Raw genomic sequence first — 119,814 nt, 5'->3', positions numbered from 1 at the left:
TGGGACTGTCTGTAATAACGAAGTGTCATTTCACCGAGTTCATTTCTACTGATATTTGTTTCCTGTAATGGACGGAGCGGTCAGCTGACTAACGCCATTTAGTGCCTAAAATGTATCACATGGTGATTATCCATGACGTTGTGCTGTGATAGAACCTCCAGGAGACTAGGTTTAGTCTTGTTGACAATCGATATTAATATATGCAGTGTTACTGGATAACATAGCGCTGGTACCTTCTGGACTTCAGTTCCGATATTCTTTGAATTGATTTGTACTTGACAATCTTTGCCAGAATCTCTGTACTGGAATCAGCACCTATCCATGTTCCGTACAGACTTGCAAGTCAAAACATTGATTACACAACAGTCTCGTTTCCTGTTGACTGGGTTCCGTCCTTGTGTCTTTTGAATCACCTAACTACGATCAGACGATTGTTTCATTTGTGCTGAGAGCGTAAATGAAATGATATTTGCCTACTTTGTCAATATTTCACTTATATCGCGGCGAGACAGCATAAAGTGAAAATCCTGAAAAGATACATATCTTAGGTCCCACTTTGGCGTCTCTCCGGTGCATATCTTTGTTTGAATGCGTGATCCGAACTCGGAATATGAACACACATACCAAACCCACCCCAAACGCTCATCATGTAGAAAGTATTTGACGATTAGTTGGAACGTAACCACTCACAGCGCAAACCGTTTTGAAAGTTAAAACGTCTACGTATCTATGGAATACTGTCACTGAATAACTAAGTGAAACTGAGCTCACAAATTTGCGTTTTTGTGTATTAGATATTAGCTGTCTTTCAACGGAGCCCATATGCTGAATAGTAGGCACAATACTGATCTACGGTAATACTTGCTACAGCTGAAATGCATAGTCCACGCGTTCAGGCGTAGATATTGGTTATAGAGTTTGTACATATAGTATTTATCTATTTATCTAATGGTACCATAACGAGCAAGGTATGTGCTGCTCATGTGTACGTATAACGTCGTGTAATATCGTTACCTGAATAAACCAAACTGCTGAGCTATTAATACATTCACGTCTTCGTTTCTTGATGAATGACTGGGAATCTAGGGTGATTTTATTGCCGCTTCTCCTGTTACTGTGTTCTGTTGAGGGCGTGAAAATGTGTAGAGGTTCTGGTTGTGCTCTTGCTGTCATGAATGTCGCTGTATTGTACACACCATATATCAGTGGACACCATACATGGACACATATATCAGAGGACACCGCACATGGACACATATATCAGAGGACACCGCACATGGACACATAAATCAGTGCACACCATACATGGACACATTCAACAGTGGACACGAACATGCACACATATATCAGAGGACACCGCACATGGACACATAAATCAGTGCACACCATACATGGACACACTCAACAGTGGACACCGAACATGCACACATATATAAGAGGACACCATACATGGACACATAAATCAGTGCACACCATACATGGACACATACATCAGTAGACACCGATCATGCACACATATATCAGAGGACACCAGACATGGACACATAAATCAGTGCACATCATACATGGATACATTCAACAGTGGACACCGAACATGCACACATATATCAGAGGACACCGCACATGCACACATAAATCAGTGCACACCATACATGGATACATTCAACAGTGGACACCATACATGGACACATAAATCAGTGCACACCATACATGGACACACTCAACAGTGGACACCGAACATGCACACATATATCAGAGGACACCGCACATGGACACATAAATCAGTGGTCATCCCACATGCACACATATATCAGAGGACACCATACATGGACACATAAATCAGTGCACACCATACATGGACACATACATCAGTAGACACCGATCATGCACACATATATCAGAGGACACCAGACATGGACACATAAATCAGTGCACATCATACATGGATACATTCAACAGTGGACACCGAACATGCACACATATATCAGAGGACACCGCACATGGACACATAAATCAGAGGACACCGCACATGCACACATAAATCAGTGCACACCATACATGGATACATTCAACAGTGGACACCGCACATGCACACATAAATCAGTGCACACCATACATGGATACATTCAACAGTGGACACCATACATGGACACATAAATCAGTGCACACCATACATGGACACATTCAACAGTGGTCACCGAACATGCACACATATATCAGAGGACACCGCACATGGACACATGGATCAGTAGACACCATACATGGACACATTCAACAGTGGACACCGAACATGCACACATATATCAGAGGACACCGCACATGCACACATAAATCAGTGCACACCATACATGGACACATTCAACAGTGGACACCGAACATGCACACATATATCAGAGGACACCGCACATGCACACATAAATCAGTGCACACCATACATGGATACATTCAACAGTGGACACCGAACATGCACACATATATCAGAGGACACCGCACATGGACACATAAATCAGTGGACACCATACATGGATACATTCAACAGTGGACACCGAACATGCACACATATATCAGAGGACACCATACATGGACACATAAATCAGTGCACACCATACATGGACACACTCAACAGTGGACACCGAACATGCACACATATATCAGAGGACACCGCACATGGACACATAAATCAGTGCACACCATACATGGATACATTCAACAGTGGACACCGAACACACACACACATATATGGACACCACATGGACACATGCACATGGACATATCATCAGGACACCGCACATGGACACATATATCAGAGGACACCACACATGGACACATACATCAGGACACACACACACACACTCAACAGTGGACACCGAACATGCACACATATATCAGAGACACCACACCACACATGGACACACATGGACACATCAGTCAGTGGACACCACACATGGACACATTCAATCAGTAGACACCACCACACATCATATCAGAGGACACCACATGGACACACATCAGAGGACACCGCACATGGACACATATATCAGAGGACACCATGGACACATGGACACACATATATCAGTGGACACCACACACACATGGACATACATGCACATACATCAGAGGACACCACCACATGGACACATTCATCAGTGGACACCACACATGGGCACATATTACAGTGGACACCACACATACATGCACACATATATCAGAGGACACCGCACATGGACACACATAAATCAGAGGACACCATACATGGACACATATATCAGGTGCACATGGACACATACATCAGTATGGACACCACACCCACATGGACACATTCATCAGTGGACACCGAACATGCACACATATATCAGAGGACACCATACATGCACACATACATCAGAGGTCATCCACACATGGACACATATATCAGAGGACACCACACATGGACACATAAATCAGTAGACACCATACATGGACACATACACACCAACAGTGGACACCGAACATGCATGGACACATACATCAGAGGACACCGCACATGGACACATACATCAGAGGACACATCAGTGGACACATGGACACATACATCAGTGGACATCCCACATGGACACATATACATCAGTGGACACCACACATGGACACATACATCAGTAGACACCATACATGGACACATACATCAGTGGACACCGACACATGCACACACACCACACATGGACACATTACATCATAGACATCAGAGGACACCGCACATGGACACATACATCAGTAGACACCACACATGGACACATACATCAGTAGACACCACACATGGACACATACATCAGTAGACACCACACATGGACACATACATCAGTAGACACCACACATGGACACATACATCAGTAGACACCGCACATGGACACATACATCAGTAGACACCGCACATGGACACATACATCAGTAGACACCACACATGGACACATACATCAGTAGACACCGCACATGGACACATACATCAGTAGACACCATACATTATTATAGGTAGTAACCAAATGACTTACTCGCCGAGCTGTTTCCCCTCGACATTTTCATTTACACGTGATAAGGGGAAATTGCTGATCACGTTTCCACACAATCCCAAAGTTGCCGTAGGTTGGTGTGCCTGCAGATCCGGTTCACTGTGACATTTTAGTGAGTGGATGAATGTTGCATATGACAGCTCTATCTGCGCCAGGGGGTGATCCTAAATGTTTGGGCACGATGACCCACATACAGTTAAGTCTTCATTTGTGATCACCCTAGTCTGTAGGGTGTTGTCATTCCTTTATTCCATGCTATTCTGTGTCGTTCTAAGATGGAATGGAGTGACAGAAGAGTTGAAGTTACAGTTGGTACAGAGTAAACGACACCAGCTGAATGAGGAATAAACAAACAATAAAACTCATGCACGTTGGGCGAAACCAATCGCTTTCAGTCGATTAAGGTTTTCGATCTGTACAACTTTCTGCCCTGGATTCAATCTTGATACAATACATGAAGAAGGGTGAGTGAGAGTGGGTGAGTGAGCGAGAAAAGGTGAGCTTTTACGAGCTTTACGCAGCCCGTCTTTAAGTCTTGTTCTGCGCCATAACACGCAAGTGAATCATGGCTCTTCATTGTTATTACTGCTCCGGTCTGTGGATCAGAGTGCACTCACATTTTAATTCTCAACTTCCCGGGGAATGTACAGTTTGCTATAACTCTTTCAGGAAGCGACAACATGAACATAAAATCGTAGTTGCGCGGAAGTTAAAAATATTGTCTGCACTATGTGCACTATGTGTTTCGCTGTGATAACCAAGCTCGCTGCCGTGCAGCTGCGGTCTATTTCAGAAAATCCAGTATCTAAATATAACAAATCTGCGAAAGAAATCCTGTTAATTTCCTTTGATTTCACTAACAGCTGAATATGAGCTAGTTAATTTCGCACCGATCATTGTCAGGTGCTACTTAAGCTATACACACATCAGTCAATCACCGATCACAAATTAAACAGCTATTGTTAATTACAGCATGAAACAGATTGGGCTTAGCGCACATCCTTGTCCAAGACCAGCACTGATGAAGCCAACATTGGAAACGGACTCGGTTTAGCAATAGACTCGTCACGTAACATATCAACAACATAAATAATCTCGCATAGCAGCAATATAAAACAGATTTGCGGCGGAATTTGAACTCAACGCGAAATATGCCTACTTTTCTCAAGCTATATACAGAGTCCCAGTGCCGAAACTTGAGTGCAAATTTACAAACGGCTCTCCACGGAATGAGGACACACATATGCTCGGGGTCAACAAACACTTAGGGAGGAAAAACTGTATGTCTGGGAGCGCCATAAAGAAACCAGGCCAACGTGTTGGCCTTCACACCACGTCAGAAAAACGTGGGTTAGCTTGTGAAGTTAACTCGGATTTAGCTGGGTGGCAATCTTTTTGAAAGCGTGTTAGAGTGCCTGAGTTTGGAGTAACGTGGAAAGCAGTATACTGATTTGCATGTGGAGAAGAAATTTGGGTGAGATTTTTCTCCCACATTCTTCTCAAGTTTGCCCCCTGTGTGTCCATGAGGAGTAAGAAGATCAAAAACAGATGTAAACTGAGGGCCAAACTTTACCAGTTAAACATAAAATTGCAAAAACTAAAAGCACAAGTTTAAATTAAATCAATGCAAAAAACATCGTCCAATTAAACACTTCACTCCAAAGGTCTATATATATACAAAAACAAATGCAGTTCCACAACACATTTTTGTATAGAAAATGCGATAATGTGAAGGTTGATGGTTGATGGTTGATGGTTGTTGGTTGATGGTTGTTGGTTGTTGGTTGATGGTTGTTGGTTGATGGTTGATGGTTGTTGGTTGATGGTTGATGGTTGATGGTTGTTGGTTGATGGTTGTTGGTTGATGGTTGATGGTTGTTGGTTGATGGTTGTTGGTTGATGGTTGTTGGTTGATGGTTGTTGGTTGATGGTTGTTGGTTGTTGGTTGATGGTTGTTGGTTGATGGTTGTTGGTTGATGGTTGTTGGTTGATGGTTGTTGGTTGATGGTTGTTGGTTGTTGGTTGATGGTTGTTGGTTGATGGCTGATGGTTGTTGGTTGATGGTTGATGGTTGATGGTTGATTGTTGATGGTTGATGGTTGTTGGTTGTTGGTTGTTGGTTGTTGGTTGATGGTTGATTGTTGATGGTTGTTGGGTGATGGTTGATGGTTGTTGGTTGTTGGTTGATGGTTGTTGGTTGTTGGTTGTTGGTTGATGGTTGATGGTTGATGGTTGTTGGTTGATGGTTGATGGTTGTTGGTTGATGGTTGTTGGTTGATGGTTGTTGGTTGATGGTTGATTGGTTGATGGTTGTTGGTTGATGGTTGATGGTTGTTGGTTGGTTGATGGTTGATGGTTGTTGGTTGATGGTTGATTGATGGTTGTTGGTTGTTGGTTGATGGTTGTTGGTTGATGGTTGTTGGTTGATGGTTGAAGGTTGTTGGTTGTTGGTTGATGGTTGTTGGTTGATGGTTGTTTGTTGTTTAGCGCAGCAGTATTGATGCAATATGGCATCGGTCTGTAAATAATCGAGTCTGGACCAGACAATCTAGTGACTGACATTTAGAAAAACGGTCCAGTTGGTTTGGGTACAATAACACGCCTAAGCCATAATGTCAACCAACCACTGCTAAGACGGGGTCCATTATATATGAGTGAGTATTGTGAAAATACTGAGTGGGTGAATGAGTGAGTCAGTATATGGTTTTAGTCCGCTTTCGGCAATATGCCAGCAATATCACGGCGGGGGACACCAGAAGGAGACTTCACACATTGTGCCCATGTGGGGAATCGAACCCGGGTCTTCGGCGAACGCTTCAACCACTAAGCTACCCCACCGTCCCTGTATTCACATGACAGAAGCGTGGATGTGAGTAAGATCGGACGGAAATCACATCACACAGAACTGGACATTTCTCGGTGCAACAAGTGAGAGGTTGTCGAAATGTGGGCTATGTTGAGATTACGACGGGAAGTATGGATGAATGGCAAGGCTGAGTGTGAGGAAAGTGGAGCCGAGCTAAATAAAAACATATTGAAGGAGAAGCAGCACACGAAACGGAAATGAGATTCTTGTGCGAGAAATACACACACCTGTAAAATGGTTGTATTTACCAGTGTACATCACACACGCACGTAAATAATGTTCGCAATAAATCTCAAAAAGTAAGTGTTGATAAGAAGATAAATCCATACATACATACATACAGACAGACAGACAGACAGACAGACAGACAGGCAGGCAGGCAGGCAGGCAGGCAGGCAGGCAGGCAGGCAGACAGACAGACAGACAGACATACATACAGGTCCCATCAGATGCATCTCAACACTGTGGTACAGTCAAAGTCCCATCAGATGCATCTCAACACTGCGGAACAGTCAAAGTCCCATCAGATGCATCTCAACACTGCGGTACAGTCAAAGTCCCATCAAATGCATCTCAACACTGTGGTACAGTCAAAGTCCCATCAGATGCATCTCAACGCTGTGGTACAGTCAAAGTCCCATCAGATGCATCTCAACACTGCGGAACAGTCAAAGTCCCATCAGATGCATCTCGGGGCGGTGGGGTAGCCTAATGGTTAAAGCGTTGGCTCGTCACGCCGAAGACCCGGGTTCGAATCCCCACATGGGTACAATGTGTGAAGCCCATTTCTGGTGTCCCCCGCCGTGATGTTGCTGGAATATTGCTAAAAGCGGCGTAAAACCAAACTCAGTCAGTCAGTCAGTCAGATGCATCTCAACACTGTGGTACAATCAAAGTCCCATCAGATGCATCTCAACACTGCGGTACAGTCAAAGTCCCATCAGATGCATCTCAACACTGTGGTACAGTCAAAGTCCCATCAGATGCATCTCAACACTGTGGTACAGTCAGAGTCCTACCAGGTGCATCTCAACACTGTGGTACAGTCAAAGTCCCATCAGATGCATCTCAACACTGTGGTACAGTCAAAGTCCCATCAGATGCATCTCAACACTGTGGTACAGTCAAAGTCCCATCAGATGCATCTCAACACTGTGGTACAGTCAAAGTCCCATCAGATGCATCTCAACACTGCGCTCAACGCATTCTGCCTTACAAATGTCAACAAGGGCATTGAATTTTCCTTGGAAGCAGAGATCGGAGCATTGATTTCACGCAACAGCTGCAAACTCTAACATAATAGGATGTGTTGTACCGTAGTAGTTTGATTTACCATACAATACCTTACGCTCAGCTATAGTTAGAAGGAGTATCCAACAAGCCCGCGAACGGCCGAACGAGTGAGTGCGTGAGTTTAGTTTTACGCCACACTCTGAACTAATTCAGCTATATGGCGGCAGTCTGTAAATAATCGAGTCTGGACCAGACAATCCAGTGATCAACAGCATGAGCATTAGGGGTGGGCGATAATACCGGTTAACCGGTATATTGCAATTCGAACTTCAGGAAACGATATAACGCGGTACACTTTTCGTGAAGCGGTTCACCCAATACGATCGGTAATTTTCGTGATGTAGTCAAAAGTACTAATAACATTTGTATTTCCTTTATATTATTATACATTAATAGTTTTGAGAATGTTTATTGGTCATATAATTAACAGCTATTTGCACATTTGCGTGACATTTAAACCATATAAATAAGAAAAAATAGATTGGTACCGGCACTCGTTGTAAGGATAAACAAACCAAAATGGCGGACGCCGCTTCAGACGCTTTTTCTCGAGTTCCAAACTTTGGAGCGAAGACTTTAATTTGGAAACATTTTCAATTGATCTCTTGTACAATCACATCTGGGTCCTGACAGTGGCCACATTATATTGCAATACATATTGCAATACGCCAACACACAATATACGAAAATATTGGCAATACCCAACCTCAATGAGCACTGATCTACACAACAGGGATACGATGTCATGTGTCAACCAAGTCAGAGAGTCTGAGCACCCAAATCCGTTAGTCGCCTCTTACGACAAGCGTGGGTTACTGAAGATCAATTCTAACCCGTATATTCACGAGTGACTGCCGGACGAAAGAAAGTATATACGCTGATGTTTGATGGTGGCTAAACATGAAAATAACAATACGTTGATATTCATGGTCATATCGATGATACGAGAATCATAGTAATGTTTTTAGCTTGAGGATGCAGTGTCAGAGCATAAACAACGCAAAGTAGTCTCATAATAATCACTGTAGAGGGTAATATGTCCGGCTGTTGAAAGAGCCCAATAAAACATTATGTGTTTAATGAACAAAATTTCGTTGTCATATGGGGGCGGTGGGGTAGTCTAGTGGTTAAAGCGTTCGCTCGTCACGCCGAAGACCAGGGTTCGATTCCCCACATGGGTACAATGTGTGAGGCCCATTTCTGGTGTCCCCCGCCGTGTTATAGCTGGAATATTGTTAAAAGTGGCGTAAAACTGAACTCACTCACTCAGTCACCCGTTGTCATATGCTACTAAATGTTCAGCCTTAACGCTCTACTGACATTTGTAATGTTTTGGTCAGATCGTATTTCCACTTTGGTTGGATATTTGGACCCTGAACACTTTCAGCTCTTAAACTCATTCATAAAAGACCTAAACTATGTTTAGACCTTAACCGCTTCAAAGGTATTAGACAAAGAACGCTCCCAGATTTGTGTGGTATCTAACCGCGGTTTTACCGTATGAATCAGGAACCGAAATCTTACACGAATGACAGTAAATACTAGTTCACAGTTACAGCTGTAAGATGGCACGTGACACCTGGTGGGACTACATTATAACATGAATAGAATAACGATAAGGAATAGATTTATTAAAACAGAGAAAAGAAAACGGTCGTGTTATACAGGCAGCTGAAAGCTGAAAAAAGAGACGTGCATGTGAATGATTTATGTGGTTTGAATATTGATCGGGGTTTGCAAAAGCTTCCACATCGTAATCTGTGAGTTAGTGTTGGGCGATGGTGGGAGGCTGATAACGGCATACATCTCCAGCGTTCAGCTCGATCATAGTGCTTACTCAGCAGTCAGTGAGATTATATATGCAGCGTAACGACAACCTGTACTACTTATTCTGAAGCTGTTGCTGCTTTACTACTGCACTGCTACTACTACTACTACTACTACTACTACTACTACTACTACTGCTACTACTACTACTACTACTGCTGCTGCTGCTGCTGCTACTACTATTATGCTGCTGCTGCTACTACTACTGCTGCTGCTGCTGCTGCTGCTACTACTACATGCTATATTGCTGCTACTACTACTACTACTACTGCTGCTGCTGCTACTACTATTATATTGCTACTACTACTACTACTACTACTACTGCTGCTGCTGCTGCTACTACTATTATATTGCTACTACTACTACTACTACTACTGCTACTACTACTACTACTACTGCTGCTGCTGCTGCTACTACTACTGCTGCTGCTGCTGCTGCTGCTGCTGCTACTTGCTACTGCTACTACTGTTGCTGCTGCTGCTACTACTACTACTGCTCACTACTACTGTATTGCTACTACTATTACCACTACTGGTTGCTAACGCGTACTACTACTACTACTACTGTTGCTGTTAATGCTACTACCACTACTGATCATGCCAATGAATAATACTAGTATATTACTATTACTACTGCTGCTACCGCTGATCCTGCTACTACTACTGATGATGATGATGATGATGATGATGATGATGATGATGATGATGATGATGATGATGATGATGATGATGATGATAATGATGATGGTGGTGGTGGTGGTGATGATGATGATACTACTATCACAATTACTCCTACTACTGTTGCTGCTGCTGGTGCAACTAGTACTACTACTACTACTACTACTACTACTACTACTACTACTACTACTACTGAATTTCATTTCTGATTTCTCCATCTTAATCTATAAGTATAGCTGGAATACTGATTAAATCGGCGTTAAAAGCAACTTCACTCACTCCTTGACAACAACTTGTTTGGACGAATAATTTGACATGTGAACATTAGAAAACCTGTATTCCTGGAGCAGGTAAGCTACATACCTGTAAAACGTGAGAGTTGGCTACAGGTGGGAGATAGCTGAATGCAATACCTACAAGAACAGACTGCTCAGGTGACCGCATCCAACACAATCACCACAACCGATATTGCAGGCTGATTGCTCACGTCTTGTATTATTGATGGCCACGTCGACAGCTGATGCTGACACCGTCGGTAGACACACAGGCAACGATCCAGGTGTTCCAGGTGTACGTATGGGCTGTGTCGCCCTTAAAGGCGTATTACTTTGTTTCGGTATAGAGGTTTAAAGGGGGACTCGCGGGGACAAGCAGTCCCATTAATTTGAAATTAAACAAAATCAAACGCATCTGCTTAATCCAAATATTCCGCATTGAAAAGTACAGTGTAGGTCTACTCGCCGGCAAATAAGTATTAGCAGGTCCAGTAAACATGACACACACGTTTATCGTTTGTTTGTTGTTTAACGATACATTCAGCAATATTCCATGTGGCGGTAAATAATCGAGTCTGGACCAGACAATCCAGTGATCAACAGCATCAGCATCGATCTACACAACTGGGAAACAATGACATGTGACGACCACCTCCTACGACAAGCATGGGGTGCTGCACACCACTTCTAATCCGGATCTTCGTGGGTAGATACACCCATTTAAACACAACTGTTTTATTTACTAGCACAGTTATACTTACGTATTCCAATGGAGCGTGCACTTGTATACCACATGTGAGAACCTATGGAGCATAGATAGTCCGACTAACCAACATAGCGTAAATCGATGATCACGGTGTCAATCACGGGATTTTCTGATCTACTCTAGAACATTAACAGGCCATAGAGGCTAGGTTTTGGCTAATGCAAAAAGTTTGAACTGGGTTTTTTTTCGAAGCATTTGATGTACATTTCCTTTGAAATGGGAATTGGTAGACTGAAATTAGGTCCTAAAAATACGTTATCTCAACCAAATGTATTTAACTACAAAACAAATCTAAATGGAGCCCATAATAATCATTAACTTCTCGTCACAGCTGAAACAATCTAGACTTGCCAAATTATTCTAGATTTGAGTTGGACTCCTTTTTTCAATTATTTTTGGGGTCTGGGTAACAAGGGAATGTGAAAATATACACATTTCAGCGATCTTTGAGTGATCGAGTTTGGACCACACACACCAACAGTTCTTGACGAGCCGCGTCCTGTGATGTCGGGTCCAATGAAACTCAGTCGACCTTGACCACCAGTACTGATCGAGCCTGACCTCCACGTGCAGTTTAGACTCCTCCGACCAGTTGATGTATATGGAGCAGTTCTATTCTGGGATACCCGAGGGCCAAATGGAAAGTACCCCCGGGGCTAGGCTTGCTCCAAGGCTGTACTGAGTGCTAAGCCCATGCATGTACAGTTATCCTATCCTTTAAAGAGGCAAGTCTAGATAAGCGAACAGTACATATAAGGACCCCAGTCTGTTATTTATATTTTTTAGAAATAATCATTTAAACTATTAATCATTGCCTCAGGGACTTGTGGAAGTCTACCCCGGGGCCTACCATTGTAGCTAAATTTCTAAGCTGCTAATGGTATAAATACTATTGAAAAGAAACTCGCAGAAACAAAAACCTAGTACTTATCACCTAGGTAATATAGATAAATTGAGTGAAATAGTGGGCTGCCGACTGGCGAACCAATTGGCCATATGCAGTGTGGACTAGACTGCTTATAAAAACCGAACGTCATAGGCGATTGAGATAAAATATTCGTTTCCAGTTGGATACGACTGGATCATTAAAAATTTGGGCAATGTTAATATATCGATCTTTTCATACCACAGCTTACAAACCGTGTATCTGATTTTAACATAAAAGATGACATTCGTCAAAATAAACAAACCAAAGGTAAATGGTATATTCAACTGACACAACTGTTTTACAGATGGAAGTATATTGCTCACAATTGACAGAAAAGATGTGGTTCCCATCAGTCTATGGTCGAAATGGGGGAGATGAATGGGTATCAGTTCAGTTCAAAATCAGTCTAGTTGAAAATGAATATCATTTTACACTCGTATGTTTTGCCTTTCCTGATTTAAGAAATCAATTCATCGATCCTAAATAATATTTAAACCCTTCGCTGGATACAAATCTACTCTGGGCGTCTTCTAATAATAATATATTTTTAAAAACTACTTTTAAGTACAGTTATCAATTTTTATTTAACGCAATGAAATTGTTCAAGTGACGTCATCAATAATTGAACTCCTGCAATATTATTTCGCAAGGGCCTGTGACCTTTACCTTGGAATCAAGTATACAAATAGCAATACACATACGTATGCATACCCTACTTCTATATAACGAACCTTATCAGTTTCTATCAGTTAATTTAGATCTGTGAAGGAAATATTGCCCCTTGACATTGCATTTTTCTATGCAGTGCCTACGGGAAGGCTGTTGGCTTGTTTCGTAAAGATCTTTCATCTTATCTTCTGGCCGTGGGAGATCGTTGGGTCTCTTAATTTGTTTGGATGACGTGCCAAGACATGCCTTATTCATGTTTGTTTACTGTTGAATGGAAAGAGTGAGCTCCCCTGAACAGTGCCACCAAGCGGAGTCTACGTGGCCTATGGAGGCGGCCATATTTGTCAACTTGGATCGACAAAATTAGCTAAGAAAATCTGTATATATCGCCATTGCCTTTTGTCATCTGCTCCCCAAAACATTTTCAGCATGTTGTTTAAACCTTTGCAATTCGTCACACTAGTGTTAGCTGCAATATGTCAAGTTGGATGCGACGAACACGACCATACAGTAAGTAAACCTAGTCGGTTGCCGGTGATATACGTTTGTGTGATACATGGCATTTTATGCAGTATTGCGTCGTTCCGATGAGTTTTGCAGGGTTGTTGCTATTCGATTTGTAGTGCAAATAAAGACCTAATATCATTTTGATCATCAAGTGAGCTGACAAATAATTAGTTTCATGTGGACGAATGCTGTTGTATTTTTGGTTGTCAACATTGACGATTCGTCCTGACATCCGCCTAATGTGAAACGTCATCGGAAGAAAATACCCGTTTACGAAAAATCCAAATGTTGTCATAAGCTTTGCGTTGATGTTTCATCTAGTCATTTTGTACATGTTCTTCATTTTGTATTGATGGCGAGGCTGAAGGAATATTCAATGTCTTCACTTTGGAATCTTGCGTCGTGGACATGCAGTTGCTATGATTACGAAGCCCATGATTATAAACTGGAGTCTCACATCCTGCTCCCAATCATTCCTGTCTTGATTGTTTTAATCCAAATGAAATGACCTTACACTGATTATTTGCTGTGCGTTTGTGTATTCATTACGGTATAGGATTTATTGGGCAGATGCTTATCACTTATGAATCCCAGTAGTCACTATGTATGCAATGGCTTCTAACTTCAGTGCATATCTTCCATGATCTAGTTATGCATTTCAAGATATGCAAACACGTATCTACCTGTATACCCATTTTCATGTTAAATACATTACTGTTTTAATGTGCATGGGAGAGGGGACAAAGACAGGATTACCGAAAATGCAAATGATATATGTTAGAATTTTCTGAAATTGATATGTTTATTGTTGTCGGTTTCATTTAAGTCACTGGAATAGTTTGCTTGTCATTTTTTATCATTATTGTAGTAAAATGTATGCAGTTGTTCACATATACCATGTATTTATCTATGGTGTGTACTTCAACTGTCAAACTGGCAGGCCCAAGGTGAAAAATTTGTTATGCAGAGGCTCTGAACAATGTTGGTTGTTTAACGCCGCACTCAGCAATATTCCAGCTATATGGCTGCAGTGTGTATATAATCGAATCTGAACCAGACAATCCAGTGATCAACGTCATGAGCATCGATCTGTGCAACTGGGATACAATGACATGTGTCAACCAAGTCTGCGATCCTGACCACTTGATCCTGTTAGTCACCTCTTTTGACAAGCATGGATTGCTGAAGACCAATTCTAACCCGGATGTTCACAGGTCTCTGAACAATGTAACTTAGGACCAGTAGGTTATAAGTTTGACTCTCAGCTTTACCTTAATCCTGATTATCCTGAGTAAAGGATTAACCGATAACGTGTTGATTGATCAATTACTCTTATCTTTCTTCAAAGGATTAACTGCCAATATGTTGATTGACTGTTCATTATAGTCAAATTAAATTATTTAAAGAAAGGTGAAAATCATATAAATTGTTGTCAGGTGTGCTATCTTTGGTGACCAATGAGACTATAAACTTTGTGAAAAACCTGAAACAACATGCACTAGGTTGCACTTAGGGCGTGTGTGTTAAATACAATCAACTAGATATTACAGGATATTACAGCCTTTTCATAAATTCACTAAAACAGATAATAATAAATTAATTATGCTGGGATTATGAGGCAAAAATATAAAGATGTATATTTTTCCACTGGCAGATGAAGTTAAACTTCAACAGGTTTTGATTTGTTATCATAATAATCAAGATGGAAATATAAATGAGAAAAAAGACATTATTTTCCAATGAATTCCCAGACAAAACTGTATTTCATCTTTGTTGATCAATGTAGGGATACGCCCTTCTACTGCCATTTGCGCTTGCAGTTGGCCCAATCAAGAATTCTGGGATATCATCCGGGTACAAAACTAACAGAAGCAACAATCAATCCCGGGGAATTGCTCTAGATCAGTGTCCCTTTCATCCTCATTGGACATATCGCAGACAAAATACCCATCCTGGCAGGATTATCTCCACCTCTCTGCTTACGTATGTCAAAAGCTAAGAAATGTTAATGTTGTGTTCAACATTACTAACTTAAATGGATCATCAATACACAGCTAATGTCTCTCCATGTTGGTTCTATTTGGGCCTAAGAAATAGAATGTTGTGGTTCCGATTACCCGACAGACCCTTGAATTCTGGTGCCCAGCGGTATGAATTAAATAAGTTTTCAGATACCATTGTTTTTTCCCGGCACCGTCGGGCATCGACCATTCTGATAGAGAAAGTCGTCATGATGGCCACAAGCTTTATTGAATAAACAATTACACATTGATTAATGTGTTATTAGTTCATAATTTACACTGTAAAAAAAACAACAAAAACACACACACACACACACTAAATTAGTAGATAAATTATTTCCTTTGAATTTAGAAAAGTTATCAACCCGTTAAATGCAAGTTGAAGATTTTATTACCCGTTGTGTTTTAGTAGCAATGGATTACTCAGTGAAGACAGCCTGTTTCATGAGACAGTAAGAAATTGAAGCTCCTGTCTGACTTGGTATACTGATTCCAAGCCGACCACTCCTCGTTTCATTCCCCTAAATCAAAGACCAGCCAGGGTATCTTGCAATACCATCTATTAACATCCTTTGGTACAACACTGCCTTATGGATGGTGTGTCCACAATATCACCCTTGGTGTACATGCTGAGTGCTGATATATTTCCTTATTATTTTCAGTATAGTGAGGCTGATGAGGTTGTGTTATGGATGAACACTGTGGGTCCCTATCACAATCGCCAGGAGACGTACGAGTACTACTCTCTCCCATTTTGCCGTGGACCTAAGGAGAGTATTAGTCATTACCATGAAACACTTGGGGAGGCCTTGCTTGGAGTTGAGCTGGAATTTAGTGGGGTTGACATTGACTTCACGGGTAGGTGTTGTATTCATCATACTGTGTGTGTTTGATACATGTTGCAACATACATTTTTTTGATGTGCTGTAATTTTATTTTCTAAGCTGTTTGCCTTCATTAAGCTTGCCATATGCTTTGAAACTTACCAAACTTATCTTAGAATTCACAGCTTGCAATTTTGTACATGCATCTCTCGTGTGATGCTCGGTTTTTTAACCCTGATTTTGGAATCTCTGAATTTTGGAGTGATTTGCTTCAAGTTACTTTGAGCAGGGAAAACCTCCCCTATATATAAAAGTAATAATATCCTATTACATAACTCTGACATAATGATTGATGTGATGAAAATCTTTCTTACTACAGCTGATGTGACCAAGACCAAATACTGTTCAGTGGACTTGTCCGAGGAGAAGTATCAAGCCTTCAGCTATGCTGTGAAGAATCATTACTGGTACCAGATGTACATAGATGATCTTCCTATATGGGGTAAGAACTGTTCAGACTAACACTTGTAATTGGTCAAGAATAAGATATATTGGATATACTGTGTATGACAGTAGATTACCTGGATTTTTAGGACCAGGAATTTTTGTTTTGTATTAGTTGGCCTGTGATAATGAGAATATTTATAACACACCTTTTCCAGGCTAGATATTCTGCTCAAAGTGAACAATCTGATTATTACCCTGGATAATCCAAGCTCTCACAGCTTATTTCACCAGGTACCCATTCTCTGCTTGGTGAACAGAGGCAAGTTTGAACAAACTCACTTGCCTAATGTGAGACCACATGTATCACATGCTTTGTTGTTGGGCAGGACTGAAGTCCTAGAAACTCGCACACAGTTACCCACCCAAGCCCTCTCCACCCCCAACCTTGCTTAACTGTAACTGATTTGTGACCTGGGCTCTATGCACAGGACCTCACACACCTCCTGTGTGACATATGGAGCTGAGAAAAAATCAGTACTTTCAGCATTGATTCACCTCACATTTTGGTGGTAACACTCGGATGAATCTATTATGAATCTTGCAAACTCTTCACTTCCAACCTGCTCCTGTAAGATCTTCTTAGGTGTTAAATTTCTATCAATATGCAGGTTTTCAAATCAGTTCATTTTCTAGGATACTGACTGTAATGTATATTAAAAGTGGTCTATTGGTAGATTATTTCATTTGGTAGAGATATACACAAATGTTAAAGAACAAATAAACTTTGGGCTGTTTTGTACTCTTTTAACTATTACATATGAAAGATTTGTGGTTAGTCTTATGCGGAACACCAAATTCATTCTTAGAAAACTTGTGGTTAATTAGTACCGAGTGATTAAAAGTTGCCTGCTTCACTTTCGCCCGTCAACGAAACCACAGACAGGTCTGAACTCTGTCGCCAGAGCACTGCAGTGACGTCATATGAGGAAGGATTTTCAGTTAGTTATATAAAAAGTGTGTAGCAAGCTCGTCATTTTGATTATTTACGACATCAACGAAGACATGCCGAATCATTGCGTTGTCGTCAAATTGCTCCTAGGGGTCGGGCGATGGTGTTGCCATGCACAGATTTCCACAGGAGCCCGCAGTTTGTGCTAAATGGGTTATGTTTGTGAGTGCAAAGCGAGCGTTGTGGAAGCCTGAAACTCTATCTTACTTGTGTTCAGGTCGCTTCACGGAAGTTAAAGAATCAAAACTACTTACTAGTTGTAGTAAAATATGTATATGATTGATGGCCATAAAGATTTTCCATGACACAACTTGTAACATAACGATTTCTTCCTCGGAAGCGAGGTTGTGGTTGAAGTGACAATAATACTGTAAGCAAAGTATTTAGTATTATATTGACACCCATCTCGCTTCCACAAGAGAAATTGCTATATTAAAAGCTATGTCATGCAAAATCCTATTGGCCATCAATCAAATACATATTTTACTAACAGTAGAAAGTAGTTTTGACTTTGTAACTCGGTGAAAACAAACCTAAATATCATTTATCCTCAGACTGGCGGATGTTCGCGACACAGCGCCGCCATTTTGAAAATCGTAAAGTCACGGCCTAAAGTCTGTTAGAATTAATGAGATTATGGTTTGTTTTCATCAAGTTAGAAAATCAAAACTACTTTCTACTCGTAGTTAAATATGTATTTGAATCATGACCAAAAGGATTTTGCATGACACAACTTATAACAACGATTTCTTCCACGAAAGCGAGGTGGGGGTCGAAGTCACAATACTGCACGATAAATTTCTTGCTACATTCACATGGTTAACGTCACCACCAGTATGTAGATACTAGTCAATGTACGTCTTTATATTTGGTCTTATAATCCTAATTAGTTTATTATCATACTTGTATGCATTTTGAAACTAAATTAAGAGCAGAAGATCTGCTGATACTTATAGTGAATTTATAACATGACTGTAATATGACAGTGACATTTTATAGTTTGCCAATGTGAATCATAATTCGCACACACATCATAGTGTATGTTGTCTGTCTCATTACACTTCACGGCGAAAACAGTGATTCTGTTGAATGCTACGACAAATGAATAAAAACAAAATGCAAATATTAAAATTAAAATAGATTAAAGTTATAGGAACAATGTCAGGCTATTACCTTGTTTGAGGAATGTATCCATCAATATCCACAAAAATGAGTGATATGCCATTCATCTACAGCTGTTCCAAGTGATGTGTCTTTTAACAGTCTAATATACGAAAATGTGACATATCGTTTCAGATATTTCACATGTGTATAGTCTCATTGGTCATCCAAGATAGCACACATGGGAACTAATTGCATAATGTCCGCCTGTCTTTAAAAAAAGTAATTTAGTTAGCCAATAATGAACAATCAATCAGTGTATTGGCGGTTAATCCTTTGAAAGAAGGACGTTTTTTCGGAGACACAGACACGACAGTGTATTCAGTATAGATTAGTAAATCTACATACATACACACTACCTTTTGACAAATCTGCTGTGCAAGATAAAAGTAATTAATCAATCGGCGTGTTATCGGTTAATCCTTTGATCAATGTTTATAATGTTGAGTATTTACTCCACAAGAAATGCCAAATGGGAACCTTTGTCGGGTATTAAAATGGACTCTGTGCGTCCGTCCGTCCGTCCATGCACATTTGTCTTTTCCGGAGCAGAACTCTACACCTGTTCAATATTTCTTCACCAAACTTGGCACATGGATAGATCTGGTGGTGCACTGGTGCCTTTTGGTAGTTTTGGAATTCTGAATAAAATATTTTGGCATTTCCATGGCAAAAGGTTCGACTTAGACTGAAATTAGTGGTTGTGCTCTTTTTCGGAGCAGAACTCTAAAACTGTTCAATATTTCTTCACCAAACTTGGCACATAGATAGATCTGGTGGTGTACTGGTGCCTTTTGGTAGTTTTGGAATTCTGAATAAAATATTTTTGGCGTTTCCATGGCAACAAGTTCGACTTAGACTGAACTTAGTGGTAGTGCTCTTTTCCGGAGCAGAACTCTAAAACCGTTCACTATTTCTTCACCAAACTTGGCACATATATAGATCTGGTGGCGTACTGGGGCCTTTTGGTAGTTTTGGATTTCTGAATAAAATATATATAGTTGTAACTCAGAAACTAGGCAAAGCAGGAGACAAAATCAAATGACAGTAGATTGTGAGAACATATAGCTTTAATTTTTCATAACAGTTGTCACGATTTCAGTTTTATACTAACCTGTAAACAAGATAATTGACCCCCTGAAATGTACATGAATTCTGCATCAGCCCTCATATCTATTCCTCATATGACGTCACAGAGACGCGCCGCTCTGATTGCTTGAGATTTCGTTCGCGGGTGAGAATTGTGCACTGTTGTCAAAAAGGTCGATTTGAGTTACTTAAAGATTGAAATGAGTAGTTTTAATGACGGGGTTTCATTTATAATGATGCCAATTAGTGATTTATGTATTTGTACCCCTTAGAGTATATGTGATCTTCAAAGAAAAGCTGAAAAAATCCTAGAAATGTCTTTTCATTAGTATCCTGGATTGAAGCAACAAAGTAAGCTCTAAATGTTTGGCATCACAGTGATATCTGGTTATTTGTATTTACCGGAAACATTCCAAGGTTTTGTTGAGCATTGTTAAGATGCAGACTTCAATAGGTCGTTTCTGAAGTTGTTACACCAACAGCTCCCTGAGATTCTGTCAGGGAATAAATAATTAATGGCATCAAAACACTTGAATTGTAAGCTTAACTGAAATAAAACACCAGCCACCTGTCATGATGTATTATTATTTGAACCCTGATTTCTGAATATCAGTGATTTCAAGTTAATTTTTTTCTGAGCAGGAGCTGGTGGTCATATTTTTGTGAATATAAAGATAACGTCTGGTTGCTTCTTTATTAGACATCGGATCTGTAGTTTAGTTTCCAAAAACTTTCAGCAGTTGTGTACTACTCAGGAAAAGGAGGTGGCACAAAGCAGATAGCCTGATTCAGCTGATCTAATGATAATTACTAGGGCTGGCTATAGATATAGAGATTGATTAATGTGAACCGAAATCAATATATTTCTTGTAACAGGTGAACTATGACACATATATGTATGGATTACTGACAAGAGCAACATTCTTAACATAATTTAAAAGCAGTCCGGAAGAGACACAACATTTTGTGTAGAGTGTAAATTGAAGCGTTATTTCATCAAAATAGTGTGCAAGATATCAGTTACACAATTTTCATTTACATAATCATCAACAATACTTTCTATTGATGATATTTGGGAATTCTCATTCCTTCTAGCCAGCCCTAATAATTACTAATGTTAACAGTTTGATTCTGTCAACAGGTATTGTTGGTGAGATCGAGGAGAGTGGAGATGGTCTGTATATCTGGACACACAAGAAGTTTGACATCGGTTACAACACGAAACAAATTGTTGATGTCAATCTTACTAGTGAAGCTAAGGTTAAGCTTGCTCCCAACAAGAAGATTTCATTCACATATGAGGTAAGTAGATGTTTAGGAAAGCTTTGTATAAAAGTTAGACACACATACAACTACTTCTTGTAAAGTGGGTGTAGATCAGAACGTCATACTCAATATCTGTGTTTTGTGTTATCTTATGTGTTAGCCTGACAACATGGCTGTGATTCTCAAATCAATTATATGCTTGTCACGACTGGATTATGTACAGGATGTTGCTTGAACATTTTGGAATTTCTAATACATATGATTGATAGTGTAATAACTTGAGTTATCTTGTTATTTACTATTTGCTACTGTCAACTGTACTTTCATTTCAAGTTTTCATCTGTACAATTAGTAACACCATACAGCATTTTAGGCTACAGGTCTTGAAGTCTAAACTGGAATGTAATGATTAACCCCTACATGTAACATATTTGTAACAAGGTTTGTTTGGTTATATAGGTGAAATGGCATACATCAAAGGTGAAGTTTGAGGACAGATTCGACAAGTACCTTGACCCCAACTTCTTCCAACACAGAGTAAGTTTTATCCATCATCTCTCACTGTGTGGTTGATCTTGCTGGTCAAAGATATTCATATCAGACAAAGCTTCAGTACGAAGTTAAATAGCAAGTTCCATCTGTTGTGTGGTTAAGTACTTAAAATGATAACTTTCACATTTAGGAGAACTTCAGGATTTTTTCGTCTAGATTATCCAACCAGTGTGTGTGAAGGAACCTGCGCCAACAGAATCTCTGTTTTGTGGCTTTTTGATGCTATTTTCCACTGCTTTGTCTGGTCTCAATCACTTCCAGGCCTCCACTATACTGTTTCATATTGCCTTCTATGGCAGTGCTCTTTATGACTAAGGATGGTGTCATAGTACAGTGGTTAAATTATTGGGTTGTTGTTGATGACCCAGGTTTGATTCCCCACTATGTCTAAAGCCATTATTGGTGCCCACTGATGTTCGAGGAATACTGCCTAAAGAATGGTGTACACATACAACTCTGTGTATTTCAGATCCACTGGTTCAGCATCTTCAACTCCTTCATGATGGTCATCTTCTTGGTGGGGTTGGTCAGCATGATCCTGATGAGGACACTGCGCAAGGACTACGCCAGATACAGCAAGGAGGAGGACCTAGATGATATGGTATGTCCCATGTATAATATGTATGTTCTTACACTATAGTATTGCTGGATTATTGCTATAAGCGGCATAAAAACCTTATTCATTAAGGTTTGTCAGGTGCTTACCAGTAGTTGTAGGTTTCACCTTAGTGGTAATGTCTAACGCCTGCAGCACTTCAGGCCTTCGTCCGTTAATACTGATACACCTTGAACAAGTGTAATTAGATATAATTATTATTCACTTACTCACACATGTCAATTTGATCTTACAATGGATGGAAAAGAGTGGTTTGACTACAAAACTTGGACAAGATTGACAGTTCTGGTGGGTTGATGACACTATTAATGATGGATTTGCTGCAGCATAGTTAAAAACTGCTGTTCATGCATTGGTGTATATCAAACATTACATACAGTATTGAAACATTACATACAGTATTGAAATAATGATTTGTTAACACCAACCTTTGAGATTAAATACCTATGTTCTGAGTGTGAAATTAGAGTGCTACATACAATTCTGCATATTAAATCCCTGTTATGATGTAATACATTTGAACCCTGATTTCTGACTGTCGGTGACTTCAAATCTTATCTTGCTGAACAGGGATATATGGATACTTGACATGATGTTTGGGGATTGATTCCCGGTGAAGGGCAATAAATTCTGTTCAGTTGTGTGTGAGAAATATGGAACTGTTTTGATCTTGTGAATAACTAGTTCAGAAAGAGTAAGGAAAAAAATAGAGTTGCCCTTCTTATTTTGAGTTTACACAATGCCTTGGTGGTTATGTTTAGAAACCTATTTTGGTAAGTTTAATGTGTTTTTCTTTATAACATGTAAAGAATGTTGAACCTCCTTTGTAATTGACATGCAAATGCTCCAATTATCCCTGTCAACAATGCTCTTTTACAAAATCTGTAAACATTAAAAGGCCAAAACCAACAAGGACTTCCCCCATTTTCTGGAGATAACAATTGTTTTCCTTCAGCATGAAATTGTGTGACTCTTTCGGCCGACATTAGATAATGCTTTGGCATCCTGGTTTTTCAAAGATAGGAATCCTGAGATGCACCTTGACACAGAACCTTAATGTTCATGAATATGTCTGACATTTATGTGATGCTTATAATATCCTCCCTGTGCGAGGATGTGCCTGTACCAACATGTTTTGGTGGTAAGACCAGCTTCATTGATCAGCTGGTCAGATTTCGTGACATGGTTACTTTTCAAATCCCTGTTATGATGTAATACATTTGAACCCTGATTTCTGACTGTCGGTGACTTCAAATCTTACCTTGCTGAACAGGATTGGATATTTATACAGTGATGTTACATAGTTAATTTTTTTAAACATATAATTTCAAATGTGGGGCTTAGAAGTGTGATGTTTGCTAAGATCATGCTAGGAAATAGTTTATTTGGGAAAGCTATGTTTATGATAATTCTCTAAATACCATTGCTGCTATTTGTCCCAAGGCCATCAGTCCAGGTTAGTTTATCTAATCGTAAATTGTGCCAGAAGCACTCCAGGCTTGTTAGGAGATCTCTTTAATGTTATCAGTATTGAGGTTAGTAAATGTTAGTAACTCTCAACTGCTGCTGAGAGGGTACAGGTGACGAGGTGTGGCATTTCTCAACCCCGTTTTTTAGCTCTTACAAAATTATGTGAAATAGACATTAGAATTTTGTAAAATCAAAGTGTTACTTTTACAAACTAATTATTACAGTATTTGGGGATAGAAAGAAAGGAGTAAATTTACCTATGTTGTGGTAGTAACCAAAGTTATATCCATATCATCAGTGTAGGAAAGATGTAGAAAAAGTTATATCAGGTCATATCAGTCCTGCCAAAATCTAGCCTGTCCTCCAAATATAAGTAAAACACCTTGAATCAGGTTATAATCATTATGTCAATGGTTTGCTAAAATTCAAACAAATTTAACCCGTCCTCCACAAAATGTCTCGGACTTTGTTTACACTGACTGAATCAACATTTGACATAAATGCCTAAACATTTGACATAAAATGTGTGTCAGTAAGATCAGGGAGCTGGGCAGGAAGTTTTTACTTCTGGTTGTTTGCTCTAAAAATAAGACCTATAAAATCTGATTAGTTTGAGGATGTATTTTTGGAGGAAAACAACAATTTCAGCAGAGAGTTAGTGCCCCTTTGTGAATTGTACATCAAAATATGAAATCCCTGTTATGATGTAATACATTTGAACCCTGATTTCTGACTGTCGGTGACTTCAAATCTTATCTTGCTGAACAGGGATATATGGATACTTGACATGATGTTATGGGATTGATTCCCGGTGAAGAGCAATAAATTCTGTTCAGTTGTGTGTGAGAAATAAGGATTGTTTGATCTTGTGAATAATCGGTTCGGAAAGAGTAAGGGAAAAAAATATATAGCATTGCCCTTCTTATTTAGAGTTTACACAATGCCTTGGTGTTTAATGTTCACCAACCTATTTTGGTCAGTTTAAGGTGTGGTTTTTTTTCAAAAGTAAAGAATGTTGAGCCTCATTTGTAAATTGCCTGGCAAATGCTCATATTATCCCTGTCAACAATGTTTTTTACAAAATCTGTGAATAAAAAAAGGTCAAACAAACAAGGAATTCCCCCTTTGTTAGGATAACAATTGTTTTCCTTCAGCATCAAATTGTGTGACACTTTCAGCCCACATTAGATAATGGTTTGGCATCCTGGTTTTTCAAAGCTAGGGTTCCTTAGACGCACCTGGACACACCTGTTCATGATTATGTCTGACATTTATATGATGCCTATAATATCCTCCCTGTGCCAGAATGTGTCTTCACCAACATGTTTGGGTTGTAAGACTAACTTCATCAATCAGCTGGTCAAACTTTGTGCAGGGACTTACTGGATGCGAATTCCTGCATCCTGCACACATAAAAATTGACAATGGATGCAATGAAATTTAATAGTGCGTCTACATGGATGCAGAAAAAGTCCAAATACTTTTGTTTAAATTTCAGTCAAGTGACAATAAGTTATCACCGAGTCTGCTACTAGCCGGGTTATGGTATCATTTGCAATTTAATTACTGTAACAATGTGATGATCATGATGCACAATACAATATCAGTAACTGAATTGCAACAATGTTACAACATAGTATTAATAGTAATATTAAAGTGTTGGGGACCCCCATTTTGTAGTCAAGGACCCCTGAAAATTAAGAGTGTGAGTCCCAGGGACCGTCAAATACAGGACTGAAGGAAAATCCCTGTTTGTGGCATAGTTAGTTACCCTGACCATGGTGACAGTATCAATGCTTATCACATCAATCACTGGATTGATTGGTTCCCACGTAATTTTCAGGCTGTTAGTTAGAACGTTACGAAATGCAGTATTTTAGAACATAGTGCATACACAGCCTCCACATGATTCAATTACGATTTGATAATTGGACACCGTTCCATGGAATATGTATTTTGTCAGCCCTTTGAGACAGATCTGTTTTTCTCACAATGGGTCATGAGTCATAAGATTTTCTGTAAGATTTTCAGTTCTGCTTTCCAAATCCCTGTTATGATGTAATACATTTGAACCCTGATTTCTGACTGTCAGTGACCTCAAATCTTATCTTGCTGAACAGGATTGGATGTTTACATTTTTCTAAACATCATTTCAAATGTCTGGGGTTAAACATTTTGTTAATCATCATGCTAGTAAATAGTTTATTTTGGAAAACTATGTTTTGATAATTATCCCCTGCCGCACGTTTAGCGCGAAGAGTGGAATATAGTATTAGGTTCCGTCTGTCCGTCCGTGCTGAGGACGAATTGGAATATCTTAAGAACCGCTGACTAGATTCTTTTCGTACTTGGTACCTATGTTCATCACAGTATGCGAAAGGTTCCAGTCAGGTTTGGTGACCTTGACCTTCATTTCAGTGTCACAAGGGACAACGGTTTACCTTTGTCAGCGAGATATCTTAAGAACCGTTCATTGGATTTTCTTCATATTTGACACCAGGCTTTATCTAGGGAAGCCACAGGGTCCAGTCGATTTTGGTGACCTTGACATAATTTTCAAGGTCGCAGTGACCCTTTGAAGAATTCAGCATCTTCACCTACATGTTAAGCTTGTCAGTGAGATATCTCAAGAACCATTCACTGGATTTTCTTCATAGACTTTCAAGACTTCTCTTGAATGATTTTTGATAAGCAATTTCTTTATTACTATTTTTTTTGCATATTTCATACACCATCAGAGCTCCAGATAAGATTTAGCTCATGTGGGTACTGTACCCACTGTATTTTTGGGAGTCGATATTATGAATGTTGAGTGGGTATTTCATTTTCCATTACCCACTTCTTTCAAATATGTGCGCATTTCAGTCATTTTACTCATCTAAGTTAAGTATTATGTCATTGAGTAAGTTTACTAAACAGGTATGTTCTGCCTTATGTCATACCTAATCAAAACCAACTTAGATATATAATGGAAATGATTTCATAAAAAATCACTCATCCTATACTGACAGTACAACACTAGTCCTATACTAACAGTACAACATGATAGCAATCGATGTCTTTTAAACTTTTTGCGTATCTAACATTTTAAATGCGTAATTGGTACGCAACAATTATTTTTCAATGCTTAATTGGAAATTTTCTATGCGTATTTTACCCGGATACGCAGCTTATCTGGGCCTCTGCACCATGTCAAGGTCAAAGTGAGTCTTGAAAATATTTGTGTGTTTGAACAACTACAGAACAAGATAGCAAGAGGTTGACTGGTCATGTTTTTGTTGACATTGAACTTCATCTTAAACTATGACCTTCACTTTTATTACTTTTTAAGTTTGATTTCATAATTTGCGGCTGGGGATTATCACCTTTGTGACAACTGCTTGTTCTAAATACATATTACATTTGCGCCAGCATCTTCTGTATGGAAACAGGAAGCTACGCATGGAATTCTGTACTTCTGGTTGTTAGCTCTAAAAACAAATGTGAAATCCAGTTTGTTTCAGGATGTATATAGGGATGAAAACGGTAATTCCATCAGATGGTTAGTGCCCTTCTGTGAATTGTACATCAAACTGTGAAATCCCTGTTATGATGTAATACATTTGAACCCTGATTTCTGACTGTCAGTGATTTCAAATCTTATCTTGCTGAACAGGGTTAGATAAGTTCTCGGATAAAATAACATTTATTGATATTCATACTAATTATTGCTGCCCTGCATAGCTCGTTCCAGAGAAATAATGAATGTCCTTTTTCTGATTTAGCATCTGAAGCAAAAACATTTTCTTGTATGTCTGAGCAAATGAAAACATGTTCAAGTCCATTCTGTTGTTGTTAACAGGAAAAGGACCTTGGTGATGAGTATGGCTGGAAGCAGGTTCATGGTGATGTATTCCGACCAGCGTCACACCCCATGATGTTCTCTGCCCTCATTGGCACTGGCTACCACATCGGCATGGTCTCCATCTGCGTCATCACATTCGCCATCGTCGGAGAACTCTACACCGAGTAAGTGCTAGCAATCAAGTACACACATGAAACACTCAACAAAAGTAGTATATTACATTTACAGGTAATTAGTTACCTGAACAACTTCACTTTTGACCACTGAAGATCCAGGTTAGAATTCACCTTCGGCAACCTATGTTTGCAACCTGTAAGAGGCAACTAAAGGTATCTGGTGTTGAAGCTTGCTGATTTGGTTGACACATGACATTGTATTTCAGTTGTGTATATTGATGCTCATGATGTTGATCACTTGGTTTTCTGGGCCTAGATTACAGACCGTTTCTAAGCTCTCTTAGCGCTAAGATAGTCGTAAGTTAATGTTAATGAATGGCACTTACGACTATCTTAGCGCTAAGAGAGCTTCGAAAATCTAGGCCCTGGTCAGGACTTGATTGATTACAGACCGCCACCATACAGGGATAAACCTGGCTCAGAAAAGATATGACATAAAATCTCACATGGGACCAAAAACATGAGATTTTTCAAATCTTATGAGATTTAACTGTTCATGATCGTTCACAAGAAAAGGAATAAACGACAAATAGGACATTGTCATATGTATTTAACTCTTTCAACACCAGTCAACCAGAGGCATTTACTACCATGACACCTTGTTCCCAGAGACTCTGAGGTCATAGATGAAGCCTATGTTTATCAAGGAAAATATCAGCTTGCAAAACATTATTGCTACTACATATCATTCACCATTTGAAAGGTCTAATCCTACTGTTTATAAATATGAAATTTATTTTTAATCATATTATTCAAATAATACAACTTCAACGTAAATAAGTTAATATTTAATGAAAATGCAAGCTTACACATTCATAATGTCCAGTTAAACCACGAAGGGAGCAAAAAATGCGGCGATTTTTTTCCATTTGTAACATGTCATAATATCCCCTTACCTTTTTCTTTTATATTTTCATTTTTACGTAATGGGAAAATTATTATAAACAGATTTCTGAAATAATATGCATGGTCGTCTGTTTCCCGATACCAGTGGCTTTCCGCTCGGTAACGTGATACAACAGTGGGAAATACCTCCGTTTTGGAAGCTGCGTAAGAATAACATGTGAGGCAATTCGTTTGATGGCAGGTATCGGTCGAAAGCTCTGAACTTCAACAATATCACTGCACCCTTGCCAAGAATATTTTCGCAGTTGTAAGAAGCAATTTTATTGGCAAACTCTGTACAGCGTCGCACAGTGCATAAACAACACAGTACTGCGAGGTTCAGAGTTTACCATACTCCTTGCAGCGCAGCTCGTTTTGTACAGCACTGTGTAGCGATGTTCGAAGTTCCATACCAGAAGTTATGTTTCGAAGATTACAAATAGGAATATCTTTGACAGAACAAAATAACGACAAAGCCTTTCTCAGTAAAATAGATTTAAACACTTTATTTTTTCTAATCGTACAGGTGAGCAGGATGCGATTTTAAATCGCGGCAGATAAATTTAAGTGCGATTTTATAGCAATTGATGCGAGAAAATCGCGATATCGCGGCCCAAGTCAATCCCTGCCATGTAACTGGAATATCGCCGAGTGTGGCATTAAACAACAAACACACAAACAAATTACTTGAAAAGTAGTCCGAAATGTCAGTTTCATTTGACAAGACAATTTAGAGTTAAACAAACACTGTAGGATCATCAGTCCCACAGTTGATTTAAACTGAGTGGTGTAAGGTACATATCTCACTGAAGAATGTGTTGTTTCAGGAGGGGGTCACTGCTCAGCACTGCCATCTTTGTGTATGCTGCTACCGCCCCTGTCAACGGCTACAGTGGAGGTGGCCTCTATGCCAGGATGGGAGGTGAGTCCACTTGCTCATGTCTTCTTGTGTCATACAAAGAATTCATAATGAACAGACTGTTTCCATGAGAGAAAGGATTCTTCTTTTTCGAACAATATCATGAATAATGATACAAGTAGAATAAAGAAACAATTGCCTGTTTAAAGAATGCATGTGCTGACAATTTAGATATATTGATAGTTTTTCCATTTCAATTCATTTTATGATATGTTCTGTAGATTGCAGATACCAGTAACTAAGTACCAGTGATATTTAGTGTGTAATGACTTGTGTATCAGGTAAAGTGTGGATCAAGCAGATGCTTATGAGTGCCTTCCTGCTTCCCTCGCTGGTGTGTGGGATGGCATTCTTCATCAACTTCATCGCTATCTACTATCACGCTTCCAGAGCCATCCCCTTTGGCACCATGGTAAGTAAAACAAACCTTCATTCATAGTTATCACTTGCAACACAATAGCTGGTAGTTTCTTGCGTACAGACAATGTTAGGCTTTTCATACATGAATGTCACTGATTGGCATGAACAAATTCTAAGGTGACCAGGTTCAAAACAGCATACTGTAAAATGTTAGTGTTTGAAGTCCATATCCTAATTCGTTTTTTCAGACATAAGGTCTTGAGTTGAATATCGTCATTCCCATTCATGTTCATTTAGCGGATGTCTCCATATATTATCATGGTTCCCAGCTTTAACATGCTTTTAGAGTTTACGTACTGTGGATGTTGATAGATATAAAAGTGTACCTTCTGCTGTTATCGGATGGAATTCTTAATCAATCAAGTAACTTGACATAAGTAATGGGATAAGGGAGTGTTAAACATGTTTTTTCTACAAACCTTTCATGATCCTTGAGTATGTAGTAATGTTGCATATATTTCTAGGTTGCTGTGAGTTGTATCTGCATCTTTGTGATACTCCCCCTAACCCTGGTGGGCACAGTGCTGGGCAGGAACCTTGCTGGCCAACCCAACTACCCCTGCCGCATCAATGCGGTACCCAGGCCCATACCAGAGAAAAAATGGTGAGTCTGTTTCCTCTGACGGGTTACCTCATGAATATTACTTTGAACAATATATCCAAGGGAAATGTGTTGTCTCTTAAAATGAAAGACTTTATGTATGTGGAGATGTATAGGTGCTGTTTAGATTGCTCCAGTGTTTAGTCAGTAAACTTGTGAAAATATCAATGGCTTATGTGTTGATACAAGCTCATTATGAATTTAATCTGGATTTGATATACTCCTATTTGAAGTTATGTCGCCATAAGGAGACTTTTATCAACCTATTTTGTTGATACAAATAGTAGGGCTGTAACAATGTATCAAACTATCGATACATTGCAGTTCTTGAGTCGCCAATAGCGTTTAATTGATGGTAGAAACGAAAAACTATCGATGTATCAATAGTTTAGTAAATTGACTTCCATTGATAAATGCGCAGTGCAAAATACAGGAAGTACCCGATTCATTCACTTTCATTTAGAGTTATCCGCCCCTGTTACCTCTTAACAAACTTGATCTGGGTTTAAAGTTTTTCGTCAGTTAAGAGACCGAAACTACTTCAGCTTGTTTTCATTTCCTATAAACCATACATTCATTTGGGAAATGACTTCAAATGAGACAATTCAAGGAGAGAAAAAATATTGCAATAGTATGTTGCAATAGACTATAGCTATGACAATAGTTGTTTCCCCCTCAATAGTCACCCCTAACAAATAGGTACCTTCAGATTTTAACTGCACTTTCTTGTAGTAATGTGCACTCTGTAGTTTAATATTTGTAATTGAGACAAATTAATGTTGTTAGCAAATGTAATTCAGAGGAAAGTGAAATACTCAAAATCAAAGTATGTTCCAGATTGTTACAAATGTGTTTCTTTACACTGATATTCTGTTGCCAGGTTCATGGAGCCCGGAGTGATCGTGGTACTTGGAGGAGTACTGCCATTTGGCTCTATATTTATTGAAATGTGAGTGATAAGCCCTCTTTACAATGATATCCATCATGAAATTAGAACGATTTAAATAAATCTTGGAAGATCCATTCTTCACTTGGAAGTCGTGTACACAAAGGATTTGATAGCCGTCATTGGTATGTTGAAACCGAGATATGCCCAGCCACCATGATACTTTTGACAAGTTGATAATCAAACTCAGATATACCGTTGGATGTAGATGTTTCATTACTTGGTCATTATCCTTCAAAATGTCTTAAAATTTGGTCTGTGTTTTGACCTTGTTTGGACTAAGCTCTTAATTCTATGAACTCAGTGAACTTTGTCATAGCTGAATTTTACAAACTAAGATGACGAAGCTTAAATTCAAGATTGTTACTCTGTATGGGGACGACCGTGAAGATCCGGGGTAGAATAGGTCTTCAGCAACCCATGTTGCTACATGTGAGGGTTTCTTTTTAATATAATTCAAATACAGTCATCACCCTTTCATGATGATTAATTTTTGAACCCTGATTTCTGACTGTCAGTGATATCAGCTTTTGTTCTGAGAGGGTGTCTATTGCATGAATCGACCTACACAGTTGACCTAGAGCCGGATATTGTATGTTATGTCTGTCTGTTTCAGGTATTTTATTTTCACCTCATTTTGGGCCTACAAGATATACTACGTGTATGGCTTCATGTTCCTTGTGTTCGTCATACTAGCCATCGTAACCGTGTGTGTCACCATCGTGTGTACTTACTTCTTGTTAAATGCGGAGGACTATCGATGGTAAGTTCATGCAATCAAAAATCGGAAACTTCAGTGAATGTCTGGATTAGCCTTTAGCAGCCCATACTTGTCATAAGACTAGAAGTAATTTGTATTTATTACCCACGTGGTCAATGTATGGGGAGTTGCATACTAATCTCGTACGTCACACGAGTGTCGTATCGCGTTGACCTATGTCGTAACGACTTGACCTGAGATTCTAACGATTTGATTGGATAACCTATGACCTCTCAGTTAGGTCATGTTGTGACGGAACTAATTGTTCATTCATAACAAACGTGTGAATTCGTTCATTCTACAACTTAGATGCATTGTTGGCATGTAAACATTGCGAATGTTGCCGTGTCGCTGTTTAATTGTGAGTCAAACTGAGACATGATATCCGTCGAAAAACATAAACGCAATGTTTCCACCAGTGATGTTAGCCGAGGGAAGCAGTTGCAAACCAAGAAACGGGGTGCTACGGAGTAGTTTACTGAAGGAGGCTGTACGAGAGGCGATGACAACTGACATGCATCGTGACGTCGGTTACCAAGGGGACAGATGAGAACGGCGTAGTGACGTCAATACAGTGTGACGTCATGCAAAAGTGTACGTCAGAACAAAATTCTTCCGCAACCTCTTTATGAAACCGGTTTCGGTTTGAAACCACAACAATACCAAAACCAAGCTCTTTTGTCAATTTAATGCTTGTAAGACAGGGTAATAAATAAAATACCACACTCGGTCTCATTACATACGAATTGTACGAAACTAGTGACCTTCCTATGGTTCCTGACCTCGCTTTCGCTCGGTCAGATACCATAGGAAGGACACTCGTTTCATATAATTCGTATGTAATGAGACCTCATGTAGTATTCTCTATTTACGTTACCTTGGTTGATATATGTTATCGTATCGTTTACCAGTTGCATAAAGTGATGTCAGTCACTGGATTGTCTGGTCCAGATTATTCACATGCCATGGTAACTGAGTAGTCATATTACCCAGTATGGTGCCAAACAACATTTATAGCATTCAGGTGATGAAAGGGAGATAATCAGTTTTGTGATTGCCTTAGTTAGCCTACCTGTGTTATAAGGACTTTCTCTTAATGCTTCACATGCCACTTTACCTTGTGATATTTTTTATAGATGTTTACTGGTAAAAGTAAATAGATATCAGGGGTGGAAATAACTTTAAAATTGATAGTGTACTCCGGTACAGTGGCACATGTAATGTCACTTGCCCTGATAATTTTTCCACTATATCGACCGTTTTCTTGCTGATTTTGTAAATAAACAACATAATTAACATTGGAAAGTCAACTGGACACGGTACAGTGTGATATACAAATGTGCTTGCCCGACAGAAAAAAACACTGGACTCGGACGTCGGGCAATGGGTTATTTCCAGCCCTGGATATGTACAACTTAAGTATGAATAGTTTGTGCTGCAGCAGTTCGGATGAAAACTATTACTTGTTGATCTCTGTTATGATGATTATTATTTGAACCCTGATTTCTGATTCATCAGTGATTTCAAACTTAGTACTGAACAGGGAGACATATATGCATTCACATATACATACTGATCACATATTTGTTCTGGTGTTATGTGCCATAGGGGTGGTGGGGTTGTCTAGTGGTTAAAGTGTTCAATTCCCCACATATGTACAATGTGTGAGGCTCATTTCTGGTGTCCCCTTCCGTGATATTGCTGGAATATTGCTAGAAGTGGTGTAAAATCAAATTCAGTCACTGGCTATTATGTGCCTAAATATGAACCACACATTACAAGCAGAAGCCTGTGTTGTCAAGCTGATTCCAGCGTGGATGATTCCAGCGTGTATGATTCCAGCATGTATGATTCCAGCATGTATGATTACAGAACAACTCCTTTGTGTTTCAGGCAGTGGACCAGCTTCCTAGCTGCAGCTTCAACTTCAGGATACGTCTATCTCTACTCATTTTATTATTTCTTCTTCAAAACAAAGTAAGTCATGATGCTAAGGTGTAGTTTTTCCTTTTTGTTGAAATTATCTTTGATAATCGATATCTAAAAAAATCCTTGCGTGACATTTTAAATCTTCATAAAAGAGAAATTCTCATGCTACTAAGCTTATAAAGGGGCTACAAAAGCCAGCCTTCAAGGATATATTAATATATACTTCTGGTCCTTTTGATATATAGAGGCAAAAAGTATCATCGCAGCAACGCCAACATTGTGCTGGTAGTTCGACTGACTATTTCTTGAGGCTCTTGGTTTTTGTGTCATTTCACTGATAAGTTTATATTTGTTTGTTGCAGAATGTATGGGCTGTTTCAAACAGCCTTCTACTTCGGGTACATGGCTTTGTTTAGTATTGCCCTTGGGATAATGTGCGGTAAGTGGAATATTGTTCACTGGTCAGGGTGCAGGACCACATTCTCTAAAACACCTGCAATTGGCAGTGCAGTTTTGTGCCAGAATCATCCAGTAATGGGTTCCATACTTGTCGTAAGAGGCGACTAACGGGATCGGGTGGTTAGGATCGCTGACTTATTTGACACATGTCATCGTATCCCAATTGTGTAGATTAGTGCTCATGCTGTTTATCACTCAATTATTTAACAAACCAACCATTAAACAAACCAACCAACCAGTAATGTGTTCAAATCCCAGATTCATTCTTTGTCAACACAATTCCAAGGTTTGGTTCGCCTCAAGTGGTAGTCGTGTATTAAAATATCTTGGAAACCCAGTATAATATAATTCCTTTTTGTGCAGTACCATCAGTTTGTTGTAGCCCATATATTTACATTAGAAGCTATCAAAAGTGTTGAAATAGGCTGGCAGATACCAGGGCTTTTCACATACTGAAGTAAATTTCTGAGACATGCTTCACTTTAACCCTTGTTCTGCCATGCTGTGACGTAACTGAAATACTGTTCAAAGTGGTGCTAAATGCCACTCGCTCATAATGAAATGGAGTAAACAGAAAGTCGTGAAAATTAAGTTGTGTAAGTAAAGTAAGAAAGTACCGTTCAATTTATTTTTATTTAAAGTTATGTTTTACCTTACCTGATGCTACACAGTGCTTCCCTGCCTTTACCTAACACACATTCCATCATACACAGTGTTTCTGCTGGCATTTTTTTACAGTTGGACATTGTGACGGGCTAGCCTTTGTAAATACCGGTCATTTGTAAATTTTAACGGTCATGTGTTCACGCTTTTCGTTGTGCATGAGACCTTGCACCCTAACAACCAATCTGAAACGTTGAGGCTATCACAATGAGGCAATGCCACTATTTTTAGCCTGGGGTTTTCCAAAACTGCTATTTTTTATTTGACAACACCAACAGCCTTTGAAATTACAGGACATTCTAATTTTGTACCAATCTAAGTCCGGAATATTCTGGATAACGGAAATACTGATACGGTGAAAAAACTGAGGTTTCATGGACCAAGATAGATAACTCAGGGGTACTGGGGCATATTGTCAATCTGTTCTTTATATTGTCCCTCTGTTTAGTACTGTCTGTTAGGCTAAGGTAGGGAAACTGAAGCACTGTGCAGCATCAGGTAAGTATACAACCATTGCATTTATCCCAAAATGATATTCATTTTATATGAAGTTTGAAAGTTACATTTTCAAACATTTCAATACACTTTTTCTTGAATTCTACAATTGATGCCCACTGTTTATTTGCTTAATTGGATATTTTGGACACAGATTTTATCACAAACAAGTTCTTATCGTTGTTCTAATCATGTGTTGCAGGAACCTTCGGCTATGTAGGAACCAGCCAGTTTGTGAGGAAAATATATTCTACAGTGAAAATTGACTGACACAGCCTAGTAGTGTGTGTATGGTGGAGAAACAACCCACACAACTCAGCACCGGGGAGGGAAGCTTAGAAGGTCCTGTGGTGATCAGCAACATCTTAGTCAGTACAAGTCTGGATGTCACCAGTGGATAGACGGACCTGAGAAACCACATGCAGCACAGATTCACTTGATGGTTGTTGTTACTTTATTGGAGACTGGCTGTTGACAAGGCCTGGTTGATGTATGGGAGCTGTTGTGATTATCTCATCGCTCCTACCACATAATACAATAAATGCATGGATATGTAGACTGTTGGTGGGATGATTCTAATATTGGGAAAATTGATAGTTATGTACTGGCTTTATTTTTTGTTGGCTGTTACTTTTTGTTGGTTTTGACATAATTTCTATAAATTTAGCTGTAGCTATTCTGTAGGTTAATTGTGTACACATAAAAACCATAGAAAAACCCAAACATGTATATAGATCTAAAACTATCTACTTAGCAAGCTTGTAAAAATCATAAGAAATCTTATTTATTGAAAAAAGTTATATTTAGGAAAGAAACTTTGAAATCCTGTGATACAACATATCATGAAGATTTGCCAAGCTTTATGATATGGAAGGTAAAGTTTTTGTGATAGCTCCTCCTTTAAATGTGTGGTGAGACAGATACAAATAGTATTGCTTATGTGTGACTATCAGGACAAACTTAAAAAATGATCAGTGTCTCACATTGTGTATCTTGGATAAATGGAAAAGGGATATGTGAGAGTAATATGTTTTGATTTTTCCGTAATATTTTTGGTAAATTTTCGATCATTTTCTTCTGATCCCAACGGAACGCCTAGTGAAGGATTCTGTTTTTAAAATGTATTTAAATTTTCACATCAGTTTGACTCAGTTCCTTGGGGTATTTTTCGAAAGCTGGTATTGATTCAAATTAACTGCAATAGAAACCTGTGATAGCAGGTAGTAGAAATACGACCAAAAGGTCCTTGCTATCTGAACGTTAAATAGTAGCAGAATAGTTAATATGCAGAAGAATTAGTGTCTAAAACTGATTAATGTGCTGAGATGATCTAAGTGAATTTGGAGGTTGGAATGTTGTAGAATATTGAACAAGGTTTGTGTATCGTGATGTTGCACACACAATGAAAAAGGGATGGAATCATAAGGATTCCTTGGAAAATTGTTTGTAATGTATATTGTTGAGGGCAAGTTCCATTGATTTTATAATTTTTAGTTGAAATGTTTTGTTGAAATATTTACCTATTCTAGCAGTGACAGAATGTTATGTCGTCTTTTCAATTGTCTTGCTTGCATGAACTGCATGTGTTTGGTGCAAGGTTACGTACAATGTGTGGTATGAAAATCTGTTAGACTTGGACCAAGATCTGTGGTACTTGCACGCTTACAACATTCTTTTACAATATGCTTTTTATGTGCTTACCGAATCCGTTCCCAAATTACCACATGCTAAGACATTTGTTCATGATGCAGCTTTGAAATTGTTCATGAAGTAAGCTTTTCTGTTATCAAAATGTACAATAGTACTGACTTCTCAGTCAGTTTGCCTTGGTTGGGCACTTTGTACACAATGTGGAAACATTCAGGCCTACAACACTCCAGCGCTGTTGTTGCAGGAGCTGAAGGGCCAAAATAAGCTTGTACAAATTAGTGTTGTTTCATTTAATTATTGGAAATTCTAATTCAGATTAACTGGCATGTTTTGCTTCTGGTATGGTCCGATTTAACTTTGTTTCATTGGGTTTGGTGAAATTGCCAATACCACCCTTTTTTATGTTTTTTCTCCCCTTTTTTTTTTGACATTCATTGAGTTTTCTAACTTGTACAAACAATGCACATGATCTGTACATAATAGTAGCTGGCGTGTATTTAATTCGTGCCCATAACCCAACATTGCATCATGTATTTAATGTCCATTACTCAGCTGAGGCCTATGTTCATAGAGTGAATGGGGTAAGTGGGTGGTATTATGTGTGGCTGAATGTCTGACCAATCCATTGGGATGAATTGCAGTTGGTAGCATCTGATTCATCATGTACATAGCTGTCACACTTGGTGATAGTTGATCACAGTTGGTATGCTCTTGTGAACATGTGTAATCTTCATTACAGCATCATATTTTATATGGCCTTCGGTCATATCGTGGGTGTTGATACTGTTTGTCCTAACAACAGCATGGTATTTCCTCAACAGCTCAGTAAGTTGTGTATTACAGAAATTGACATGAAATCGACGTCTCATTTCGTATCTCTTTCTAAGTGTTGCTGATGTAGAGATGTAATAATTTGGTAGATGATCAGCTGTACATATATTCTATTTTTTAAATGGTTCTTAACATTTGGATTATTATTCTACCATGTTTATAGTGTACAATAATATCTGAAGGGTTGAAAGCTAATTTGGTGAATGTTGCTGTTTGCAACATATTTTTTGACCATTGTGTAGTCTCATCTCAACATGCTATGTACAGACATGCTACACACTGAAAGTTGTGTCAGTACTCATGGGTTCTACTGATATCTGCTATGTAAGTGTTCAGCTACATTGCAGAAATAAAATGTAAGATACACTGAATTGTTGTCTTTTCTTATCCTAATTTACAAAGGGGTGGTTGGGTATCCTGGTGGTTAAGGCGTTCACCTGTCACGCTGAAGACCCGGGTTCGATTCCCCACATGGGCACAATGTGTCCTCCACCGTGATATTGCTGGAATATTGCTAAAAGCACTGTAAAGCTAAACTCACTCACCCTAATTTACAAGAAATGCGAAGACCAAAATTTCTGCATATTTTATCGGATATCTATTTTTCAGTTCTACACACAACCTGATTCTCATGTTTATATACCTGACACACAGTGAGAATCAGGTTTTATGTATAATTGAAAAAACGAGAATATCCCATAAAATGTGCAGCAATTTTGGTCCTATGTGAAATGACATCTGATTATCCCTTGGCTATACAGATTGATTGAGGAAGGATGTAAAGGAAAGAATGCACGCGGCAATATACCAGCTGTTCTGTCGATGCGACAAATATGGTACATATACCTAAAGCTGGACCAGCTGAGCAGTTACTAGAACTTGTACGTTGAAATGTCGTGTGTCGTGTAAAGTGGCAATTGCACTAACGCGATTGTAATTCCCATACCTTTACGTAAATTTGTGGCAGTGGAATTGTGCAAGGGCATCCAGGACACTATAGCTGCAAAGACACCCTGCCACAACTGATGTTCGTCAACATATCCAAACTGGGGTGCTATTTCTCCATAGGTGAAGGTGTGGACATTATTTGCCATCAAGGGGCGGTGGGGTAGCCTGGTGGTTAAAGCGTCCTGTGTTAAGCCCATTTCTGGTGTCCGATATTGCTGGAATATTGCTAAAAGCGTAAAACCATACTCACTCACTCACTCTCACGATGACCCGGGGATCTTCATCCAGCATGGTACATTGTTCAGTAAACTATACACATTATTACATGTAGAAAGTGTCAGGTCAAGCACTGATAAGTGGAGAAACATGGGGCTATGGTTATACCACTTTTAGATTGATTTTACAGAGCCAGGCTTATATTGGGGACAACAGTAGGAAGTCTTGATGCTATATGTGATATATCTTATGGCTTGTGCTGTATTGAACATTTATATATTGTGCAGGGCAGAGTTATCCCCCTTTGACTACACTACCATCACTTTCCCAACAGCATTTATCTTGTATGTGTGAGTGTTCACCTTGGACCTCACTGATCTTGTCGAAAGGGGGATCAGGGATTATTCATAAGTCGCCCCAACTTTTCAGACTCCTTTCACATTAACTGTGCCCGGAAATGTTACTGTCTCCTTGTTGCCAGGCTAAAGGGTGCCATTTGAAGGTAGCGTATGGATTGTTTTGCTAAAGAATGACATACCTATATGAAGAAAATACTTGTCATGTGACTGGAATATTTCTGTGGTTGTTCAAGCATGTATTATTGTTTCTTGGTTTATCAGCACTCAATCTGTGCCTGCTGTGTTCATCAACGTGATATACTTCTAAGCTGCATCACCTCACTTCCACATGGAGCTAACATGTGATGCACCTCAATACTGTTCCAAATAGCCTCATCCCATTTTGTCAGAGCGTAATATGGGTACAAGTTAATGTTCTTGATTTCATGAAATATTTGCACATATTTGTGGCTTCTTCCATTCATACACTTTGTAGATGTCATTAAAAGGGGTTAACATTGTGTTACAGGATTATGACACCAACGTCGAAGTGCATCCATGTGTGTGGACTGAAGCCACTTTTATAGTGTTAGCCCACTGAGGTACCATGCTTCAGTTTCATTGGGTTTGACTCCAGGTTTCTGAGATTGAAAGCTCTGTGCTTGTGCTTCATAGTTTCACCGAAGTGACACCTTGAAGTCACCTTGCATTACATCAGGCTTCCCACCCACATCTAGCTGAGACAGTGTCACATCCCTGGAACAATACGCCACACCACACTCAGACACAATTTAGGGACACACTGCCAACCAGCCCTTGTCTTCTCCCCTTCACGCTGAGCACCAGGCAAGGTATTGACAACATCTTTCAATGTCACTTGGTTTAACATGGAAAGAGGGTCTAACCCCCAACCAACTCTCCTCAATCTGGACAGATGCTCCATGAGGTGGTTACAGAATCATTGAAACAACTCCAAATGTAAAACGCTGTACATGTTTTATTGATGGTATCAAATACGACTTTTTTAAACTGTAAATTCACATCCAAAAGTGCTTCAAATGTAAAACAAAGACTGGTAGTCTAAAAATGATCTGCCATCACAAAACTTGCTACATTAATCATATGGTACAACAACCAATAGAAACCAGGCTTCCTAACAACATGAAACAACACTCACAGACAACATCACTGCCGTAGAGCTACATCCCTGACTAAAATTAATGTACATCAGCACAATGGAGGCGGGAGAAGGCGTTATCACGAACTTGGGTAAAAGAGCATCATATCAATATCATAACAGGGGTTTCCGTCTCACACAGATATCACTATGACTATCTTGGCCATCATAATAGCCTAAGACTGCTTTGTGAAGCACATCCCAAGGCAATCTTTGTGCTAAGACTGTCGCAATTACCATTCTCTCACAGAGCATTACCACAGTCATAGCAAAAAGTATTGCTTTTCAGGAACCATTGCTAAATGTGATCTTTGAGCTAAGTCAGGCACACCGCCCTTGCTCTGACAGAACCATGCCACATTGGTTAGAGATGAGATTCCTTTCTGTGACAATGTTTTAGGTGATCTTAGCCCTGAGACTATCTTAATTCCCAATCTCAAACTGAAACTTGTCATGGTCAAAGAGCTAAGACTGCTTTATGGAACCACAGTTCAAACCCATCTTATCCCAAAGGCTTATCACAATTCTCATTCTCTAACAAAGATCACTTTGGGAAACCGATTCCAGCGACTTTCATGTAGATGTTACCTTAGATTAATCTCCACTAACAAACCACATCCCCATCACTGATGCAATTTAGAAAATGAGAAAGGTAGTTTGGAGGTTGATGAATGAACGAGATAATACTTAATGCCCCATTATATTGTTGTGGAACAAGTGAGTGACCATGGTATTATGCCATGTTGAAATACCTCCAATCGCATCTCCATGGGTACACCAAGAATGGATGGCACACTGTACCAACATAGGGAATTGAACCAGGTGTGTTGAACCAACATCTGAAGCACTAGCCCACCACCTTCTTAATTCAACCCTTCCTCACAGCTGTTTGGGGATCAGGTGCTAGTGCAGCTGTGGTAACTGTATCTGCTCTGATTACTATAAACGATTTTGATTTTGAAATTATGGACGTTTACAGCGACAAGTACCGAGATACAATTATCACAGCTAATGCTGATGAAGCAGCTTTTTTCATATTGTCCACATCATTTAAAGGCATCGTGTGTGTAACCATGGACAGTTATATAAACACACCCATTTCAATCCTTTTTCACAGTTTCACTGCTTGAACACAGACTCAAGAAGTGGAGTCTTCCAAATTTTCAATTTGTAGTTAACTGGTTTTACTAAATGTAAACACACAACTATCCCATTTGGTGATATCCTTTCACAAATCGGAATTTCCAATCACAAGATGCAAGCATAGTTTTCCCCAAACGCTGGATCCAATCTTGACTGTACCCCAGATATCTATCCTACTAACACTCTTAATGTTTGTTACACAATGAAATGTATCTACAGATTGCATGAACGTGATGTGAATACCCCTGTACTCTAGATTGTTTACAATTGAGTTATTTTCTTGTTGCTTTATTCCCTTCCTTATGTGATAGGCCCTGCCTGCTTGAGTTGTATACAGTGATATTATTTCTGACTTGAATTCATTCTGTACAGAGACTGAAATAAGTCAACGTCAAATATCAAAATATATAAAAATCATTCGAGGATGTACAATAGCAGCATGTTTTTCATCTCATGTTTTGGTCTTTGAAAATTTGATTTACATCAATAAAATCTTTAAAATTCACACATTGAATTAATAAATGTTTTGTGTTAAGATCACTTGTAATAAAACAGTTTTAACATATTCATAAAACATTAGAATAAAATTCTAGCTCCCACATTCAAGAAATGTGGCAAGTTACTAAATGTTTACAAAGCACTAATTCAAATATCACACTGTCCAGAAAATATCCAAAACCTTGTCAGGATTTTAGATTCGAATCTGACTGCTGCTGCTAAACAGATACTAAAACATCAACAACATTCAAATGAGTTAAATGATAAACCTGTTCACTGTGGACTCGGCAAGCACCATGTTATTAATGCTCACATCCTATATAGATTGTGAGCTGGTCAAATACTAAATTATGCTCAGAATACACAAAATTGCACAACACACTAACAATACGCCTCGTTAATGCAAAACTCATCCAATGTCTTCAACTTCAAACCTGGGGATAACCATTGTTTTTTTAATGTCAAACAATAATCATCAATTTTCAGAAAAAACAAAACATTTGCTTTCCATCACTGTGTTGAGCTGGACTCTAACCTCCCTGATTTGATGAAATGTGTTTGATGTTATAAAACAATTAAACTGTTTGTTTTTTTCAAAAGCATGGCTTTTACAAAAATATCATTGCTTATTACTTTTCAGTAAAGACATGCAAGCATGTTTTACAAAATGTAAAGATTTCTTTAATATATCTTCACAACATTGATATAAGTGTAACTGTTTTTTCTGTATAATGTCTCATCATACGCTGCTAAAGTTTCATTGAATGTTTGCATTAGAGGGCTTCTTGTTAACGCCGACTATTTACAAGTGTGCCATTCCATGAAAGTCAGGTCAAAATGACATAAACATTTGAGGCATTTTCTGTTAAACATCTCAATAACTTGTTCCGAATCTGGCTTGTTTAAAAGCAAGTTTTTCTTCTGGTGAGAATTAAACATTGTATCCACATAAAAACTCTACAATCACAGAACTCATTTCAAGCGAAAGGCCTGTGTATAAATTGTGTAAACCAAATTTCTGGTTTAGAAGCAGTGATGACTTTCACAGGTAGCAGATCTGATGTTATGTACACAGTAACCATGGTAACATCAATAACAAATACAGATGACAATATACAAAGGTATTGAGCTATAAACATACTCTCACAGCACTCTTCTGCTTAAAATGAAGTCCCGTTTAATTCTTCTCCCTCCATTTCGTCACCCATCTGCAGGTGTGTTTGAGTATTATACCAGAGCGTCTGAGTATGTCCCAATTTTTAACCAATCAGGCGGCAAGACTGTTTGTCAAGCCGAGAACCCAGACCAACAAACAACACATATGAATATTCATACACTCTAAATGACGCACGTCTCTGAATCTATGGTTTTGGAACTTACTGTTCCATTATTTTGATTCCACTCTTAAAATGGCTAGCACTGAACATCCATGAAGAAATAGTTTGTCATCTTCATCGTGACAACTGGAGCCACCAACCCTGCCCTATTTTGGTAATATCAGCTGTTGTGTTGTTGCCATGACAATGGTGGAAGATGGTGCCGAGGCTTGCGCCGATCTGGCAAGAATTTGTTGGTGAACTATTTCAGTTCCGGCCTCACTGGAACTCTGTTTCCAACTCTTTGACAGTCTCAAACGTCTGTGTGTTCGAGTTATCCTCCAGCCTGAATGTTCCATAGAAGCCCTTCGAGTTGAGCGTATCGTCCGACTTGAAACGAATCATCAGAGTCTCTCCTGATGACATTATGTCATCTGGGATCTGAAAAATAATTTGGACAAAAACGTAAAATGTACGGTGCAAGAATGAATGCTGTTTTTAGAAATGTTTCAGCAAAATGCACAGAACAGAAGAAATGGGCTCCTCACATTGTACTCATGTTGAGATCTGAACCTCTCCCTGATGACTGAATTCTTTAACTGGGCATCTACACTGCTCCAGTAAATTGTAGGAATGAGTACAGGCTAATGAATATAGCTTCAATTTATACCTCCATAACTAATTGCATCAATACTTTGTTTCATAGTACTTCAGAAACATCTTGGTAATCCTCCACCAATCGATATCTGCTCTGTTATTGACTACTTTATGAACACCCGTTAAGGGGCAATCGGGGGAGCCGTGTCTGAGAAAATCAGGGGAGGTCTTCCAAAAAAAGGACAAGGGGAGGGTTAAATAAAAGAAATACACATATACAGTGTGTGTGTGAAAACTGTACAAGGCCATGAGTTCACGAGTGAGTGAGTTGGATTTTACACCGCTTTTAGCAATATTCCAGCAATATCACAGCAAGTGACACCAGAAATGGACAAAGCCATGCGAAGTGTCATTAAAAAAATATGACAAGCATTACTGAAAGGTAATTACTTACAGTTCATGAGTGTATAACAAACCTGACCTACCCACCCCTATAATAGATAACCAATCCCTAACATAGATGATCACCAAAATTAAGTTTGCGGACATCTGCAAGCTACCTGGCCAGTAGCCAAGACTTCCTCCCAATACAGAGGACCTGCAAGGTCACTACAGTATGCTCCAACAAGCATTGTAATCTAAAGGTCATCATGTCATAATCAGCATGTGTAAAACCAACCATGCCCAGGTTGGTCTCATGTTAGGCTCTACATATTGTGTGGATTAATTGTAAACAAAGGTCTTATTCATTTATTTTGGTACTTTGAATGTAGGGTATTTTAGAAAGAAATGTTGACTCACTGTAGCGCCACAGTATCTGCCCAGGGTGGGACTTGTGTCGTGGGCACCGTCAAACACCTCGATGGAGTCGTAGCTGAAAGAAAAACTCAATCATTATAGGTGTTTCATACAGAGGAATGTAGATTGTACACAAATACAGACACACACACACACGCAGAGCATATATGATCCCCACATGATGACATCATCCTTGTAAGCCTTCTCAAACATGAATCTCTCATCCTGTGACATTACTCCCCATACATCCCACTCCCCGTAATATACTCCCTCTGTAAGCCTCCCTAGGCCATTAACCTCATCCTGATGACCCTCCCAGGGAGCCTCTTCCTCCCACGAGCCTCCTATTGAATCTCTTCCCCAGTTATCCTCCACCTAATGAGCCTCTTCCTCCCATGAACCTCCTATTGAATCTCTTCCCCAGTTAGCCTCCACCTCATGAGCTTCTTCCTCCCATGAACCTCCTCATAGTGAATCTCTTCCCCAATTAGCCTCCACCTCATGACCTTCTTCCTCCCATGAGCCTCCTATTGAATCTCTTCCCCAATTAGCCTCCACCTCATGACCTTCTTCCTACCCATGAGCCTCCTATTGAATCTCTTCCCCAGTTAACCTCCACCTCATCACCTTCTTCCTTCCATGAGCCTCCCTCCTAGTGAATCTCTTCCCCAATAGCCTCCACCTCACGAGCTTCTTCCGCCCATGAACCTCCTCGTAGTGAATCTCTTCCCCAATGAGGTTCTATCACGAGCTTCTTCCTCCCATGAACCTCATCCTAGTGAAACTCTTCCCCACTTAGCCTCCACCTCATGAGCTTCTTCCGCCCATGAACCTCCTCGTAGTGAATCTCTTCCCCAATTAGCCTCCACCTCACAAGCTTCTTCCTCCCATGAACCTCCTAGTGATTCTCTTCCCAAATGAACCTCTACCAAGTGAACCTCCTCTTAGTGAATCTCTTCCCCAATTAGCTTCCACCCAATGAGCCTCCACCTAGAGGGCCTCTTCGCCCTATGAGCCTTCCCTGACTGAGCATCCCCTGTGATCCTCCCTAAATCCCCATCCCCTCCTCCTCCTTACCCACAGTCTGTCTCCTCCTCCACCTAGAGGGCCTCTTCACCCTATGAGCCTTCCCTGACTGAGCATCCCCAGTGATCCTCCCTAAATCCCCACTCCCCTCCTCCTTCTTACCCACAGTCTGTCTCCTCCTCCACCTAGAGGGCCTCTTCACCCTATGAGCCTTCCCTGACTGAGCATCCCCAGTGATCCTCCCTAAATCCCCATCCCCTCCTCCTCCTTACCCACAGTCTGTCTCCTCCTCCACCTAGAGGGCCTCTTCACCCTATGAGCCTTCCCTGACTGAGCATCCCCTGTGATCCCCCCTAAATCCCCATCCCTCCTCCTCCTTACCCACAGTCTGTCTCCTCCTCCACCTCGAACTCCACGAAGTGGAACCTGATGTGGTAGCCCTCCCTGGCCTGTATCGTCCACTCACACTCCTCTCTGTTGTCATAGTGCTGGTCGCCATATTTGGCATGGGAGAACAGGTTCTGATTGTTTTTGGTAGCAACAAGGTGACCGCCACAAACTACAAGAGAAGGAGTAGACAGGCTGCTAACTTGTGTAACAGAGACATCCAGCATCCCTGGCTCAAACAACTCTTTTTACATCAATCAGATCTGTCTTTTGGACTCTTTCAGAAATATGTATAAAAACTATGTAAAAATCCCATGTATTTACTTAATTTGCTGTGTATATGATGTTGATGGCAGTCTTTGTCTTTGAGTGAGTGAGTGAGTTTAGTTTTACGCCGCACTCAGCAATATTCCAGCTATATGGCGGTGGTCTGTAAATAATTGAGTCTGGACCAGACAATCCAGTCATCAACATCATGAGCATTGATCTGCGCAATTGGGAACCGATGACATGTGTCAACCAAGTCAGTGAGCCTGACCACCTGATCCCGTTAGTCGCCTCTTACGACAAGCCTAGTCGCCTTTTATGGCAAGAACATGGGCTGCTGAAGACCTATTCTACCCCGGATCTTCACGTGTCTCTTTGTCTTTAATGGTAGTTGACTGTACTGAGAGATACCTGACCATATATGATCAGATTACCTCCCTTTGCATCATAAAGGATTGGGTTGCGGCGTACAGAACGGAGGAAAGGCATGTGAGGAAAACAAACTATTAACATGTTTCTGGCCACAACATAAACCATCTGGATTTTTCAACACAAGTCTTCTAAAGATGCAGTTTATGCAGACCAACCCATCATAAAATTACAAAAATAGGATAAGTCATGCTTTTCCTCAAATGCAAAACATCAACTCCATGCTTTTAAAAAATGAAATGGTAAATCCATCCCGAAAATGTTTTCTGCAAATCAACACCCAACATTAACAGCTCATCGAAACAAAGCTGGAGGCTTGTCTTACCTGATTCATGTTCAGCATGGAAGCCCTTGCGTTGTACTGACGCATCCGAGTAGAACACCATGTACATCCTATTCCCGCTGGAGGTGATCGGATCGGGTTGTTTACTCCCACAGAATTTACCTAGACTTCTGGCGCTGTTATCGTCTCCGTCGAACACGATGATGTGGTCATATGTACACTCCTGGTGGGGCTCCAGCTCAAAGTCGTGGAAGGTTAGCTTGATTCTGTGACCTGGTTTTGTTGTGAAATGCCACACACAGTCTTTCCGACTGGGGTAGAAGTTTGGCCAGTTGGGGCTGCTGATTTCACCATAGGGGTCAGAGATCTCGTGTTGACAGCCACCTGTCAATCAAGGTGGAAAAAATCAGGTGCTGATTGTGTATATTGACAAATTAAGAGAAACTGAGGGATGTTTTCTGTCCAAAGAGTGTTTGGAGGATATATATGTTCCTCTTGTGTATACCTTCCCCATTGTTTGTTTCGCCCTGAGTTTGATCATTGCTTCCATCAGACACACCTAGAGTGATCCTAGACGTCACACCTGCTCAGTTTAAGGTATACATTCTTGAAATACTGAAGTCCTTTAAATAGTTAGTTTCAGAGATTGATATCTCTCGATATCTTCTGTATATGTTACACACCTCATTATACTGAAAGAAGGTTAATTCTAAAGCTCGTGGGTACAGCTAACATTATCATGGATGACTGAACGACCCTTCTATTCTGTACGTTTATCAGTGTGTTTATATTTCACACCGACTCTATATCTTGTTACATGTTACATCTCAAGTTACCAACATTTCATAAAAAATACTAGTTTCTACATACTACAAAGCAATTTCCAAATACTTAATAAATAATATCAAAGCAGAAAAAACAATATTATGATGATGAAGATATAACTAGATTTAACGATACTATCTCCCAACATAATACATGTACATCAATAGATTCCCAGTTCCGATACTCTTGAAGCTCTTAAATATTCAGAACTGAAAACTCATTTAAAATCATTCTGAAAAACGCAAGTTTACGCCATGTCTGCTACCAAGTCGTAAATCTGTTTCACTTAACCCTACGCAATAGACACGTGTTAATTTCACACCAGAGTTAGTTATTCCTGTGATATACAGGAAATCCAGACTGCCATTTTCAGCATGACTGACGCTGGTTATCTAAGTAAGTTTTAATGCAATTTACATGTTTCGTGCCATGTATCTCCACAAGTACATGTTGCATCAGCAGTGATGGGATGAAAACATTCTATTATTTACATGGATGATATCCTGGAATGCTAAATGTATCCAAAGGCAGGACACTTTTCTTGAAGGCAACTTCCATGAGTATGTTATGGTAAAACATTTTCTGCTGACATTTAAAAAAGGGGCTGGGTGTGCCCAGTGTATTGCAGTTGTATAAAGTGAAACTCATCACTCAAAGTTTTTTGACTATGAGAAGCATTGCAAATTATCCATAGTTTGAATCAACACAGTGTCCGAGTTTTAGAGTTTTAAATAAAATAATTTTAAGTGATGGATTTTAATTTAATGTTTTTGGATTCAAATCCACTTAAACAGTGTTCACTGGTGCCAGGGTATTACAGCTTTTGGTGTTACCCACCAACTGAGGTATGGTGCTCAAACAAGAATCATATACTGGAATTCTTGTGCAGTTTGCAGAAAGGACATTGGCGCCTCTTGTAACCAAACCTCATCAGGATCACTCACCTTCTTTACAATCATGCTGGTTCTCATGCAGTGTGAAGCCGTTGTAGCAGGCACACTTGTAGGAGCCCACTGTGTTTTTGCAGATATGCTGGCACCCACCATTGTCCACAGCACACTCATCCTTATCTGCAGAAAAACATCAAGTCGGGTTGGTTATAGTATAAGGTTCAATATTCGAACCATTTCTGGAAAATGTCAGTCCCTAGCTTGGTGTAGACAGACTGAAAATGAAACAGTATCTCTTCAACATTCAACTTTATTCCCATGTCGGAATGGACTGACTGACTGAGTTTGGTTTTACGCCTCTGTTAGCAATATTCCACCAACATCATGGCAGGGGACACCAGAAATGTCGGAATGGAACCTTGATGGTAAGGGAACACACTAACTACTTGGCTACCCTATTATAGAACCATTATCAAAAAACATTTAGTAAAGAGTTATGAAAAGGCTCATGTACCAAGTGGTCACACTCAATGTTCATATCTGCTGGAAGGACTTGCATAGTCTAAGGTGTCATAACAAAAAGCATTAACACACCAGTGTACATCAGCCAGTGTTGGCACGGACACACAACATAAACCAGCAAATCATGCTGACTGTCGGAATTAATTACAGAACCTGAAGAGATAAGACTGAGTGATGTGTTTTAGGAAAGTAACTAAGGTCAAATTTCAATGTAAAAAGCCGTGCTTACCTGTCATGAAGTTGGCCTTGAAGCCTGACTTCTGAACCGAGTTGTCAGAGTTGAATTCTATCCTCAATGTGTTGACCTCGGAGGTGACCGCGGTGGGTAGAGAGGCACCGCAGTAGACCCCGTGGAGCTTGGAATCCTTGCCCACCCCGCTGCTGACCCGTACAGAGTCGTACTCACAGTCACGCTGGAACACAGACATTGGACCTGAGTGAGTGAGTGAGTTTAGTTTTACACTGCACTCAGCAATATTCCAGCTATATGGCGGTGGTCTGTAAATAATCAAGTCTGAACCAGACAATCCAGTGATCAACAGCATGAGCATCGATCTGCGCAAATTGGGAACCGATGACATGTGTCAACCAAGCCAGGGAGCCTGACCACTCCATCCCGTTAGTCGCCTCTTACGACAAGCATGGGTTACTGAAGATCAATATTCTAACCCGGACCTTCACGGGTCCATTGGACCTGAACAGACAGTCCAGTTCATTCTGTGGTAGCAACAGCATTAAGTTGTTTTCAATGTACTCAGCTACATTCCAGCCATGTGATGATGTCTAATTTAATCAAATCTGAATCCAACAATCTAATGAATGATGTCATGATCAACGATCCTTGTGTTGGGGTATGATGACAGGCACTCAACATAATCAACAAGACCACCTGCACAAGGAGACACCTTTCATGACAAGTACAGGTTGCTGGGGAGGAATTTCAGCCCAGAATCCAAACGAGACTATGTATACTACCCCAAAACCATGTATATGGGAACAATCAAACTAGTGGTCAATGGTGTGACCATTTGGATAGATATACTATCTTATATGATGTCAACTGCAAGTAGCACATCCAAGCATGCCAAGGTAACAAGATATGACCCTTGTGCAAAGTGAGTGAGGTTAGTTTTACGTCACACTCAGCAATATTCCACCTATACGGCAGCGGTCTGTAAATAATGTGGACCAGATCAACAGCATGAGCATCGATCTACGTAATTGGGACACGATGACATGTGTCAACCAAGTCAGCGAGCCTGACCACCCGATCCCGTTAGTCGCCTCTTACAACAAGCATGGGTTACTGAAAACCAATTTTAACGTGGATGAGTACCTTTGTGTAGAACCAGTGTTACCCAGATGACGAGTGTGAAGAGCAAACACTGTACCTACTGGCCTAATCCACCTCTCTTTAACCCTAGGTATCCACTTTAAACAGCAGTATGTTATATCAGTGAACTACAACAATCCAGACAAGTACAGACAAGGGTACGTGTAATCACTCAGTTGTGTTATTGAGCAAGTTAATCTTATTTTGCAAAATAAACCTTGACTTTTTGGCTTAATCCATGTAAGCAGCAGATTTGCTTTGGTAATAACCAGCATGCATGTTTTGAAGAGCGGAGACTCAGTTATGTCATCATTACATGTTTGAAATAGAAACTGTTTAATGTCATGCTCTTCTGACATTATCTCTGTTGACTTCACAAACCCACTTGTTTGGCATTAAACCGGCCATTATACTCAACACTAGGAGTCTCATTTTGTGATGGTGGTTTGTTCCACCAGATACAGGGACATTTGGAACATGAGTCACATGTGATGACCCTCGGAACAGTAATTCACTCATTTCAGTGTCTGTGTAGGAGTTGAGGATGTCACAGACATTAAGAAAGTTTCCACCCACAACTTCTACTCCACATTCAGCCAGGGTCAGAGCAACCCAACTCTAACCCAACCCAACATAAAATATAGTTTAACACTTCTAGCCAAGTGTTATGACTTTTTCAAATTTCGAGGCAGGTGAAAGTTACGTTTTTACCTAACACTTACCACTTTAGTGGAACTTAAAGACTGGAAAATTATAAATGGTCCTTATATTGCTCAGGGAAGCAGTTCATCACAGAAAACTGTGGCACCTTAGACCAAACACTTCTTCTCCCTGCGGAAGTTAGAAAGCTGCATCCAAAATAGCATTTTCAATATTTTTACAATCTTTAGAAGTTGGTTAGTTAAAAGGTAGAAAGATATTTTATGGACGCCAACATCTATTATGATGTGATATTTCATATATCCTACACCAGTGTCACTCCTGCCTTACAGTTGATATTAATTTACATAGGAAGGAAATTTCACTGTGGGATTTTCAAAAGAAGGGAGTGTGGGTCAGAAAGAGTGAGTGAGTGGGTGAGTGAGGAGTGAGTGGGTGAGTGAGTGAGTGAGTGAGTGAGTGAGTGAGTGAGTGAGTGAGTGAGTGAGTGAGTGAGTGAGTGAGTGAGTGAGTGAGTGAGTGAGCGAGTGAGTGAGTGAGTGAGGGAGTGAGTGAGCCGAGGGAGTGGTGAATATTGCTTTACGCCACTTTTAGCAATATACCAGCAATATCAAGGCGGGGGACACCTGAAATCGGCTTCACACATTGTACCCATGTGGGGAATCAAACTTGGATCTTCGGCGTGACGAGTGAATGCTTTAATCACTAGGCTACCCCACCACCCTACTGTCTTGAACCACCAGCGTTTCAGTGTCATTCAAATCACTTCTTTCTATGTGCTCCATTTAAACATTAAAGGTCATATTTTAATCTTTGAATGTATAATTCAAACATATTGATTTTTTAAAAACTACAACTATCAAGAATTCTTTATCGAAAGCCACCAAATCAATATTTAAGTTTCTGTGTGAACAAAGATGGTGGTACAGAGAACCAAACTGATACACAGTGCAATTGTTCCATGCCAAACAAATATATCCCATCACTTTAATTATGAAGACATTGTATTGACTGGTTTAAGATGACAGCTGGAATGTGGGAGTTATGTCTGAATTCCAGCAGATCGGTTTGACCACTGACTCATCAAGGCAATTACATCCATTATTTAGCGGCGAAATCAATGCTTGGCAATTTCATTCATCTGTATCACTGTTTAAAACTCTGAATGGTTATTTCCCATGTGAAATTAAATTTTGTATGGCAATCCATACATCTGTGTGTGTGTAAGTTCTATTTATAAAGTATATATATTTAAAACAACTTTGGGTACATTTTTCAGTATCGAGGCATCTTGATACTGTTGCAACAATTTTACCTAGACATTATAAACCTGCCTTATACGGTAATCTGATGTGTTATCTTGTGATATTGACGATACCTGTGATACTGACAATACCTGTGATACTGACGATACCTGTGATACTGACAATACCTGTGATACTGATGATACCTGGGATACTGACAATACCTGTGATACTGACAATACCTGTGATACTGACAATACCCATGATACTGATGATACCTGTGATACTGACAATACCTGTGATACTGACGATACCGTGATACTGACGATACCTGTGATACTGACAATACCTGTGATACTGACAATACCTGTGATACTGACAATACCTGTGATACTGACCATACCTGTGATACTGACAATACCTGTGATACTGACAATACCAGTGATACTGACCATACCTGTGATACTGACAATACCCATGATACTGACAATACCTTCGATACTGACGATACCATGATACTGACAATACCTATGATACTGACAATACCTGTGATACTGACAATACCTGTGATACTGACAATACCCGTGATACTGACAATAGCCGTGATACTGACAATACCATGATACTGACGATACCTGGGATACTGACAATACCCATGATACTGACAATACCTGTGATACTGACGATACCTGTGATACTGACGATACCCATGATACTGACGATACCTGTGATACTGCCGATACCCGTGAAACTGACAATACCTGTGATACTGACAATACCTGTGATACTGACGATACCTGTGATACTGACAATACCTGTGATACTGACAATACCTGGGATACTGACAATACCCGTGATACTGACAATACCTATGAAACTGACAATACCATGATACTGACGATACCTGTGATACTGACAATACCCGTGATACTGACGTTCCCCGTGATACTGACAATACCTGTGATACTGACAATACCTGGGATACTGACAAAACCGTGATACTGACAATACCTTTGATACTGACACTACCATGATACTGATGATACCTGTTATACTGACGTTACCCGTGATGATAATGATACCCAGTGATACTGATAATATTTGTGATACTGACAATACCTGTGTTACTGACGATACCTGTGATACTGACAATACCTGTGATACTGATGATACCTGTGATACTGACAATACCTGTGATACTGACAATACCTGTGATACTGACAATACCTGTGATACTGACAATGCCTGTGATACTGACGATACCTGTGATACTGACAATACCTGTGATACTGACGATACCTGTGATAGTGACAATACCCATGATACTGACGTTACCATATACTGACAATACCTGTGATACTGACAATACCATGATACTGACAATACCATGATACTGACAATACCTGTGATACTGACGATACCTGTGATACTGACAATACCTGTGATACTGACAATACCTGTGATACTGACGATACCATGATACTGACAATACCTGTGATACTGACAATACCTGTGATACTGACGATACCGTGATACTGACGATACCTGTGATACTGACAATACCTTCGATACTGACAATTCCCGTGATACTGATGATACCCGTGATACTGACGATACCTGTGATACTGGCGATACCTGTGATGATAACGATACCCAGTGATACTGACAATACCATGATACTGACGATACCTGGGATACTGACCTGGGATACTGACCCATGATACTGACAATACCTGTGATACTGACGATACCTGTGATACTGACGATACCTGTGATACTGCCGATACCCGTGAAACTGACAATACCTGTGATACTGACAATACCTGTGATACTGACGAAACCTGTGATACTGACAATACCTGTGATACTGACAATACCTGTGATACTGACAATACCCGTGATACTGACAATACCTGTGATACTGACAATACCATCATACTGATGATACCTGTGATACTGACAATACCCGTGATACTGACGATACCTGTGATACTGACAATACCTGTGATACTGATGATACCTGTGATACTGACAATACCTGTGATACTGACAATACCTGTGATACTGACAATACCTGTGATACTGACGATACCTGTGATACTGATAATACCTGTGATACTGACGATACCTGTGATAGTGACAATACCCATGATACTGATGATACCATGATACTGACAATACCTGTGATACTGACAATACCATGATACTGACAATACCATGATACTGACAATACCTGTGATACTGACGATACCTGTGATACTGACAATACCTGTGATACTGACAATACCTGTGATACTGACGATACCATGATACTGACAATACCTGTGATACTGACAATACCTGTGATACTGACGATACCGTGATACTGACGATACCTGTGATACTGACAATACCTTCGATACTGACAATTACCCGTGATACTGATGATACCCGTGATACTGACGATACCTGTGATACTGACGATACCTGTGATGATAACGATACCCAGTGATACTGACAATACCATGATACTGACGATACCTGGGATACTGACAATACCCATGATACTGACAATACCTGTGATACTGACGATACCTGTGATACTGACGATACCTGTGATACTGCCGATACCCGTGAAACTGACAATACCTGTGATACTGACAATACCTGTGATACTGACGAAACCTGTGATACTGACAATACCTGTGATACTGACAATACCTGGGATACTGACAATACCCGTGATACTGACAATACCTGTGATACTGACAATACCATCATACTGATGATACCTGTGATACTGACAATACCCGTGATACTGACGATACCTGTGATACTGACAATACCTGTGATACTGACAATACCTGGGATACTGACAAAACCGTGATACTGACAATACCTGTGATACTGACACTACCATGATACTGATGATACCTGTGATACTGACGTTACCCGTGATGATAACGATACCCGTGATACTGATGATACTGACAATACCTGATGTTACCGAGTGATACTGATAATACGATTGTGATACTGACAATACCTGTGTTACTGACGATGCCTGTGATACTGACAATACCTGTGATACTGACGATACCTGTGATACTGACAATACCTGTGATACTGACGATACCTGTGATGATAACGATACCCAGTGATACTGATAATACTTGTGATACTGATAATACTTGTGATACTGACGATACCCATGATACTGATGATACCTGGGATACTGACAATACCTGTGATACTGACAATACCTGTGATACTGATGTTACCGTGATACTGACAATACCCGTGATACTGACAATACCTGTGACACTGACAATACCTGTGATGATAACGATACCCAGTGATACTGACGATACCCATGATACTGACAATACCTGTGATGATAACGATACCCAGTGATACATATCCATACAAAGATGAATCATATTACAATGAACCCTGTTTCTTGTCTACTAGTGCAATTTGTGAATTTTGGTGCCCCATCGACCGGGAATATGGTGAGTACATATATTTAATTTATGTTATGTCTTTATGAGCTAAATATTGCTATTGAGGTCATTTCCTATCGTATCATTACACTGTACATATTTCAGATTTAGAAAACAGTGTGACAATTTGGAGTGTGCTCTGACAGAACAGCAGTGCGTATAAAACCTACGTTGTTTCCTTCCAGGTCAAAGTGGGAAAAGTTGAGCATGATTCGGTACTGTTCCGGCGCCACAATCTGCCACACACAGTTCTTGTTGGGGGGATACAGTTCTGGGAAGGAGGGACTCTGGATGGTGCCGTTCTCCTGGTCGATGTAACCTCCACACGCATCTGTAACACACACAATTCACAATTACAGATCGGCACTGTCAGAAACCACACATACAATAAAAGCAGCTCAGTGCTACAATAAACAGTGTTTAGAAGGTGCAAGGACAACATGATGGCACCACCAAGTTGGCTCTCCTACCAAAACTCCAAACCTTCATGATGGCATTAGCTTTTCTCCTCTTGTTCACTGTCTTTTACCAAAACATCAGTCTAAAACTGTTATTAACACTCAGGCCTTACATGCAAATGCATGTTGATAAAAGGGCTTATGCTTTATTGCCTTCAAAAACCTCTTGATCCAACAATCTTAACAAAAACCTACCAACCAGTACTATATGCTTACTTTTCCACCTCTTTGTCGTCATATGAGCGAAATATTCTCAAGCACGACGTTAAACCCAATTTCACCTCACCTCACCTCTTTTTATTTCCGGAAAGAAAACTATTTGATTTACAATCTGACAATGTTGTTATTTCGGAAACATCTGCATGAAAAATTGTCATCAACCAAAAAACATTTCACATACACTAATCGTAACAGATTCTTGAAATGTCGCATTTATCACTTCGGTGTAATTGGTTAGTCTTGACAACTCAAGGTCTTCCGGTTCTAAATATAAAACTTCACAAACACAACAACTGACACTTCATGTGTTTCATGAGCTCATTTGCTTATACACATGTTGTTTTTGTTTAAAGTGATATTTTGGCCTTTTCTGTAACATTTTATAAAAAGGATAATTTACACTGACATTTGCATTGGTGAAGTATATGGTTTGCTTGGCTTTATTACAACACTCTCACATTACAACAATTAATTTCCAACACATTTGTACATTTCAAAGGTGTCAATTACTCTATTTTATGAAAATTGACAAATCTGGAGAAGACATTTGCATCACAAATACATGCAAATTCATATATAATGAGATTCCAACAATTATTATTATGACAGATTGACATTAAAATTGACGACATAATAACATACATCTAAATCCGTTGACACTTAATTGACATTTAAACTATAAATATTGTCACCTTCACATCTCTTCCCATCTGAATGGAGCTCGTAGCCGATTCTACACTTGCACTTGAAACTTCCGAGGGTGTTCACGCAGATGTGGTCGCAGCCATGAACGTCAGTGGCACACTCATCATATTCTGAAATAAACGTTACGGGTAATGACAAAACAAATCAAATCATCTGATCTAACAGTTAAGACTTAACATATGTTATATTGGGATTACACTTTCTTAGTAAAGTACAGATTCTAGTACTTTTTGTGTTGAGTCCTTTCCGGGATTCGAACCCATACCCTCAGAGTCAGGCACCTAAACATATGATACATTTGACCACTTTCTAAAAATGGCATTGCGTATTTCATAGCTTTCGGCCGTGGGAGCCGTGCCAATTAACACTTATCAGAGGGGTACACAAAGTCCGCAGTCTAGAGTTATTATCGTTTTATTATTATTAGTTCACCCAAACAGGATTCAAATTTCAATATGCAAATATCAAATAATTCCATAGCATTTGAATGGCTAAGGCCATTTCACATTGTGTTTCAATAGGCCCAAAATGTTTTAGGCCATGCCCACTTTTCTGTTTCCTGATTGGATGATAACAGACTGGGCAGGGGTTCATTGTGGGTATTTTGTGTTAAATGATGTTAGTGAATTCGAACTATTATCAACAAGCCCGGATTGGAAAGTACTAGAATCTGAACTTTACTGAAGAAGTGTAATCCCAAACATGACAATCGACCACTCTCCAGATGGCGACCCGTGACGATCCGGGGTAGAATAGGTCTTCAGCAACCCATGCTTGCCACAAAAGGCAACTATGCTTGTCGTAAAAAGCGACTAACAGGATCGGATGGTCAGGCTCGCTGATTTGGTTGACACATGTCATTGGTTCCCAATTGCGCAGATCGATGCTCATGCTGTTGATCACTGGATTGTCTGGTCCAGACACGATTATTTACAGACCACCGCCATATAGCTGGAATATTGCTGAGTGTGGCGTAAAACTAAACTCACTCACTCACTCTCCAGATGGCATTGGGTACCAACAGTTTATATCCACATCTTTATATGTGTGATCATTGATGAAGATACACAGCATGCTCACCAAGTTGTAAGTTATACCTCAATACATACAAAAAACACCAGATCACCGAACTTACTTTCTCCATATCACAACTCACAAAATGTTTATTTGAAGCCAATTTCTCTCATGAAAAAGTGTCTTAAGAACCTACAAACAACAAAAGATGTAAAAAAAAGAAGTACATCCTACTTTGAGAATTATACTCATGGAAACAAATAAGGGAACACCTGAAAGTACAAGTGTTCCTTTATTCATTTCCATGTTTCTTCACAAGGTATGTATTGCACTGTGTGTGTAATTCTGGAAATGAATATAGGAACACTTGTACTTTCATGTGTTTCTTTATTTGTTTCCATGAGTATATTTCAGTCATATTACAGCATGTGAGCTTGAGCTGGCAGGAAATCATGAAGAGATGCAGGTCGAAAACATTTACCACTTTTGTGATACCCAAATCAACCAACAAACATGATTGGGACTCAAAGGTTTCTACCCAACAGATGCAACTCTGCACAGCGAAGTGCAGCACCTCAGACAACTGGGCCAGTCATGTCCCTAGTCTCCACTTAAATGATGTGACACAAAAGATCCATTCAAACAATGGCTATTTGAATCACTTTACATAATTTAATAGACAACGGTTTTATTCACTCCAAATGCACTGACACAAATGGTACCATCGTCAAGAACATAATCATGGTAAAAAGACGAACATTAATTATTGACATCCTTCAGAAAGAAAACGTAATGCTATTATAGCGAGATGCATTATTGAATCCACTTAATCTTAATAAAGTCTCATAAGACAATAAAAATTCCTTTTCAGCACTGAAAGGCACTCATTAAGAGTGCAGAATAGTTACAATAACAAAGGAATTTATTAATGGCATTCTGCTCCTTTAAATTCCAGTGCAGAAATATCAATGAACTTCAATCATGCATTGAAATTATGTTGTGAAACACTAACAGAATAGAATACAGACTAACAGCCAGACCGTCCTGAACTAAAGTCGTCATTGAATTATGAAATTCACGAATCGATACCATCATGTCTTGCTATGCTTCTGTCTGCTTGAAAACAATCAAAGATGACACCGTGACACGCTATTGATTAGGCTGATCAATTTCGGCAATATCTCTCATTTGATAATTACCATGTTTGATGCAATAAGAATCCTAACAGAGTCGGTCTTTTGATTCCCTTGTTGGTTACAAAATATTCTTAATTGTAATTAGAATTCTTACAAGTAATTAGAATGACTGTCTGTGAATGACTCTGTTTTAAATTAATGAGCAGATTCTGGGGGCATTTCTGGTTTATTGAATACTGTTGATTAAACAGACAAAATCTATTTTTCATCCCTCATCCACAAAGTTGTTTTTAGTGCTGTGAACTTCTAAGAGTCAAAGCACTGCGGTCATTATCTTGAAGGCGTTCTGGTACTCAAGGAACTTGGTACTTTATGAAAACTTATCACACATATTATTTAGAATGATTGATTTATATATAGCCTGTTTCATGCAAACAACAGCAAGTGTGGATATTATTCAGAGGAACTCTCCAACATGCTTAATTCTGCAGTATTACAACTTCAACACTTTAGGTTGTATTTTGAGTGATTCTGTCTAAGCTATACAACATTTTACAACTGAAGCACTACCTTTTGTGTACTGCTATTGTCTTCTAGCAATTTTTTTGGCTTGATTTAACTAAAAGTTTGAGTTAATGGATGAACTAAAAATGAAAAATGAAAAAAAACTTTCTAAGGTTTTTATAGATAAAAACTGCAAAACTAAATGAAAATAATGGTTTCAATGACATGTCAAAGGTATCTTTCCAAAGGCCCTTGTGTCATTGTATAATTATTTCAGTTCCTATGACCAGAGTAAGAGATCCAATAATTCTTGTAATAGTGCATTTCTAACATATACAACAGCATAGAGCATTTCTGATTTTCTTAATATTAATCGATTTGAAAATATTTCAGCGATAAAACAAGGGCCTGTTATCTTCCTCACCAAGAGGAAAAAATACATGTATAACAACAAAAATAAGTGAAACACCTTGGAAAGGAAAACAAACATTCCTCAATTCTCTTTTGTTTTTTATCAGCTCCAAGTTTGGCACTGATGCACCTGGTTTACATACGAGTCCATGAAGTTGTTGTTTCACTGACCATCATCAGCAGGGCTTATTAAGCCTAAATGTAAGTGTTATTTAAATCTATAACTTGTTCCTGTCGATATATGGCTGAAATATTGCCAATGTGACTATAGATTTTTACTCACTCACTCCAACTGATGCTACAACTCCTATGCTGCACTTAACACGTGGACTACGGCACCAGCCCAGTAGTATTCTGCCACAGATCTTCGGACGCTTCAAGTTGCCTGCTGTAACTCTACACATGTTTGCAAACAGGACAAATACTGTATCTGGCGTCCTTATTAATTGATTTCAGCAATTATCAAAAGCCATCCTGTTTTCTCATGTACGGAGCTATGGATTTCCATTGCCAAGGTCTGCTGGGTCACGGCCCAGTAGTGATATCCGATCAATACAACTCCTACCAACTCATGAAGCCATCACATCCACAGATATGGAGAGCAATTAGCTCATGTCATTCTAATCTACTGGTCAGTTCTGACAGAACCAGTGGAAGAGAGGGGTCTGTCTGTTTGTCACATGTGATACAATGATATGAAGGTGTAGACCGGGTAAATGTAACACCATAGTCACATCATATCAGACCCAACAGTAATTGATTTGCAATCTGATAAATATAGCAGCTTCGGTTGTATACTCCCCAGGAAGCTGATCATTGCCTCCCTTCCTAACACACTGGCTTCTCTCTAGAGAGAAAACAACTGCACATCTTGGAGAAGCCCACATGGAAATAATCCACCACTAAATAGCAAAAGTTGAATAATAAACATAAATACTTTCTGTAATCAAAAGAAAGCTGTGCTTAAAGTCCACTTTATTATCAAGACTATAAAAGCAGAGTGAGTGAGTATGGTTTTACGCCGTTTTAGCAATATTCCAGCAATATCACACCAGAAATGGGCTTCACACATTGTACCCATGTGGGGAATCAAACTTCAGCTTGACGAGTGGACGCTTTAACCATTAGGCTACCACACCGCCCCCATAAAAGCAGTGTCCACTGTACAATCCCAACTATATCATAGGCATGTGTTTAATAACTATCCAATAGTGATGATACCAAATGTTTGTGAAATGGCCGGTGTATCCTGCTCCATTGGGGGCACCTGTCACAAACAGGAGTGTATTGTTCACCTGAAACAAATTATTCAAGGTAAAACAAAATTCAAATACCTTTCACAAAACTTGCAGCAAAGCCTGCCTTCTGTACAGATCCATCCGACACAAACTTGACATAGAGCTTGTTGCTGGTCGACTTGATGTCTTCAGGGATCTTGTAGCCACAGTACTTCCCGATGAGGGTCGACGTCTCCTCGTGGCCGTCACGCACCTCTAGATAGTCGTATACACAGTTGTCGTGATTCTCAATCTGAAAAGAAGCAAACAAAAAACTAAACCACACAACAACCTCAAGCATACACTCGATACAGCTGATTGCAATTGCCGCATAACTTTTCACACATTGAACAATTTGACCACTCATCCTAGAAGCTTCCCAGGCGTGTTCCAAAGTGGAAAAGTTATGTTGACATGAAATTGTTACACTACAACAAATACGACTTTAACAAGTCAAAGTATGGCAAGTATGTTTCAATTCCCTGTCCAACGTCAATTTCAAGTAGTCAGTAATGGTAACCTAATGGTTGCTGCAGATAACAGTGACTCCACAGCATTCAAACCTCCATGAGGTGTGTATTACATGCCCCTCTCTCTAAACAGCTTGGTGTTTTGAGGACAAAATGCATACTGTATTCAAGAAAGTATTGTGTATGTGATATGAAAGTGACACCTGCTCTTCTTTTCATATTCTTACATTAACGTACAAGAGAAACTGACAAATCTCAGCTGGGTGTGACCAAAATATATTTGTGCGAACAAAACAAATACAAAATGGCTACAACAAAAGGGCAACCCAAGCTTTGTGTCATCTAAAACAACTGGTCCCAAAACGCCACCTCACTGGTACAAGTCGGGTTTGTCCGATCACTGGTGTACATCAGCATGTGGTCATTACACTTGGATAGTTAAATAAGTGTTTGCAACCCAACTGAGAGTTAGAGCATTGTCGTTCTTTAAGAACCTCTGAAGATATTGTCCCGAGTTATGAAACAAATCACTTTACATGATGACTGACTGGGTTTGTAAAGCAGATCTTGTGAATACATGTACAATGTTTTAATGTGTTTTTATCTTGAGTACAAACAACATCTGCCTATCTGAATTAAATATAAAATGCAAATAGAACCATTCATAAACTACTTCCAGAAATTTAAATTCATGTTGACGTTTCTCAGCAGGACCCCAATCTTCAGTTTTGAATATTAATGTGTTGTAGACGTATTTACCTTTCAAGGATGACATGAACTCAAACAGGAGTCCTGTTATGGTACTATTTTTAACAATTTTGAAGCACAAATACTCTACCCATAAATATGAGCAGGAAATCTCCACATCAAAAACACCAAAATTAAATACTTTTTACGACAGTTAACCGATTGTATATAATTATCAAACATATTTTTGATAAATGTACATTTATCAGTCTCTGGGACCCATAAATTCAGTAAATTCACAAAGACAGTTTTCATTCGAATGTAATCTTTGAATCAGTATAAAAAAATACATGTATAATTAAGGAAAAAACTCAGTACACTGAAAACAGTATGTTTAAAAGAAAGTCCAACACACATTTAATTGGAATTGATAAAATTAAATAAGCCTACTTACGCGAAGTTATTAAATCACATGTCTCTGCACTAAACGATCCCCACATCAAGTCTCATTTCATGATTGGCTGTTCAGCCAAAAATTCAGCTTTAGCGTCTCTTTCATTATTCCCTTAAAACACAGAATTCCCCACACTGATTCCCAATCTCTTATCAAATTCATACTAATCACAACCTTCTAAAAAAGTCAGACGAAACCCTAATATTCTTTACAAGGAATCTCTGGATCCCTGTTGAGGGAAATTAAAGGGCTTGGCTGAAGAAAATGGAGCAAATGAGCACCTTAAAGTCTATTTGATGTGCGGTATTTGAAACAGAACATGGGGTGTTACATAGATAGAGATGTAGAAAAAAAGCCTCCATAATTTCTCTTCTGACAGTAGCTTCATCCTAAACACGCTGATGAGAAAAAGGAACCAGAAGATTGAAAGCTTATGCAGAAAATGAAGTAATCATAGCATGTTGTGCTAAGAAAATTAAATTCAGGGCTGTGTCAAACAAGGCAAATGATTTCCCATCTTTGGACGACATGATTACTGGTGCAGGTTTCAGTTTTTCTTGCTTACAAATTAACTGCTGTGTTGTGTTAAAGCTTGTACAGGTGAGTGAGTTTAGTTTTATGCCACTTTTAGCAATATTCCAGCAATATCACAAATTAACTGCTGTGTTGTGTTAAAGCTTGTACAGGTGAGTGAGTTTAGTTTTATGACACTTTTAGCAGTATTCCAGCAATATTTTAGTTTTATGCCACTTTTAGCAATATTCCAGCAATATCACGGCGGGGGACACCACAAATGGGCTTTACACAGTGTACCCATGTGGGGAATCGAACCGGGTCCTCGGCATGAAGCGCCAACGCTCTAACCGCTAGACTACCCCACCGCCCTGTACAGGTGAGTATGGTGGTGTGCTGCTTTAGGAAATAGGGGTGGTGACGTAGTATAAAGGTTAAAGCGTTGGCTCGTCACGCTGAAGGCGCTGGTTTGATTCTCCACATGGGTACAATGTGTGAAGCTAATTTGTGGTGTCCCCCACCGTGATATTGCTGGAATATTGCTAAAACGGTGTAAAACAATACTCACTCACTCACTTTAGGAAATATACCAGCACTATCGTTGCATTGTACACCAGAAGAAGGCTTAGACATTGTAAAGATGTGGTGAATCACACCCATCTGTGTAACTAACACTTTAACAGCACAGCTGCCCCACTGCCCAAAATTTGTACAAATCAAATCAAATCTGTCTTTCTGTTCCTTCATGTCCTTCAAAGATGTGAGTAAACCCGGTCTCCCATCTTGAATATAGGCACGAAAATTATTTTTGTCCTTGACCTTTGATTTTGCTTCACCTTGGCCTTTGACATTCAAGACCCTCTGTGAAATAAACTTAAACAATGACCATCTGACAACTGACCCTGTGGATCTGCATGAATCCTACAATAACTTACACCAGAAGTAAAGGTTTCCCCATGGACCAGTTGATGAGGTGCACTGAAGTCTACACATCAAGTATGCACCACGTCACATTCCACCACACTCATACACCTACTGTCTGTCTTCAAGTGTTTTGTTCACACAGATATATTTTGATGTTTGTTTTGTGGGTACATCAGACTCTGCTTCATAATCACAAACTGAGCACAGCTACTTGTGCACAGTACATGATACATTGCTTTGATTTTCCCAATATAGAATCAATGTGCCCGGAATGACATCAATGTTATAGTCATACCATCACAGACCTATCCATCTATTTGTGTGATGGAAATATCAACATCAATCTGCAACAAAATGTACAAAATATTCTAAATCATATTGACCTTCTCTACTGAAGGGTCCTCAAAATGAACACTAAAACCTAAATTGTGTTTGAATCAAGTGTTAAATGAAAGTCATATTTGATGTACCAGTTTTATTAGCACTGAAACAGTAGCAAACAGAGCCTTATGATGTGGCTGCTTGATTGGTTACTAAGACGAAATTCATCATTCTACAATGTTTCACTTGGGAATTAGGGAGGCTACAGCATCTTACAATGTGTCTGCTCTATTGGTTACTTTGATTTAAAAAACATCACCAATCTATGGTGTTTCACTTCAGAATTAAGGAGGCTAGAGAACCTTACGATGTGGCTGCGTTATTGGTTACTAAGTGTTAAAGAACTGTACCAATCTATGGTGTTTCCCTTCAGAATTAAGGAGGCTAGAGAACCTTACGATGTGGCTGCGTTATTGGTTACTAAGTGTTAACAAGAAGACAAAGTCATCAATATCCCCCGCAATGGCAAAATACTCTTCATGATTATGTCTACGAGTTATGATTATGTCAAATATTTAGGTGTGTACATAGAAAAGTGGAAGGAGAGTATTGAAAGGGTTTAAAAGTTCTGCTCCAGAAAGGAGCACTATCACCAATTTCAGTGTAAGTCAAACTTGTTGCCATGGAAATGCCAAAAATATTTTATTCAGAATTCCAAAACTACCAAAAGGCACCAGTACACCACCAGATCTATCTATGTGCCAAGTTTGGTGAAGAAATATTGAATGGTGTTAGAGTTCTGCTTCGGAAAAGAGCACAACCACCAATTTCAGTCTAAGTCAAACTTGTTGCCATGGAAACGCCAAAAATATTTGATTTAGAATTCCAAAACTACCAAAAGGCACCAGTACACCACCAGATCAATCTATGTGCCATGTTTGGTGTGACATATTGAGCGGTTTTAGAGTTCTGCTCGAGGAAAAGAGCACTACCACCAATTTCAGTCTAAGTCGAACTTGTGCCATGGAAACGCCAAAAATATTTGATTCAGAATTCCAAAACTACCAAAAGGCACCAGTACACCACCAGATCAATCTATGTGCCATGTTTGGCGACGACATATTGAACGGTTTTACAGTTCTGCTCCGGAAAAGAGCACTACCACCAATTTCAGGCTAAGTCGAACTTGTTGCCATGGAAACGCCAAAAATATTTTAATTCAGAATTCCAAAACTACCAAAAGGCACCACTACACCACCAGATCTATCTATGTGCCAAGTTTGGTGAAGACATATTGAACGGTTTTAGAGTTCTGCTCCGGAAAAGAGCGCTACCACCAATTTCAGTCTAAGTCGAACTTGTGCCATGGAAACGCCAAAAATATTTTATTCAGAATTCCAAAACTACCAAAAGGCACCACAACACCACCAGATCCATGTATGTGCCAAGTTTGGTGAAGAAATATTGAACGGTTTTAGAGTTCTGCTCCGGAAAAGACAAATGTGCACTCACGGACGGACGGACGGACGGAGTCCATTTTAATACCCCCCGAAAAACGCGTTGCGGGGGATAAAAAACTGTACTAATCTATGGTGTTTCACTTCAGAATTAAGGAGGCTAGAGAACCTTACGATGTGGCTGTGTTATTGGTTACTAAGTGTTAAAGAACTGTACCGATCTATGGTGTTTCACTTCAGAATTAAGGAGGCTAGAGAACCTTACGATGTGGCTGCATTATTGGTTACTAAGTGTTAAAGAACTGTACCATTCTATGGTGTTTCACTTCAGAATTAAGGAGGCTAGAGAACCTTACGAGTGGCTGCGTTATTGGTTACTAAGTGTTAAAGAACTTTACTAATTTATGATGTTTCACTTTAGAATTAAGGAGGCAACGGAACTCTACCAAAATGTAATCAGCTGTAGCTAAGTAATATATATAAAGCGTATGTCTAGAGAACCCAGTGCTGTGTAGGTATTCTACATCCAGAACCATTGAACAGTATGTTACCAGAATTATTAGGTCTTTGTGGAAAACAGATGTGGTACAAATACTCTTCCTTAATGAACAAATAGTATCACCCCAGTAACAGCTCTCTTTGCATGGAGGTTAGTTTACCATTTCAGTATGAGCCACACATACAGGGATTCATCCAGGGCTCCAAACTAAGCGACCTTGAGAGGAAAAACTGGGAAAAGTCATTACGTTTTCTAATCTCAAGTTTATCTTTTCCTAAATTCAGAAGTATTTTAACATTAAATATTCACACTGCAATAAATGCAGTTATGTCAAACTAAGCATTAAGGCGTCTTCTCCTCCAGTGATTCTGTTATCAGTGATATATAAATCACCTCACAAACCCATAATATGAGTTATAACCATAACAGCTTCAACAGGGAAACATTTAATTCAAATTCAGGAATTTTTACTGACATTTGGTGCAGACATGGGGATAATTACTGGCCTCTGAGCAGACATAGAAAAATCCCTGACATATAATTTCCAAATTTTTTATAGTACTTAATCACTTCCTCTTCAGAATACTGTCTCATCGAGCTAATGTCTAAAATATTTTCCGAGGGGTTTGATTTGTTACGTATTGTTCAAAATTAAGCATTAAAGTCAAGAGTTCTTGTCTTAACACTATAATGTAAGATTTATAGGGTCCCCTGACTCATAAATAAGAGCAGAAAGGCACCAGAACCCTTGAAGCCCTTAATAGTTCTTATAACTGTATGTCATACATGTACAAGAGATTTCAATACACTTGAACAAAATGCTGATGGGCCTTATTCTTAAATAAATATACATAAAAATTTAAAATTACAAAAATGCATATCATCTTTACAGTGTTCTAATAATAGCACTCAACTAGGTCACTAGAACTCAGTTTGAACCCGATATTGAACTCTAATTTATTTCCCTCAGTTGAGCAGCTTTCAAATTACATTTCACTGCTGGAACCTGATTTTGTTAAAAGTGCATGATTTATGCACTATTGTTCTGGGTCCGAACTGAGAGATTACAATTAATTTACTCATCAAGGAATCTAGTCTGATCATGGTCTAAAATAACCCAAAAAAATACAATCAAATTCTCAAGTGGAAAATCAAAAAGCTTGATAACGAGGTGGCTTAATAGAAAATCAATAGAACTTGGGTATAAAACATGATTTTCAATAGCAATGAACTTAACAGAATGTCCATAAAAGTGAATAATTAATGGACTCGTTAGATCGCAACAAAAGTGAACTACCATCACGTGTGATCCAATCTATTGTAAACCCACAGCATAAGTTTGGAGTAAAAACAAACAGACCAAATTGAGTTCCTGCTAACAAGGGCATCTTTCAAAACAGCAACGATGTAGATACACCGGGGAAATGGTGGTGATTTTCAGTCTACATGGATAACTTAAGTTTAACAGGTACACTTCTCTTTGAAATGATTAATCAATATGACATATTTGAACTGCTATTCACCACGAGAAGATTGGGTAGGATAACCTGACACCTAAGTAGCTCCCAATCATTGAGGTTACTTCGGCTGATGCTCATAGCTTTCGATCGACTTTCACGATGGACATATTTTCATGTCAGTTCTTTTCACCGCGTTCTTCACAAATGTCAATGGATCGTTCTTTGATGTCTGTATCGATACAACAATGACATGTACTGATGCTTGTTTCATCTTCAAGCTGTTCGATAATGATTGACGAACATAAACAAACCATCCCGAACATCCACATCGTCCTACATAAGTCAACATGGGAGTGACAATGCCACGAGTTGTTTTTCTTGAAACATGCGTATATTTCATGAAAACACTGCTTACTTGGTCGTGACAGACACTTATTTACGGTTATTTGAATTGGGTTGAACACCACTTTGATGATTTTCATGATAACAAACCACTATGTCTACTTAGGAAGGCAAATTTCTAGACATATTTTGAACCTTTCAGAAATTTACTCACATGTCATCTCACACTAGGTGTTCATAATTTCCTTACGATATGCAATAAATTTGTACACCCATGGCTTCAGACTGTTGGCTATTTTCAAACAATGATAAAATTAATTCTGCCAGAATTCCTGTTACAGCTGACTATTTTACATCACCAAAAGTGTGTCACATGATGCACGAACTCACATCACAAATACACGTTTATATGCCTAAGTTACAATATACTATTTGCATTATTCACATGATACTTGCATTGTATCAGAAAGTGAATGAGGAAGTGAGTGAGTAAGACTTTACGCTGCTTTTAGCAGTATTCCAGCAGTATCACAGCAGGGACACCAGAAATGGGCTTCATCCATTGTACCTATTTGGAGAGTCGAAACCAGGTTGTTGGCATGACAACCAAACACTTTAACCACTAGGCTAACCCCACCCCGAATCTGTAAATAGAGATCTCTGTCGACATAAAAACATGGACACTGAAAAAACTACACTTGGTCTTTACAGTATTTTGGGTTTTTTTTAAATGAATGATTGTATGCAAGTCACTCCAAAACAGCTGGGGGTCATATTCAATCATCACAGCCCTCCCCCACCACACATACACCCCCAGGTAGGATGACACTAGGATTGAGGTCAGGCAGAGTTTGATATATCCATTCATTCCTACAGACTCCCTATCCTACCTCTGTTATGATAACACATAGCCCCAACCCATCTTGCTAAATGTTTTAACAAGCATGGGGTACAGACGACTGTTCTGCCCTGATCTATGCACCTAAGATCTGCTGATATGCATCAACAAAGTCAGTGAGTCAGACCACTTAGTCCTAATGTTATATGAGCATCACTTTGTGGAAGTGCATAAACTAGAGTTGTCTTTTCCTGACCTCAAATGACTGGAATTTGAGAGCAACGGAGAAGGTTTCTGGGACTGTGATCAGACCACTTAGTCCTAATGTTATATGAGCATCACTTTGTGGAAGTGCATAAACTAGAGTTGTCTTTTCCTGACCTCAAATGACTGGAACTTGAGAGCAACGGAGAAGGTTTCTGGGACTGTGATCTTCCAGACACATTCCTTATTTGGCCGATAGTCATCAGGATAGTTGGGACTGGTGAGATGGCCCTCGTAGTCACGGACAATCTCTCCACCACAGATAGCTGAAAGCAGAAAAATTGGCCATTAGTTTTGAAATATACACATGGAAAAATGTAATGGAACACCGAAATATTTTTCATAACATCAATATGTTGACATTAACCGTACCAAAGGACTTATCCATACCTCAGTTTTTAACTTACTGTTGGAATAAATTGACTCAAAGAGTAATCAAATAGCAAATCTAAATACAAAAGAACGAAAAACTGTAGTTTATTCAGAAAAGACATTGTATTCCATTGTTGATGGAGATATTGTTCCAGTACATCAAGATTTTGTACTGGAGGATCTCTCTGTGTATTCTGTGACCAATAATGAACATACTCTATAGGATTCACATCTGGACTCCTTGGGCGGAGCAAAGTAGAGTTGCTACTGCCTCGTAATGTAAGAAATCACCAATGGCAAATGTGTATGCATGATGTCTGATCGTCACAAGGTTAAGTTTTCAGTCATCTGATAGGCAGCCCCACACCATTACTGAACCCCCGCCAAAAGGTCCTTCACCATGATATTCCGATGTGCATATCAGCACAATAAACATTTGTCCGACAGTGGACTGTTCACCTGATCATATATTCCCGTGACATTGACCTTGACACTTAATTCTGAGATGTTGAAGGTGTCTTTGCTTACCTTCATACTCTGCCAGGAAAGCCCTTGCCCTCTTTCTTGCTGCTCTTGTACTCAATCCACATTCTGGTGTCCGTGGAAACAAGTGTATCTGGCACCTGGTCGCCACAGAAGCGACCTGCAACACATAAACAGACGTCACTCATCAGCATTCTTTGAAATATGCTGTCAAATACTCAAACTGATACTGATGTAGAGAATTTCTTCAAAGCGAGTGTTGAGGGAAGATCCCCTTTGCTGAGACAACTGTAATACTTTGCAATTATTGAACTAAATTTCAATTATTGACTTTACCTTGAAATTATCATTGTAAATAGAGAGTGCCAGACTAGCACTCAATTTCTGAAAATGTGTTAGTTTGATAGAAACAGCAACTACATCGAAATTGATAAATTCCTGTGGAAAATCTAGACTTGCTTCAAGTTGAGATATAACATTGCAGAAGAGTGATGCAGAAGGGAAAACGAAATACGGCTGAGGGTCTGTGATAAATTAGAAAAAAGTTGAAGCATCTATGTATGTTTTATCTAAGATTCTTGAATTAGCATAGGTGAGTGAGTTAAAATTTAAAGTCACATCGGCAATATTTCAGCCATATCGTGATGAATTAGCATAAGGCATCACATGTAATTTGTATTGAAGTTGCTGCTGCCGTAAGAGTCTTCAGCCAAGGTAAAATATATAGGCACCAGGGGTGGAAATAACTTTAAAATTGATAGTTACTCCAGTACAGTGGCACATGTAAAGTCACTTGCCCTGATAATTTTCCCACTATACCGACCGTTTTCTTGCTGATTTTTTAAATAAACAACATAATTAACATTGGAAAGTCAACTGGACACCGGTACAGTGTGATATACAAATTTGCTTGCCCGACAGAAAAAAACACTGGACTCGGACGTCGGGCAATGGGTTATTTCCACCCACGGCACAGATGTTTGGATGCTTTTACGTTTAAACGGCAGTGATCAGCTGTTTGATAATGGTCAGTGGATTCCAGATGGACGAAAATAGAAAAGTTATCCTTCCTTGCTGTAACTTTACCACCACCACTTTGCTTACATGGTTCTGTCAGGTTTCTGCTCACAGATGAAAAAGCCAAGGAAAACAAATGCCTATTGATCTGTCATTATGCAGTAATTTGATGAATAGATGAATAGCATAGTAATTTCCTTAATGCCTAGCTCTCAGTTTGAGAAGGCCACAACTCACCAAGCAATGAAGACTTGACATAGTAGCCATCACGGACTTCCAGATAATCCTTCTCACAGTTGAAGGACTTGGGGATGTCCAGCTTGGTGATGTTGAGGACAATCTTCTCTCCGTGTGTAGCAGAGATCCTCCACTGGCACAGGTTGCTCTTGGATGTGACAGGATTATGGGAGAACTTGCCGCTGGATTCTTGTAATGTGCGACCACACTCTGCCAGACAGAGGACAACATGGACGTGTAACAACTATTACAATATAACCATGATTTGAGTGAGTGAGGAGTCTGGTTTTACGCCGGACTCAGCAATATTCCAGCTCTATGGCAGCGGTCTGTAAATAATCGATTCTGGACCAGACAATCCAGTGATCAAAAGCATGAGCATTGATCTACACAAATGGGATACGATGACATGTGTCAACCAAGTCAGTGAGCCTGACCACCCGATCCCGTTAGTCGCCTATTACAACGACAAGCATGGGTTACTGAAGATCAATTCTAACCCGTATCTTCGTGTAACTATAATTTGAATGAAAACATCACATATTTTATTTAAACTTGGAGCAACTTCTTAAGGGTAATCAATCATCAAGATTAAATGTGGGTGTGGGTAAATGTGAGTGTGTGTATCAACATGGATGTGGGTGTGGGTGTGGGTGTGGGTGTGGGTGTGGGTGTGTGTGTGGTGGGTGTGTGGGTGTGGGTGTGGGTGTGGGTGTGGGTGTGTGAGGGTGGGGAGGTGTGGGTGTGGGTGTGGGTGGTGTGTGTGTGTGGTGTGTGGGGTGTGAGGTGTGGGTGTGTGTTGGGGTGTGGGTGAGGGTGTGTGTGTGTGTGTGGGTGTGGGTGTGGGTGAGGGGTGGGGTGGGTGTGGGTGTGGGTGTGGGTGTGTGTGGTGAGGGTGATTGCTGTGATTGCTGTGAATTCTATTAGTACAGATCAAATCTCATGGCTTTTATATTTAACCAAACTGAAAAACAGCCAGAGGACTTTTTCTTCAGTCAAAATTCACACTTTGTTTTTTAAATTATTTTTTGTCAGTTTGTCTTTTTTACCAGCTCAAAAGAGACACCAGTATGTATGATCTAAATTAACTTGTAAACCTCCCACTATTTCCGGTCTTCTCCTACCGCTGTGTTTATCGCTATACAATCTACAAACTGTCAAATTTTCATGCACACTTAACAGGGGTCCAAGTGCACTGGTTGCCTGACATGAATTTCCTGCTGTTTGACTTGAATAAACTTGAAAATTTAACATCACTTAAAATACAAACACCATAAACAGTTGAATATTTTTTAAAAAACAAGTGGGAGGACTGTCTTATTTAAACAGCCCTGATCTACTGTCTGGCTGCTTGTGATACGATAACACTATTGGACACTGCACAAACAAGCTGAGGGTTAGGGCAGCATAAATCGTGTTCAGGCATCACATGTGCTGCTTCGTCAATATCAAGCAGCACATGCATTTGTCAATGTCACTATATATACAGGATCTAACATGCACCAAATCATGATTCAGCTATTTAAAATTTTACAAAAAAAATAAAATCCAACACTGACTCTTTTCACATGTCATGAACTTGTGAATGAAATGAAATGTTTTTTATAAGCATAAATGCATATTTACCAACACTATGTGGAATAATTGTGAAAAATATATTAAGGCTAGATCAACATTTGAAGAAGAAATCTTTAAGTGCAGGAGTTTTACCCATTATTCAGGTTTATTGACATTACATTTATTTATGAAATAGGGTTCTTACACCAGGAGTGCGACTTCAAGTTCACTAACAAATAGTCAATTATACTGTTTTCAGTCAGTGGAAAAAAGCACCATTATTTGAGGCTTATTCATCACATTTGCAGATGGTTTGTGAACCCTGTATTGTATTGCATGGGTTCATTATCTGCACTCTAACACCTGCCTTTAACAATGGTGCCATTCATACAACGATATAATGATATGCAGGGAACTTGCACGTATATTTCAACTTGTCTATTTCCTTTTATCTGTCTAAACCATAAGCAATTTTTTTATTGAATATGTGTTTATGTGTCGAGGAATATTACTTCAGATGCTATCTCTTTATCTATCCTGAATAGAGTTGCTGTGGTATAAACAGAGACAGCATTTGCTGAAAAACAGCCATTTCAAGTTATCTTGTTTTATGCCAAGTCTATGCTACGTTAAGCTGAAATCTACTTGGAAACATTGCTCCAGTTGTCGCCAAGGGACCACCCATGACTATTAAAAATTGTTTTATTGCCATTTTATCCAACATATTTTAATGTGTACAAAATACATTTTGCTATATTTAAATAAAACATTTACATAAAAATTGCAGGGACTTGTATAATAATGTTTGACAATTTTTGGGATGATAAACGAGAAACGACACACAAAGTCTTTTTGATATAGGAGATACTAATGGTGTGAGTATACGTACTTGGACATCTGTAGAGCTTGTTGGCTTGTCGGATATCCCCAGGACTGAGTCGTACTCTCTGTCCAATCTCCGGCCGCACCAGCACACCTGGCTTTCTGCTCGGCAATATCGTGTCCAGGTACGTGTTGCGGGCAAATGTGTTGCGAGCGTAGTGCATGATGCTGCCATAGTCGTACTCCTCGCCGAGAGAGTTCACCTCACTCGGTGTCAGCTTGTTGAAGTTGTATTCCTGGCCTGTAACATAACAGACACCATTGTTACTCGGAACACTTAGACGACACTTTATAAAGATCCCTGAGGCTGATTACACAGGTTTGTACAATTACAGGTGTATTATAATGGTTGCTTAACTTGGCTGTTGTTGAAGTTGGTTACATCTGACTGCATCTTTCAGAGTGTCAGGCTCTTGTTGGTCAAGAAAATAATTAAATCTAATAACATGCCACTCTGCAATATTCCACTTTTATGACAGCTGTCTGTAAATAAATAAAGTCTGAACTCAGCATACCAGTGATTGATATCATGAGCATCTATGGCCACCCTCATCTCATATTATTCGCAAATGGAAAATAGCAAGTAAATACCTATCTTGGGTAAAGAATCTAAGAGTAAAGCAAAGATGTAAAGTGAAAGTGTGTAAAGTAATGTAAAGAATCTGAAATATTTATCCCGTTATCTGAAGAACATCGAAAGGATGAGATGGTAACCTTCTAGTACCTCTCAGCCTGGTTGTATTCTCCCCAGGGAGATGGGCAAGGACACTGAGTGCACACAGATTCATTGACCTGGGTAATAATTCTCAGTGTGTTTTGAGCATGCTGTCCAGCATGGAAAAGCACCATACAAATGGACCAGTAAAAGACATGAAATAAGTAAAGCATAAACCTGAACCCAAGAGAAACCCATCAATGTAATCCTTTCAGAAACTTTGTTGGTTATTGTCATTACATGTCCAGAATATACCAAACAATGGGACTCCACCCCAAAATGTACTAGAATTTGTACTGAAGAAAGCATGATCCCATATATATCACTTGTTACACACTAAAAAAGAGGACTTGTAGCTGAACTGAAGCATTGGGAATTGGTCCAGAGTTATAGCTCTCAGATACCATAGGCAATAAGGGCAGCCATCACTGGACTGAAGTCAGAAATTTGGTTGTGTTTGGCCACTGGACTAGTATGAATTTTGATGGCTGTAATCATGTCCGGTGTTTAGCACAGTCAATATACAATCAGTAAGTAATCTCTGCTAAATCAGAGTCGATTATACAATTCTGACCACATCGTGAGTATTTGTTTGTTTGACTTCATACTCATCAGTATAACAGCTGCATGATTCCGTCTTTAAACAATCAAGTCTGGACCAGACAATCCAGTGATTGACACCATGACAAAGCTGTCTACAAGCATTACAGAGAAAACCAGCGCATACAATCACATCCACCGATGGTTTCGAGGTGCACATCACTGTAATGGAGGTGCATAAACTGTTACCACGTACCTGGCATGATGTGATTATAGTTGATCTGTACATGATTGTCGCGATCGGGACGTGTGTGTTCATGCCAGAACCCGATCACGTGACCAAGCTCATGAACAACAATACCAAACTTGTCACAGTTCTTGCCTATGGATATAGCTTGTGGGCCATTGCCACGCTTTCCCACGAAGGAACAACATCTGGAATAGAAATCATCATCATCATCATCATCATCATCACCATCACCACCACCATGACATTATCATCATTATTATCATCATCATCATCATCATTGTTATTATAATTCCCACCACAGATGGAAAACCAATACCACTGTTTCTCATACTCCTCCATCAGATGCATAGGCCTGATCATCCAAGGCAATCCAATTTGACGTGCAGAGTTGCTTCCCTTTGCCATGCAAGAAAGCTATGATCATGGGTTTAGATCCCTGTTACCCTGGTCATCATGTTTCTAGGTTTGTCAGCACCACACCCATTCTTGCAGGATCCACCAAAGTGGTATTTGTCTAAGACCCCCATATATTGGTCCTTCCTCCCCCTTTCAGCTCCTCATTATTTCCACCTCATCACCTGAGAAGACATCGTCACCACTGCCATTCCAATTGAATTATTTAACTGCTCCTTTGAAATCTCAGATGATACGTGTATAGAAGAGAAACCAGCAGACCTTATAATATTGATAACCCTAACAGAATAATAGATATCCTGAAGTACTTTGTATTGGAATGTTAATATGTACATTTTCTTAACCTCGGCCCGGAAAAGGTCACAGCATTCCAAAGCATCTACGGCCATATCCTCAGGAAGCAGTACAGTCAGGACAAACATGTTGTGTGTGGACATTGTCCTGCTCTGTAGCAAGTAGAGATCAGTCAGGACAAACATGTTGTGTGTGGACATTGTCCTGCTCTGTAGCAAGTAGAGATCAGTCAGGACAAACATGTTGTGTGTGGACATTGTCCTGCTCTGTAGCAAGTAGAGATCAGTCAGGACAAACATGTTGTGTGTGGACATTGTCCTGCTCTGTAGCAAGTAGAGATCAGTCAGGACAAACATGTTGTGTGTGGACATTGTCCTGCTCTGTAGCAAGTACAGATCAGTCAGGACAAACATGTTGTGTGTGGACATTGTCCTGCTCTGTAGCAAGTAGAGATCAGTCAGGACAACACATGTTGTGTGTGGACATTGTCCTGCTCTGTAGCAAGTAGAGATCAGTCAGGACAAACATGTTGTGTGTGGACATTGTCCTGCTCTGTAGCAAGTAGAGATCAGTCAGGACAAACATGTTGTGTGTGGACATTGTCCTGCTCTGTAGCAAGTAGAGATCAGTCAGGACAAACATGTTGTGTGTGGACATTGTCCTGCTCTGTAGCAAGTAGAGATCAGTCAGGACAAACATGTTGTGTGTGGACATTGTCCTGCTCTGTAGCAAGTAGAGATCAGTCAGGACAAACATGTTGTGTGTGGACATTGTCCTGCTCTGTGCTAGAGATCTGTAGACAAAAGTGTGGAGATTCTAATACTCTGTAGCAAGTAGAGATTCTAATACAGCATATATAGAGGATATTATATGAGTGCCCATGTCATATGACACGAATGCCCAAATGTTGGTATTTCCCGAGCAAAGCGAGGGATATACCGATATATAGGCAGAGTGTCGTAAACATAGTATGATACGGGCACGAATATAATATTCTATTTATTACCGAAGTCGTCAAATTGAGGAAAATGAACCCAAATCTACTTTCAAACATTAGGCTGGCTACCCGCCGTCGCTGAATGTAGAACGCAATGTCATACAAGTAACGTGACGTAATAGCATTGTTCATGACGTCACCATGACAAAGTGATATTTTGCCCTAGGGCATCGTTTGAAATATATGAACCCCGATGTTTTCGCCCTCATAGGTAATAAATTGACATATATGATCTTAGTTCAGTCAGTATGGTCTCAGAGCACTTTAGTAATAGTTTAGCCATATCATGGTGGGGAAACAGGTCTGTGTGCCTTGTTCCAATATTGGGTATTGTCTCCCTGTATTGACTAGTTTAATTGTCTCACATTCCCTGAATCACAGTAGTATACTGTCCAGCCCTTACTGTAACGAGTTTAGACTTTCCAGGTGTTCACATCTCAAGTGGGCTCTTTTTCAATTTAAATACATCTGCTTCTTTCCATTACAATTATGTATTTTCTGAGTAATCATTTGTCTGGCGATCAAACAATGTCTTCAGTTTAACAAAGCTCTAACCACCACTCTCTGCACTTTGGAAGTTTATGATATATCACAAACTTTAGTTTGATTCTTTTGAAATTTTGTTATATCACAAAATAATTTAACCCTCCCAAAATTACATAAACCGCTCAGTAAACATTACATCCATGCTTATATCCCTTTCACAAAACATCAAAGCGGAAACCTTATGGGACAGCAGCCCTCCTTTCCCTTCCTAAATCTGTATCTGCGGAGGAACAACAACCCCAGAGAACAAATGCTGGTATAATTGGCAGTAAATTCAATGAGACAATAAACAAGCTCATTATGTGAGCCAGAAAGAGTATACAAACCTCTGCCTCCAAACACTGACCCTGGCTAATTTGTCTCTTATAGTTTACAGCTCCAGCAAACCAGCTCAGCTTCAAGACAGACTAATTGACTTCATATGTGGTCATCGATAGGGGAGATGCGAGGGGGATGCGAGGGGGGTGTGAGGGGAGGGGGATAAGCTTCAAGACAATTAGTTTCTTTGGCACATTTATTATGGCAGGAACAAAATATATCCTAGCCTTCCTTCCATATGTATTTGTTCTACTAAGTTGTTTGTAGTGTTACAAAATGTCCCTTTTGCAGAATATCTGTTGAGAAAAATAAATAATGATTCATTCTTGTAAATACTAAACTTGAAACTATTCATCAGTGAGTGCTTTTCACTATTCCCCTTTCATCACTAACAATATGCTACACAGAGTGATATACACAAAGTGGAAGGCATTTCACGCCACTTTCAACTGCAGAATTTCACAAGCATTGGGCATGCCAGCTTCTTGTAGGGGAAAGCCCCAAATAACACAAATCATAAACATTTACCTCTTTTGTGGAACCACTGAGACCGATGCTCACGAAACAATGACAATAATCATGACAAATCTAGGATTCAAATCAACACCAAACAGATGACTAGAGAATTCTGAACAGCCAATTTCAACCACAAACAGAGCCACCAAGAGTCATGAGGATCCTTCTGAGTTGAGTCATGAGGAGTTGAGTTGAGTTGAGTTGAGTTGAGTTGAGGTGAGGTGAGGTGAGGTGAGGTGAGGTGAGGTGAGGTGAGATTTGGCTTAAGATCACAATTAAGCTTAATGCATTTATATATTGACATGGGTGCACATTGTTTGTTTGTTTATCCCCACACTGAGTAATATTCCAGCTTTTATGACAGCAGTCTGTAAATATACAAGTCTGGACCACACAATCCAGTGATCAACATCAAGAGCATCGATCTTCACAATTGGGATAAAATGACAAGTGTCCACCAAGTCAGCAGACAGCAATGTTTGTATTAGTTCCTACTATTGCCAGTTTTACAGAGCTAGCCCACTGAGAAACCATGCCCTACTTTAACATGGCTACACCATCACATACATTACACTGACACTAACCTGATCAGTTTCTGTGATATGCTGACTCAGCACCAGGCAGGGTAACAACAATTACCTTTTAACATGGTATGATACAATGGAGGATCAAACCACCAAAATCCAACTCTTTTAGCAGATGCTCTACCCACTATGCCATGGTAGTGGTTCCAGCATCCTGGAGATGGAGAAAGCAAGGTACTCACCCACAAGAACGTTCTGTGAACTTAATGTAGTCCTGGTCCTCTGCCCTTTTCTCTATGAAGGTGATGCACGTGTAGTTCTCCCAGTGTCGCATGGCCAGCTTGAACAATGCCTTGTTGGCACCTACACAAACAACAAAATGTTAGTTTACCCGGATTTATCTATTACTTTGATCTGCTGTAAGTGCCAGGGAGGGAACTCGGGTAAAACCAGCAGAGTTAATAGGAATTAGTGGCACCATGGAAAATCATACCTTCATTCCTCACAGGTATTATATCATTGTGATGTACAACTAGGTATTGTAAGTCCTGTCAGACAAACATAAGTCACTCTGCAAAACAAAGCTTCTGGTATTGAAAAACTCATGTTTGGAACCATCCAGGATCAATGGGGACACTGTCCAAGTTTGAAAGGAATCCAGCATAAGTCTTGAATGATAATTAAGTTCAAATTGCCTCAGCCTGAAATAAAAGATTGCTCTGGGTTGCTTTTTTGAGTTTATTATCCCAAATATAATGTTTGTTCCTAATACACCATCCTAAAGCACATTCACATGATCACCTCTATTTCTTGGATTCAATGCGAGTCTCTGACAACAGTAAACCTACTTCATGCTGGAACACTGGAGCCCAAGCTTACATAGCACTTAGGAATGACGTTATCAAGGGAATTATTTACTGTTTCTATTTGAAAATATGCCTATTATTCCCTAGAATGTATGCCATATAGAATCTAGAACTTATTTGGCCACTAAGTCAACCTGACAACAGTTTTCACATGTTTTATTCCATTTCCAACAGTCCAGCAGATAATCTACATCACCTGATCACACTAAACGTGATAGATCTCCCTGCTATGGATATTTGACATTTGGTTGACTTCTCTAAACTAGACTTACCAGTCTCTGAAAATATATAATTTTCATAGAAACAAAGACCTTCATTATATGAGAAGGAGCCCCAGTGAGGTGGGAGATGAGAACCTGAGGAGAATCTGCACTTGCTTCATTTAGGGATTTTGAATTACTGGGTGGAATGGAACATAATGATTTAGAAACTCTGAGAGACTGCTCTTGTTGAGGCAAACTCCAAATGCCAAACATGGAACACACATAAGGACGTGCATGTGTATGATCTCACAGAGTCATGTATGAAAAATATCAGGGGTGGAAATAACCCATTGCCCGACGTCCGAGTCCAGTGTTTTTTTCTTTCGGGCAAGCAAATTTGTATATCACACTGTACCGGTGTCCAGTTGACTTTCCATTGTTAATTATGTTGCTTATTTTTAAAAATCAACAAGAAAAAAGCCGGTATAGAGGAAATATTATCAGGGCAAGTGATTTTACATGTGCCACTGTACCTGAGTACACTAGCAATTTTAAAGTTATTTTCACCCCTGAATATATTTTTTAAATTTTTACAGATATTTGTTAAATTTCTAAAAGCTCTGCACAGGAAATATTCTATATGAACATTCAGAGTGGAAACATCGTGGGAAGTCAGAGGCAAATTTATGTGTTGGAACCATTACCAGTTGAAACGTCAAGATTGATAAGTGACTTATCCATGAATACTCAAGTTGAGAACGTGTTGTTAAATTCTTCACAGTGTTATTGTCTGAGAGAATACTTCACAATAAAATCCTTGGGCTACGAAGATTTCTCTGAACATACTACATGCAATTTGATCTGCATTTCGTGCATGAAATATTCATGCAATGCTACGTTTTCAGCATATACTTCTTGTGAGAACATTTTTATGAGTAGTTTTGAAACCTGATACTAGTATTCTGTAAAACAAGCCTTGTTATTTTAGAGTTGACACACTCGGAAGAAATTATGCAAATAATGAAAGACATTTCCTCAGATATAATTTTATTAACTTCTGTCACATTTTCTTGAATGCTGAAATTTTGTTGATGAGATATATGCAAACAGTGTTTTCTAGGCAAGTAAATTCCTGAATTTGACACACATATCCCACTGTGCTACCAACTTGTGAGAAAATGGCAGTGTAATACTTCAATTCTATATTTAAAAACTCCATACATCAAAAATTATAACACACTAATTAGTACCAAAGAAACAAGAATTGGCAGTGCTGGAAATTGACATCAGATTTTTCTATAAAGTAAAACAAACTTGCAATGTTATTTCACCACTTAACCATGCCTATCATTTCTGTAAATACAAGACCTTTTTGCAGAGAGCTTCCTATTTTCTGAAACGTAATTCCTTTTAAACCTGAACAGTTTACATTTTGCCAGGCAATTAAATGTTTTTCAGGACATTTTGGTAGCCAAATACCACCCCACCCCCTGTATTCAACTGCAGCTTACAGAGTGCTGACACATTTATCTTTGAGATTCTCCAACAAACTTCAATCTTATGAAAGAGTTTCAACTTTGACTTCTGTGTCTGTCAAGGTAGTGAGATAGGCACATGAAATATGTAATATTTGCCTAACAGTGCTTCTCGTACAGGAAACTGTAGCGCAAGGTTCCAAGTCTTGAAGGCAATTGGAAACTGACACCAATTCTGATAATACATTTCATATATATTATATCTGGCATTACAGAAAACTGTATCAGTGAACACAACATGCTCTATCCTTTGACATATGATAAATCAGTTAGATGTTGTGAAGTGGGACTTATATTTGTGGTTTTCAAGTACTGCTTAAGGGCCTGTAGCTCACCATACCTTCTGTGTACAGCAACACTGTTGTACATTCTGACCAATGCAGTATCTACTGACCGGATTACATAAGATACTACACTACAACAGATCATGCTTGATAAATGAAGAGAAGTTTAACGATGATTACAAAATAGGAAACCTGATGAAACAAATACCGGTACTTATTCATACCAACTCATATACCATGTTTGATGCCAAATTAACCTTTTCTGATATATCAAACTTCAAATCAATATTGCAATGTTCTACAAATTTTAGCCTGACTAGCTATGCTCATTGATTAAAGAGCCCACCACACACCATATAAAAGAGCAAACAACAGTAGCATAAACATGAACATGTGATTTATAACAGATATTCATGATACAGTTGGATTTCGTTACTTTTGATTCTGCTTTTACCACCAATTTGTTATGATTATGGAAATTATGAGTTCTGTCACATATATGTTAAACTGTTTTATTTGTATCTTTTTGATAAACATTTACTCACCAGTAAAATTGGACTCAATTTCATAGGGTATGACACCATAGTCCCACAGTCGGTTGGGCTTCGCCGTTGCTGCTCGGCGAAACCGTTTCCTTGACGACTGCTTGGACTTTTTGGATTTTCTATCCGTGTCATCTTCTTCAAACATAGATTCTCGGTCAATCTTCAAAACTCTGGATGGATTCTTTTTCCTTGCATCTTGTCTCATTTTCTTTGCGATTCCTCTTTGACGCTTCAGTTCGGACCGGAGCTTCCTCCATTTCTCTCGTAACTTTTTTATTTCTTCCTTCATTGTATGTCGATCTTTCCGACATATTTTTTTACTCCTGAAATCATAAATATACACAGTTAGTTTCATCTGCTTTGAATGTCATGGTAGAAAATAAGAAATCGAAACCAATACACATTGCATCCATGTCAGAGTGAGTGAGTGAGTTTAGTTTTACACCACACTCAGCAATATTCCAGCTATATGGCAGCGGTCTGTAAATAATTGAGTCTGGACAAACAATCCAGTGATCAACAGCATGAGCATTGATCTGCCCAACTGGGAAATGACATGTGTCAAGCCAGCGAGCCTGAATAACTGATCCCATTAAGCCTCTTCTTACGAAAGCATGGATTACTGAAGGTTCATTCTAACCCAGACCTTCATGGGTTCCATGTCATTAGAAAAGTGGTGAGTGGTGGTGAGTGTAGGTGTGTGGTGGTGAGTGGTTGTGCCCCACTGTGTTAAGCATGTACTTCACACCACAACCCTGGTTGTAATCCCATATGGATATCATGCTAGAGTGTGTGAGTTTGATAGACCCACTTAGAACAGGTTTTCAGTTATACTACTCAATGTCTGACAAGGATAAACAGATATGACCTTCTGCTGAAATATACACTTGGCATTGTATGAGCATCAGTTTTGTATATCATGGATAGATCAACTATCCCTATCGAAGAGTGAGTGAGGAGTGAGTGAGGTGAAATGGGGTTTAACAGCAAGAATATTTCACTCACATGACGACATGCATGCATGTGTATGTGTGGCTTCTTGTAAGCCCAGATGAATGCTGGTTTTATAGTGCTAGCTTACTGAATACTCCACTCTGACACATTGTTATATAACTGACTCGAACCTACCAGTCCTTCTTGTGGGGACCAACAAGTACCATATTTTAACGTCGTTTGGTATGACACGGTTAGGGACGAACTCACGACCTTCCGTGAGTGAGTGAGTGAGTGGAGTGAATCAAAACCAATATACATTGCATCCATGTCATTAATCAAGTCTGACCAGACAATCCAGTGATCAACAGCATGAGCATGGATCTACGCAGTTGGGAACCGATGACATGTATCAACCAAGTCAGCGAGCTGTTAGTCAGCGCCTTTACGACAAGCATGGGTTACTGAAGATCAATATTCTAACCCGGATTTTCACGGGTCAAGTGAGTGAGTGAGTGTGTGAGTGAGTTAGCGAGTTTAATGCCACTCTTAACAGTATTGCAGCTACATCCCTCTGTTGTGGCATCAGAGACAGCCAGGACATAAATAACCCCAAGTTGGAAGCTCGAAACTCCCTGCCATTATCTGGCAAAGGCGCCAAAGACAATAGCCACTTATTTAAAGTAAGGTTTTGTACATCTCTCCTTTCCTCATCTCCATGTTGATGGCAAGGACATAATCATGTTTACAAACAAAACAGAAGTGAAAAACATGATTCAATGAGCAACACATATGTAAGCTAGACCCTGAAAACTTTGCAAAGCCAACTCATTATACTGTACACTACATGTTGGAACATTTTTTTCCCAGAGCAAAAAGAAATTGTTAAAACTTACAACCAAATGGAATTTTCAAAAGCACGACAGCACATGTCTGCAGAGACAGGTGGTAATAATTAAAGAGTCACTCAGCACTTAACAGGCACTGATTCTATCTGAAAACAATTGGCAGCATGCATGCAATGACATAGTTTCACTGCAGTGTTTCTTGGCGCGCCAACGGCCTCTGCCATTCTGTCTGTCTGAATTTGTCATGCAGGAGTTGGCCTATATAGTGCATTGTGCACTCCAGAACAATATGCTGAGGTTACACCTATAAAAGTCCATGACTCAGCTGTTTGTCAACATATGGGCTCAATGTTATTGTTTTGTTGATATTGGGAAAGTTTATTGTAGAGTCAATTTTATACAGGTTCTGTGATTGATCATTAGCAAACCAAACAGCAAACAGTCTTAGAAAAAACAATAATGATTTTTCACAAAAAGAACCAATTCCAATATTTTACAATTCATAATATTTTCCATATTTGTTATTGTTGTGTGTGACAAGGATGTACCAGTACATAGATACATGTATGAACCTGTGTCAGTGAGAGTGTGATATTTCTCCTGTTTATCAATGCTACAGCAATGTTACAGTAATGTTATCAGAAACACAACAGCAGACACAAGAATAGGCTCCTACGCTTACCATATTCCAAATATTGGCAAGAGACAAACGTTTTAACCAGTACTCTACTGGTAATTATTTGCAGATTCTACTAAAACCAAAGAATTCCGAGAACAAAGGTTGGCCTTGGTTTCAGACAAAAGTCTGTTGCCTTTCATAAATGAAACAAGTTTTCTTCATCAAAATTTCAAAGCTCAACCTCCCAACAGAGATAGTATCACACAGGAGCATTAATCAGTGCATCTTGCCTGTCAAAAAAAGTAATTTGGAAGGAATCAACCCTTGATATGTAGTTCCAGACAGTGTCCTGACAGATCCCTGACAGATCCCTGACAGACCAGACCCCGAGCACAGACCGCCATGTGCTAGCTGCCCTACCCACAAGTCCCCGACACAGGTACAAAGCACCTCCCCACAAGCCCACCGTGGCACCCAGGTTCCTGGTACAAGATAACCTGATACAGATGTTGTACCACCTATCTGGGATGTGTTGACATGGTCGGGTGTTCAATACAGGCTTCTTGATACTATACTATCTGAATTCTAGGGTTCATGTAAGGTGATGATTGCATATGTATGTTTTATCAAAAGTTCAAAGATGATGAGCTTCCATATGGCCCAATCTGTTCCATATGGTTTTTCAGATGAGTTAACTTTGGGATTGGCAGCTTGGAGTTTAAGAATATTTGCCACACATGCTTATTTGAATTATCTTTTTATGCCACATTCTTGCAAACTGATGCGGATAAGTTGATGATGAAGAGGATTTCTGTTGGCAATCTGAAAGTATTTTTTATAGCGATGATAGCCAAATTAAGAAATTTTGAGAATTATGGCAAGATCATAATGAAGTTAAGAAATGTTCAAAAGTTCCTTTACGATTCCAAGATGCCGAAGAACAGGCAAGCTAACCTATCGCTTGTACAGGACCATGTAGATCTGATCAATGAAGTGAAGATCTGTGCCCTTCATGAAGACCTAGACTTAGATGAACCATAAAAGCACTTTAATTTCACACCTACATATGTAACATCAAGTGCCCCTTTCAGAGTATTTATAATTGTCAGATCATACTATATTTAAGACTAGACAGAACCAAGTTCAGTATATTTTGTTGTATAGACATGCTATGGTAGGATAGACCATAAACACACAATCACTTGCTGGAGTACCCAACACATTCCACTGGACCTAAATGGCAAAACTGTGATGAATATATGAAGTATGAATGGACTGCTATATTCTAAAATTATGAAGGCAGGTGGAAGCAAATTTGCCAGAGTTAAATATCTATTTACATATGCCCTGGGACTTGTGAATGTTTCAGATGCTTAAGACAGAACTTGTTTAAGAAGGTGAGTATGATTCATTTAGTACAAGTGCAAATGGTTCAGGTAGGCCCCCCAAACTGCACCTTGTAATTAACTGCATCATATATATAGCTCATTCACCTCATTTTGCCCTAATTTTGATAACTGTTCTTGTACATTCCCTGGGGACTTCATTTACCCCCGGGAACATAATTTCATTCTGCCTGTATGGGTGGTGGAGCTTAAACTGACAGAGCCACTTATAAAACAAATTCTTCCCACATGTGTTCAGTATCACTTGGAAGACTGTCACAGGTAGAGGTTAATATCACCTCTATATTCCACTTTAAGCAGTTACCGAAAGGTCTACAGGTTCCCTTGGAAACCTCCATGTCTGGAGTAGACTAACCCAGAGTATTTACCATTCCCTACACCTGCTGCCATGCTCACAGCACTGATGGTGTTCTAGATTGGTGGAATCAGAGGTGCGGTATAAAAACAATGTTAAGACACTCTTCATTGCTTCACCCATGACGTCAGCAACACTACCTATGGGGGGACTTCAGCCTAACCTGGCTGGAGAGTACTCAGGTCAACCTGCCATACTGTCTCAGAGAACTGCTTGTCAACTCCGCCTGGTACATTATCAAAACCATTGATAGTTAACCTGAACAAAACCAGACGTAATCAAGTTGCCAACAAAATTGTCTCTCACCTCACCTGGTACTTCAATATTGCTTAACACAAACAGACCTATGATTGATGCTCATGCTGTTGATCACTGGATTGTCTGGTCAAGACTCGGTTATTTACAGACCACCGCCATATAGCTGGAATATAGCTGAGTGCAGCGTAAAACTAAACTCACTCATTCAGAAACAGACCTGTGAACCATTCTGCCAGTCAGCAAGATTAAACCGTTATCTGGTTCCCTGTGAACAGTACTACTACCTAATAATCAGTAATGGACTCTCGGAGAAAAACTCTGCGAGTTAAGTCAGACTGGTCCCTTATAAATAACATTGTTTGTCAACTCAGATCTGGTCCAGAGAACTATTTTACTTGTTAACCCAAACCACATCCCCAAATTTGTATATCCATAATTTCTGTTCAAAATATACTGTAAATCATGAAACTAATGCGTCACGAATTTAATGCGATTGCGAGGGTCTAGACTAAAACGAGTCACGAAATTAATGCGAGCTCAGGAATCTGTGTTGATGATAAAATGTGACACCCTGAATCTTTGGTGTTGTTCTTTTTCTTTTCACACTTGTTATTTACCAAATTACCTGAATTGAGCTTGTTAAGCAATGAACGGAAATGAGTTGACGATGTTTCGATTACGCTGCCATGTTTGATCACAAGCTTGCTTGCTACTACTTGTCTTATGACAACATGTATAAACGTAATCCGACTTGAAAGACACAAGTCATCTACCAAGGTACAACAAACACGTGGCTGGAGAATGTCCGGCCTAGCTGATGTCCTTGAGTGACATTAAACAATGACCAGTGATAATTACATGTGGTTTGAGATACCTGTAATGAGGACGTGTATTGGTGTAATGTTTTCTGTCTTTTATTAAGTAGACATGGTCAGACTGAAATGCATCATTATAATAATGCGAGAAGAGTACAGACGCATTTTTCGCATTAATAAAATGCTCGCATTAATTTCATGATTTACAGTACTATTTCATCACAAGGTTTCCTATTTCTCAACAGTATACATCAGCCCATCTTTCACAGAAGGCAAAACTATAGGGGAAGACAACCAAACAGATCCGGTACACTGTCTTTCCAAATAAAAACAATTTCTTTGACTGTAAGTCTTTTAATCCCAAACTCCAAAGAGAAGACCAAGATGAGAAATAGTTGGAGAAACGAGGGTTGTGTATAAAGGCTGTTCCAGTGAGGTGCCCCTGTCTCCCCCTTGTTTGGGGGCCTGCTCCTAACGCACTGTGGCCTTGATAGCTGAACATCCACACCAATTGACTATTTATTTACACAGACAGAACACAAGCATGCCGCTTCCCACTTCATGACAAGGAAAAACATTCACCCCTAAAAATACAGCTACACTGGATTATCATATAAGCTGCTAGCACTCTGTTTCCATGCAAGCATGACTTGTTCAACAAATACGAACTGCTTTAAAAATATTGATAAAGACCAACATTGTTTGTTAATAAATAAAAGATGCATTTTTCTAAAGATGGAATCTAGTAGTTTCACCTATTGTGAAAACAGACTTCAGATTGGTAGAATATGGCACCAGCTGCCTTCAGCAAGTATTTGTCTCTTACAGAGATGTATCAACTTAAAAATGTCTTGTAAAATATTTTTGTGAAAATGAGTACTAGAAAAGAACCTATACTTTGACAGAACATGTTTATAAACATAATTTGGTAGAGATTTGATTATCAATTGCACTGAAACACTTTGAAAACGCATGGTTGAATTTTTGTAACATCTGGCAAAATGGCTACAAAAATCAAATTTGGTGGTTCTGTGTATTTGGACACGAATGCAGTTTGAGAGGTTTAGATCACATTTGATGTGTTTGCAGATATGCTTGAGCAGAAAACATCTTTTCTGATTTCAAGTTACAGATGTCTGTGTGCTGTCAGTTCTTTAGTAAGTATTTGTATGCAAGAATTCTACATTGAATTTGACATCATCTAGACAAACCTTACATTTAGTATTAAAATTTGTTTTGATTATTTAGTCTGGAGCTTATATGATACTTAGGTTTACATAACATTCTACTACACTGTCAGAACGTATTTCATACAATCAAACAGCCGTTACTTGTTTGAAAAAAACCCATACAACATAATGGTCCTATCATATATTTTGACATGTGCCAGTGTTAAACTAAATCAATTTCCAAAATGTCTGATATCTGACAGAAACATCCAATAATTCATTTACGGAGTGTCGAGATTGTAAAATCATGTCAATCTCGTACAAAAACAAGTGAATGAAAAATCTCTGACACAGTCGGACTCCAGACGAGCTCCACGCCAAGAGATTATCACATACTTAATCTTCAGGGTTACGTTTGAAATCTCCCCTAACCAAATGTCAATCAATGGGCTATTTCAATCCAAGAGTTTATTGCTAATAGCTCAAGTGAAAACAAGATAAGTGCAAATTGCTTTAGCTTGACATGACCTTTGACATGTTTGATGTGTCAGTTTGTCCCTGCAGTTAACACCCTTTTATCGGTTCCAAGGATGATATATACATCAATATACACTATCTGATATCTTTGGGCTTAACCTGAAGCTGTACATTTCAGTGCTATGTTCGTCAGTGGCAGAAAACCAGATAATCCTGAGGAACACGTATATTTCATTCTTAAACTGACACTCATATGCTCAATCATACATATTTTGCTGCAGTCGGCATCTGACATCAACACAAGTGTAGGAGAAATAACATGTGTCAACTGTCATAATTTCTTCATATGAAATCTCTGCTGATAAAGGTTCAACATTCTCTAAAGTGTCATAGAATAAAACAAATCAAGATACTGAAATGTTCAAAATTACTGTTACTATGTAGGTACTAGTGAAGGCGTCTTGACTGCAATGTTATACCTCATTTCACCTATGTCCTAAATAGGAGACCGCCTCCGTGGTGTAGTGGTTAGAGCATCCGCCCGGAGTGCGAAAGGTCGCAGGTTCGATCCCCGACCACGTCATACCAAAAGACGTTAAAATATGGTACTTGTTGGTCCCTGTCTGGCGTTCGGCATTAATGGGTACAACAAGGACTGGTCGGCTCGGAGTCAGTATAATGTGTCTGAGTGGGGTATTCATGCTTCACTGCGGTATGGTATCTCAGTGGGCTAGCGCTATAAAACCAGCTTCAGTCTGGGCTAGTACAAGCAGCCGCACATACACATACACACGCATGCACGTCGTCATATGAGCGAAATATTCTCAAGCACGACGTTAAACCCAATTCCACCACCACCACCACCTAAATAGGAACAGTGACATTTCTGCTTCAGAATGCCTACAAGGGCGTGAAACCGGGGATCATGCTGACAGACTAAGGGATTAACTCACACTTTATAAAATGGTAAAGTTCATAAATCTGAAATGCTAATTGTGACTGAAGTTTGAATTGATTAAGGTACATAGTTATAAACTATGTAAAACACTGTTATCCTGGTTCTCAAGACAGACTAACAGATCACAATGTTACATGTCTTCATTTTTACATCATTTTACACTTATCATTTTACACTTATGGATCTAGTAGTCCAAAGATATCACTGTAAAAAAAAAAAGTGTTGTTAAAAATCTCTAGATGAACTTTTTGAACTATACTGCATAAAACATAATGTAGTGTTTCTCGATAAGCTATTGATTTTTTCAAAATAATCACCAAAACACTTTCAAATCATCAAAACGACTTACAAATCCTCCACCATATTACAAATTCCTCTTCCGAAAAAACGAACATTTGTGTACAATTCCGAGGCCAATGACTTACAAATATACAAAAGATGAAAATAGACCAACACTCCTAGGCTGATAGATCATACCCGTCAAGTACAAGTACACTATTTTTCCACTAACACTAAGGTTTCTGTTTTCTAAATACACTTGACGAACAAACTGAGTTATAAACATTCCTAAGCTGTATCGTTTCTCAGATAAAATGACTTTTTCAGACAAGACCCTCGAACACAGATCATAAAAGCTATACTTGATGAGCACAACCAGTGCTAACTCTTAGTTCTCCCAAATATTTGACAAGGATATTTCGCTTCAGCTAGAGGGGCAAACAGTGTAGGACATTTCTGCTCTGTCTTCTGACACGTTGATGTTGGCATCAATCTAAAAACATTTGGAATCATTTACGAAAACATTTTTAACAAGACATATGGTTTCCACGTTATTTTTTCAAAATCATCAGCTTGATAATCGCATAAATCTCTGTTTTTTAAAACACGTCCACCTTCCCCATAAATCAGTTCATCTGTTTTGTGTTCCAGACCTAAATAAATCTTAAACCTGATCAGGCTATGGTTTGTACTCAAGTCAGAGGTTTTATCAAACCTAACTCATTTATCAAATTGGAGATATTTGGATTTTAAACATTATTAGTGCAGTTTTGTAATAAAATGTTCATAAATTACAAGCAGCAGGGATTTCTGGTTTATATAATGAGTTGAAATAACTGTCACCATCAACCTTTCTGGAATACATCAAACCCTCGTGGAAATGGCATTAGAACTTTGTTTCATGGGCATTTTCCCTGGGATCTCTGAGCTTTGCAATACTGTGTGTTAAAGTCACAGTTTCTTCACCAATCTCCCAACAAAGTGACATCACAGATATTACTAAAAAGTCTCAGCCCATCTAAGAACCAAAACACAAATGACTTTATGTATGTTTCAAACGGTTTCAATTTCATCTTAAGAAATGTTTTTGCTTCATTTAGCATTCATGTTTTGGAGAATAATGGAGACTGGTTATTCTCTGGCATTGACGTTCAGCATTTATGTGGACTAACCAATTGGTGATTCAGAGAAATTGCTGGTGGAAAATATGGACAGGATTTCTTTTAATGGAAATTATACAAAACGACAAAAATTCTTCATAAAACATCCTAAGCATCTTCAAATGAGAGCACAAGTTTACTATTAAAAACACCAGATACTATTAAAAATGACACCAAATATTTTTCTTTGGAAAAAGGTCATTACGGTATAAGGTACCATGAAATACTTGTGTTTCTTTGATGCTACACTCTTTGATCTAACGCTATCACTAAACAGATCCCATCATATAGCAGGATCATTGCTGAGTGCGTTGTTAACCCTAGCCAACTAAACAGATCCCATCATACAGCAGGATCATTGCTGAGTGTGTTGTTAAACAACACACCAACCAGCCAGCCAACTAAACAGATCCCATCATACAGCAGGATCATTGCTGAGTGTGTTGTTAAACAACACACCAACCAGCCAACTAAACAGATCCCATCATACAGCAGGATCATTGCTGAGTGTGTTGTTAAACAACACAACAACCAGCCAACTAAACAGATCCCATCATACAGCAGGATCATTGCTGAGTGTGTTGTTAAACAACACACCAACCAGCCAACTAAACAGATCCCATCATACAGCAGGATCATTGCTGAGTGTGTTGTTAAACAACACAACAACCAGCCAACTAAACAGATCCCATCATACAGCAGGATCATTTGCTTGAGTGTGTTGTTAAACAACACACCAACCAGCCAACTAAACAGATCCCATCATACAGCAGGATCATTGCTGAGTGTGTTGTTAAACAACACACCAACCAGCCAACTAAACAGATCCCATCATACAGCAGGATCATTGCTGAGTGTGTTGTTAAACAACACACCAACCAGCCAACTAAACAGATCAATTAGTGTGAGGCATGGTTGTATGGTTAACTGCATGGCATAATGCCACAACTGACTGGACCCATGTGCATAATGTCAATCACTAGATTGTCCAGTCCAGATTTGTAAATTTACAGACTGCAGTAATTGAGCTGGAATATTGCTGAATTATGAATTAACATTCATCATGCTCATGTGCCCTAAATTGTACTGTGAACAATAAAGGTGAGGTGAGGTGAAATTGGGTTTTACGTCGTACTTGAGAATATATCGATATATGACGACGTGCATGCATGTGTATGTGTATGTGCGGCTGCTTGTACTAGCCCAGACTGAAGCTGGTTTTATAGTGGAACAATAGGGAGTGGTAGGAATACAGGTACAAAAGATATTTTTAGAAAAGGTTTTAACCTACCTATCGTTCCAATAGTATGTATCTACAGGGCAGTAATTGTTCACAGAGTGAATCGATACTTTTACAAGCTTTATTTTCAAAATTACGATGTTTAGACTTTTTCACTTTTGTACAACATAATGTTAGGAAAATCTAGCTGTTTCACATGCTGTAATCCATTAGTAACAGTTCAGATTTCCTTAAAGTGAAGGTGAATGTGTGAAATCTTCTGATATATTACTTTCCCAGAACATACAACCTAATCTACCCAAACAAATTTTGTATTAATATAGTATTATCATTTAGTTAGTTATGATATGTTATACACAACTGACATACATTTACTCAGATAATTAGCCTGAAACCCAACTGTAAGTTCACAAATGCTAAGTGGCCCTTCACTGAAATTAACACCTGAAATGTACAAGATAAGAGCAATGAACATGTGGAGCAGATGAAATGGGCAAGTGTTCAGCCTAGCCTCCACTTCTGGCACTGGTGTAGCTCTCAGCTTCCTGGGTAAGTGGCTCACCTGTGTCTGACACTCATATCAGTGGTAGGAGATGTGACCATACATACTTCTTACACTAATTACACTCGGTCTTAAATCACACGAACTTCTCCAAATGTCTGGAAGGCTTAGCTTGCAGTTCAACATGACCTTCAAGTATATCCAGACCTCTTGTTTCTATACAAAACACCAAGTTCTGTCTTTGGAAATAGCTTGTCTTGTGAAATGCGCTTTATTGAAATTGAAACTTGGGCCAAATTTTATAATAATCTACCAATGATGCTTGACGCTGGTACTGGTACTCAAGCATTACATGACCTTCAGCATTATGTAAAGGTCACATGGTCATGACCATGGTCCATCAAACTTGACCTTCCTGTCTTTGACATGAGTGTGCCTCTTCCTGTTGCATTCACTGAGTACAGTCAGATCTCTCCTGCATCCTGGATGCTGAGGATGGTTTGATCTCACAGGATGTGGATGGAAGGAAGCTGAGTGTCAATGAAACTGGAGGTTCATATGACCACAAGTAACTAGGGTTGTACAGATTCACTTAACCTTTCATTACTCACAATGTTCTTTGTTCTGATTGAGTATCATATCTTAGGGTTATGTGTTTATAAAAATAGAAACTGCCAAATTAGGAATTTCTGCTGTTGAGACTACACTGAATGAAAATGTTCATGGCTTGTTGACTTGAAACAAAATGCTAAAAGAATGGCTGATGATATATGTTGTTATAATGAAATCTTTGCCATCTCCTCAACAAGTCAGTTCATTCTTTTCCCACATCACCATCAATACATGAGTCCATCAAAGTTCGCAAGAGTGAGGTGAGGTGAGGTGAGGTCTATCATGATTTGATATGTGTGACTGCTTGTATTAGTCAGCTGTATAGTGAGATACCATGTCACAGTTTAACATGGAAATCCCACTAACACTCAGTATACTGACTCCGAGCCGATCAGTCCCTGTTTCACCCCATTTATACCAAGCATCAGGCTGGGAAACAACATGGACCGTCTCCAGGAAGAGTTGAACCACTGACTATGTATGTTCTGATATATCTGCACAACTACAACTTCAGTTTGTAGTGCTTGCACAGTCCTTTTTCCACAGAAAATGATTCATTCTGTCTCACTATTGAGTAAGTGAATTGTGATTTTTGCTGCTTTAGCAATATATCAACACTATTTTTGCAGAAGATCCTAAGGAAGGGCTTCATTCATTGTGCCCAGAAGATTATGAAAAACCAGTCCTTGGCATGTATAACGATTAAAGGTATGTTGCAATCATGACTCACAGATAGTAGAGAATACAGTGAAGTTTCTTACCGTCTTTGTCACAGTTGTGACCTGATTTAGTTAAGTAAGCAGGATTTAGTCAGGATCTTAAACTCAGTGCCCTTGAAGGCTTCTTGGAGACAGATTGTTATTATATTCAAAATTGGGATTAGTCTAAAGTTTGTTTTTTTTCTTCAGAAGCACTTTGACCTAGTCTTGTGACATAGCATCCAATATGATAATGTAAGTATAATGTGTCAAGGCTCTTCATCTTTATCTGTCAAGTTATCAGTAAAATACACGTCACCATGACTCGGCCATTTCATAAGTCATCGCTATACTACCTAACTTTAGATAGGGATCATGAGATATTTCATACTGTTACAAAACTAAGAGAATGCTGAGAATGAAACATTTCCAAGGCCATGCTACTGGTATGACAACTTCTCTAAACAATTGGTAAAACCCGTGAAGATCCAGGTTAGAATATTGATCTTCAGTAACCCATGCTTGTCGTAAGAGGTGACAAATGGGAATGGGTGGTGAGACTCGCTGACTTGGTTGACACATGTCATTGGTTCCCAATTGTGTACATCGATGCTATGCTGTCGATCACTGGATTGTCTGGTCCAGACCTGATCATTTACAGCCAGCTGCCATATAGCTGGAATATTGCTGAGTTCCGTGTAAAACTAAACTCACTCACTCTTCATCTTTATCTGTCAAGTTATCAGTAAACTACACGTCACCATGACTCGGCCATTTCATAAGTCATAGCTATACTACCTAACTTTAGAAAGGGATCATGAGATATTTCATACTGTTACAAAACTAAAAGCTTAAGGTAAGGTGTATATATTACTTATTACATGTAATGATGCTGAGAATGAAACAGTTCCAAAGCCATGCTATTGGTATGACAACTTCTCTAAACAATCAGTCAAACCCGTGAAGATCCAGGTTAGAATTGATCTTCAGTAACCCATGCTTGCCGCAAGAGGTGACTAGCGTGATCGGGTGGTCAGGCTCGCTGACTTGGTTGACACATGTCATCGTATCCCCACTGAGTAGATCGATGCTCATGCTGTTGATCACTGGATTGTCTGCTCCAGACTCGATTATTTACAGACTGCCGCCATATAGCTGGAATATTGCTGAGTGCGGCGTAAAACAACAACCAACCTACAATCACTCACATTCAGTTTCTGTTTGGAAACACAATATTCCTATCGAAACTAGAGTAGTATATATATTTTATCTTGAAATGAGCTGGTAAAGATAAACCCTTGCCCAACATTAAACACTACAAGCTGATGTGGGGAGACTGTCAGTCTCAGTGTTAACATCAACATAGAAATGATGAAAACAGTACTCACCCTTTTGTACATGGTATCTTCATCTGTTTAACTTTTTGTTTTAAAATTTTCTTTAAATATCTTTTATCTTTTAATGTTTTTGGATTAAGCATATCCTTTTTACTGAACTTTTTATCCTCATATCCATAATTTCCAGGGTCTTCGACTTGAAGTTCCCACAGTCCCTGATTTCTCTCCCGATATCTGTGTTTTTGTGCTTCATATTCATCTTCTGTCATCGCTATGTCTCCCATGAAGCCAGCTGAAACATACAAGTGATTGACATTCAGACACAGAAATATACAACTCTAGGTAGTTTGTCATACAGACCCTGAAACAAATATATCCAAGAAAGCCCCTGCAAGTCTAGACTGACTGACTGAGTTTGGTTTTACACCGCTTTTAGCAATATTCCAGCAATATCACGGCGGGGGACACCACAAATGGGCTTCACTCATTGTACCCATGTGGGGATTCAAACCCGGGTCTTCGGCGTGACGAGCCAACGCTTTAACCACTAGACTACCCCACCGCCCCTGCAAGTCTAGAATGTGTGGCAGGTCTAGATTTCCACAGTTTCAGAAAATGACGAAAGTCTCTGGGCTCATTTTCATTATATTTTAAGATTATTCTTTCTGAACAGTTTTATTAAGTTCAGTTAATTTCAGAGACTATATGCTAGTCTAAACTCTTGGGTAATATGGACTGTAGGCTGGGGCGATGGGGTAGCCTTAGGGTTAAAGCATTAATTAGTATTGGTCAAATTCAGTTTGTTTGTATTGTTACCTCGGGAACAGATGAACAGCTGATTCAGAGTGAGTGAATTTAAGATGGCAGGGGTACACCACGAAGGGCTTCACACATTGTTAGAATCTGGGCAATCAAAACATGTCTTCTGTGTGACAAGCCTCCCCCGTAACCACTGGCAACCAGACAGATCCCTATATTCAGGACTATTGCCTTGGATCTTTGTATGTAACTATGTAACAGAATCTGACTTAATTCATCCAATAACAACCATTTCGACAGACTTACAATTACTTGCTGAAATAAAATTATATAAATCAATAACATATCAACTGAGTGACTGACTGAGTTGATCACGGCGGGGGACACCAGAAATGGGCTTCACTCATTGTACCCATGTGGGGATTCGAACCCGGGTCTTCGGCGTGACGAGCCAACGCTTTAACCACTAGACTACACCACCGCTCCACATATCAACTGAGGGAGTGAGTGCCTGCGTGCGTGCGTGCATGAGTGAGCATATATACTAGGGGTGACTATTGAGGGGGAAACAACTATTGCGATAGTGATAGTCTATTGCAACATACTATTGCGACCAACTATTGCGGCCAACTATTGCAATAGTCTTTTTCTCCTTGAATTGTCTCATTTGAAGTCATTTCCCAAATGAATGAATAGTTTATATGAAATAAAAAACAAGTTGAAGTAGTTTCAGTCTCTTTTAATAACTGACAAGAAACTTGAAACCCAGATCAAGTAAACATTTAAAACATAAACTCAATGAAGCTGCAGTCTGCACCCAATATCACGTATTTTGCGCTGCACATTTATCAATGGAAGTCAATTACTAAACTATCGATAGTCACACATACAATCGATGAATCAATAGTTTTTCGTTTCTACCATCGATTAATTGCTATCGGAGACTCAACAATTACAATCCATGGACAGTTCGACGCATTGTTATACCCCAAATATATACCCATGTGGGTTATTAAACCATGTGGCATGACAAGTAAACACTCTAACCACTATGCTACACCAAAGTCCTCTGAAAGGAACTGACACTACCAACAAGATGAAAAACATAAGTAAATGTAACAATATACAAACAGAAGAAAACAGCTAGTGTAATAAACATGATTATATTTGCAACAGCAGCTCACTCAAAAGACAAATCTTGCCCAAAATAATTATCATCACAATAAATATCCCAATATAGGCTAAAATAACCAGTGATTTATCTTCTAATCAGCAGGTGTTTGTTAAATAGGCAAATAACATCAATACTAAATAGCACAGCATATGTGGAAATGACATTTTGGAGCTGGAAGATGATGTCCATTAACAAAAATCAACAAAGACTTAATAGACAACAGGCGCTGACATTTGTTGTGACCACACTCAGGAAGTAAATTGCCACAGCTGGGAGCAATTTTTTTGCAAAAAGATTAAAATTATCCACGGATCAGTCGATACCTAGTATCACTTATAGAGTAAATTACTTCCATTTCCATTTCAATTGGCAGGAAGAGGGTGCAGTGTCGTTTCACCTTGACCTTTGAGGTCTCTCTGTACTGGAAATATACACGTAATTATAATCATATCTAGGATATATATATGCATCATTTACATGACATCCGTCGAGATATTGTAATCTGAGCTGAAAAATTGCATATAAGCATAAAACTTGCTCATATGAAAGTGTAGCCATGGAAATATAATGCGTGAATGATCATATCATGATGTGTTCAAATGAAGAAAAACGGGATAGCATGAAAGGAGATGTTTTTTACTTTTTAAAAATTTATTATATCTTTTGTATTAGTAGAACATAGAGATTTTTTCTGGGTTACATCTTCTTTTATTTAACAACGTTTCAGGGCTTGTTCTGGCCCCATCATCAGTTAACTGATGATGGGGCCAGAACAATTACATCTGAGAATTTTACTGATGATGGGGCCAGAACAAGCCCTGAAACGTTGTGGCCCGAGAATAAAAAGAAGAGTTAACCCAGAAAAAATCTCTATGTTCATCAAATATCATCTTCTAAAATGCCAATCAAGCATCTTTTGTATTAGTAGTTTCAAGATAATAATATGGGAATGGTGATGGAACTGACACTGTTGATTTGATTTTGAATTTAATGTTAGTTGTTGTTTTATTGCTCGAATTGCTAAGACCTGACATTTATGTGATAAAACATTGCTAGTCATAAGAAGTTACAAAAATGAAACTTGTGAAGATCTTTAGCAACCCATGCTTATAGTAAGAGGTGACTAAAGAGATCGGATGGTCAGACTCGCTGACTTGGCTGACACATGTCATCGTATCCCAGTTGTGTAGATCGATGCTTATGCTGTTGATCACTGGATTGTCCTGTCAAGACTCGATTATTTACAGATCACCACCATATAGCTGGAATATTGCTAAGAGTGGCATTAAACAAACAAAATATACACATGAAAATCAGATTTGACCCCAAAATTACAAACATCAAAACTTACTGGGTTGAGAACCGAAACAGACTTAAGTGTCAAATCACATCAGTATTAAATATACAACACTGAATAACCAATTCTGGTTTGTTTTATTTTTAGCCATCATTTAACGTGGTGACAGACTTCATTTTGACACTATCTGTGAAGTGATTTGTGCAATGTGATCAACTGACATGCAACAATTTAACCATCTTTCACCCAGTAGACACCCTCCAATCAATGAAGTCAAAATCACTTGAATCAAAGCATAAATCACAATCTTATAACACTTCCTGTATGCAAGAACAGTTTTCTTTGGTTGAAAAGTCTGATATGATCAACTCCTAGCTCACTTAAAACACATCAGGGATTGGTTATCTAGGATTCCAAACTAAGTGCTGTTTGCAAAACAACTTGGAGAAAACAACTTCTTTCTTAAAATTAGGATTTCCTTGAAATTTCTTGTTTTCTTAAATTCAGAGGAATGTTGGTATTTCTGTGATGCAAAAATGTCACAAGTGATTTCTGCTAAGTTGTAACATTAGTTGTCACTGTAACAACAAGGCTTGCCACAATTGTAGTTCCAATTTTCTTATTTAGAATATTCACTGACAATTGCTTCAGAATTTGGCTGAATATTGACCAGGTCTAGATAAGTTCATATGTACATCCTGTTGCTTGTACATGCCTTAATTCCCTCCTCCAACTAAAACCTCTGTACGAAGAAAATTCGAATAGGGAAATAAGTTGGATTGCTTATGCTTTGACAGTATTTCAGTTTCCAACAAATTTAATCTTCTTTTAGCAGATGCTTTTGGAAGTCTTGCCATTTACATTTGTACTGCTTGTTGTTTAATGCCGCACTGCGGAATGTACAAGCAATATGTTGGTAGTGTATCAATAATCAAGTCTGGACCAGACAAACCAAGACAGATGATTTCCTCGCCGGTGAGCTCAATGACATAACGTAAACCATGTTACCGATTCTGACTAGCAGATCCACAGTCACGTTCCATGACCAATATACATCTCAAAATAAATTAAGCAACATTTGCAACTGAATGGAGCTGTGTTGCGATGACAGACAAACTACAGCCATACATACTAAAGTTGTTCTTTAACTTCTTTGAGTGGTATAGGATTGACTTGGGTCTTTGACCAAGTACCACCATAAGTGTGCTATGTCTGTGACTTACACAATTAGTCACACTTCAATCAAATACTGAGTGAGTGAGTTTAGTGTTAAGTCGATTTTAGCAATATTCCAGCAATATCATGGCGAGCGACACCAGAAATGGGCTTCACACATTGTACCCATGTGGGGAATGGAACCCGGGTCTTCGCCGTGACAAGCAAACTCTTTAACCACTGGGCTACCGCATCGCTCCTGGTAATGTAAGGCACATGCTTGTTCTCAATTTCCAAGATGTTAAATTGCACTGTTCTTATTGATGAATAAAGAAAAAAAAAAAAAAATGGGAAGAGGGTAATCAAATGCTTCTAGGTGGGTTGTGGAAACATGGACTTCAAACTCTAGTGTTGTTTTGACAGCTAAGCATCTTATCATTGTCCCAGATAAGGTGATTGAGAGAGGGTCATGCTAATTGCTTTGTGGTCTGGAATCTGTTACAAACATGACCCTTCACGCCAGCTCTTCATTATTCTATATATAGCACTTAACCTCAAGCTCATTACCATGAACTCTGACCTCAATTAATTATATATGTACATAAGTTATGACTTTGAACTTAGGTCATTGGTAAACAGTTTCCACAGACACTTGACATGGTTGAGGCATAAATGAATATGAATTTTAGGATCATAATCACACAATTATCAAGCACTATCATTTACAGTACTTGACATGTCATGCTTTGAAGAAAAATGTCTCGTTTTAGATTTTTTAATAAGATAAGTTTACTTCTAGCACTGCATGTCAGTTTACCAGTGCATGTCAACAATGATATGAGTTGACTAGGTCAGGGTGATATTCTATGCCTGTGAGTTTTAGTCCAAACAGTTTATAATCATGGCTTGGTTTTCATGTGAAAAGTCATGAAACAAACTCTAGGGAAAAATACTTGATACTGACAGTTTGTACAAACAAACACGGCATAAACTAAATTTCTATTACAGTCAAAATAACATTTATTTCTCAGATCATTATATATGTCTCTTTAGGCTTATGATAGATCATGATAGGCAAAACAAGGTATGCTGTTTAAAATTAGCTCTGACAAACTATGGTGCAAAATGAGGTGCAGAACTATGATACCAGTATCAATGCATTGCCATAGAATGACTATGTCTTGTTTGTGTGACCAGAGAAGGTCTGGGTTAGAATTAACCTTCAGTAACCCATGCTTGGTGGTCAGGCTCGCTGACTTGGTTGACACATGTCATTGGTTCCCAATTGCGCAGATCAATGCTCATGCTGTTGATCACTGGATTGTCTGGTCCAGACTCGATTATTTACAGACCGCTGCCATATAGCTGGAATATTGCTGAGTGCAGCGTAAAACTAAACTCACTCACTCTCTCTTGTTTGTGTCATCTTTAGTCACTGTAAACATGGGGGTATACTTTCCTTTTTATTTTTAAATCAACAGATAGACCATTGTATACATCCGATAGGTTACTGACCACCCCTTAACCAAAAGCGAGCCATAATTAAAAAATGTTTAGACTAAAACACAGAGGCATAGAATATCACCCTGACCCAGTCAAGACATAACATTGCTGACATGTACTGGTAAACTGACATGTAGTCCTTGAAATAAACTTATCTTATTAAAAAACAAAAAAAATATTTTTCTTAAAAGCAAATATAAATGGACCCCAGAACAATCCTAAACTTCTAGGCTGAGGCAATCTAGACGTGACTTGCCAAATTATTCCTGACTTGTGTTGGACTTTAATTTATTATCTCGGGTCTGGGGGACAGAATACTGTACCGGAAACAATGACTCTTAATTTCCTTCTGTTTTAATGAATTAAACATTGTCATTTTTCCTGCAAGATATTTCCTGTGTGGAGGAAACATTGAGAGACTACAAGTTCCTAAAGATGACTTGATTACACTCTAGACAGACAATGGCAAAACTGACAGAAAATACCTCACTGTAGACTAAAGTTATGTCTCTGAATATATATATAATTTTGATAGTAACAAATAATACCACTTAAATTTGAAAGGAGCCCAGTGAGATGGGAGAATGAACCTGAGGATATCTAGACTTGGTTCATTGAAATCCAGACTTTAGCATTGAAGAGTGGGCTAGGCAGCAGGGTTAAATAATGCGGTTAAGGGGCTGTGAGACTGAGTAAGCTCTCTGCTCACAGTGAATCTCTGTAATTGAAACGATTCTAGTACAGCAATCTACGCATAAAACAAACACACTTATAATGAACAATGTTTCTCCCATGACACTCACAGTATGTTTTAGTTGAAATGCCTAAAATGATATAAAATTGCTGGTTCCTTTGAGTTCATTTAACCGTAATTTGCTGTTTACAGAATAATACACCACATCTGTATTTTAATGGTTTATTATCCTTTTTTAACCTATCATTTGAAACAGACCTCCAGGTAGTGTTGTGCATGTGTTTTGTCTACAGGTTTAGTCTACAATTAACACAGATTTATATGATCCACATCAAGGAACTTGGCAAGGAAATGTTGCTACCAAGTTTTGAACATATGGTCAGTCAAAATAATCCCCCCTCCCCCCATGCCAGCTGTTCACCCTTATAGGCAGACGATCACCTCCCCCTAAAGAAATTCGTATCTCGTTCAATTCTTTTGGCAGATCCCCTAAGCGATAAAACATCAGACAATTTTGGTCGTTATTTTGTTTTCCGTGCCGACTACCTGTGGGTCTAAAGTCTGAACCACTTCGTAATGGTGTACCTTGTGTATATGACCAGACATATTTAGGAGACGAACAAGTAATCAGAGCCTCAGTGGAACATTTGGAAATCCTACAAGGCTTTGAGCATTCAGTGAGTCAGTGCCCTTTTAAATTTAAACACAGTTCCACATGGAACTATCATGGAACCAGAATTTGGAAGAATGTTTTAAAAGGAAAAAACTGACATAAACACCTTACCTCTTGGTTCACATGTCACTGTTTTCTTGACAATCAAAGGCTCTAGATCTTTTTCTGGGAAATACTATTAACGGGCGTTCAGGGTATTTACCGACAGAGACGTTTTTAGTGATATGTGCTGATCCTCTGTCGAATACACAACATCGCTTAAATTTTGTAATTCACGCTTTTTACATTGTATTTTGTAAAATGTCTCGAACAATAAACTTATGAAGTTACTCGTCTTGGTGTACTCGTTGAAGGCGTCCTTGGTTATAAATTTAACAACTTCAGGCTCTTTATCAATTTTCATGGACCTCTCCTGCCGTTAGTTTACAGGGGTGAATCACGATCTGACGTTCAAAGAACATCAACATTTGGTGGAATATTTTCCATGTTGTCGGCACGTTTACAACTCAGTAATGAATCTAAAACAATTTCAAACAATTTATCTGATAAAATCCTGAATTTTCTGCGACAGTGCGCACGTTCATTAAATAGCAAGTTCAGCTACCCCATAGCGGGATCTCGCCATGTTTGACTTCACACCAGTACGCCAAGATTGGGTTGGTGTCATTGCCATTCTATTAATTCCTTATGCCCCGAGAATCCCGGGGGTGAAGATGTGCCTTGCTAATCGTCAGGATTGGGGGACAAGGGACGGGGGATGTGTCCGGGGAATATTTGGGGTTACCGACGGGTCAGTTGCAGTTTGGTCGTGGCACCATTAGCCGCCATTAAGGGAATACAGAATTCCAAAATGTGGGTACTTTACAAGACCCTCATGTCGATGTTTGTCAATCTGGTGTTGATGAATGAAGATGCTGACATTAAAACCTTGTCATAACCCCCCTGTACATCCGGGTTTAAAAATTGAAATTTGTATAAAAGCTTTAAACTGTCAATTTGAGAATCTCGTAAATTTGTTAGTAATATCTGTTTAAGCGCTTTGAATTAGTGAGTGCTGGTTAAGGCCGCTCTCAGTAGTAGTCACGTGATAGCATGGCGGTCTGTAACAATTTGGTTACAGACAGGAAAGCCAGTGATTGATAGCACGAGCAACGGTCGATTTTGTTGGGGTATAGCGACTGTCAACCGCACCCCATGTAACCAGAGACCATACAATACCCATCTATTATATGGTCTCTGTTGTGGCCGAGGGGCGATGGGGTAGCCTAGTGGTTAAAGGGCGTAAAACCCAACTCACTCACACACTCATTTGACTGAAATTATAAGTTCAGGTTGCAAGGGATCGTTTTTCCCCAGAAGCTTCGCGTTGGTTGCATATAATACATGGACGCCCCAAAAACGAGAGGTGAAATGTCGATATTGTTTAATCAGAGAAGACAGCACTAATTTTTGAAACCTGGGAATTAAAGATATTCCATATTGGAAACTAGTTTGTTTCATCCAAGTCGTGTGATCCACATCAATAACACACATTAGTGTAAACCATTAACTACTCTAATTTTACAGTTGAATGGCGTAACAGGGGCGGATACAGCTTTTTGAGAAAGGGGTGGGGTGGGGGGTGCACACTAATGAGAAAGGAGGTGTGCACATTTCATTTTCACGAGAGTTTCAATGGTCATTAAATAAACTTTCAGGACAAAAGGGGTGCGTCCCCTAATGAGAAAGGAGGTGTGCACATTTCATTTTCACGAGAGTTTCAATGGTCATTAAATAAACTTTCAGGACAAAGGGGGTGCATCCCCCACACACACACACACACACACACACCCACACACACACACACACCCTGGATCCGCCTGAGGGGCTTATGCACGAGAGTCAGTCCGGTAACAGTTGTGTTTGTTGTTTTACGCCGCACTCCAGCAATATCCCACCTACATGACGGCGGTCTGTAAATAATCGAGTCTGGACCAGATAATCCAGTCATCAACATCATGAACATCGATCTACGCAATCGGGATACGATGACATGTGTCAACCATGTCAGCGAGCCTGACCACCCGATCCCGTTAGTCGCGTCTTACGACAAGCACGGGTTGCTGAAGAGCAATTCTAACCCGGATGTTGACAGGTAGCGTTTGTAACTGAAAAGAACGAAGCACTAATCAGGAAAAGGTGTTTATTTCATACTATCCATGTCAGTGTCCATTAAAACCCTCGCAGAAGAAATACATGGAAGATGTACATGTGCTTGTATATTTGTACAGATAGCTCCAGCATAGACATAAGATTGCTCTCAGAACGAGGTTGTGTACACACTCAGTGCGACTGTGTGTCATATTCGATGATTTCATAATGAATTCCGCACGCCTTCACCTCGAGGGGTTAAGAACTCAAGAACATTTTTTATTTCAAAAATATCAAATCCGTTACCGAAACAAACCGAACCGTTTAAGTTCTTTCACAGTAAACAAGCATATCATATCATAATCTGATAAACCTACCAATTACTCAGTGCAAAGATTGCGTATCAAGACGAACGTGTAATCCTGATAAATGTTTCAGGAAACAAAAAGTTAACACATTAAAACAAGTTGGATATGTTACGATGAACGCCAATTTCAATACAGGAAGAAAAATAAAGCTGACGAATGACAATTTGACCGTAGGAGTCTGTGACAAACAATCGTCCTTCTGCACGCTCTGCACGGATTGTGTTTCGGCGCGCTCGGAAACCGCTAACGACAAGCACGTGTTGCACGGGCCAAACAAACGGATGGGGTCACTCGGTATGGTAGATCGGAAGCGAAACGTTGTAGCGTAACAAGATTGTATTTGTAAATAACAGCACTTGCCCATACGCGAGAGATCTTCTATGTAAGCACTTGAAGATGAGTGGCTACAAGCCAGGGGGTCGCTATGGGGGGTCGTCGTATGACCTATATTTCATTACCATATGTAAGATCCAGCCTTAATTCCATTGTTACTCGTCTGAGCTAACGTATGTGTTTACATTTGTCTATCATAGACTGGTCCAGGATGTATTTGCTGTGATTAATGATAGTCTGTCTGTATACCGTGACCTAGTCTGGCTAATTCATGGAAAACGAAGAAAAAACACACCCGAAATATGAATCGCGATGAGTCAGATATGCAGAAAAGGTTTCTATTCAAGTGTATTAAGAAAAATTGAGTTGTGGCGGCCATCCAAGCTTATAAGCCGGGGGATTAGACAACCAGCGGTGTACTGGCGTACTATTGTGAAACGTCTGATTCACCAGTTCACTCCGATTCAATGACTGAATGAATGAAAAGAAGCATAAATTCATGTTAACGTCGAACTCAGTCATGTCTGACTTACATTTTAAACCCGGTACCTCCTTAGGCAATTCGTAATAAAATAGTAGCCATGATATACTGAAACGTTGCTAGTCAGAATCCAGTTTGTCTAGAAAATGTGAATCTGGCTCCCCTAAGGTTGCATCTTACCCTCCATAACACGGACACCTGTAAGGGATTGGCAACTGTCCGCTTTAATGGAGTTCAACGGTATGCCTTTGTAATGAGGTATACGGGGAAAGTTGAGTTACGTGATCCTAGGTCAAGGCCACATTCACTCAACCTGGCCAATATTCTGATTATATCATGGCAAAACAGTCCCTCCTGCCGAGTGATAACAATCGTGACTTCGTTGACTGACAGTTATCATTCATCGACAGATCGTTGCTCATGATTTTAATCACTGGTTTAACAGATCCAGCCTGTCGATCTCAGTCCTCCACAACACGCCTGGAATGTTGGCACACATGACCTTAAACAATACTCCTGCAAGGCGAGGTTACAACTCAAAACTTCTGCAGTAGATGAAAGAATAGGATGTTTGTTTGTGTTGTATGTAATTATAAGTCGTCAGACAATGCTGTAGGTGGTGGACATCAAGGTGAGGTGAAATTGGGTTCAACGTCGTGCTTGAGAATATTTCGCTCATATGACGACGTGCATGCGTGTGTATGTGTATGTGCGGCTGCTTGTACTAGCCCAGACTGAAGCTGGTTTTATAGTGCTAGCCCACTGAGATACCATGCCGCAGTGAAGCATGAATACCCCACTCAGACACATTATACTGACTCCGAGCCGACCAGTCCTTGTTGTACCCATTAATGCCGAGCGCCAGACAGGGACCAACAAGTACCATATTTTTACGTCTTTTGGTATGACGCGGTCGGGGATCGAACCCGCGACCTTCCGCTCTCCGGGCGGACGCTCTAACCACTACACCACGGGACGTCATGGTCATCCAATGGCTTGGACTGTTGTGTTACGCCGTCACCCACTGGTTTCTCTGCACCAGATTCAATCTCTCCCTCTTATCAGATGGACAGATATTCAATAACATATACTTATCAAAGCAGTCTAAATCAGCGAGTTAGTTCTAAAAACTTAGAATAGACATAGTGTACACGGGGCAGTCGGGGCCTACAGGAAATGTCCTGTAAGTGATCAAAGCGATATTGCCTATTCATTCATGGTTAGGTCGTTGGTGGTCTTCAATATTCCCATCGTCTGCAGTTCCATGCCATTCATACAGCACCGTGGAATTCCATGTTGTACAAGTTCCAAAGTACAAAGGGGAACTCTCAATTGCGGTATGTGTCAGTCCGGACTCTCACGCGATTCTTGGTTTATAGACTCGCACACAGAGGTGTTATTGTGTGGCGGCAGTAAGTGAAACGCTGGACAAGGGAGTAGCCACGACAATCTAGGATATAACATCGACCGTAAGAGATTTCTACTGAGGTATGTTTACCATTGAATTAACAGGAAGGATGCTTGTATATGTGCAGATGGTTTCACGACAAGTACAGTTTAAATGGTGTGTGTTTTTATGTGTGAGTGAGGGTTTTATGCCGCGTTTAGCAATATTCCAGAAATATGAAGGCAGCGGACACGAGTGGCTTCACGTGGTAATAATGAAACCATGCGAGGAATCGAACCTGGACCTTTGGTATGACGTGCGAAAGCTTTTGCCAGTGTATCACAAGTCGCCCATGAGTTCATTAACGACCATTACAGAAGGGAGAAAACAATGATGGCGTATTTGTGTTGTATATGTTTGCATGAGTGCGTGATTTTGGCTAAGGGCCGTGCTGTACATAATGCAGCGTTCTGATGATGTAGATACACGTTTAAACCCTTTGCTTGTTGGTGTGTCAGCTGGAAATCAGCATATACTTCAGATATATGACGGCTTGCAGTAAACGATCGAATCTGGACCAGGCAAACCAATTATTGTCCCTAATCCCTGTATTACTCGAATTTGGAACTCTATCCCTTATGAAACCATCTGAGACCAGAGACCATATAATCTATTATATGGTCTCTGCTGCGACAAGTCCAATCGTATACTACTCCTTTGAACCCTTTTCTTCAATCACATGCAAATGTTTTTTAAAAGACTATTTTCTACCTGCAGTGACTCAAGAAGCCTTGATTTGGTTCTGACTCCGACATGACGTCAAGTTCAAACGTCAGCAGCAGGCGTTGTCCATGCTGGACATCAACCCCCACATGGTCAACCGTATGTCAGTCTGTAGCCCCCTCCCACCCCGAGCCCAGCTGGTTACATCTCTTTACTGCGGGGCCAGTTCTACACCTGGGCGAACCTGCAGCGACACCGCCGGAAGTGACCCGCCCTGCCCCGGAGCCGTCAAAAAGACCCTCATGGTGAGGTTTGTAACAATGTGTTGATTCTGAAACAATCTTTTGGTGGGGTTAAGAAGCAAGATTTGAGAAAATATATTAATCCTATTTGCTGGATATATTTTATAGATCAAATATATCATAACTACTGGATAAAGTAAGGATGCTCAATAATTGTAATTTATGGTAATTGTGTTGTTTATCACCTGTAAGTGTCGACTATGTGTCTCAAAATTCCGCTTCTATCACTTTAAGACAAAGTAAAATACAGTACTGTGAAAAGCTTTTGCGAAGTAAGTATATGTGTTTGTGTAGGTTAAGTCAGACAGTGTTCATTTCAATCCCTAACAAACCTGAAACATATCGGGCGTCTTTCAACTTCTTAACTTTCAGAAGTCGTGAGGTTACTGTACATTAAATGTGAACGCGTACAGTATTTCTATAAGTTCATATGTTCACGATAATGCTTGCAGTATACAAAAATCAACTCATATAGCAGGCCCGAACACATCAGATACAGTGTGAAGACCCTCTCCCTTTAAAACGATTGCCCCTCCACCCTTCGTTAAAGTAAACAATCAAGTGTTCTTCACACCTGTGAAAAATGTAATAAACCTGCCAGTCAGATTAATCCCAAGTGTTGACAGAACATGCCAGAAAGCCGCATTGAAGGACAGAGACCGCAGCTCAAGACCGTCCCTTGGCAACAGGCCTTCGGTCAGGAACCCGCGGACGTTACTAGGCAAGTGGACAACGCACCTGCCCCGTAAAGGTAAATTACTATTCAATGCTCTCGTGTACGTTGTTTCCGTTGGCCCCAATACCTAGAAACGGCAGATTCTCAAGGGGTGGATTTTCATATCTTGTACGCTGGGATTGAGCCATAAGTGTTAAGTCTCGCGAGATCACCGCGTTCCACAAACCGATCGTAACGCTAAGGTGATCGTAACTCCCATACTTTAACATAGACTTACGACTGTCGTACTGGTACGATCGCTCTGTGGAACGGGCACCCTTATACTAGAGTTAGGGACCTTCAAAAGGGGTCTTGCTTCAAACTCGTGACATGTGACAAAGTCAATTTTCATATCTCGTCTAGCCGAGTCGAGCAGCTGGGGTAACTTCTTGGAGATCACATGCGAGCAATTTGGAAGAACAATACCCCTTTAACAGAATAAGGGTCGCGCACAAAGAGTTCTCGTCCGCCTGGGGACTTGTGAAAGAATCTGTGAATTTTCATATGTTGTCGAGAGGGATTCAGTAGGGTAGTGTAACGTCTCGCGAGATCACTGCGAGAATTTGAGAGAACAATACACCTACAACAGAAAATAGTCGACCGGCACAAGGCATCATATCTTTAGTGACCTATGAATGAAGCCGAGCGCAGGGCGCAAGGTACGAAATGAGCAAGAGGGAGGGTCCTCATTGCCCGGGGTGCAATCGTGGCAATAGACAATGCTTCTACAAGAATAAGAAATCTATAACTAACATATGTGATTTGTCATCGGTTAGATTTGCTGAGAGAACAGTTACCGTGAGGCGTTTAACTGGTCTGGGAGATTGAACGGAACTGGTACGTTACCCACTGGTATTGTCAACATCTACAGTCTGTTAATGAAGCTACAAGTTGCCGAATGTGCAGTTTTATCTCTGGGAGGGAGTTTGTGGATCATATAAAGTGGGTAATTATACTTTTGAAGACAATCGCAGGTGGTACGAGTTAAGATGTAGGATTGTGAAGGAAATAACAAAAAGGGAGCGATTCAAACCAGCTGATGGTGAATCACAGGGAACAGCGACGTGCTATATATACATATATACCAAAGAAGTCGATGACGTCACAGACGTTCAGTAATGGCTGGGGTGTATAGGGTCTAGACTTTATTATTACGCTGTTTCAGCAATTGATAGATCAACAAACACAATTCCAAATATAAACAAACGTGTAGTCCTTCAACCCTAAACGGAAAAACCAGTGTCATTAAGCGCGTAAACATTCCGATGTATTTGGAATATGCTCGCTGAAAAGCATGGCGGCGGTGCGCCTTTACCTGCACGGGCTGGTTGTCCGGTTCACAAAGTCGGGCATACCACTTCTGGAAGCAGTTGAGTTCCGGTATTGGCTGTCACATACCCTCCAAGTGGAATGGCCTCAAGCCTGGCTGTTCTTTCCCCAATGCCGGTTTCCAGATGGACAATCACGGTACAGCCCGTGTCATACGAGCTGTAGGGTCATGGATTTAACCCCATAAATGGTTGGGGAAACTGGGCGAAGGAAGATACGACTGGTGACGCACGTATGTTGCGTGGATCGTGTGAACGAATACGTTGACCTTGCTTGTACATTATACTGCTGTTCTCCAACTGCTGCTACTATAGACTAACGCTTAATCTCTGAATATATATAATTCTGATAGTAACAAAAAAGCCCATTTAAACTGGAAAGGAGCCCCAGTGAGATGGGAGATTCAGAACCAGGGGAAATCTAGACTTGCTCCATTTAGGCTTTAGCATTGCAGGGAAGACTAGGAAAATAATGTGGTTCAGGGACTGTGAGACAGACCACCACCACTACTACTACGAAATACACAATGCCATTTTAGAAAGTGGTCAAATGTAACATATGTTATATTTGGGATTACACTACTTTCATTTCCATGACTTCCATTTTTGTGGAAAGCCGCGGTGGCTGAGTGGTGTAGGCGTCTGACTTTTGTGTGCTGGCGATTAGGTGCCTGACTCTGAGGGTGTGGGTTCGAATCCCGGGTGGGACTCAACCCCCAAAAGTACTAGAATCTGTACTTTACTAAGAAAGTGTGATCCCATAAGTGTTATACTCCTACTCCTCCTCCCAAACTATACCACCACCACTTCCTACTACTACTCCTCCTACTACTACTACTGTTACTACTGTTACTACTACTACTTCTACTACTACTACTGCTACCACTACAAAGACTACGTATTTGTTGCATTAACTTGTGATGAGATCAGTTCGTCTGTGCGATGTATTGTCATTTTCGTCATATAGTGCAAACACTTAAAACCCACTTTGTGTAGTACATTCAGACAAAGCGCTTGATAACACTGTCAGTATTGTATGGACACACATTTCAAAAACACAAGTACTCGTAGCGGAATGAAGACATCCGCAGTCAGGTGTGTGTAGCAGCTACTTGTACAACCTGGACATATGTACACAACTCGACATGTGCTGACTCGACATATGTACAGAACTCGACATATGAACAGAACTCGAAATGTGTACAGACCTCGACATTTGCAGAATCAATATATGTACAGAACTCGACATGTCCAGACTCAATATATGTACAGAACTCGACATGTCCAGACTCAATATATGTACAGAACTCGACATGTCCAGACTCAATATATGTACAGAACTCGACATGTCCAGACTCAATATATGTACAGAACTCGACATGTCCAGACTCAATATATGTACAGAACTCGACACGTGCAGACCTGAACATATAAAGACTCGAAATGAGTACAAAACTGTACCTGTACACCGGAAATGTGCACAAAACTGAAAACATGCAGCCACGAGATGTAATCAACTGGACATGTACAGACTTGAAATCTGTACTGAACAACCAAACCTCCGAATGTATATTGAACAACCTCGAAATCTGTACAAATCTGCACACATACAACCTCAAAATGTGTACAGAAATGGAAGTGAATGCGCCTTATACAACCGATATCTGTATATCGAAACTGCACGTAGACATTCTGAAAATGCCGAGAGCGGGAATCGAACCCGACCCCGACATTCGACCGGGCTAACAGCCACCTTGTCTACGCACAATCTCCAGTAGTTCAATTAGCTCAGCAGGGGTGGCTCAACCACAGGGCATCCATTATGCAATTGTAGTGGTCAGGAGACACTATCTGATTAGCTCCACGTGCAATCACGCCCCTGGGAACGCAGATAACATCACAACAGTCTAATGTCTGGCCAAACCGACCACATACAGTTCACGTCAAGCCGGATACCATACGTACATTAATGATGTACACAGGCTTCATTAAAGTTGTAGCGAGCTGTGACAGAAACGTACATATATGAACTCTAGTCAGCTGAGTGATAGTGGTTAGACTGTACTATCCACCGGTGTCGGTAGCTATCTTAAAGTGCTCGAAATGCAACATTTTCGCGAACAAATGTATCATCACTATTTTATAGTGATTCATAAACATTGTACCATCGACTCTGCTTTTAACAAAGACATCTCATGGATCTGGAAAGGGTTTGGATCATTTTATTGGAGCGTTCGATGCCAGAGAAACGTTAAGCCTCCTGTCTTCTAATGGGAACTGCTTTGATTAAAATATGGCAGCACTCAGGCGTATATTCCATGATGGTATTCGGAAATCAAAACCTTGTTAAACCAGAGGCCTGGTTTGATCTTATTCTTCTGTTAGTATGTGTTCTTCGATACCAATGCCTATAATACCGAGTTTCTGGTCGTGACTATCCCGTTTCACAGCGAGTGCAATGAGAAACACATTGATTACAATTGAAACACTTGTTACTGGGCTACGGAAATGTTACTTAATGCTTTTTACCCAGAAAGAACTGATGTGTTTAGACGATCTTATTAAAACAGCTTTAAATAAGGACACAGTTAACAATTTTATCAAGTAACGTTTAACTACACAGCGCGTTGAAAATAACATGAGTGTATCCGAATGTCACGCCAGGGTGATAGCGAGACGCATGGAGAGGGACAGAGCTGCAATTGACAATAGTTGTCTATATCATTATCATGTCAATCTCGAACAGGCACCAGATCAGCTGACGATGGGAATGTCTACTACAGCGCCGATTACGAAAAAACATAATCGTTTTGTGTAAGCTAACACATTTGTTTTATCGCCGTGTTTTTTTCGACAGATTTGTGGCGAGCTTGGTGCCAAATTTTCGCTCTCTTTGAACCTAATGCGTGTTGTGTAGTGTAGCGGTGTGGGGAGGTTTGCGATATGACATGTTTAGGTTAGTATGACGTCTCTTTGTTTAAAGGGTGAAGTTACAGCCGAGTGTCAGTTCTTGTAATGGAAAACGTACTCCATGAGCACTGAAATAATCATGAACGTGACCGCGTGGCTATCATCACACAGACAACGTCTTGGTTGGAGGAATATCTCGTCCAACGATGACGATGTAACATAACTTGATATTTTTGTTTTAGTTTGTGTTTCATCTTCAGTATGTACTACCCTCATATGACCACATCGACTGGCGCCTGGTACCCGCATCTGGACAGCCCCACACACGTTAATGGGTTTAATTTATCACCCGAGAGGAAGGTACGGTGCGCCATTTCACGCGTCTACTAGTCGGCCACGCGTTCGGGCTATAACTCATTCCATGCCTTGACCAATGTCCACCGTGGTCATGTCGGGGACTGGACCGAACGAGGCTCATCGAATATCACATCCAAAAGTGAAGTTGAAAAATAAAGATATTTGTCTGATTCAATAATCTTTGAATGAGTTGTCTTGAATTCTTGTTCACCTTCAAAGATCTCAGGAATATATGTTCACAGGTGAGTGCCACGGAAATGCACGAGATACGCTTCCATCGCCAATTTCTCGATATGTTTTCATTGATTTTCCCACATTAATCCCTGTTCTGTAGAACACGGAACACACGTGAAGCACGTGCAGTGATGTTTAAAGATTTCATTCCAGCTCGTCCCACCGAGAATGCTCATCGAGTGATATTGCACCTCGAGCAAAACGTGTGCCTCGGGGCATTCACAACACAGACAGGTTTTCTCCATAATTCAACCACTTAAATGATCCAATGCCTCCCACCATACAGCGTCTATTCCCTCCCTCCAACCGTCCCCACCCACGTTTCCAATGATACCCAGCCGTCACTTTAGCCAGCCAAATTGCTGACCCCGTGTTACACTAACCAACAAATGGGCTCCAACCAGAGCAAAACCAAAATTCCGAAAAACACAACACTGCAACAGTTTGATATTATAACTCATTTCCTTTTGCAACACTTTAACCCAGGCGAGTTCAAAGACATTGCAATAAACATACCGTATCTTTCCAACCCGGAAACTGTATGCGAAACAAAGCTTACGGAAAAAAACGAACACGCAGATGTATGTGCCCGACCCTAACTTGATATTATTCCATCTGTCTTTACGTGTAAGTTGACGTTGCAGGTTTAAACACCAAGCTTATCATCCTATCCAATACATTTGACTTTATACATTTAATAAATTTAATACAGATAATACCCCCGCCCGTCGTATCTGTCCCCGTGTCACCATGCCCCAACCCCACGCAAATGCCTGTACAGGGATTTACATAACTGACACTACCCCCTCCGTGGACTCGCACCCCGTCTGAGTCACCCACAGCCCCAAATGTACACTATATACAGAACTGTTTCAGCTGATTCAGACTCGACTCGCCCTCCCCCCTCAGTCGTGTCTGTCACGAAAAGTCAACTGGTATACCTGCCAGTTTCCCTGCCGACGGTGCTCATTTCATGAATACATGATATTGATTAGTGATATGTCACATGGAGACCTACAGCGAAGTCAGTGTCAACAACGTCGTGTTGATTGCCCACGTGTGTCGCTAACTCAGCACCCAACTTGCACATCTATTGTCACTCGGTAAGAATCAACACACATTACACTCCCGGCATAATAAGCTTCGCTACCCATTCACTATCACAAGCAATGAATGAAACCATCAAACTGCAGACATCCCGGTTCATAATACAATCGCTCTGTGCACGTTAAAATAGCAAGCAGTCTGCAATACGATTACTGGGAAGTAGTTAAGTTAAAAAATTCAAGCTTGTCGATATCACACCGTTTACATTTCACTGAAATGTACAGGTGAATCTATTCATATAACTTCACATGCATGATTTCAGCACATGTTATATATTTGTCGATTTCAGTGCAAAAATACACACGATGAAATATCATTATAATTATATCGGTATAATTGACACGCACCTGTCGCTTCATCCAGTATACGACTCGAGAGCCGGAGGATGCCTTCTCTCGAGCCACTACAAACACTTTGATATATACATGCTATGTACATGCTGTCACTCACCTGCTTTACAGGGATCCATGTATAAATCATTGGAAGTCCTGTGGGGTATCACAGATGTCGCCTGCGCGAAGGAAGAGGACCTCGCACTCAAGTCAATATCAAAACATACACATATCACTGTTTGTAAAATCAAAAGCCAGTGTGGTATATGCCCCATTGTGAAAATGATACTAAGTTACACACAAATCCCGTGGAAACCTCCCGATGAAATGAGTAAGTAAAAAGTTCCAGTAGCACTGCTTGGAGAGTGGGTATGTTTCATTGGTTCGCGTTACCCTAACTCGTGCTCTGCTTTATATAGCATATCCAAGACATCCCAGGCAGCTACACTCACAGGCTTTCAAGACGTGAGTGTAATCACTCGGTTCGAGCACGCATACGTACGAAACCCAGTCGACCTGTCAATATCAATTAAAGCTGACCAACCAGACAGAAGGGGGCGGGGCTAGGCGATGACACACGTTGAGGCGATTAGCGATTGTCGATTTCACAATTCGGAGTGAATGAACTAATCAGCCAGGCTTTGTTTCCGACTGTTGTTTAAACTCACAGTTTTTATTGGATTTGACGGATTTCTGCAGTGGTTTAGCTGGAGTCTCTTAACAGACCGACGGAAGAATGTTTAGCTTTCGATTCCTGTCATGGAGATTCACGAATCACGAGAGAAAGATAATTACTCTGGCTTGATAATTGACCATGAGTTAATTAGTCTGTCATGCTATTTTATTAATAATCAATAGTCCCTCTCATCTCCATTACAGGCCGAGAAATCCTCACGTTCCGTAAATAATACAGGAAGCCACACAGTTGTAATGTGTTGTAACCGCTGCCGTTATTTGCTTACACACCGTGGGATATAATGCTAGAAAATACAATAAAGGAGCTAGGAGTGTTATTATAGCCTGTGGTTGAGAGAGAGAGAGAGAGAGAGAGAGAGAGAGAGAGAGAGAGAGAGAGAGAGAGAGAGAGAGAGAGAGAGAGAGAGAGAGAGAGAGAGAGAGAGAGAGAGAGAGAGAGAGAGAGAGAGAGAGAGAGAGAGATGGTGTATATTACAGTGTGAACAAGTGTAACTGACAGCAACAGTGTGTACTGCCGTGACGTCGGTGAGACTATATCGTACGTGTGAGTGAGGGCGACTGTGTCTTCAAGGGACGAAAATCGTCCGTGTGGAGAAGAAATATATTATGTTTGAGTAAACGAATCTGGAGGCTTTGTCCGCGTAAAAGGAAATAATGTGTGTAAGTGAATGTTAATGTGTGTCTCTGAGGCAAGTGACACGCCTGGGAGAGATGACATAATGTGTGTGAGGGAATGAAAATGTGTGTCTCTGAGATAAGTGAAAGGTGTGTGTGAGAGAGGAGCTGATGTGTGTAAGGAAATGGAAATGTATATCTCGGCAAGTAAAACGTTTGTGTGAGGGAGGAGATAATGTGTGTGAGGGAATGAAAATGTGTGTCTCTGAGATAAGTGAAAGGTGTGTGTGAGCGAGGAGATGATGTGTGTAAGGAAATGGAAAAGTATATCTCTTAGGAAAGTAAAACGTAATGTGTGTTTCTGAGGAAAGTGAAACGTTTGTGTGAGGGAGTAGTGTAAGGGAATGAAAATGTGTTTCTGAGGAAAGTGAAACGTTTGTAGATTTTTGCACGTTGGAAGGTCGGACAGTATCTGTCTGAGAGGCAGGATTTATGTAGAAAAGAGGGAGTATGTGAGCGAGTTGGGTTTTACGCCGCTTTTAGCAATATTCCAGCAATATCACG

The 119,814-nt window shown here is 39.6% G+C and overlaps 2 protein-coding genes across 2 annotated transcripts; one reads left to right on the top strand and one right to left on the bottom strand.

The window, feature by feature from the left end:
• The first annotated feature begins 13,640 nt into the window (after positions 1 to 13,640).
• LOC124266635 (transmembrane 9 superfamily member 3-like) lies at positions 13,641 to 39,250 on the top strand. Its single transcript, XM_046701436.1, has 15 exons — positions 13,641 to 13,854; positions 16,535 to 16,730; positions 17,076 to 17,198; positions 21,544 to 21,704; positions 22,128 to 22,205; positions 22,690 to 22,821; positions 28,148 to 28,314; positions 30,039 to 30,133; positions 30,412 to 30,542; positions 31,015 to 31,154; positions 32,032 to 32,100; positions 32,714 to 32,860; positions 34,751 to 34,834; positions 35,149 to 35,225; positions 36,606 to 39,250. The coding sequence occupies exons 1-15, from the start codon at positions 13,774 to 13,776 to the stop codon at positions 36,671 to 36,673; spliced, it is 1,749 nt and encodes a 582-aa protein (XP_046557392.1). The 5' UTR covers positions 13,641 to 13,773; the 3' UTR covers positions 36,674 to 39,250.
• Positions 39,251 to 41,365: 2,115 nt separating this feature from the next.
• Positions 41,366 to 118,418, bottom strand: LOC124266634 (bone morphogenetic protein 1-like). The gene is given in 19 exon segments (XM_046701435.1): positions 41,366 to 44,961; positions 45,919 to 45,991; positions 47,323 to 47,500; positions 48,350 to 48,691; positions 50,077 to 50,202; positions 50,774 to 50,957; positions 57,434 to 57,594; positions 58,633 to 58,755; positions 63,045 to 63,240; positions 71,334 to 71,482; positions 72,117 to 72,135; positions 72,137 to 72,231; positions 73,326 to 73,535; positions 75,772 to 76,005; positions 77,276 to 77,454; positions 81,121 to 81,241; positions 84,312 to 84,634; positions 98,029 to 98,269; positions 118,058 to 118,418. Coding segments are annotated over 19 exon segments (3,273 nt in total). The 5' UTR covers positions 118,215 to 118,418; the 3' UTR covers positions 41,366 to 44,799.
• Between the last annotated feature and the right edge of the window lie 1,396 nt (positions 118,419 to 119,814).

Source organism: Haliotis rubra, unplaced genomic scaffold (assembly GCF_003918875.1).
Source record: "Haliotis rubra isolate DU_JTF1 unplaced genomic scaffold, ASM391887v1 Scf127, whole genome shotgun sequence".
Classification (NCBI taxonomy): domain Eukaryota; kingdom Metazoa; phylum Mollusca; class Gastropoda; order Lepetellida; family Haliotidae; genus Haliotis; species Haliotis rubra.
The sequence above is the reverse complement of the archived record's forward strand: the minus strand, read 5'-3'. Positions and strand labels throughout refer to the sequence as shown.

Coding starts and splice junctions, on each gene's coding strand:
- LOC124266635 (XM_046701436.1), top strand. CDS start 13,774: ATGTTGTTTAAACCTTTGCAATTCGTCACACTAGTGTTAGCTGCAATA. Junction 34,835..35,148: donor TATTTCTTCTTCAAAACAAA/GTAAGTCATGAT, acceptor TGTTTGTTGCAG/AATGTATGGGCTGTTTCAAA. Junction 35,226..36,605: donor TGCCCTTGGGATAATGTGCG/GTAAGTGGAATA, acceptor CATGTGTTGCAG/GAACCTTCGGCTATGTAGGA.